A 144,179-nucleotide genomic window follows, 5' to 3' on the forward strand; every position below is an offset into this window, starting at 1 on the left:
ACCAACTGAGACCATGGGCTACAATAAAAAATGTGATGCATCAGGTCCTGATCATTTCCACAGGGCCGGTGTAACCCCAGTTCGTTACGTTGTGTAAGGTCAACACCTTTCCAAGGCTGTTGGGACCAGCGAGGCTCTCCCTGTCCCCACGCTGCAGTCAGGATTTCAGGTTTTCACTTTAATATAAAATAAAAAAATAGAGCTGGTTGGTGATGGCAGAGTAAGGCACAACGTTTTGGGGTTTAAATGCCATTTTAATGTGCTGCTGTGTATGAAAGGGTGATTTATTTAACAGCTTCTTCCTTGGTGAGTATCTGTACTGTCTGTAGAAAAGGGAAATAGTTGTGGTGCTAGACAGGAGTTGTTCTGTGCCAAGATCACGGCACTCATTTGCAACCTGTCATTCATGAGAGTCAGCTTTGCCCCATATCAATTGATGTTTTTTCTCATTCAGAAGTCAGTCGGTCAATGGAAGTGGAACCAAAAAGGTTAGTTCTCTCAAGACACCAAGATCATGTGGGTTTGTCTTAATTTTAACACAGAGCTCCTCTCTGGAGTCTGCATTCTCATACCAAGTTTTCCTGGTATGAGAAACTGCTTAGCATAGAAGGCAAGAGAGGCTGTAACAGTGTAGTGAGAAATTAAGATCATCGACACATCCTTTTTATTAATCCTCTTCCTAAAGCACAGCGTCCCTGCTTTTCTTGGAAAAAGTCACCACTCACCCACCCCTCCACTGCTTTTTTGTTAGAGGAAGTGAAAGAAAACTGCCTGAACGTCGCTGTGGAAAGGTATGAACTTTTATTTAGTCTAATTTACTTCACATTCACAACTCAGCATCAGGATTTTATAATCTCCTGGCACTGCTACTTTAATCAGAATCATTATCAGGCACAAAGGTTTTAGTTTCAATTGAAATAGTGAACTCTAAACCATCACAGGAACATCATTAGAAACCTACTGCCTAGAGCAATTTGAGGTACAGATTTCCCTCTCCTATGTTAGAGGCAAATTGAAGATTTCTTCTTTGCTTAGATATATGTTAGAAATTTTTTGGTTTTAATGTCTTTCTGTCTGAAAGTAAGCCAAACCTTTGCCCTGCTTGCTACATTTTCATTACAAATGCAAGGCAGTTAATATCAAAGTGGTATTGCAGGCAGGTGCACATCACACACAGTGCAGGCCTGGTTGTACGTAGACACACACGCTTCTCAACACATCTCTGGAATGCAGGGAATTTGCCTGGCGCATGGCGGTAACGGTGAAGGAAGCGGTACCGCCACGAGCGCCAAGTCTGCTCACGCTCTGCCTCGCAGTCGGTAACGACACTGGAGGAACGCTCCCACCGACTCCCCGCGTGGGTTACAGTGTAGTACAAAAGTCATGATACAACAGCCAGTAACAGCCAAAATAGTGCACGTTTTCTGGAGACAGACAAAAAAAAGACAAGCTGCTTGGTAGTTTTTCTACTCTTGCAAGACCAAAGTGGCATTAACAGCATCTCGTTTTAAATGGGGAACAGGAAGTAAAGTTTGGAAATGTGTACATATATACACTCACACATATACACACAGGTATGTCAGCATTCTGTACACAGGAGTTCAAATATGAGTACTCACACCCCAAAAACAAGATGTTGACAGAGCAGTCCCTACTCACTACTGATAAGGCAACTGTGCAGAGTAGAGAAATACTTCCAAATTCACACGTAGCACCGGTCTTTCAAAAGTAATGGAAACCCAGGGCCACCAGAGAGGCGCAGGCACACACAGCCACGCAGGAGCCACGCAGGACGCAAGGCTATGTGAATGTGAGGAAGCAGAACCTGCTCTGCCTTTTGGGAAGGGTGCTCATCACCACCTCAAGCCTCTGCTTCCCTCGCTCCCCTTTTAGAACTGGGTAACATCTCTTTCAAACTCTGGCAAACAGATGGTTAGACAGGTTTTGTTTATTATAAAGGCATATTATTTGTAACCCCCTCCCGTGCTATATATATAAAATACAAAGACTGTCTGCAGCATCTGTATACATCTTAGAACTGAAATGTAGAAATGTCTGAAATCTCCTTATAAAAGACAATTCCGTTTAAATACAGTACCCATTTCCCCCCACAAAGGGTACTAGCCTAAGCATTAATTTATTTTTTTATTCCACCAGCTGCCTGCGTGGAGTGATTTATTTACATATTTTTGGTACCTTTAAACAAAAAAAGTTAATTTTAAGGAATTAAAAAGAAAAAAAGACAGGAGAGTTTTAACTGTAATTTAAAAAAAAAAAAAAAGAATTGGTACCAAAAGACACTAAGCACACAGGTTGAGGTCTTTATGTCAAGTATCAGGCCAAGGAAAGCTGTATCTCAAAGCAAACCAATACAAATGTGAATAATGAACGAGTCAGTGACTGCTCCAGCAAGCTTGTCAATAAACACAACTGGTTTGTGGACCATTTAACATGCTCAGACCGTCTTGCAGCATCATTAGGCAACTGAGGTGAATACACGTTTTTTTTCCTCACAAACAGTTGGCTGGAACCAATCGGACACCCTGTCCTGGCACGTGTGTGTGTGTGTGTGTGTCTGTACGCACACACACCTGCGCACACACACACAGACACACCTTCTTTGCATAAAAGTGGGCTGCCGGGGTTGGGTTAGTTCAGGAAGGAAGCCTGCCCCCCTCACATTAGCTCACCCTCACAACAGAACTGCCCGCTTACCCCACCGAGCTGAACACGGTGCCCTGTTGCCCGTTAGGTAATTTTTAGCCTGGGAAGAACAGGGGTGGCCTTTCCTCGCACAAAGTCTGCAACCTGTAAGGCCGTTCAGCTGCACGTGCCCTAAAACAAACACCTGAGCCATCAGGATCCAAGCAGGCTGCGTAATGCTGAACGCCTGAGGTGCTCAGCCGTGAAGCTGAGGCTCTCGTGAGCCCCACTTACACACAAGTTTAACTCAAAGAGGAAAGTCCTGCTGCCTCTCGAGCTGGGCGCCTCTTACTTCCAGCAGTGGAGAGGAGGTGGCAGGGGATGGAACAGAACTTACCGTAAGACGCTGGGGGGTCAGCTGCATTGGAGTAACCATGCTACTGGTTCCTCCCAATTAAAGGCACTTCTAAAGCTACTACAGTAATTCATCTACAGTAAATGTTTAAGGTTAACAGTGCATTGTTCTGCAGTTGATTCCTATAGTCTGAAGTCAGGCTTATGACAAAAAGCACAACTCTGTTAGTGAACACCTTTGGAGGAGAGAAAGCAAAGGGATCTGCCCACACCACCACCCCCACACACGCTGCGCTAACACATAGATAGGGTGATCAAGTCACAGAACATCTGGATGGATGGATGCATGGAAGTACTCTTCCTGAGGAGGCAATCTGATCAAATAGTTTCTTCCCAGATTTCAGCTGTCAGTCTGTGTCCACTGCACCCAAGTACTGGGATTTCCAAGCTTTCTGGACACTTCAGTTGCTATCTGGGCAAAAAGCTGTATCAAGCGGAACCCTCGTTAATGGCCACACAAAGCCTTTCAATTAGCTAATGAAATGCTCCATCACTTATACTGAGCCAAACCACAAAAACACAGGAGGAATTAGGGGCCAGAAGCCCTAGCAGATGAGAACTACTGAAGACAAAATTGTGCGATTTGAAGCATGACTCGCTTTGCTTTAAGGATTTGTGCAAAACTTATGTAATGTTTCTATGTAAAAACTACTACAGCTCTCAATCCTGCACGTAGCAGTGTTAGCTGATAGGCTGCATTCTCCCCAGACCTCTACATCATCACTCTATCTTAGTCTTCATTTGCAAGGGTCTCAGTGGACAGCCAGATTTTGGCACCACTTAAAAATTTGCTTAAAGGTGTTCCCAGAATGCTCCGTCTGCAGAGGTTCCCCACAGGAGAAAACGGGAAGGAGGAGGAGAGGAAGTCTGGGGCTGCAGAGGTGTCATTCACACTGTTTGCTCTGAAGTACATCCTGCTTTGATCCAGTTCTGAGCCGCTGCCTTGCAAAGATGAGTTGCTGTTGTACTGCCGAAGGTTCCGGTTCAACATGTCTACTTCATCTGCCAGCAAGGAAACTCTGTGGAAGGCGGTGATGAAGCCGCCGTGATTGATCTGGGCCTCGGGAACCCAGCGGAAGTAGCACAGTTTCCAGAGTTTTATTTGTGTTCCAGAGATACGGGGTAAAATTACACCGTGCAAATCAAGAGGCTTTGCAAACCAGTCTCTGAAGTACTGTTCCATACTGTTGCTCTGACTCTCTGTTTGCTGCAAGAGGTCTGGTTTCAGTTTCAGTATCAGAGAGTTTCTTCTTGGAAGGAACTCTTGCTCGCTGATGATTCCATTTTTTAATGCTGGGGGGGCCCCTCGCAACGTGGAGCTGTAGTTTTTCTGCAGAAAATAAATACTGGTAATTTTCCAGGTTTATGCTGATTTTACTAGCAGATTTCCCCAAGCTGCTATGATATGCCATCCAGAGCAACCACGTGGCCTTTAAACAGTTCTGAGCTCATGAATCACTAATTCAGGGCTCACAGGGCAAACAGGGTGGCCTCCTAAGGCCTTTAAAAAGAAATCTTCCAGACTTTCAACAACAATGAATGACTGAATCAACCTGTATTCACTGAAAAACTGACAAGCCTGGAGGAAAACAGTGCCATGGCATTACTTCTCCATAGGTGAGCTCAGCCATATCAGAAAATCTCCTGGAACACAAGGCTCAACAATCTATGTCCTTCCTTTAGGCTAGGAAGCTAAGAGGACCGACACTGCTGCTGCTGAGCACAGGGTGGGAGCCACAACAGACCTGCACGTGTTAAAGCACCGAACAGCCCCTGACAGACAGAGACAGACACACTGTGGTTACCTTTGCGCGTTTGAAGGTTTTCACCGCTCCGTTCTGTACACACGGCGCACTCTTCCCAATATACAAAGGGTTGTGAAAGAGCAGGCGATCCCTGCTGGAAAACTGAAGAGACCAGTCCCAAACACAAGGAAATCTCAGGCCTTTCTCATCACCCAGCTGAATATTTTTGCTTATGGCAAACTCCTGCAAGAAGTTAACATTCAGAAAATAAACATCCTCACACACATCTCAGTGATAAACCAGGGCAGAGCGCAGCAGGGACACGATCTAGAGGTGGCTGCAGGTCAAGCAGGGGAGCAGCAAACTGGTCGGGAGAAAAGCGCTGTGTCCCAGGTCCTACTGGTGCAGCGCAGAGGCGGGACGAACGCTCACATAGCAAAAATGACTCTGCAGTGCTGCTGAACTGTTTGATCACTCTTAACTCCCCGAAACTGACCTCTTCTGAGAGCACACTAAGAGTCCCTCAATGCTCTACTTCTTTGTAAGGTAGCTACCTACAACTGTAAAGGGAAAATACTTGATAAAAGTTTTACTTCTATCTGCCATCAAACGTTTTCTATACACAGTTCCCATAAATTTGGCTTTGAAAACCAGAGCTGCTTAGTTTTCTAAATACCTTCACTGCACATTGCTGTTTGAACTTCATGCAGTCTTTTCTGTCTTTTCCAACTACGTTAACACTTACTGCAGGAGATTTCAAAGTTTATGCCTAAAGTGTGAAATTTTATTTATTGCCTGTCATCCTACTTTATCAGTTCCAGATAAAAGTCTGTTTCCTAGAGGAATACAAACACTAATATTGTACAGGAACACAGCTCTTCTAGAAAAAATAAAGACATTTAAGAGACTGTCTTCTTGACTGGTTAGCTACTGTCTATGCAAAGATCATCTGAAGAGACTTTCTGTGCATCTGGGGAGCTGCGTATTTTGTGCTGAACAAAGTGTGACATTTCCAGAAACACAAAGAAGTGGAGATGGTGTTATGCCCAGAAAGGCAGGAGGAGGTCTCATGGGAAAGGAGGTGCAGCTCTCCATACTCACAGTGCTTTCCTTCACTCGCTGATGAGGACAATTGAAAAGGAAAGTGCCAAACAAGGAGATACGTGCGCTGTCGTACAGTATGGTCAGGTACATTTCAGAAAACTCAAAGGCAGCTGGGTATTGCTCTAGCAGCTGCCACACACAGTCAAGAAACATCAGGAACACAGGAGACTGGGGAAAGAAACAGACAATTACTAGATTTAACATGAGCTTTTCCGGAGTTGTACTGGTTTCTCTGCAGTTAGTGCTCCATCTGGGTGTTCAGCTATACCTCTGGTGCATTCCTCAAGAGGACAGACTAGTTTGACTCTTACATTTTTTCATGATTTTATGCAACTGCAACACCCTGTATTCCTGTTTAGCCACTTTCACAAGCAACGATGTCAGCTGACTTTCTTAGTGGTACCTTTCTGCAGCTTTCCCTTCTTCATAAGAAGCCCGTCAGTTCTTTCCTGGGTTCTCTTCGTACCTGCAGAAATGCTTTCTGCTGTCTTGTGATTTCCAAATCAGGGCTTCTATGAGCTTTCCTTACTACCTGGCCTTACTTTCACCACATTTGTCTTTCCTTCTCGTTTGAAATGACTGAAGAGCTTACGATTCACCAGTTCACATCTCTCCACTCTTTCTAGCTCTTTCCACGGTGGCTCATGAACAGCAAAAGTATAAACTGTCATTTCAATACAGCTTTAGAAGTATTTTCCTCCTCCCAGTTTCACTTGTCTGTATATCCTTTCTTAGGGCCAAAACACCTGCTTTCTCATTACTCCCCAGGTACGTCAGCCTCCTTATCCCTTCACGCATTTTACCTGCTTAGTCCTCAGTGTCCTGCATTTCTCTCTTGGCCCTGCTCTGGGGGATACAAGCTATTTCTCTTGGACATTGTCCCTGAAAAAGGCTGCTAACAGTGGGCCCTCTGGTTTCCCCCCTGCAATTACAAGTGTCTCCCTTGCAGTGAGGAGGCCAAGTAAGATTAGCTGGAAATGCTGTCAATCGAGCCCTGTGCTGCCCTCTGTTACGTCTGGCAGCCGACTACCCGTTCATAAAGCTTCAGTGCTTCTCTATCAGCTCAGCACTTGGAAAAGTACTGCATGCTGGTATGGCTTTGCATTCAAAAAACCAGTGATGGAAACAGATACCTTTGGTAAAACCAGCAACCCCCTTCCCAAGCCACCCCTCACTCCTTTTATTTCAGTTTACAATGTTGTCTGTGCTAGCATTACTGCCACTGGGACCTTCTCCTGCGCAACGCTGAGGCACATCACAACCCAGCAACATCCCACGGCACCCATAGTTTCAGTCCCTTTACAGAGGATAATCCTGGACAGAGACTCATGTTTCCTGACATCAGTTTCATGGGACTTTCAGATTTCTGTGTGAAGGAACATTCAGGCTGATGGTAACCAGATACGTGATCATATACAGCTGCAATTTGGTTTTACCTCTTTGTCAGATCTCTTCAAGTGGTTACACCTATCTAAAAACTGGTATCCTGCCATGACCCACTCCTTCTGTATTAAGCTTTGAAATCCAACAATTGTTCGGAAATAGGGATCCAGCATGACTTGAATGAGAGAAGCAGCAAGACAGCTCAGGTCTCGTCCCTCTTCCTCTGCAAATAACATACAGAACGTATGAAATATATAAGGCATGTATGCACACACACAGAATTAGATTTCAAAGAGAAAATATTAGCAACTAGGCCTAGTGGTTTGCTTTGAATTTCTCTTAAGACACACTTTTGGCAGCTGTAATTGTTTTCAGAGTTTCAAAAACCTAGAAGAAAAAACCCACTTTTTTTTCTACCACTATAGAAGTTCCTGCAGTATCCAGCATTCGCCAAGAACGAAACACCCACCCAAACACCTGGTGTTCAAACCAAGACGGGCAGGGGAGGAGGGAGTTCACATCGCGGGATATTTCAACATATTTTCCACTGTGCAGCAGCTTTTGGGGAGAGTGGGACATACCAGCTGAGCTGATCTGGTAAAAATTACAGGAATTACAAAATTTCCAATCTCAAGATCAGCAAGTTTTTCATGTCTCTTTTTTCTTTCTGAAATACCTGTCTGACAGCAGCCACTGTCTGTGAAACACTTCTGTACACAGAACCTCTGAATAAAACTGATACTGCTTACACAAGCATTAGTCCAGCTAACACAGTGGAAAAAGTCAGCCTACAGTTTTGATTCTCTCATATCATTATCAGTATAAACCCCCCAAAGACTCAACATGAAGTCAAGCTATGCTCTGTACTAAGCTTCAGATGTGTCAGAAAATTCCTTTTTCATTCCTGAAATGCTTAGAAGGGATGGGGTTTATGCATAGAGATGGCAGTTGATTTTTATCTGAAGAATCTACATTATCACACCAATGCCAAGAATTACAGCATGCTATACGGTTGCATTACCTTGCAGCACTACAGAAACATGTTTACACTCCATCATATATACAAGCTCAGCAGAATGCTTAAGAAAGGATCTAGACAGGAAAAGAAAGTGACACAACAGTTAAAATAACAAGTTCACACTCCAGAAGAAAAAAAAATATAAATATTTGGGATATCTCTGTTTACCTACTCCTACATAAAAATAGATCCCTTCAACTGGTACCCTGCTTAGTCCCACATCTCATTAACCATCATTCCATTCACGGTACGAACCTGATATACTCTAACCAGTGAGTACTCTCCAGTGCTGACAGCCACTTCTCTTCAGTTTCTTCAAAAGGCTCTGCAACAAGGAAAGTAGTTACACTGCAGCCCAACTTCAACCAGCCAGATCTATTACAACTCCTTCTGTTTCAAGACAATAGTCCCCATGAAAGGACAGTCCAGCGTACCATTAACACAAAGGTGTTTGAGTTTGTTATGTGCGGCCTGGATTTCCTGGATGTTGGGGAGACACTTGTCCAGGTCAGATTTGTAGACATCACTTCTCAGGGGATGGCTTCGAGTTATTGCATTACAAATCCTAAGTCAGGAAAGGAATCGGACGTTTGATTATTGGAGAGGAAAGAGTATTTTTCAAGAAACATGCCACAGTCTTTCACTGCACACAAACAGAAAAACCCACATCACACACACCCCTTATTAAAAAAAAGTTTATATTTTAGATTCAGGAGAAATACTGCTCCTACCACAAAACTGTTGACATAAATATTTTTGGTATCCGCTGGTTGCAAAACAAATAAATGGAAATTCTGGATCATTAAAACAGCACATTTGGGAAATCAAAAGCTCGGGTTGACTTAAAGAGTTCTATTCAATTTTTATTTTTCCACAATTTTTACTAAGACTTATCTATGCTACATAAACAGAACAGAATAGATAAAGTTTATAAAGCCAGGAAATCTGACAGGGTTTCAAAAAACCCTCAGAGCTCCAGCCGAACACACACAATGTACAGGTTTGTGCTACTATAAAAAGTCGCCCTACAAATTAAACCAACAAACAAAAGATACCAAGCTAGTGAACTACTTATGCAAGGCTCTAAACAGCTTCATCTTTCATCAGGGACAGTGAAAGACAAATATTCCACAGAAACACCGTGTGTGTTGTGGCACTAAATCTACAGAACAGCATTTTCCAATGCCACAAGCTCAGTAAGCAGGCAAAAATATCTGCGCCAACACAATCTGTGTCACAGTAACATCCACAGAAAAGACTAAGTGGGATCCTTCTGTTAGTAAATTCTGTCACCTGAACAACTAGATGCCTCAAAAATAACCACTAACATTTGAAAACTTATACAGCATTTAAAACTGACGTGGACCTCAAAGAGCAACAGTTCCAGAACTAGATTCTGAGAAGAGTTCCTCAAAAGCTATTGCACTGTAACACTGTGAAGCGAGCATCCTCTCAATCACCAGTTGCTGGTGTGTGTTACACTTTGTCACCACCTGTATTATCCTATACATCTGATTAAAGAATAACATAACGAATCATTTACCTTTGATCAATTCTTCTTTGTTGCAACACATCTTTAATGTTGGCCATTCTCACCAAGGCACTCCCGTTGGGGTGGTTCCAGGACCATAACTAACAGGAGAGAAAACACAAAAGGAAGAACAAGATAATGCATGTTAGTGTTATTCCACAGAATTTTTCTTCTTAATCCTGCACACAAAGGGCTGTTAATTAGCATACATACCTGTAAGATTAATACTCTACAATGAACAAGAACAGTAACGGAATAAAGACGACACTTACTGGCATGCGTCTCCCGATGAAAGAGTAGGAGTACAGCTTAAGGTCTTGATCTGCTAAGGAAGATGGAACCACAAAATATTCTGGAAGGCTTGGGGAAAAAATGTGATACAAAAGGTTACATTCCTTATGTATTTTACCAGCTTTTCCCTTGCTGCAATGCTGTCCTACCAACTCTGTTACACTGTACCTCAGCAGCCCCCGACACGGCAGTGCCAAGTGGCCTGTCCGCCTGCGCGGCCTTACAGCGCAGCGGTACAGCGCGGCTGTGCTGACAGAGTTGTGCAGGGTGCAGAGGGCAGTGCAGAAACCACAACAGATGCCAAAACACAACATTTTCTTTCATGGCAACGCTTGCAGGACCTTTCAACTAAGGGCCTCTCCAGAGAGTGGCACATTTAAGAGGTGAAGAGCACAGTTTGGTTGGATGGAGGCTTTGGAGAAGAGACAGGAAAAGACAGTTTAATTGCCTTGTTTTCTTCTAGTTGGATTGTAAGACAAACTTACCAAGTAGATATCATATAACCTTCATTGACTGAACAAACTCTCCATTCTGATGCACCTGTCCTTTTGATTTCTCTATCCCAGTCAGAGTAAGTTTCAAACAGAGGTGTCTGCTGGCCTCCGGCACTGCTGATGCTGCCACCACCACCTCCTGGGTCTATTCCATTCACCTTCTTTGCTAGGAAAAGAAAATTCATCAATGCACATTTTTTTTAAAAAAAGGAATAAAAATCAAACTCTTCACCTTACTAATTACAGGAATGAGCCACTAGCATCAGGACAAATGTTTCCCATTTTTGTATGACAACAGATCAGTGATTTAATGACAGCCTGGTGCGACACGAAGGAGTAAATGGGTTTTGTTCCTGCAATTTCAACATAGAAGCTACACCAGACTGGTATGTTGTGGGCTTCACAGAAAGCAAGACATAATAACACTCAGGAACAAGTACCATCTTCAGTCATGGGGTTTCTCTCTTCAGCAAGCCACAGTTAGTGACATTTTAAAACATGAACCCATTAGAGGCTACCCTTTAATTACCTTACGACAAAAGCAAAATAACAGTTGCATTACTTCAACCGCTTTAACTGACTCCTCTATTAACAGCAAATAAAATAAATGGAGGGACAAGTTAAAACAGCTATATATCCTTTTACATATATATGTATCTATCTATATATCTCCACATAAAAAGATGGCCTACCATTCTGTGGTTAGGGACCAAGATTCTATGGTCTGTTACTAACACAGAAGGCTCTCCTTCAATATTCATCCTTTAGGTGCCAAGGAGGCAGTCAGCTTGTCTAGAGAGACTACATTTTGTTTCTTGGTACTTGGAAGTACATGTTTAGATGAAAGTAAAATAAATGGAGACTGAAAAACCCTAGTACCTCCCCAGCAAAGCTCCCAGCTTTAGCAAGCAGCTGTGCAGGTGAAGTGCCTGCCCAGTCCAAGCAGAGCACAGCATTATGTCTGTACTCCCGTCTCAATGGTTGTGTCATTCTTACATTCTGCATCGTAACTACCTTCCTGCACTAGTGCTCAGACTACTTACACTTTTCAGAAGAGAACTGGACTAAAGTCAGAATGAAGTAGCTGTTCAAATATAGTATACAGAGACATATGATAATGTCTCAAACCATTATAATGTTACTGTTCAGTGGCAGGATATGTAACTGTCAAATATGGCCGGGGAGAACGATGTGTACAGACACCAGAGCAACGCAAGCTCTTTCTGTTGCTCAAGAAACACAAAGACAATATTTTAACTTTCACTTTACTGGGACTAGCAGGGATAGAGAGTCATAAAACACTGTGCTGGAACTGCAAGAGCAAAGCTAGAGATCTATGCTACAAACACCAGGGTTCACAACAACAACAAAACCCCAAACCCAACTCAGAAGTATTTCAAACTCTTCTCCAGCAAGTGCAGCACAACAGAACAACTCTCATCTGCCATTCTGTTCTGCTGCTCCAGAGGAACAACGATTTTTACCCACCTTATGTAATTCTTCCACTAGGTATTTTAGGACAGACTCAAGTCAACTTTGTGACAGACTAACAATTTGTTCACACTCCCCTTTAAAATCTACCATTGTTTTACCTGCGAATAGGCTTCCTCCCTAGTACTTCACAATGCTAAAGTACACGGACGCTAATAACACCCAAGCTTTATCAGGTAAGAACTGTGTGTAATTACACGTGCAAGATAACACATCGCACACTTGTGCACGCACAGGGCAGGCACCTGCATGAAAAACTTGCATTTTTGTGACAATTTGAAGGCCTGATCTCATAATTCCACAACATTCAACTTTTCTAACAGGCAGATCAGTGGTTTCTAGGGCCAGTTGCTGAGGACCACAGAACTGCATCAGTGGCACTGTCTGTGGGTACTTGGAGGCTTGTTACACTAGAACTGATAGTTTTCGACTGTGTATTGGCTGGGGAACACTAAACAGTGACCACACAGCATTACACTAGAAATCAAGTCCCAAAGGCATCTTTTTCAGGCTTACCTAACTGACAAGGTTCAGTTGGAGATTGGCCTTGAGCAGAGAGGGTGTGCTCCAACTCAGCAGGGGTGGTGGAGGTTTTGAGTGGTAAGAACTGCCTAGTAAGCCTCTAGGAAAGGTATGGAGTCCCAAGTTGCACAAATCCTCCTGCAATACCACCAGAAGAGAAACTTATTCCCAAAAGAAGGGCAGGTGAATAAGCCTGCCTGATGGGAGATTAGCTAGGTACCTAGAGTACCAATATAGACATACAATAGGAGGATCGAAGTGTGAATTGAGAAATAGGAGTATTCATGCTGAAGTGCTGACACAGGCAGTTTTCTTTTGTTTCAGACAGGAAAGACATTTCTTTTAATATTGGTAGTTAATGTCTAGCACAATGAATGACTTATTCCCCAAAGTAAGAGGGTGGGTGCAGGACAAGTCAATTTTGTTACCCCTGGAGAAAGCCTCAAATGCTTTTTGCCACTGCTTCTAGACAGATGTCTTACTAAAATTACACATCATGAAATGGGGGGGTGTGGGGTGTGTGTGGACATCAAAATACTTTAATACTTACCTGGATTATGATAGGTTTCCCCAACATACTCAAATGCAAAGAGAAGCTGAAGATCCGTTGGCTGAGAATAATGAGCTATTGCAAGGCACACCTAGGAAAAAAATGTTTATTGCTGTTGTTTATAGACATTAAAATTATTGCAGTGACATATGCAGAGCAGAAGTTAAGATCAGTTATTTTATTTGAGAAGAGCGAGTTACGTAGTTAAACATATTCTATTTGCTGAGAGACAATGACTATAAGCACAGAGGGTTGTGAACTCACCTACACCAAGAGTATTAACTGATGAGGGTTTTTGCAAGAAAGGTCAGACTGCAAGAGGCACCCCTAAACATGATTCTCTGTCTCGACAGCCAACCAAGACCTTGGAGCTACTGTGCAGTGCCTGCCCACCCATGTGCAGTCGTAAGGAGCAGCACAGAGAAAGCAGAGAGCACCACACACAGGCAGTGAGCACACTGCAGCCAAATCTCATGTGTAACTGGTCTTTTGATTTCTTTTCCTTTTTAATTGAGTACTTATCAATGTAGCATAAGAATGGCCATACTGAGTCAGCTCAAAAGGTCCAACCTAGCACTCTGCTTCTGACAGTAGCCAGCATTTGATGCTTAGAGAAGAGGGTAAAAAAGCCAGGGAAGGTATATAACAAATCATTACCAGGTTATTTTTGGACAGCTCGCAATTCAGGCACTTCCTGAACCAAAATCTGGTACCAGTATTCAACAGCATCTGACAGATACTTCTACAAAATTGTCAGCGGGTCATGATGTTTTTGAAGTGTGAAGCTTAACAAAAGCCCTATTGGTTTTTCCCTGAAGTATCATATTTGACCAGAAGTTTGTCTGTAATTACATTTTTATTATCTTTTCCACTAATTCTTTCCCTAGAGGCACCAGGCTTACCCAAAATTCAACCTTCAAATATTTCTGCTCTTGGAAGGGACAACTCTTTGGTGATCTCTAGGACCTATGTCAATCCTGCATCTCATGAAGTTGCATTCTAGAATTATAAAGGGCACTGATGAATATAAATAAAAAGCAAATTGTTTGGCAATACAGAACAGCTTTTTCCCTGGAGTCACTTGGAAATAAGCAGTTCACCGTGTGAGATGTTTTATTGGTGTTAGTCACTTGCAGTTTGTTTGTCAGCTGAATGGCAGGCCAAAGATCTTCAATCAACCTCCAATTTCAAGAAAAAAAATGAGTTTTAGGGTAGGTTGTCATGCCAAGTGTGGGGGATCTATAGTTACTTAAGGTAATCACTGTCTTCCAAGTCCCCAGGTGATCTTCAGAACTGAAAGATCAGCCAAACTTTCTGAGGGTAGCAAGATGTCAGCTGCATTAAATTTTGTCCAAGCCCTTACAGGTCCTGTCCCAGACAACTGGATTTCATTCACTGAAGAAACCAGCCCGCAACTTCTAGATGCCTGCAGGTTTACAGTAAGTTCCAACACCGTCTCTGACAGTCTGATGCATTCGCTAGGTTTAACCAGGCCAAGTCACAGGCCCCGCCCTGGGAAAGCAAATTCAGCAGAGGCATCCTCAGAACAGCAGAGATTAACTTGGGGCAAAAGGAAGAGTCTTGCCTAAGTCTTCCTCTTCTTTATAAGAGCCTCAGGACCAGCATCACACAGGCAACTGGTTTGTTACCCATAGAATTGTTCATTTTGGTAGACCCCAAAGATTATTACAATTAAAAGTGTAGCAGGCAGTTTAAGGAGTACATACTAGACTTCAAATATAGTCAGGCTTTGCTAGCCTTTGCCTCTTAAATGTGGATATTCACTAAGACATACAAAAGATTTGACACCCCCCCCCCCCCAAAAAAAAACTACTGGAATCAAATCCAGGAAGAAAAAACCCTTCAGGTAGAGATTGGCACTGTTATTCTCCAAATTTCAGGACTTGGAGCCTAGCTTTGCCTTCTGCCCTCAGTATGTGCTTCTCCATTTTACTAAGTATCTCTAAAGAAAACATGTAATGAAAAGGAAGGAAGGTTATTTTTATGAAGGAATGCTACTACTGGCAGCATTGTGCCACTGAATGAAGACTAAGCTCCACATGGAGAAAGGTATTGTATTTTCACTAGCTTTTATGCAACATATATATGGCCATATTTGTATTTGCTTTGGCTCATGATAGGAACATTCCTCACTATTTATAACACCAGTAAGGAGTGCAGGCTACCGTGAGCTGAAAGTGTTTTTTCACAAACACTCCCCAACAAAAAAAAAAGCCTATTGAGCCTTAGAAGAACAGTTGCTTTAATGTTTCTCTCCACACTTTCAGTTCTACAATGAAACTGCACAAGAGAATTCCAGAGGCAGGGCAGAAGCCTCAAAAACCAAGGCAGTAGGAGTGTCACTGGGAAGTAAACCTCTTCAAATGACCATTTAAAAGCTCATTTCCAAGATTCAGTAACACTCTTTAAAACTCTCATAAAGTAACAGGAAGGGAGATTAATGCACATTGTGCATTAAATCTTGTGATTTCAGTGTGCAAATCAAAGCTGAAGGAGCCAGCTATTTCATAGTACTTGGCCTCCTCTAACAGATGATTTTGCCTGTTGTTCACAATGAAACAAAATGGGAATCTGTGCACATTCACATTTTGACTTCCATTTTTCCCATGGAATTTTTCACTACAGAAAGTGATATTACAGAGCTGCTCTTCATCTTCTTTTATAAGAATGAGAGACAAAAGCATTTTACTTATGCTGATCTACTCTCAGGGCTTGAGGATGAACTGCAAGGCATTAAAAAATTCCATTGTACTGCCAAATAATACAACAGAAATACAGTAAAGCCTGTTTTTAAAAGCAGCAGCTGAAATCTCTGTCATTTACTTGCCACATCTGAGGAAAAAAAGAATGTGTTAAGAGGGGTATATCGGGGCAGGGGAAAGGCAGTAAGTGTTCACATTTGATTCACAAAAAAAATGAGACACCAGCTGTGCTTTTGATCTGAGCAGCTGAAAAATGCTGCCAGGTGTTCCACTGTATAGACGTTGCTCTCAATAGGAGGTATTGCATGGTGTAACAGTCCACCTGTGGATTACAATACAGGTTCAAGACCTCTATTTCTGTTTGGTTTTGGTTTTTTTTAAAAAGAAATCAATATATTTATCCTGCCACAGTCTTAATTTTTACCTCTTAGACAAAATCCACTCATATATACACCAAGAAACTACTGAAGGCACACTCATTTTCAGTTATTCCTCACTAAATCCATATAGTAGTTTTATTGTCTGAAGTTTCAAAAGGCAAGCACATTCCACAGATCTCAGCAGATTATCGCCATAAGTAGAAAGCTCTTAAATTGGAAGACAAACATGTTTTACAGGAAATGTTCTCATATCAAACTCAAAAATGTTTGGTATTCTTGCCAATTTACAATTGTGTAAAACTGAAGATACTTGGGCTCAGTCAAGTAACAAGAGAATAGACTACTTGTTGAAAAGTTCGTCTATTAAAAACAGTAACCACAATGGCTGTAGTTATTTCATAGCACAAAGGCCATGTCCCTCTATCAATGTACTCTGTTCAACCTCTGAGAAAAATAAGCCATACTTTCAGGGCAAGTCCTCCTCTTCAACAGGAATTTTACCAAGAACAAGAACTTCAAGTTATTGCTAATGCTCTTGGAAAAGACAGCCCTGCATTTCACCTTCTTCCCTAAGCCATGCAACCTGTCTTATGAACTCCCTGGAAGGATGCTCTTTTCCCTTGCTACTTCCATTGCTGTTCTGTATAGACACATCCATCACAAAGCCACACAACCAGGACCAGATGAGTCCCATGGACAGAAGCTGTTAATCTCCCTAAGCAAGAAGCCTTCTTGGGAAATAAGCTTTCAGGTAACCAGACCTTCAGCCCTAAGCTGTGACTTGTCTGATTGAGAACTCTTTGTCCTTCTAGAAGAACTGAATACAGGTTTACCTGATACTTAATTCAGTTTGACTACAAGTCATCTAGAGGAGATGGAACAGCATCAGGATTTCAGCAGCTGAAGTAACTTTTTACGTGTCAGCATCCATGTTGGTACAGGAGTGTTTGAATTCGAAACACAGGCTTCCTGTGCCTTAAGAGAAATATTAAAATACATTGCTTTTTAAAATAACTTTACAGAAGCTTACTGCTGAAAAACACATTCTTCACCTTCTCCAATCCCACTCCAAGGACCATAAAGGTAGTATCTTCTCATGGATCCCCAGTGTCTGGGGATTTTGTGATCTGTATCAGAACAAGGTAATACAGCAGCTTGGGGAGCGGGGTGAAATACATCAGAAGGGGCAGGATCATTTGTCCAAACCTCTCAGCTTTATATTATTCTCCATCACAATTAGGAAAAAAATTGTTCCACTCCATCCCAAGCATTATGACATTTATGACCTGTGAGAAGGCTAGTTTTGATTGCACAGGAAACGAGACCTGAGATAAATAATTTCCCTTCCAATCAGGCATGTGTTTGTGAAATTGCTCTCACAGACTTTTTAAAAAAAGCTTCCAGAAGGAAAAGAACTGAGGGAGTTCCAGATGAGAAAGGGACAGAGAAAACTGAGATATATTAGGAAACAGGAGATTACAGGGTGTGTGCCATTCTGGGGAACTGCCAAGATTCATACGCATGGTGAGGCAACATGCTACCCATCATCTAGCAGTCATAAGATCTAAAGCCTCACCTTCTCATACACTTTTATTTCTTAGTTTAATGTCAAGTATTTAGTAGCCAGAAGTCAGCAGGAGTGTTCAGTTTGATTGCTGTGATTTTTGGAACAACATTCCTTTTCATTTAAGAAATGTGAAATGCTTCTTCTATTCACACTGCCTAACTCAAGACTTCCCCAAGTTGCCTACCCTTGCTTCCCCATCCTCCGCTTCCTCCCACACCCATCTGGCTTTCCTTCCTCTGGAGACTATATAGCTTTATTTTAGAGACTAAACAGAATTGAACTGCTAAATAGTGACAAGTGTGAGTTTCCATTCTCTCTTGTTCCTTGACTCTTGTCTCAAACATCCATTAATAATAATGAGGAAGAAAATATTTACTTGAGTGATTAATATTCAGAGAGTAGTTTATTAGCATGTATTGGCTACAAGTAATGCTGAAGGATTTTTCTATTAGAACTGATTGTTTAGCTTGTTATTAATAATAAACTAATTAAACTCAAAATTCAATGTGTTCTTCCAATTTGTTTCTGCTTAAAAGTAGAGAGAAACACCATCAAAATTTCTACCAATATTGCCCACGCATCATGTCTACATGTAATCAAGTCAGACTGTCCACATCTGAAACCTGACTGCTTTCAAACTTGGACCCTTTTCACAGAAAAGACACTCTCTCAGTCTCTTTTCACAGAGGAGACTGAGGATACCCTCTGTTCTAGGATGGCAGCTTCACAGAAAGGGTTTTTACCCTGTTCAGCAAATACAGACACTGCCTTAGGAAGAGAGGAGATTCACTCTGCAAACACCACTTTATGTAACTGCATGCTGGTGACTATTTCCATTACATTCAAGGAACTAGGCATGAAACTAATTACTCAACTATATCAAGTTAGTATCTGTTCTCCTTGTAACTACTCCGTATGCTTCATTTTAAAATAGTGATTATCACGTGCATTGTTGTTCTTTCTTGCTCTAAGCAGAGTGTTTGCTAGCATTTCCCAACAAGTCCCACCCCTGGAAGCATGTATTTTAGTAGGTAGGTATTTCCTTTTTACATAACAGTGCTTTATTTATAAGATGATACTCCTCTAGGATGACTGTCAGTTAGAAATCTCCCTGCTCTGATTTGCACACCTCACTGGATTTAGGTTAAGTTTGCTACAGGAACCTATGTGTTTTATAAAGCTCTAACATTCATGTCCATTCCTTTATGGAACAGAGATTTTAATGCTAACTGTAACATCACCTTCCCTTCTGTGAAAAAACCTTATTTGAAAAAACTTCAGTCATAAATACTTCAGATGTGATTTTAATCATAACCTTCACAATTCACTGATTTCAACAGATTTTCTGCTTTCTGCGGTTTCTCATCACTAAGCACCCTCAAAAACCTTCAAAACACACATCAAGCACAATTCCTCCAGGGTTTTGTTTGGGTTTTGTCTGTTTGGTGTGTTTTGGTTTGGTTTTTACACTCAGGAAGTCTTCCTATCTAGCTCCAAAGTAGCTTTGTGAGGAAAAAATGTAACTCAGAGATGACTGGAGATTGGGCCCCCAGGTCAAAAGCAAAGGGGAGAAGCTGGAGAGAGTTCAGTGGTGGGCTTCCAAGATGACTGTGGTCCTGAAGAAGCTGGGCTCATTTAGGTGTGCAATAACGAGACTGTAGGAAGGTAGTTACAGATTCAATCTTGCCAGATGACATAAAGGCAGCAACCTTGGGACATTCAAGCTAGATCAGGAAAAACAAGCAGCACTGGCACAGGTTACCCATTGAGGGAAAGGCCCTCCATCCTTGGTGGTTTTGAAGATACAATTGGACAAATCACAGCTAAACTCATCTAATCCTGGCATCTCTGAAAAGAAAGGTGACCTAGGTGATCTCCACAGGCCCCTCCCATCCAGCACCTCCAACTCCATGGTCAGTTCTCTGCAACATTCTCTCATCAGAAGACAAGGGTAGCACACTTGGCCAAAGAGCAGAGCAGGAATTCCCTCTCATCACAATCCAGTTAGACTGTAAGTCTTGGTCCTCTCCACACACACAATTATTTCTATGCAGACAGACACCAATCTTCTCATGCACAAATAGCCTGACACAAATATATGTATCAAAGAGATCCTTCAGAACTCTAAGGAGGCCTGACCACCTTCCTTTGTTTTCAAATATCAGCACCACTTTACTCCTAATATGTTACTCTTTGAAAGGCAGGAACAGAAACCAGACAGAATCTTTCAAGTGCATGGTGCTAGCATGCCACTCAAATGCCAGAAAGGACAAAAAAAACCCCTCTCCATTCAATATGCTGTGTTAAGACCATTCTAGTTGCATTCGCCAGCATCCCAAAATAATTTAGGCAAAATCCTGACAGAAGAAACCTGACTTAAGGATCTCGTGGCTTTAGACATTTACATTTTAATGCTAACAGGACAATGCTATTATGGAAACATTAGATTAGGTTAACAGAACTCTTTCTCCCTCCAGGGAAAGTATGCTTCTGTCATACACCCACTCCAAGTTTCAGTAGCCTACCTGATGCATCAAAACTGCAATAGAAGCCACACCACTGCTATTACCCTTTGTGCAAGTTTTCTTCCACCCTTCTAGTGAGCACATACTGGTATTTGAAAGTGACACCTGTAACACATTTGGTCACCACCAACACTATCTTCCTACCTACACAGACTCACATCCTGCTGGATCTAGATTAGAACTAGCTGTTCTTCCTACCAAAAGAAATCATGTTAGATCATGAAATTATAAATGTATAAAGCAAGGACCTCCATAACAAGGTTTCACTTTTTGCTCTTTCGTAACTACATGAAGCACAAAAAGTGTTAATGAGATGCTGAGTTTATGCTCTCTCCCTCCCTCCCTTGGCCTAATCACTGTTCTTAGCCATGACAGCCAATTAGAAACAGTTGCTATAACGACATTGCAGTAGACAGGCTGCTCCAGAGACTTCAGAGAAGCTGCAAAAGGGGAATTGACTGCTGAAAGCTTGCCAAACATGAAAGGTTACAAAGAGCAAAGGCAGCAGGCAGGGAGGAACCTAGAAGAGTAGCAAGGAAGGAACAGTCTGCTTCATTGCTGCGCTTCTGCCCATGGATCTCTGAGACAGTAAAAGGTAAGAAGTGATAAACCAGTTCATCAGTTACTCTGCTGAGAGCTGCAAACAGAATTCTGTCTGGGCAGATGGCTCTTAGGATTCACAGGGTTAAGCTCAAACTTTATCCTACTGAGAAGAAGAATTAAGCTCTGTGAGCAAACTGGGTCATTCCTTATGAAACGATTGCTGTGCTGCGCCTGGCCATAAAGTAGTGCCATGAAAGTCAGAGGAGCTGTAACTTAAATACCCTATGGCACTGATCCAGAAGAAGGAAGCTGGGGAGTTAATGTCAGGTAGGCTGTTACAGCAGAATCTCACCTGGACTGCACCAGGTTAATGAAATAACATTGTATATTTTCCTTGAGTGTTACTTATGTAAGTGTTAAAGCTGGTACGCATGAAGTTTCTAGGAATGCACAGACAGATGTAAGTCCTCTTGTCAAGAGGTATGCAAGTCTTCCCTAACAAGAGAGAGCACATATTTCACATAGATTAGACAAACTGGTCATTCCAAGATCTTGCTAGAGAACTTGCTATGTGAAGCAAATAAGTGTATATGTCGATGGTAAACTTTACATAGGGGTAAACTAAGCTTCGGACTTTCAGAAAGTGTAACTGCGTCAAACATTTTCCATAAGAATGTGAACATCTGTTGTACAGCTGCAATGCAGAATCACAACTCCAGTCTTCAAAAAGATTTAATAAACTAGTCATTTTTAGAAGTACAACAGGTATAACAAGAAATAAAGGTTTATTTTATGTAATGTGTTAATACATCACATTACAGTTGTTCCTAATAAACTTGACTCTAAATTTGAGGTATTGTCCTGTAATAAAATGTGATTAGTTTGCAATTCTTCCTCCCCCTCCTGCTCCCCCTCTCTATCAAAATATAAACCAAAATGCTCTTACAGAGCAGCTGTTGCTACATGTGATGAGTACAAGGCAGGATTTCATGAGAAGGTCAGTACCTTTTTTGCGCCTTCGGGACCCGCCTCATCGAAACGGAACCTGACAATCCGGAAGTCTTTGCAATAAATTATTAGTTCAGTTGGATTAAATTTGAGTTTTTGGTTGGGACCAAGGACCTTCTGCTTCCTCTTGGTGTCATTCACTGTCAAGTAAAACAGATTTATTGCACTGTAAGTACACAACACAAGACTGGCTCAGACAGACACAGTAATGCAGCAGTTTTTCATTTAACATCATATTTCAACTGGGAAAAAGAGGGCAGGTAGCTGTTGGGCGATTAAGTGACATAGCTTCCTGGTTGCAGGTATTTGTCTAGGGGAAGCTTAACTACTTCCAGGGAGCTCAAGTGTTTTAGGACACTTTCAGCTATTGACCTTCAGTGTAACAACGACTGAGCAACTTTTTCTGCAGCCCAAGTGGAAATGTCCCCTTAACTCCTTTTACTAAAGTTTCTGCTTCACTAAGTTTCAGGTGAGCTTGCATAACACAAGAACAAAGAAGAATCTCCTCAAGTGTGTGGCAGGAAATACTGCCCTCTCCTTCTGAAGACCTTCAAACCTCAATGGAAAAGCTAAACAGAAAGGGTTCCTAGAGATCCAAAGAAACTGACAGTTTGGGGAAACATGCACACAAGAGTCATCCAGAATCTGTCAGCATGCAAGTTTAAAAAAAAAAAAAAGCACTACCTGTAGTCCTCTCCCGTTTAGGAATATTTCATGGGAGAGAATATGCAATCAATAGAATAACTACTTGAAAACGGCTGGGTTCCACTCCCCCATTTAGCAGAATCCCAGACACAGATACAGACTGGGAGAAGAGCTTATTGAGAGTAGCCCTGCTGAGAAGGACTTGGGGATTGTGGTGGACGAGAAGCTTGACATGAGCCAGCAGTGGCTCTTGCAGCTCGTAGGGCCAATGGTATCCTGGGCTCCATCAGGAGAGGAGTGGCCAGCAGGGACAGGGAGGGGATTGTCCCTCTCTACTCTGCCCTCGTGAGGCCCCATCTGAGTACTGTGTCCAGATCTGGGGCCCCCAATACAAGAAGGATGTGGAACTGTTGGAGAGGGTTCAGAGGAGCCACAAGGATGATTAGAGGGCTGGAGCACCTGCCCTACAAAGAGAGGCTGAGGGAACTGGGCTTGTTCAGCCTGGAGAAGAGAAGGCTGCGGGGGGACCTCATTGCAGCCTTCCAGCCCCTGAAGGGAGCTTATAGGCAGGAGGGGATTCGACTTTTTAAAAGAGCAGATAATGGCAGGACAAGGGGGATGGACTAAAGCTAAAGGAGGGAAGGGTTAGATTAGATATTAGGGGGAAGTTTTTTACAGAGAGAGTGGTGAGGGGCTGGAAGGGGCTGCCCAGAGAAGTAGTGGATGCCCCATCCCTGGGGGTGTTCAAGGCCAGGTTGGATGGGGCCCTGGGCAGCCTTGTGTAGCTCCAGGCCTGGAGGTTGGTGTCCCTGCCTGTGGCAGGGGGGTTGGAGCTCTATGATCCTTGGGGTCCCTCCCAACCCAGACCATTCTACAATTCTATGAATTTATTACAGGACTGTTTGTAGAAGCTGTTAAATAGGATAACTGCAACACCACATTTACAAACATCTCTCCACACAAAACTGTCATTTAAAGATTTGCAATAGTGCTACTCTTTTGTCACCTCTGGTTTTGAAAAGAGGAAACAAATGTGGGCCAGCACATGACCATGTAACAGGTCAACAGCACCTCTTCATAAAAAAGAAGAAAAAAAAAGTGTTGCTTCATGATGTTCTTCCTCAGATATACATTCATCTTTTCACAGTGACTACAACCAGCTTCCAGAATGGAAATGGATTACTGGGTAACTTTGGGCACTGAGAACTTATAAGTAATGACAAAATTACCAGCAGTCAGAACACCAAGTACTTAACAGCCCATGCTTTAATCAAAATTTGAAAAACTATGTTATATGAAAGAAACTCTTCAACTGCAAGATGAAAAACATTCTTAAACAGGTTAACCTATTCATCAAATCAAAACCTGGTTCTTCAAAGTAAGTGTTTTATAATTTATTTCTTCAGATTACAATGTCCATTGTCTCTTTCAGACTTTTGAGGTCCATTAGGTCCATACTTGCTAAGTATGACAAGGTTCACTTACACATTTTACACAATCGAGCATATTCAAACACGAGAGACTCAGATGATTGAATAGAAAAAAAATACTAACAAAACTTTCTACTTCTGTAACAGGTGTTTGCAAAACTGTTGATTAACTGTACTTTAATTCATAGCCAACAGAAAGAGCCAACTAAGTCTCCTAAACAGCAAATCAAGTTTTATTCAGCTTTTAAGTCTTTTATCCTAATTTAAAGCAAACCAAATGCTGCAAATCAAGGAAGGTTAATGACTTAAACCTTAGGCATTAATAATTCTGCACAACCTAGCAAGCAGTTAGCAGTTTTGAACTGAATTTAAAGTATGTACTTCACTATTTTGACGTACCTGTAACAATCTGCTCAATGCATGTCAACGGGACATCATGTTCACCAAGAAGGAGGTTTTTATAATGGAATTTCTGAAACACATGAACTCATCACCATTAATTACAGTTCTGCACTTTGCAACTAGATATGCAGCACAACTTTGAAGAAATTATGATAATAATCAGGCATGCCTGGACTTTTCAGGCATGTACCACCCTTGCCTATTCACAGGCAATTAGTGGAAACAGCTCTCCCGTGCTAGCTAGTGAATGCACACCAAACAGTACAGAAATCCCAGTGCAGTATGCAAAATAACCCCACCACCTGCACTGAATATGATAGCCTCAAAAATCGCTACCAGAAAATCAATACAACCTTAAGTATAAAACATATGATTATATAAAAAAATCTCTATTACTGTGATCAAATGAATAATATTAATTCACCTTTCAGAAACAAGTTTTAACAACTACTCCATGCCAAAAATTAATTTTTTGAAGTAGCTTTGGTCAAACTTACTAACAAGCATCTCTCTCCTTTCAGAGCTTTACACACAACTAGTTAGCAGAGTGTTTCTTTTAAAAGCCCAAAATGAAAGTGGAAACTCTACTGAAAATAACATACAGCTCATAACTTGGATTTCCAAACAGCACTGTGCAGTTCAAAAACCAATTGAGGCTTTGAATGTCACATGTTCTACTTTGACAAAGGCTTGGTTTCTTTCTCTCCTTTTCTTGCTGCTTCATCTACAATGAAAACTCATTTCACGGTTACTTTGTCCTCCCTCAGTAATGCCAATAAAACTTGGCTACATTAAAGGCTTTGCTGATCTGATGCTTGTCTAGTCAAAGGAACATTTGCAATTATCTTCATGGAGGAACATGTTTTTATGTAATTCCTGCTTTCTCTTTTGTAAAAGCCCTTCCCAGTGAAGCCTCTAAAAACAGAAGTAAATAGAGCTGGCTGTACTTCCACACCAAACTTGCTCTGTTCTGACATTCCCAGTAAGTGAACGGACTAGCAGCACATTCAGAACAGGCCAGTGGAACCTTGTCATTTAGCTTGCTCTGCTTTAAAAGACCCCATATTTATATCAGATATAGGACAAATTCACTGTGTTTTAGTGACAACCATTCTACCTATCACATTTGCTGTCATGATGTAGAGATATGAGTAACTACAAACCTGCAGCGGCATGGGGTCATCCGTAATAAACGAAATCTTGAAGTTAGTGCAAACCAATTTGCCCCACAGGTCATACTGACTTGTATCTGTTGCAATGCATTTTCTTACAAAATTGACTTCATTTACCACAATTTCACCTAGAACAGAAAAAGGGGAGGGGAAATAGAAGCCTATGGAAATCTTGTAAGTGCAACAGTTTTAAGTCTGCAGTACCAAAACCCCTCTAACTCTTCTCACCTGTTTCAAGCGATACAGCTCTTTTGGGTAAACCTGCAACTTAACTAACACCACTCCAAGGAAAAAAAATGATTCCAAAATAGACAGTATTCTGCAGTAGTTAAAAGAAAAACAAAACAACGCTCATAACAACCTCAAAACACCAAACACCAGCAGCACCCCCTACACACACACTTTACTTATACCCAGAGATTAAAAACTGTAATTCTTCCCTGTTAAAAATTCATTGGTTTGGACAACACTGTCCTTTAAAAACTAGCATACACTCATGTTCTTCTGCTGGTATTTATTTTAAAAACTGAAGTTACCTGGCTATTAAGTACTTCAGAGAGTTTTATGAACTTCATCAATGCAGAATAATCAGTCCACATATAGTTTTGTACTTATGAACAGACTTTCAGGTGATTTCATAAAAGAAAAAACAGAACACAAACCTTTAAACACTCCTCACCCATTTCAAAGTTTCTACTGAGGCCATCTAAAGGAGGAAACCAACCATTTCCTTTCGTAAAACAGAAGATCCAAATGAAGAAAAAAAATGAAATATTGAAGATAATTCATCTGGGATACGGTATGAATTTAAAAAGCATACAGGCAAATAAGACTGAGGACCACTTAAAGTAAGAAAAACTGAACTGCTACACACAACATAACTTTTTAGTTCCACAACAGAGGCTTCTGAAAGCTAAACAGTAACATTGTTCTTGCTTCAGGAAATGAATGTGGTCATTTATTTTTACTCCTGTACAGGGCTTCCACTTTTGCCATCAGATCAACCACGTCCTTCTGCTGCTGCTGTCTACGCTAAATAGTGAGGGAGTGGAAGTGTGTACAAAGCAAGTATAACTTTATACTATCCATAGGTTTTTGTTTGAAGGTAATTAAGGAGTAAAGACTTTCTCATAATAGGTTAGCCCTATGTAGTCCCAGTTGCCCAAAATGCCATCTCAGAGTGTCCTCTGCTTTGCAAGAAACCAGTCAGTTCTCTGGGTGACTATAATGGCAGCAATCAGTTATTTATACACCAAACGAGTACGGATACAGCTTTGAATAAGCATCCAATTTATCTCCTGATGTAGAGCAAGTTACTTTCCTCAGGTAACTACCACTGCACTTAGGTAACCATACATTCAAAGAACTGCCTTTAGCATCCATAACACTTGAGTGGAAACATATTTTTGCTAGTCTTAAAAGCCAGTCTCTGCATACGCTCCTCATCCTGAACTATTCAACTAAGATGCCCTGCTAGCTCTCTTGCCCCTAATGTGATAAGGCATCAGCCTAGAAGTCACTAAGAGCAGCAGCAAGCAGAGTCTCTGCTTTTAGCTTGGTTAAATAGCTACAAAAGTTTCTTGGACTAATTCTGTTGCCTTGATCTGTCAGAATTATTTTGAGTATTCTGGGGCCATTTGAAGATGTAAGGGGACAAGTTTCATTGACCTGTGGTTCTCATATATGTGCACAATCTATGCCAGAAGTGGCAAGAGTTGTGAAAATACTCTCTAGACAAATGTGCCAGCACTTCAAAATCTTTCCTCAAACAGTAAATGGTGGTTAAATAAGCTTTTGATTTTAAAAAAAATCTGATTCTGGTATCTTCAGTGAAAATAGTTACAGTTCAGCCAAGTCCACAGCAACTGAAAACAATTTCATCTAACAGGGTAGAATGACAAGCCCACAAGCCCAGCTTCTGTTAAACACTAATGGAAGTGCTTCAATACTTTTAGCAGAGTCTGGGCCTAAAGCTTCTTAATGCCTATCATATTTTCTAATAAGCTGTTTCCTTAAATAACTGCAAAAGCCCAAACTACATATTAAAGCAATTCTTTCTTACAGGTGTTGTTAATCTTCATCTATTCGATCTCAAGTTCTCAGTCACATTCTGCCTGTGAAGCTGTTCCTCTCCACAGTCATTCTACAGCTGAACAGCTTTATTCTTCCCTCTCTCGGTGCCTCCAGCGTAGCACCATATTTCTAACATAAAGGTACGGACAGCCAAATACACGACAAAATGAAGCGCAGCTTCCACAGGGTTTGGGGTTTGTTTTGGCATGTAACATTCTCTTACCTGTTATCGTGTCTAATATTTTTTGTATCACACAAAAGATACTCTTGCTAAAAGCTCAAATTACTGTTACCAAACTATTTCAGTACTTCATGTCTTTGATGCTACAAAACAGTGAAGATATCCATGCATGCAAATTTCTTCAATCTGAATCTACTACCATTTAAAACATGCCTGCTACATCGCTCTCTTCAAGCCAGTACTTTTTACTCCCTTCTTCCACTCCTAACTGTGTGGCAAAACTGCACCATGTTAATACTCATCCATTTTTTTTTTAGCGCAACACCATTTATTTTCATTTCATCCAACACAAATTCTGGCTATTTTGGTCTAACTCCTCCTTTTCATTCAAGTTTACAGCCCTAACCCAGAACTGTCATTTACAACAAAGCATGAGAAAGTTGGGATTGTTTGGGGGTTTTTTTAATGCAGGTTTGGAATTTTATATTGATGTAGCTTTTATCCCTCATTTGGACATCTATAATGAACGCTATAAAAAGGTGAAAAACTTCCAAACTTAACTCAAACTGCAGAAAGTAGATAAACAAGGAAGAACTACATGTTGGCCTTGCACAATGAAGCCTTCTTGCGTTTGTAGTTGAGTAGGTGATTTTTCTATGCAAGTGTCAACAACAGAGCTATTCAGAGATATTACACTGCAGATTTTTACAATGTAGCTGCTGCTTTTTTCCAGTAAACAGTCACAAGCTGTTCCAGACACGGAACAGCAGTCAACACGTCCATGTGACTCCAACAGTCAAAGAATGATCTCAGGAGAGGAGAGCAGTTTCTTTCAATTCTGACAGGAAACCAGAAGCAAAATTACAGGTTGCCACCCATATATATAAAGCCTAGTACTGTTCAATACAAATATTTCTACATCAAATACGCACATCACAAAAATAACACCAGAGACTGAAGGACCTATCTAGCTGTCCACTTAACACGCAGCCCTGAGAAACTATTGAACTCCAGGAAATCCTGCTAAAACTCACAAAAAATACAGGCCACTTAACTGCTTCATGTTTGGGATGTGAAGAGAATTCACAGTGTGTATATCCAATCCACCATAATACGTGACCCACCACAGCCCAGATCAAATTCAGAAAGCAGAGCAGAGGATGTGGAGACAGCAGAGGCGTGACTGAGACTGCTGAACTGGGGAAGCAGCAGCAGCAGCCGGCGGCAGGCAGCAGGTACCACAGCTGCTGTGAAACCACTGGACTCTCTCTCCAGCCCGCAGTCATACTAAGTGGCACTGGTCTAGGCTTCAGGGCAATTTATTTCTGTGGTTTCAAAATGCAATCCCTAGCCACTAACATCCTAAAAATAAAGGATGTTCTGCCCTATTTGACCTGCTACTGAACAGTATTTTTGTCAGGTTTTGGTGCCATGCCTCACAGGATCAAGCTTAATTTCTTTGTTCATCGTAGCAAGTTACAAATTCCTACCTTAACATCAGAAATTCTGGATCTAATAACCTGCATACGTGCAGATCACACAAAAGATCTAAGCAAGTTTCTTAGCTTTTTTGTGTATTTAGCGTCAGCTTTACCACTAATTTTTAATCAATAATAGGGCAATCAGACAATAAGTACAAGTGACAGATCTGAAACACTAAGCAAAAGCTGCTAGAATTAGCACTGCACTAGGACTTGCAATTGGATGAATTATTCAGTAATTTCTCTAGGGACAATCTGGATTCTTTACAGCGGTAGGAGATGCATAAATAATCATCTTTCACCTATATAGCCAGCTCTCATGCTTGCTATTTTAGGATTCTGTATTAGCTTAGCTTAAACTTAAACATGCCAACAAAGAGAGACCTCAAGTCATTTCCAGGTTTTCAGTCGCTCACTGAAGCGGTTGCCAAGCCCTTCCATCCAAAAGAATTTCTAGCAGAGTTTTGCTGCCTAAGAATATAGAAAGAATACAGCAGAACTGCTTACCTTAAACCCCTAGTTTTCAAGGACAAACATTGATCAAAAAGCACCTAGAACCACAACCTTACTAATGTATGAGGTGAAGCAGACAGAAGGAGCAGCATTCAACAAATCTGACTGAACACAAAACGACTTCAGAATGAAATAAAGTAACTGAGACACAACTATACATTATTGTGTATATACATACACACACAGCGCACACACAGACATGCATGTATACAAATGCTAAAATGCTAACACGCGGTATTTCTAGCACACTTAGAACCTGATACTTACTAGAAGCAATGAATGGCTGACATCAGACTCCATAAATGAGGAATGCAACTCCTACCGGCTCAAGAGGCTTGCAGGTACCCTACACACTGCTGGGAAACCTTTCCAATGCTGTACTAGAAGCACAGATTTATTAGTATAAACTGTCTTTAATGTGTTCTGAAGTTCTAAACGAAATCTAAATGAGTTTAGTGTACTTTCAAGTTCTAGTAGACATAAGGACAATAAGGATCAAGTACTTCATGCTGTCATATAATTCCTACTAAATTCATTAGAACCTAGCACCTGACTACACTTAGGAATCTGTTTCTCATTTACAATGCTGGTAACGATTACACCCAATTAAGACAACAGAAAAACTGTTTGTGTGAAAGAGTCGAAAGTTCACAGCAGAAGAACTGAAGTTAATGCAAGTAGTCATTTACACAATTAAAAAATGCCGAGTAATGAGTTGCATTTAGAAAGATCTACACTTAAAACTGCTCCAAAATGACTGGCAAATAATTTGGCCAATTTCTGAGAAAGAATATTCAATAAAAACATCACTAGTAACTGAAATCTAGAACATCCTCACTGCTTGAGCTGCCTTTTCTTCATGGTTCTCTTGTGGAGAGAATACCAAAACTGTATTGGTTTATTAGTATGCTCTGAGCATTTAGACGTAAATGTCTCTAATCCGCTTGTAAATGAATCTTCTGTTTAGTGTGCTCAGCCATTTCCAAACTTAGGAAAAAAGTATTTGTAAACACATGAAATAATTGCGTTTAATCTCTTTTCTGATTTTTGGGGCTCTTATAATGTATTTGAAGTATGTGCAGACAAAAAGCTGTGTAAATATCACCCAATTTTTTTTTCTCATCCCAACTGGTTTCCAATAATTTCACAGTTACTTTAAAAACTAGACATTTTCTGTGCATCTGCAGAAGTAAAAAAGTAAAAGCAAACTAAAAATGTTGCTCAAAAATTACAGCACAAAACTGTGACTATCAAGGAATCAAATCCAATTTGGATATATTCTATTTGCATTCATTTTTAAGGGGAGTTCTATATTCAACATTCATCCCCACCTCAAGCTAGTGATGCTGGCACTGTAATTTGTGAAAGACTGCTGGTCACAACAGAGAATTGATTCAGTTGAAAATAATTCTGAGCATGTATTTTTCTCTCCCTTTTTTGTCAGTCCTGATTTTATGAGAATTAACTCTCGGATCTAGCTTGTTCTTTGGTCACACACAAAAGCATCAGCACCAAGTAGCTAGTAGGAACACACACCCGTGATGAGTAAAACAGGTTAATGAACAGTTTGTCTTGGCATCAGTATGTATTTTTAGGCCACATTAAAATAACCCTATCACCAAATGCCCCCCTCAATAGTTTTAGCACCAATTTGGCCAGAGTTCTGTAATGTGAACAACTGACAGATCACTTAGAAGGGAGAGTGTTTTTTTTCGCATAGATTTAGTCTGGCTACATAAAAGCCCAACTTTGCCTAAACAATATAATCAGTAAGCATTTGAGAGGATTGTGGTTTTCAGCCTGTTATTTTATAACTATGCCACCAATACAAGTTACAGATGCTGTTCTGATCTTGTAATATACCACTGTGTCTACCTTAAATTACTCAGGTTTGTCTTAATAAATAAATCAACATAGAAACACGTGTTCCTTAGAAATTAGTTTGCTGAAGACTTACTTCATTAGAAGTAAAAATAATTGCAGAAGACAAAACCCCCAAGTAGTTTGGTTAGCTGGCAATTCAGAATCTACACTAACATTTTATCTCCTTTTCTGGACTTTAATGACTTGTGGCAATATGCACCTGTGGCACAGAGGGCAGAAAGCAATCACTTCGGAACTGCTATGTTGAATGCACATGCAGAAACATTAAATCTTTATTTAAAAATCATCTTCATCCTTCTACATTTAAAGAACAATTTCTACCTGCTGCAAACAGGCAAGTATTTTTATAGATATTTACAACAACTTAAAATATATTTCCAGTCAGAAACTAAGAAATACCTTCTAAGTACTCATATTCATAACTAAGAAGGTAGAACAAACTGAATCCATCAAGCAAAACCCACTTCTAAGACTGTTTCTGGAATTTAAAAGTCTACACAAAGACTGCCTTGGTAGTACTTACATAATCCCAATCTGTAAAAAAAGCAAAACCAAAACAACCAGTTAACTCAACCCAAAGCATGCCTGAAAAAATTACAAGTCAAAAAACCAAAAAAGCTATAACAGAAAAGAGTATTTACTGTATATTTACTGTAATGCTTCATTTATTCTAAATATAAGTAAAACACATGGTTCATTTTTATACTTCTTGAAGTATGAAAAATTAGTTTGCAGAAAGCTGCTGTTTCAGATTTCAAATCTAGAATTTTAAACTCTTATAATTTATTTAAATAAAACTTTTCAGTCGTCTTGCTATAGACCAAAAAAACCCCAAAACAAAACAACCCAAACCAAACAACAAACCCACAACTTCAGAAGAGCTTCAGGGGATTGTATTACTTCCCAAACTGCCACTGATTTTCTAATCTGTCCACACTGAAATCCTAAATGCCAAGCAATTGTTTGACACAGATTCCTCAAAAGGAATTGAAATTACAAAGCTATTTCATTTAGTTGATAATATTACATCCTAACATCTGAATTTCAAATAAGAAACCTTGTGCAGGCAAATGTCATCTTAATCAGCTGCAGAGTGACTGAGAGAGGCTTGGCACTCTCATTTCCACCTTCCACAGCTAGCAGTGAAAATGAGAATCAGTGCACTTGCAAATGAGAATCAGTGACTGCTCTGGAAACAGTTGGAAACTGTCTTCGATATGGGTTCTGGTCAGTTCTCTTCACCATTGATAGGCTATAGCTACTAACCATCAACAGATGAATATCCTTCACAGATCAAGCAATACCTACTTGAACATGAACACTCATTCCAGAAACATACACAGAAAAAAAGGCACTGACAGCAACAGCTTTATTCACACCAAGCAATTACACCACCTCAGTTTCCCTTTTTAGCTGCTGAACCAAAATGATTCCTGGTGCACAAGAAAGGCAGACCTGACAAATCTCTGGGGTTACACATTAATGTCACTAATTTTGGCATCACGCTCTCATGCTGCAACCCCATGACCTCTGTTCTCCAGCCCTGGGAAACCAGAAGCCAAATGCAAGCGCCAGTCACAAGAAGTGGGAGTTCAAAGCAGCAGGAGTGAACATACCTGGGGTACTAATGCACGAGGGTGCCTCACCAAAAAAGCGTGCTTTCCTTCTCCTATCACAAGATGTGTTGCAGCTGCTCTGGAACACATGACTTAATGTACTAAGGATTTGCAGAAAACAAGAAAAAAATACAGGGAAGGGAGCTGGGAGTTAACTTGCAAGAGAATCGGACACTTCTTAAAGCTTAAAAGTTTCCATGATTCAGCCTTAAAGACCTTCCTATGTTAAACTTCTCCAGTCAGTTGCCTATCCAAGGGCACATATATACGAAAAAGTAAACCAAAACAAAAAAAGCAGTTGGTAAAGCAAATTAGATCAACATTATTAGATATAAGATTAATATATCCAATAAAGAAAAAAAAAAAGTCTTGAACAGAGTATGTAATTCCACTTCAATAAGAATGCAACACAACTAGAATCTGTTCAGAGGTAGTAAGACATGACTAACGGTGTGGGAAGCCTTCTTAAGACCAACTGAGACAACAAGGGAACTAGAGGGAAGCAAAACAGCAAACACATGACACAAGTCTGAAAATCACAGATCACATGGAATGGGGGATCCACTTGGATCTCCCTGCTATGACACTATAAGAGGAAAGTCCCCATGCCACGCATTGAAGGAAGCAGAGAGGGCAGAGCAAGCAGCTGGGAGTGCTGTTTGTTCTGATTTTCCTCCTACGTTTCTAGTGGCAGCCACCAGCAGAAGAGGTGACATCTGACCCAGTCCACCATACTTGTGACCTGTTTATAAACCCACCATGGGTATGACCGCACACCAATGATGGCACTAAAGCTGACATGAGGTATAGTGCAGACACGAGACAGCACCGGCATTCCTTTCATTTTTCTTAACAAGAGTGAGTCAGAGATGACATAGTATCACTTCAGTTTACTTCCACAGCTCCATGTATAAACTTCTAAACCAGACCCAACTAAGCCATTTCTAGCTGTTTCCTAAGAACTCACAGGTATCAACAACTAAACAGGCTCTACAGGTTGAAAGTTAATTCCAGTGTCAATTCCAATTTTTTTTTTTTTTAAATGAAAGCATCTTTTTGTAACCTGTTCCATATTATTTCTATGTTTGGAACTCCCTCTCCTAACCTCCATGGCACAGAAGTTAGACAGTAATGGTATTTAGCTACTTTGGAATTTCAAGTTTTAACAAGCTACTCCCTCAATTAAGAATCAAAAGCTCAGTACAACTATCGGCAGTTTTCAAACATTACTAAAGCCAGTAACTCCTTGTGCTGATATAATTTAATTCCAAAAATAACTTAAAAACTCTGCCAATTAAATAAGCATAATCAACATTCAGCCGATCAGGTTTACGTGTGTTCCTGAGAGCAAAAGCAGCTTTTAAGGATAGCATATTAGGAATATCATACTCAAACTGTACTTGCAAGGGAGTACAACCCAGCCCTCATATAATTAAATGAGTTGGAATTTGGCCAGAAGTTGGGTTCTGACAAATCCAAAAGTCAGCCTATCCAACAGTACAACGTGTACTTGTTTATATACTTTGCTGCTGCACCATTTGATGACAGAAACCAGAGAATGTGTTGAGGCCGGTGCTTAACTTTAAACAGGAAGAGTTTCATTTAAGTAATTTAAAACACAGCACTTGTAAACTCCCTCCCACCCTCACATAGCCAGATGCTGACAAAAATGAAAAGATTTTGTCAGAGCTACTCTGGCTGTACAGAGCAGAGAATTTAGTTATAAAATAATTCAAAATAACACTTTAGAATGATATGGAGGTGGAAACTTCAATTCTGTGGTGACTCATACTCTTGCAGTTGGTTTCTATAAAACTTGGGACAGTTTACTACAAATGTCCCAGAAGCCATCAAATGCTGATTTCAAAGATAATACAGACAAGGGAAATGATGCAAACACAGGATAAATACAAGCCAGTTGAGAAAAACAAACCCAGTCAGCACCATTTCCAGTGCACACTGGAGTTTCACAAATAACAAATGAACCACACTGCAAAAAGTTACTGCACATTAGCTGTTTTCTGTAAGTGCTCATGCCCATGTGCCACAGCAAAGGCAAGATGTGCTGCAGTTTGAGAAAGTCGATCTGGGACTGCCCTGCATTTTCTGTGGAACGCCTCAGAGAAGAACATGCAGTCACTTCCTCGTGAGTCAAAGACCTTGGATGAGTATCAACTGCAACACAACTAGTATGATGCCAAGTGGCAAGAAGAAGTTTTGCAAGCATAAAAAAATAACTGTATTTCAAATGCTGAGCAATCTTAGCTATGTATTTTAAGGTATTTATGCCTCAAGCAAAATCTGTACCATTGTTTCACTAAGCATAATCAGTTGTTGTTTACTCTTTCAGTTCAGCCTCTCCTGCAGTAATTCAGCCTCTGAAGGTACCTCACTGAACTGTATCGTGTATGAATTAGTACTTCACTAATTAACAACAGTCCCATATGAAGCACTGACAGATTTTTTTAAAAGAGTAACTTGTTTATTCTACTGGTCACTTCTAAAGTTAATGTTTTCAGCAGCTTATGAAGACACAATAGCGATGGCTCCCTACGTGTGTGTGTGTGTAAACTTGTATTTCTTAACATATACAGTGGATTCTAAGAAAAAGGGCACTATGTAACTGTTAGACCATTAGACGTGGCAAGCCAAATGTGTTACTGTGATGTACAGTTTGCAATGAAAGTAACCCTGAAAACAGTAGATTGCTCCTTTGGTACCTGAAAGGTATCAAAGCATCAATTAACAGATTATTTCTTATCTAAAATATGGAAGTCATGAATACCCTGTATTCTTATAAACAGGTATTATAAAAACATTGCTTTTCTCATCTACACAGTAAAAAGGTAAATCTGCATAGGTCTGAAGACATGCAAATTCGAAAATTACACAGTAGCTGCATATTCAGTAAGATGGCATTATAATTTTTCCAACACAGACAACAATGAAACCTACTGAAAATTCTATTAATATTCTCCTTTGAAGACTACAACACATGTTGTAGTAGTTGGTTCTACACACAGGCAAAGATCTGACTATCTCCCCCCCAAAAAATTTAGTAGTCATCTTCTAAAAAGGTGTCATAAACAATACAAAACCTACACTGGTTTCATTTCAAACACTTGCAGTAAAAACATAACACTCTTCCACACACACTAAAGCATTACACAGGCAAAAGTGCCTAAGTATTTATTTATAATTAGATTTTTGCACTTAGAAGTTATATGCCCTTAAGAAACATGCTAAAATTGAATTTACCAAAATCAATAATCACAGGAAAATAGGGAAAACTGTTTACATTTGACAAATTCCATTGTAAGAAGCAAAAAGCAGAGATATATCCTTATTGAGGCCTCTGTCAAATTAGTGATTCATGCCTACCTGGCAAAAGTACCGGTTCCAGTTTTTTAATCCTTGGTTCTGACATTATATGGTCATCAGCCTGAAGGAAGAAAACACAAACAAAACACCAACCTTTACTACAGTCAGCCACAAGTGTAGTGTATTTGGATAAGGGGGAAAATTCTTCTTTTAACTTAAAAAACTAGGATCCAATCTTAGCAACAGCTTCCTGTAAAAATGTAACACTTCTGTGTACATTTAGTTTTGTACCAGAAGAATAAATATATTGAAAGCGCTAATATTTAACTAGTGGTGTAACCTCAGCTATAACAAGTCACACGATGAACAAAACCCAGTTTGGTTTGACATGCTATAAAGGCTCAAGTCCCACAACAAGCTTTGTGCAGATACAGATGCTCAAGTTTGCCCAAAACTCTGTACCAACATTTAATGTGCATGACTTTCCAACACAGGCAAAAATTTTCCAAAAAGCCAAGGCCTACCTAGAGCACGTGCCACCTTGCATTTGAATTCCAAACCTTAAACATCTTTCTACAAAAAGACTGGAACCTTCAGAGAAATAACTTTAATGGCTGTGGCTCCTGCCAGATAGTGCATCAACATTTCACTTTCACTGAGAAATTGTGAAAAGGAACAAAAGAGTCACCATGTCAGACGTGTTGCTAAAAGAGGCCCTGCCTTGACAGAATGTGTTTTCTATTTATTTAAGACAAGCGCACACCCAGACCGCACAAACCCCCACTAGTTCTACTAGCTACATTTGATATTGTGTGCTCTCCACATACTTGATTTTCTTGTATATGGCGTCAGCCGAGCGTACGGGGACCCAGCGGCCACGGCAGTGTTTTAACCGTTCGCGCTGCAGACCAGCACCAGCTGTTTTCTTCTCAGAAAGCGTCCCAGTCTCACCCAGCACAAAGAGCACCGCAAGCCCCCAACACCTGAAGCGTTACTCGTCACTTTACAAAATAACCTCACAGTGGCCGGCTCTAATCAACCCAAGGCTTTATTCTGATGCAAGTTCTGCTCCTCGACCAAAGTCCGGGCTTGTCACCAGCACAGACTCACTTTATGGCCGTGTGCGGCTTCAAAGAGCCGGAGGCCAACAGGCTGTACTTCACACCGCCTGCACGGCTTTTGTTTCCCCGTGCCACGGAGGATTTCTAGAGGCTCTTCGAAGCTCCTCCAGAGACACGCAGGTGCTGGCTTACCAACCCGCAAGGCCGGCGGCTTCGAGGCGAGCGGGGAAGAAGCCCCGGGCACCCCGCGGGCCCCGCTCCGGGCCGGCCCAGCCGCCGCCGCGCCGGCGGAGCAGCGTGAGCGGCGGCACCTCGGCGGGGCCCGGGCAGGGAGAGCCGAGCAGGTCGCTAATGGAAGTAAAAGGCTGTTACCTGAGGCAGCGGCAGAAGGTAGGACTTGAAGGTGGGCTTGGGCTGCTTGAGAGAAAACATTGTCGCTGCCGGCGGGGGCCCCGGCGGGCAGGGAGGGAGCAGCGGGCCGGGCCCAGGAGGCCCCGTCCCGCGGGGGCAGGGTGTCGACGCCCGCCGGCTCAGGCCCGGCACCCCGCAGCCGCTCGGGGCTGCGCGCTACCCAGTCACACGGCGGCGGCCCCGGCGGGCGGAGGCGGCCCCAGCGCACCCTCCTTCCCCAAGGGAGGAGTCAGCCGCCTGGGCAGGCCCGACCTGGGGCTGCCGCAACCCCTCATGGAGCCCCCCCTCGCCGGCTCCCTCCGCCTCCCTGCGAGGGCGGATGCCTGCCGGCCCAGCGGCTCTCTATCGCCGGCGGCGGGCAGGCAGCGGCCCCGGCGAGCAGAGGGCTGAGGCGGGTTCTGCCGGGGCGGCCATCTTGGGGGGCGGGGGGGGGAGGGGGGAAGGCGGGAGGAGCGGCCTGTGTACGGCGGCGCGGAGGGCCCAAGCGGCTGCGGTCCAGCGGGTACCAGCAGCCCGCACCGACAATGAGCAATTAACGTTTTCTCTGCTCTTCGGGGACACTTCCCGTCACGGCAGCTGCAGCCAGCGCCGCTATTTCTGGCCAGGCTGACAGCGGGTTTAGCTTCAGAGTCTTGGCGATTCGCTGGGACCCCGGGTCACCCCCCGTCCCCTGCGCGGGGCGGAGCCGCCGGGGGCAGGCCGGGGCCCTGCGGGTGCGCGCTGTGGCTCAGGGGCGAGGTGGGCTCTGCCGAGCCCTGGGAGAAGAGCGATCGCCGCTGCAGGGCCCGGCGGGGCAGGGGTGTGACATGAGGGCGGCAGCAGAGGATTGCCGCGGTTGGGCTTCCAAGCTGCTTGGAGACTCGAAACCTTCACACGGGGCCTGCAAAGCCAGGCTTTTACCGCGACCCAGTAGCAAAAATCCAGCTCCAGCACGATCAACTATTGCTACCGCGTCCTCCTTAGCGTCACCTTTTACCTACGGTGCCTCGCGTTACAGCCGCGGGACCTACAGGGTCTGTGGGTGAATCCGCCGGGCTGCTGCCACGGTCACCCTGGTGCTGTGACCGTGCAGGAGGTGGATGCAGATCCAATGTCCCCGTAATTCCCTTCTCTACAGCTTTCCAGGCACTCATGGATCACTTATCTCTAGAACATGAAACTTTGCCTGCCGCAGTTGCCAAAATCTAACTGCTATCTATCACTTCTCTTAAGTAGGGAACTGAGTGACTGCTTGCATGCCTTTACTGGCCCTTAAAGGTGTTCATGTGAGTGCTGACTGCAATGAACTTGGCCTTTGCAGTGCAGAAAGCTCCTACAAGAAGTAACAGTTCAGATGAAAATGTGGTTTAATCGAGAGGCTCAGAGTGAGACCATATGGGTCCATCAGCTCTGAGATGTAAGGAAGGGGGAAGCTTGGGCTCTCTGGCTGGAAGTCCAAGCACTGCACGTTTAAATTGCAGTGCTGTTGTGAAAAGCACCAAACATAACTGTCATCTCTTGGTAAATATTAGATTACAAGAGTTGTGAGGATTTTAGTTGGAACTGGTCACAAGTTGCCACTGGAAGATGCAGTGGGAGGCGGAAGCCAATTTGACAGAAGTGAGTATTTTGGAGGAGCAAGTTAATTGTCACAACTTGCACTGGGATACAAGCAGGCTGTGCAGACAGGCAGAACAGGACAGGCAAGTAGGGCAGGGCAGGCAGACAGGGCAGACAAGGCATGAGGGCAGGTAGAGCGGGTCAGAGTAGGACAGGCAGGATAAATAGGGAAATCCTCTGGATCCCCTGACTCCTTTTTGGCAATGCACTCAACTGCCTGCCCATCTCCAGCCTCCTTGACGTGCCTCGCTTGCTTTTTCCAATCAGTTCTGCTAAAACAGAGGTTTCTGGGAATGCTTTTGTTCTATGAGAACAGTCTTAGAAGAATGGTGGGAAGTTAGCTATACAACAAAGCCAATGGATCTGAAAAGACTGAAGATGTCTATTTTTATTCTCATTAATTTAAAAAATACTTCTTTTTTAATGCAGCGTACTTATTTTCCTTGTTTCAACATTAAGTTATTCAGTGGTATCTCCTGCATGCTAGACCAGCCAGGACCCCTACATCTGTCTATTGTCACAGCCCTCCCAGAACTAGCTTGGCTTGCTCTGCTGGTGGTATCATACCCTAGGATACTGCTGTGTGTGGCAGTGTCCTGAGGCCTTTTTACATAGGTGCAAATTGTTTGCAACAGTGAAGATAATTATCTGCTTAGCTAGGGCTGTGGTGCATAACCTGCTGGATTTCCTGCCTGTCAGAATAGGTACCTTCCTAAACTTTCTGGTCCAACCTCACAAGACAGCTCTGTGGTTGGTGGAATACTTTGGCTTGTGCAATGCCTGAGGGCTGAGGTTAAATCAGAACAGATTCTCATAATGGTCCCTTTTGATCTCTCTACAGATTAGAGAACTGCTTTCGTTAGACAGGTTCCAGAACCGGTTAGACCACCATCTGCCACTGCTGCTACCCACATTGCTGAACTTGCCTCAGTGTAGATGATCTCTTCCAGGCCTGTATTTCCATGGCAACTTACATGTTTTCATAGCTTTCTGAAGAGAAGCTCAATTATTGGTTTGAAATCCAAGACACAGACATTCGTGTTGTCTGACGCGACAGCTCAGCTACGTGCCCAGAGCGACAGCAAGTATGTGGCAAGTCCGCCAAGGCGGGGACTCGCTGATGAGAGCCTGTTCTGTTCTTCATTGAAAGCGGTATGGTTTATTACTTTACCTGTGCACTCAACAGTCTGCACACCCAGGTGGCCTCAGCCTGCACTCTAAAGTGTGTGACTTGAGCTGGGGATTTGTAAGGAAGTCAGAGCTATGATCTCTTTTACCCTCGTAGACGAAAAACATTATGCCTTACCGTTGAAAAAAAAGAATTCTCCTTCCTTGATGAAGACACAGCAGAAGAGTATTTTGAATGTGATTATTTACATAAACCAGCAACTTTCATAGATGTGGACAAAGATATAGAAATTATGCAAAAGCTTTAGTTTCATGAGGTATGTCAGGAAAAAAGCCTTCTCTCCTTTTCAGGGCACATCTGTGGAGTTAGTATCTTCAGTATGAAGATTTAACGATGTTGAACTTTGTCATGCTACATAAGGTACCTTCCTGTTAATCATTACATGGATATTACTTGCCTAGAGCTATTTGGAGCTGTTCATTGGGAAATGTTCTGCCTTGGCTTGGGCTGTTTTACACAGGTTCTGACAGTGACTATCAGGTTACCAGTGCTCCTAAACTAGAACCCAGTTTGTTTCCATAGCCATTTTTGAAGGCTGTTGGTCTGCTCAAACAGTAGCTTGCTGAGCACAGCAGTCCAATTAGTGCAAGAAAAGGGAAATGCTTGCATCTAAATTAGTGCAGGATGAAGCACTGTGGGTTCAGAATGATTTTAATGTTGTTGAGAAAAAAAGGAGCAGGCAGATGAAAGCATACAACTGTAGATACAGGCAGTTAAGTATTCTGGCTGAACAACTGCAAAGACCCATTTTAAGCCTATTATCAAGACATACCTTACATCCATTGGAAAGATAGAGGGCATCAGCCATAAAGCAGCCATACCAAATTGTGTTCCTGCAGAGAAGGCTGGAAGTTGAAAAAAGCAAAAGAAGATTGAGGTTTTCAGGAAACGTGTAGTTCTTGTCTCACTTCTCCCAAGGCTTGTGGTTTGAGAGCCTGCAATCCACACTACTGCTATGAAATGGTTTTTGCAACTCCACCCCCCTGGAGCCAAAATGGGCATTAAATGGCCCTATCAACCAGGTCCATCTTGTTTGCCTTTCTGCCTGATGCTGGATCCCAGCTGTCCCTTTCTTTGTTTAGCTGAGAGCGCCATTTTTCTAATGACTAGGAAACTCAGGTGTAATTGTAGGATTTGAAGGCCAGTAAAGAAAAACAGTAAGTTGTCAGTAAACAAAAATGTCCCTACGTAAGCAAAGAATAAGGAAAAAAATCCCAACATTATCAACATCCTACTGGTCCTAGTGAAAGACCTGGGATGCTGACAGCTGGCAATATGGCAGTATTCACTCACTTTCCTTTTGTAGCCACTGACCATTAGGCCCAGAGGATCACTGGGAGCATGAGCATAACATTAAAATAAAAAGAGGTAGTAGGAACTGTACATTTATCAGTTTTACCTTTTTTTTTTCCTGTGGTAATATAGTAGTATTCTTTTCTCTCCTCTCCTCTTGTCTCTCCTCTCTTGTAATTCAATCTAGGCTAATAATAATTCATATGTTAGACTGTTAGAATTTATTATGCTAACAATAAAATCCTGACTTTACATACAAGGTGTGCCTCCTTTTTTGCTCCAAACAAGCTTTTGAGCGTACTCCTAGTTCAACTAGAAGTGACAGGACAGTAGTGCAGAAGGGATATGCTGGCAGTAGCACTACTAGGTGGTACCCCAGCAATGTGCCCAAATGCTGCCATCACTCTGAAAACTCACCTCCTTCACAGCAAGTGCTCAGCAGGGAGCTGGCTTTGTGTCACTGGGTTAACATCCCAGAACACCTTTAACAGGGCACAATCCTGTCAATATTACAGATCCTGTTGACAACCTTGGCCATGCACCCTCCTCACGTTCCTATTTTTTGACAAGGCTTCTTGTACTCTTCTAATTTTGAGAAGGGCAGATCTGCATTTCGCTGAAGACAACAGTCAAACCCAGCAATTGGGAAAGCATCCAAAGCAGCTGTGTGGAGAAACCACAGTTGTAAGGTTTCAATGCCTACTTTAATTCATTAATAAATAACATGGAAAACTGACTTTCTTAGCTCTCAGGCATCAAGAGCCAGCATCTAAACTGAGAAGAGTGACTCTGCGATAGGAGGGGCTTGCACGAGGGAAGTCAAGCTCTGCCCAGGATGATGCAGTGTAAAAAGGGGCAATTGGTGTAATCAGCTGGGATAGTTAGGAACCCACCTCTGTGAATATTACAATCAATCACTGTGTTTAAAACATCTGCCTTGAAGGAGAAGGAAACATCTGCATTGCAAGATACCGTAAGGCAATCAAACTTACAACTACCTCAGCGTAACATCTGTGTAGGCAGAGCCTTAGGGTACGTACTCCTCAGGCTTGACCTGGTTCAGTGTAGGTCACTGTAATAAAAGTGGAATTCCCAGTGACCCTGCTCTGGAGTCACCACATACACAGCAGCAGGAGGGGTGCATCTTCCTGAAAAGCAGTATTAAACACGTCTCTTCAGAATGGCAAATCCTGGGCTTGTATCCTTTCAGCCAGTGTTCAAGAAAGCTTCTGGGCAGACATGCAGATGTGTTATCAGTGCTCTGTTCAGTGTGCTCCAGATTCTACTCCTGGTCTTCTGTGCACATACAGAGCCATGTTTAGATCTTACTGAATGGCCTATATCTCTTAACTCTTGCCAAAGTCAGTGTAGTTACTTCACATCTAATGGCAGAGAGGCTATCATTTCAGTTTACACTATGCAAAAGCACAGAATATACCCAAGCTTTATGAAGTCATCACTGTACAAAGACCTTTATGGAAAATTACTGGCAAATAGTAAAAAAGAAACTTAGAAAATATTCACCCCATGTACTGCTGCATGAGAAGAAACAAGTAGAGTGAAATGTTTTGGTATCATGACAGTGAGAAACTTGTTATACTGAATTCATTTCACATCTTTTTCATGTGTTTCTTTATAAATATTTTTACACAAAATAAATACAAAGGTAAAGCGTTGTTTGAAATCTATATGCTATCTGATAAACCTAAATGCTACAAAAAACCCACCAGCTGGTCAAACAGAGCATGATTTAACACACCTTTTATAAAGACAATGTAACAAGAGGTATGCAACACACTGAGTTTCCTTCCACAGTGCATACTGCTTGTTTAGCAAAGTGCTGAAAAGCTGCATCCCTTTGTGTTTGTTAATGACTCAGTTTCTGGTGAGTGTGCAGGCAAACAATAAAAAGGCATTGGCAAATTGGAGGCTATTTTAACCACACATACAAAATGGCTATGCAGTTGCACAGAACGGTAATACAGAAGTAAACATGGAAATGAAACAATTTCAAATGTCACTGTTCGTACAAAATGTCAAGTTCCCCAAAGAGAAATAGAAGCCCACGTGAAAAGCAGAACATCAACACCGTTCTGACAGCAGTGAAACCAGTAAACCTGCTAATAAGACCAAGCTAGCAAATGATGACTGAACCTTCAGAAGTATCCATGCAGTTCCCGTGATCATTCAGGACAGGAGCAGGACAGCAAGGTGTAACAATGGATGGATTATGAAAATATAATACAAACAATAAAAAGATGATGCCATCAACACCTTTGTTGTCTTCCATCAATCTCTGCATTTCAAAATGCTGTGAGCAGCATTATCAAGGGGGATACTGAGACCTACATACTGTGGAACTGGTGGGGGGAAAAAAAAGAAGTATGTCCTTTCAAAATAGTGTATGAGTAAGTCCTGACAGTTAAGGAGTTAAGCATAAACTTTCGACCAGTATTCTGTGAACAAGTAACAAGCCTTTAACTCATTTCCCTTCAATGGTATGGATGTCCTGCAAAGAGGTGCTGAGCATTTGGGAAAACAGAATTCCTAAAAGATAACAGGGAAGAATGAGGCAAATAACATTATAGTATTATGAAGAAAACTATCAAAACCTAGTACTTAGAATGCCACTGTTGAGACAAGTGTGCTGGAAAACCATAACTATAGACATGGATGTCCAGTCTTTGTCACTGAGTGATAGAAAGCACTTTTGCTGTAGAGACTTTGTTACCTTTAACATTTGTTTCTGAAATATACTCAAGAAAATATATGGAATTTCTATTCTTATCTGGAAAATTTATTTTCTGTTTAGACTGACTCCTAGAACCTGTTCCTCTTTCCTCATGTGTTGTCATAATGAAACTGCAAAACAAAAGATCGCCTCAAATAAAGACCGACTACATCTTGATCTCACCTGATCAGAATACCTTTCCTGTTTGTTTTCCCTTGCAGGCATTTAAAAAAAAGCCAGATTCTCACTCTACAAGGACTTCTACTGTAGTTCCCATTTATACCAAACACAAATGCAGATCTTGGATTCACATTATTAAAATCTCCATATACTTCATATACTTAAAAACATCCCTAAACGTTTTAAAACAATTGTAACTGGTTTTTAACAGTTTAAGGCTGTCAGCATACTTTGGGGTAGGGACAGATATGATTGTGAAAGGAGGATTATGTCACTTAAGTTCAAAGTCTAGTTAAGAATATGTCTACATACTGCTTTCCAGGTCTGGTTTCTCCAAACCCAACTGTATCTTACCACTCAGATCTATTCTAGTGGATGGAAACTGCTACCTTGTGCCTTTCTGAAAGAGAATATAAGAAGCATGCATGAAATCAGAAGTAAAAGAGCGGACTGCATAATTTTTCCTTGCCTCAAACAAATTTTGTTTCCATCTGGAAAACACAATGGCCACAAAGAAACCAGCTGCAAAAGTAAAGATAAAAACTAAAGCTGGTTAAAAAATTCTTCAGTTTAAGAAGTCTTCTGTTAAAAAATAAGAAAAAAAACATCTTCTAAATTGTTACCTGATAATGCTGTCCTCCTTTCAAGAGCTTTTATAAAGAGCTTGTCAGTAAATGAGCTTATGATGGAGGCTGAAATGGAACAAAAGAAAGATCTATACTGTTGGCATCTGTGGACTGTGCCTACTTTTTATCTGCCCCTGAGAAAACATCTCCCTTTCACCTGACCCAGCAAACATTTATTTAAGAACAGAACATATATTTATTAAGTTTAAAAATAAACAAATATATGCAAAATTCTTCTTTAAAAATTAATTTAAAAATCCATACTTGTTCAATTAGCCACAGTGCTTTCTTGACTGTCAATAAAACAGGGCCCATAAGCCACTTCAACATTCCGTTTCTGTGGATGCACTTTCTTGCCTAGCTTTCTGTTCTTCTGTTGCACTGCCAAATGCTACCACCAAGTTTGTCACACTGCTGGCATGCCCAGGTCTGTTTAATCTGTCTTTTACAGACTTGGCTTTCCGAGAATGGCTGTGCAAACTTTTTGACCGTACTGATGGGAACCCAGAAGTCCTTTCTGGCTTCACTGATAGCAAATTCTCTTTCTCAGCCTTGACAGTGACAGGCATAGAGGTGTAAGAGGCACTCATACCTGCTTCACCAACATCACTATCATCATCTGTGTCCACCTGTAACTGTTTCCGCTCTGCTTGCCTTTCTGCTTCAGAGGTAAAACCAGGATATTCTGGAGGACCTTCTTGAGAGAGTTGCTGTTCAACTTCATACTTCCATTCTGCAGCCCACTGCTCAATCGTGGAAGGGCACACCTGATCCATGATGGTGCTATACTCTGTGGTCCAGTTGTTAACGCCTCCAACCAGCTTCCCGCCCTGCGCAAATATAAAGCTCCTTGACTTCATCATAGTGGTCTGACAAGCACTGAATGTTTCAGGAGGAAAGTAGCGCATCGCTTTAGATTTGTCCAAGGGATAAGAGATGGTTGCTTCTAACTTGGTACGTTCTACTTTTAACTGAGTGTTCTGAAAATCTGATGTCGGTACAGACTGCCTGTTTGTAACTGCATCCATCTGGTTTATGCTTCGAGGAATCATTCCATCGCTCTTGAAAATCCCTTGCTTTTCATCACCAAAACCACCTGAACCAGAATGGGGTCTGGAAGCATTCTGTGCAATGTCTAATGTAGATTTACTGCCATCTCCTGCCGTGACTGCATTAGCACTGGAGGTGTACTGGAGGCTGGTGTGGTGTTCTGGAACCAGCATTCTTGGGTCTGCTCCATCTTCCTTGGAACCAACAGAATGGGCTTTTTTACGCAATCCCATGGCTGGTGACATAGGGGTGGTACTGTCATCATATGCTAACTCGTCACCACCGACGTGGTATCTGTACATGCTGTAGCCATCAGAGCTGTTAACGCTGCTTTGCCTTAGGAGATATGCAGCATCACACTCAGATGAAGCCCGTGAACGTGTATACGTCAGCTCAGATTTGTCAACACCTGCCAGCTTCTCAAGAGCATTCACCATCCGACCAGACAGTTCTTCCAATTGAGAGAGTCGAAGATCAACTGTTTGAAGAGAAGCTTTCATAAAGTGTTCTCTTTCATTTACTTCTTCTAGCCTCATAGACATGTTTTCAACTCTGTTGGGTATAAAAAAAGAAGGACAGAACAGAAGCTGTGGAATGGTTGGTGCAGTAACCCATTAGAGGCACCCAGCTACTCATTTGTTTTTAAGGCAGAATTTTGTGCTATGCATCATGCATCATTCTTTTTCCCTATGTGTAGCATCACAAAGATGTGTGTTTATCTATGCTTTCCATATACCATGTTAGAGGCCTATTTGAACTCTGCCCTTACTTAAATGCCAGGAGAATCCAAGAGCTGCAGTCCTTAAGGACAGCCCACTAATAACATTTCTGAGCATGCCACCCACTTCACATTCAGTTGTCCTCTTTCACTGTGAAGCATTAATTATATGAAAAATACTTTCTAATGACGTGGTCACAGGACTACTAAAAATAGCATCAAGACATGTTGTGCAACAGCTTTTGTACCTGTATGAAAAGGAACGTGTGCTGGTGGGTATGAGATTACTTTAGCTCTTGGAACACCTTTCCGTTATGTATCAGCTGAAGGAAGTAGAATTATTGTCTAGTTCAATTAAAATAATACTTCTTCCCATTTTTTTTTATTATTTGTATGATAGTGGAACTGATGGTACCAGAAGAACATATGTAAAAGTAATGCATTAGAATGTGAATTAGAGATTATGCACTCAAAAAAGCACAGTGGAAATCAAATTAACATTCTTTTGCTCTCACACACAAAAGATGAAGAAGCATCTGGAGCAAGAAGCCATGAGAAATAAGCAAATCTGCTGTGTGACCATAGACCATAGTGAATCAGTGAGGCTTACCAGCCCTGCTTTATTCTCTGCCACAATAGCTGCTATTTTGATAAATTGCCATGGATAAATAGGGAGATAGAAACTACGTGAACACATGTAGCAGATTTCTTTTACTCCTCTATTCTCAAACTTCACATACAATAGTGCAAGATGTTAAGGGCCTCCTTTCAAGAGAAAGATGTTTATCCATTAAAGAATTATATGACTCACAGAACTGCTTCATAGAAAGTATTAAAAAGAATACATATACACATGTATGTATACAGAGTAGTTCATCATCAAAATACCATGCGGAAGATTAAGGTGAAAGGGTGTTTAAACTGTGTATCGTTCTCATTACAGGGAGAATTGTTCATCATTTTAAGGAAGTGTCAGAGGACCCCATCCTTTGACTGACTTAGAACTAACAGAACAAAGCCTTTGGGAACAGTCCTGCCAAGTGACCTGGTAAAAAGTGCTGCTGCTGTTACCACTGTGTGCTTACACAGCAATACGCAAACACACACAGTCCTCAGAATAGCTTCATGATTTACATGTGAATAGAATATTCCCTGTCTGTTCAAAGCTTCCAAGAGAATCTGTGGCAGAGATTAAAATTCAGCACGTGAGTATGCTGGACCCTAGCATAAACCACAGGTCCAAGGGAATAATCCTCAGTGCTTTTGTCATTCAGCTACGAGGTGTTTCTCATGGTTGGATGAGCTACTGGAAGCTCAACAAGTAGTAATTTGCTCTAACGGATAAAAAGCCTGACTGTGATCTCCAGATGGGTGAGGGGGAAAATGTTCTCCACGAACAAAAATGCTCTTATACCAAAGCTACCCAAATCAGGAGCACTACGGCCATACCAGTAAGAACAGCAAAAAGCTTGCTCTGGTGAGAACTGCACCTGCACAGATCATTAGTCAGTACTGAGATCAGCTTCTGGATAGGTGGTGGGCTTCTTCAGGATCTGAATCTTTTGTTCTTTAACTCACCTTTGTTACATAATGAAAACAAAAGCAAATATTGTTCCAGGTGAGTGGTGTGGGTTTTTTCTTATAATAGATACCTTTCAGAGGTAACTCTGATGCGCTCATCATTGGATGACTGCTGCTCATCCTCTTTTTCCTGGAAGTATTCTTCTACGCACTGCTCTTCAAACTCATACAGTTTTTTTAGCTCTTCATCATTCAGAAACAACTCTGTGCAAAACAGAACAACAACATATGAGTTTCCTTTTTCTGAACTTCTGGTACTCAATTTAAATCCAATTTAGCAACATCTCCACTAAAGGAACAGATGACTTCATAAATAGGGAATAAGTGCTTAGCTAAAGACGGCCACATCCCTGAAGGCCATGGAATGCATAACTACCATCCACCAGGGGTGGTATTTTCCTCAGTGACCTCTGTACTGGAAAGACTGGATTTTACAGGATAAAGACCAAGGCAATCTCGGCCACTTTGACTGTTCTTCATTCAAATATTGTTCTTAAAAGCACACCAGTTACAGGCAACAGATAATCTAACATAACAGATTTGTTTCCCAGACACTCTTTGATTAAGAGCTTCAAAAATGCATAATGTAAGGAAAATCCAAGGGAAATACAAGCTCTCAGGAGTATTTAATCTTTGAATGTGTCTCTCTGTATTTGGAGGGAGTGTTACATTAACTTTTTCCCCCATTTTCCTTTATCTCAGAAGCATATTGTGCAGAAGTATGATTACTTACAGAACAGGTTTCCTGGGAAATGTAGAAATACAGGGATATCTGTAAGCATCTGATTATTGCAATGAGCTATATAATGAAAATTATAATGACAAAGTATGCCAGGAGAAGAATCCTAACAGTTTCCCTGTGAAATTACAGGTAAATCTCTAACAATGAAAAATTGAAGTGGTGATACTCTTACGACACAGACTGCTCACAGTCCCAGAGCTAACACTACACATCATACTTGAGACTGTGATCCATTCTTCTCAATTCCCTATGTGCCCTTTCCAATATAGGGAGTTCACTGGACCCTGGGAAAACAGTATTACGTAGATGCCATCTCACTGTTTTAAGAAAACATGTTAAGGAATGTCTTCACTAGTGGCACAGAATCGCATATTCTCAGGAGCCCACAGGGCTCTAGAGCTGTTAACTTGATTTTGTCCCATTCTGTCTTGAATAAACTTGACCATCACTGTAAACAAAGTAGTTCAGTACTGGAAAAAGCTGCTGTTTCTGCTAATATGATACAAAGAGCTCAATTTAGAGAAGGTTTCTGACATACTCAGTCCCCTGTCACGCTCATCCTGGTCTCCTTCACCCCTCTTGCAGCGACAGCAGATTCGTTTGATGATTATATAGATGTGGCTGAAGATAATCATTGGTGGTGGGAGGACAGGTCTGTCATGAAATGTCATGATCAATTGGTACCGCTGGAACTTCCAGACTTGGTTGGATATTGATTTTACCTCGAAGAAGGTATTGCTGAAAGGGAACATAAGTACAGTTTCCATTAGGCTCCTAAGTTTATTTGTCATTAAGCAAGTGTTCAAGGGCAGACTGAACAGGGCTTTGGGCAGCCGGGGCTAGTGGAGGGTGTCCCTACCCTGGGGTTTGATGTCCCTTCCAACCCAAACCATTCTATGCTAAGTACTCTGTGAGACAAGCTCAATAATATGAATCCACATGACTCACTTGGTTCAGCTCTTTGTTGATGCTGCTGACTTGACGCTTAACTTAAACTCATGATTTCACTACTCCTTTGAGGGTAGCAAAGCAAAAGGTGCTCTGCATCCCTTAGGCAGCACCCACAACAGTCCTTCTCTTACACTACTTGCTCCTGAAGTACTTTAGGTGTTAGTGAAAAGAAACTTGTGTAATTTATCAGTCTGATAACTGGTACTTTGGGGCTTGGTTGTAAAGTATTTCTTTTAACACATGCCAGTATTTGCTATGACACAAAGTATTAAATTCATGAAAAGTATTTTGAATACTAAACCCAGAAGCTCCACATAGTTTGCCTTTCATATGCTAATCAACTTGACCTACATAGAAGACTTCCAAGACTTCACAAAATATCCTAAATTCAAACTTTATTCAGTCAAACTTCTGCCTTGAAAACATTTCACATATTCTTGTGAAGGATTTTCTTCTTGAAAGCCATGGCCACTCCATGTCTGTACCAAATTAAGGTCTGTTATAAAGATATTTTATTTTCTAATTCAGTGGAAATGAAGGAGCGTAAGTAATAGTATTCAAAACAAAGATAACAGTCAAGGTTATGAAATACCAACTCAGAGAGCACAGACTTGATGTTCTTATATAAAGCCTTTCAAGCTATTGTAAGGTATACTTGGACAGTTCACTACACTTCTATGATGACCATGATATCAGCACTTCCTTTTTTATACTTTTTGCCCACTTTCTTCTAACTTTTTATGCTTTAGAATATCAACATTGACAAAACCTTTAAAAACACCTCTTTGAAAACAGAAAATTCTTCAGTGCACATATCCTGTGGTTTCTTTTGGTTAACTATACATGAGGTTATTTACCAGTGATAAACGACATTCTACCTTCATTCTGTGTCTCCTGCGTAGCAGGAATTCCCCAGCTAAACCTCACCCATGCATCCATGCTGGGATAGCAGGAGTTAACAGTATGACCTACTTCCCAAAATGCTGATTCCTTGGTCCTTCAGCCAATAATAGCTGCCATTGTAAGATCCTTCCCCTTCCCCCTAGAGATGTGACTGGCATTTCTGCGTTTTAAAATTCATGACCTTTTCAGTACATACATCAAATGAAAGACAGGCTTTGTGAGCATGCAGCTTTCTGGGCACACAATGAACTTTTGTGTTTGTGACACCAGTTATGCCAACAACCCCTCCAATTCTACGTGTTCATGGGATCAAAACCAGATCACCTGCTTTTCTCAGGCAGTGTGTTTGCAAGTCTTACTAGCAAGCAGATAGTTCAAGTCTTGTTTTTAATCCCCAGGTCACACCAGAAAATGCATGCAACCTTCAGTGCTGGTAGAAAGAACAAGCAGCAGAAATTTATTCAGTTGTACTCCAGAGAAGTCTAAATACAGATTTGTGGAATATCATTAAGCATGTGCATAGTGCACATTGCTTGGACTGGCCATGAATCTTGGCATCACATTGTCATTCTGTCTCTTGGTTCAATGCAATATAGGCTCCTGGGTTGCACAGGAACTCTGCAAGGCCCTAATTTCTTATTCCAAATGAAAAGCAGAAAGAAGCCAGATGATGTAGTGACAGAGGAAATGCCTCCTGCTTTTGACATTCAGATTTCCATACTGCAGTTCTATCACAGAATCAGTGTTTGCCAGTGGCTACCTGGGCTTCTGCCATGCATGCAGCAGGTTTCATGGATTCTGTTCTTTATCTTTCCAGAGCAATCTCTGCTCCCTACACTAAATGGTAACTGCATGTTGCCAAATTCTCTCATATGCATTACTCATTGCTGGTAAATTCACAGCAACCTCTCATTCATTCTTTCCCAGTGCATACACCATTCCAAATCATGTTCATACAGTGATGAAACTCTGAGCGTGAATGCAAACCCTGGCAAGATCAGCTCATGGGCTCTCACTGGAACTTTATCTCAGCATTAAGAAAATAAGGGTAGTGCATCATCATTTACGTACTTGAAGACAGCAATCAGCAGGTTTACCAACAGGATATTTGCTACCAAGAGGTAACAGGCCATAATAGCAGGAGTGAGCCAGGCCCCTGGTATACATGGAGGAAGGCGTTTGCCATCATCGTCGTAAAGATTGTCCCCACAAGGAGCTGCAAAAAAAACCCAAGAAAGCTATTTTTCACAAACAGCCCAATACCTAGAACCACTATTCATGTTTAGTTATTTATGATTTTATGCATAAAATTTGCCAAACTAAACAAATTTTGTCATTTATCTCCAGTAGCAGGTACGTGTAGTTTCTGTACGTGTAACTCTGCATACAGAAAGAGTTCCGTGTAACGGTGAACAGGGAGGCAGCTCCGAGTTTACTGTACGGTCTGGCACTCTTCACATTTGTATAGATTTTCTCATAGCAATGGTCTAGATCTTAATGTGCATACATACATCTTATTAGAGGAATTCTCCAGCTCAACTCGTGTGCATACCTTGCCAAAGACATGAAAGAATTTACTTAGTGGCCCCAGGTTGCTGAGCATAAATTAAACCTTTATTGGGGCCCTTACTAGTCCTGAGCATCTTCACCTGGGGTCTACATCTACAGCCCCTATGCATACCTGTCCCTGCCTGAGCTATGGCAGGTGGGCAGGTCTCCTGAATGGACCCTTCTTCCATTTCTGGCCCTGTCTCCTTTTGCCCCTGACTGGACTCCTCAGATGGCCCCCAGACTATTCTTTGTCCTGTCTGGGGCTGTTAATGGCACCAGCAGGTGGCCCCGCCACCACTTTTGGGCCGGTTTTTGTTTCCCTTATTTTTTCACAGTAATTAAAAATTTTAGATACAATTACAAACCAAAGAGAAAAAACACTCTATAAAATGAAAATGGTACAGCTACAAAACAGACTGGTGAGAATGAGACTAAAAGGATAATATGGATCAAACTGATAGAGGATTGTGTCAGGCAGTTATTTTAAGAATACCTACGTTGTCTTGGGGTATAAACTGTCTTGGACTTGGGTAGATGCAGCAAGTTTGCTCTGTCTTTAAATGCAATGCTAGCATATCTGATTTCAAATCAAGGATAACTTTTGGAACCATCAAGTTCCAAAAGGTAAGGTGTTTGTGAACTGCAAGTTCTTTAGCTGAATCTCAGTAAGTACTAAGTCTGACAATGAGCTCATTACAGATTTAGTTCATGTGAATAGACAAACCAGGGTTTCTTTAAACCATTTTGCAAAACCCCACAATGCTTCAACCTCACCTGGAAAATACTTCAAATTCTTTGAAAACAAACTCATCTTATTTACAGTGGATTGGAAGAGATATTTAGACTATGGTTAATAAAACATATTTTACTTGCTTCTCAGAAATCAGATCTACATTTTTTCTGTTTACCCTAAGAAAAGCGTAACTGGAAAGTCAAGCAAATCATATTATTCACATGGACCAATGGAGGTACTGCCAAAGAAACACAAATATTGTATGCAGGTAATCAAAGGAAATCAGTTATACCTTGACACTCATGCATCATAATATATAAAAAGGATTATTTTACTGTCAATGTACTAGAAACAAGTCATAGCACCCTCAAACTCAAAACTTCTCATCTGCAATTTGTATTAGAACATTTTTCCTCTGCTTCTTTTCAATGAAGCTATTACAGTAGAAAAACAGGATTCAGACCTGAAGAGTGGATGAGCCCTATAATTAAAATGTCAGCATTCAGTGAAGAAAAAGATTAATGAGCATTTTCAGCTAAAGGAGATAATCAGCTCTCCAGAGACTTACGATTGATTTCCATGGCATAGACTGAACAGCATTCCAAAGCAACGGAACATTAAAGGAGGCAGGGAGAGAAAGAAAAAAATAATAGAACAATATAGAAAAAAACCAACAAAAGGAGATGACTGAAAATACAGTTTTGCTGCCGAGGAACGATAAGCAACTCAAAATGTCAGAACAGTAGAGACATATGCTTAGAAACAATGTCTTTGTTAGAAATGCACTGCATTCGGCAATTCTGTTCCATGCTGCTTTCCCCAACTGTTACATATGGCAGTGAATTCATACTACTACTAATAAATCACAAAGTGCTTCTGGCAGATGATCATTTAAATACACACGCTATTTCAGGCAAGGAAACAAAACCTGTGGTCACCACAAACACAAAACAATTCAGAAGTGTCACACAGAATCATTCTTTCAGATATTAGGGAAACATTTCCTCTTTTCTTCCCCCCTCTTAAGAACCATCCTGGCTTTGAGTCTACCAGCTGTGTTTGCTGAATAGCTGTTTCCATTAATAGTCGCAGTACTGATGTTATTATAGCGTACAGCATTGTTACAGCCCATTTTGACTATCAGTATGGGTACTTGCTTGCCAGCTCCTAAATGGTGATTCTAGCAGAAATAACACCATTGAAAGAAACTCAGCCAGGCTTCTCTACTGTATAATGTTGTATAATGTAAACATGTTGCTGTTGAGTACTAGATGCTGCTAACTCCTTGTTCATGGACGTCTTCTAAATGAAAGTACCTAAGTTACATTAATGAGACAGACATTCATAAGGAAAATTATATCACCTTTGATATACAATCTTTTCAACAGTGTACACTGTTGAGAAACAGCCTAATGACATTTTATTCCTTTCTAAGCAATTAAAGTACACTTTAATGATGTCTGATAAAAATACCAAAGGTTTCTCATAATGATGGATCTTGATGGGTTTTGAACTTTATACCTTACAGTTTATTCAGCCTTCTGCTTTACTACTTGTCAATACATGCAGAGATTTGAAATAACACATATATAATGCTGAAATAGTTTGTATTATTTCAGATGAAGTGCAAGCCATGTGATACACACTAGGGGAGGCCAGCTGCATGTGTGACTGCAGAGATTTCAAATATTAACAGAAAACTAGCAGTAACATCGAAGTGTTAATCTCCTCTAAAATACTGACAGCCATTTTTTAAGCTCTGCATCTTTGGTGTAAGAAGGGCTATTTCCACACCCAAAGCTAATCAAGCAGAGATTTTCTTCTTTGTTCTTCCACAAGTGTAGAAAGAAGAACATGAGTAATTCAGGAAATGGAAACGTTTCTGGAAGGTAGGTAGATGTATCAAGGGGAATAAAAATATATTAGCTTATTGCCTGTGCTGTAAGGTAGAGGTGCAAAGTACTTGGTTTTTTCTTCTGCTGGAAGTCACTTAGGAAAACATCTATTAAAAAAACCCCCAAACTATTTCAGAATGATCTCTGTTGATCCCTGCAAGTAAACAAAATACTTGACACTGTTATATTCGTGGACAGGAGAGTATTCCAGAACGTATCGCGCTCAGTGCTAACTGAACCTGAATATAAGCTGAGACACAGGACATGCAGGTAGGGAACAGAAAACTTCAGTCTCTAGAGTCTGTCAAGAAAACAACTATACAGCCATAAAGACAAAATACTATTCCAAATTAAACACAGTCATTAATTTGGATGTGATCATCTGCCTCAGAAACAGGAAACAGACTCTTACTATGAATTCTACTCTTACGGTCTATCTGGTCTGCGAACACCTCTCCATAGATCATCCAGTAGGGCATATAGAAGATGTTGCGAGCTAGTCTCCAAGAAGGTTCCTCATCTGGGTGCAGGATAGCTTGGCGGGCTACTCCAAAACTCATCAGAACCACAAGCATGATGACCACAAAGTACAGCATGTCAATCATCTGCATGGAGAGACCATACATATACAGAGCCTCTTATTCACAGGTAGTACAGTAGCACCAACATGCCTGACACAGTGCTTTAAAGTAAACAACAAAAACACAGTAAAAAGCCATAAAAATGCAGTAAATAGTCATTGAAAGGAATGCTAGACTTAAAATGACTTAAAATGCTAAAATCTTTGCTGTCCCTATTCTCTTTTGTATCAAGTGCACCATGCTGTGTTTTTAGCACAGACCTCTTCTGCGGTTGCAAAGAGGTGACCTAATTATTGCTGTATCCTGGCCACAGCTGATGGTTTTGTGGATGATGCCTGTGTATTAGCAATCTGTTATTGCTATGGCTTTGGGAGGCTGAAGAGAGGAAAAATTAACATTTCCACAGGCTTGATCAAAAAAAAACCCCAAGCAACCAAAAACCAACAACCCAAAAAACAGATTCCCACTTGAATCAAGCAACTATTAGCAAGAGTATCACATCTCGTGTGTCTTGGAATTCACATGGTGACCTTTCCCCAGTCTTTATTCAGAGCCTTACTCGGGTGGAAAACCTCTTCTTAAAGTCAGAAATTAATTAAATTTCCCATGAAATTCTGAAATGTAATTTACAGCAGTAGAGGCACTAACCATCTTTCCAATCATCATGACGTAAGGTCCCAGGTATTTGTTCACACCAAAGATATCCAGTACTCTAATGTACCAGAAAATGATATCTACGCAGTAAATCACTCTTCCATAACCCATGTAAGGCTGGTTCTGTAGGCGAAGAATCGCTCCTATCATAAATACTGAAATGGCCACTAGGTCAGTAATATTCCAGTACTCCTGGAGCCAAACTTTCACTTTTTGGCTCAGCTTGCCAGGCTCTGACATCAGAATCTGAAATAAAAAATAAAAATTAAACCCACAAAAAATCATTAGGAAAAACTCCAAGTTAAGTTTCATAAGTAATGGTCGTGAAAAAGATCAACATTCAATATAGGTGGCTGAGACACCCTCCACCTCAAACAAAATTTGTCTTGAGCAGCACTATTTTTAGTTACTAGCAGGCCAAATTTCTTTCTCACAGAAACAGAATGGTTTCTGTTGGAAGGAATCTACAAGGATCATCTAGTCTAATCACCTTGGCATGAGCAGAGACATCGTTCCCTAGATCAGGTTCCTTGTCCTGGTTTCAGCAGGGGTAGAGTTAATTTTCTTCCTAGCGGCTGGTACAGCACTGTGTTTGGATTTAGGATGAGAGTAATGTGATAACCCACTGATGCTTTTAGTTGTTGCTAAGCAGTCAATGACTTTTCAGCTTCTAATACAGGCCTGCCAATGAGATGGTGGCAAGCACCCCTGAAGCTGGGAGGCGACACAGCCAGGAGAGCAGACCCCAGCTGGGGTCTCATGCTCAGTGCATAGCTCAGTGTATAGCTGGGATTTGGCTGGGAGGCAGCACGGCTCTAGGTGGTGAATAATTGTGCTGTTCATAATTTGGTTTGTAGATTGTTATGGTATCTTCCTTTCCTGTCCTATTAAACCATCTTTATCTCAACAGTAAGCTTTGCTGTCTTTGTTTACTTTTTATTCTTTCTCTTTTTCAATTCTCTCTCCCGTCCCACCAGGGGAGGCAAGGAGTGAGCAAATGTGTGGTTGCTGCTGGCCAGGTTAAACCGTGGCATTGCTCAAAGCCCTGCTGAACATGAACACTTCCAGGGATGGGGCATCCACAGCTTCTCTGGGCAACCTGTGCCAGGGCCTCACCACCCTCATCATAAAAAATTTCTTATGTCCAACTGAAAGCTACCTTTTTGAGTTTAAAAGAGCTGCCCTTTGCCTGTCACTGCAGGCCTTATAAGAAAGACAGAGACTAAGCCCCCCCTTACATACGTAAAGGTTGCAGTAAGGTCTCCCCAGAACCTTTATTAAGGCTTTATTAAGCCTTTTTTGTTGTAAGCTCTAATCCATGGGTATCCACGTTTATCTTCAAACATGCTTCCTATGAGCTGGGGGCATTGTGAATCAGAGAACGACAGGCTAAGCACAAACCATCCCGCAGCATGTCAGTACAGTACAAGTTTTTATGCTGTTTTCCTCCTAGGAAAGTAACGAGATCGGTCGGATGGTACTCCAGGCTTATTCCCCAAACACCTCTCTGCAGTTCTCAAGGACTGCAGTGGTAACACGACGACAGTGCCTACCCAGATTGCCTCCATGGGTTCTGTCCCTGCCCCTTCCTTGGGAACACGCCTAAGAGTATGACAGCATTCAGAAGAGGGGTGGCCAGCAAGGACAGGGAAGGGATTGTCCCTCTCTGCTTTGCCCTTGTGAGGCCCCAGCTGGAGTCCTGTGTCCAGAGCTGGGGCCCCAGGACAAGGAAGATGTGGGACTGGTGGAGAGAGGTCAGAGGAGCCATGGAGATGCTCAGAGGGCTGGAGCAGCTCCCCATGGAGAGGGAGCTGGGCTGGGTCAGCCTGGAGAAGAGAAGGCTGTGGGGGGACCTCATTGCAGCCTTCCAGCCCCTGAAGGGAGCAGAGGAACAGGAGGGGAATCAACTTTTTAAAAGGTTAAATAATGGCAGGACAAGGGGAATGGATTGAAGCTAGAGGAAGGAAGGTTTAGATTAGATATTAGGGGGAAGTTTTTTACAGAGAGAGTGGTGAGGGGCTGGAAGAGGCTGCCCGGAGAGGGGGTGGATGCCCCATCCCTGGGGGTGTTCAAGGCCAGGTTGGATGGGGCCCTGGGCAACCTTGTGTAGCTCCAGGCCTGGAGGTTGGTGTCCCTGCCTGTGACAGGGGGTTCGAGTTCTATGATCCTTGGGGTCCCTTCCAACCCAGACCAGTCTGGGATTCTATGGTTCAACTACTGACCTTGGCGGGTTCTGCCTGATGTTTTTGCCCAATAAGAGAAGTTTCAGTGTATGGCAATGGGTTATAAATGAAACTCTCTCCCAGTGACGGGTATATTGGGACTCTGTGGTTGTACAGATCTTCCACACCTTTATTACCTCTGAGAGTGAGCTCCATTAAGTATTATGAGATGTTGGTACAATCAGACTTTACCTCTCTTACTTTCTCTAAAGCCAGTGTCACAATGTAGGAGATGACAATCCATTCCTGGACTGATGGCCACCGTTCCATCCGCACCAAGATGATATAATTAAATAGCATCAAGTAACCAAGGTATGATATCTTTAAAAAAAAAAAAAAAAAAGAAGTCTTTAGATGATGGATCACTCCACAGCTTGGCAGTATTCAGTTACTTGATACAACTTACACACACACACACAAAAATAATAAATCAGTCTCCACTAATTTCTATTAGAAACTTCTGGACCCTTAGTGTAAGTCAACAGAGCTATCCCTCAGCTTTCTGTAAGTACTGGTGTACATGTCAAACCAGCAATGCTGGAGTCTGTGCCTCACAGCAGTCTGGTGACCAGCTAAGAAAAATAACTTTACATATCTTGGAAGTTCAGAGTAAAGAAACCAAAAGGGGTTCGATGGTTTTGCAGAGGAGGGGGAACAGGAGCTCTCTAAAGATTGTGATACTCAATGTGAAATGTTTTCCCACCCTCTCAAAACAGATCTGAAGCAGAATGGGAAGGCAGGACTGTGAGCAGCCCCTGCTTGGAGGGGTAGGAGAAACAGAACCACACAGGACAACATGGTTGAGACCATCTTGGCAGAACACACTGTTTATGTGAAGCCAGGGGCATACAGATCTCATGCATCAGTCCCTCCAACACCTCTTCCTATATGTGCTACTCGAACCTCTCTGCATGAACTGTAGGTTTGCAGGTATTTGGGGTAAGTAGCCCCTGGTCTCAGGAGCAAGTTTCTTGCTGAAGTCTATTTCAGTTAGAGCACAGAAGGCTGCATCACTGAGTCAGAAAAGAAACACCAAAGAGAAGGCAGCAAAATCCTCTTAGCTGAGGGGCCTGCACTATGCATGAAGCAAATGGTGACATTCATTTGACTGTGTATTAACACACAACACTGAGGAAATGTATGAAAGATTCAGGTGCTTAGGACCCTTTCTTCTCTGCAGGCAGTAGGCCTGCTGCAATGCCCTTCCTGCAACTGCCATGCATGGGAGCAGCGGCTGTGGGGCTCCAGGAGGTGAAGGAATAGGAGATGCTGTGCAACAGGCACCCAGACAGCTGAATTATCTCATTTGTTGAAATAAGCAAAACTACAATTCCAAAGAACTCTAAAACTGCTTTTTAGTGCCTGGGGCTTTTTTAATCTATTAAAATGTAATTTCATTACACTTTGAAACCATGCTGAAGACTTTTCTTTGAAATTAAATAGAAATTTTGCTTCATAAATTATTAATACAGGCAGCAGAAAGGGATTAGTGTAGCAAGCTTTGTGATTACAGTGTGCTAAAACTAAAAACCTACATAATATTACAACTTACAGGGTATTGGAAGTCCCAACTTTGAATAAAAAAGAAAGCAGTATCTTTTTATGAGCAGTAGCATGAATACTTTTTCTCTTTTATTAGAGTTTAGCTCTATATAATTCTTGATGCACTAGAGAGAATATCAGATGCTTGTCAAAAATAAATCTTCTACTTTAGATTGTGTTTATGTACCTAGTAAGTCTTAGCAGACTGGGATCTGTGCTTCCAACTAGGCTGCTGCCATCTGAGCCTAACTGTCAACAGAGCAAATGTCAAGCACTCACACTAACATTTCCTCTTGTGTCGTAAAGTATATTTCAAGGCAGAACAGGAGCCAAAGCCTTTAGAAAACAAGAGATTCCAGCCTAGTTTGGATTACTGATGGGATTGCAGAGCTTCCACTGAGTTTGGCATACTATTAGCCAGACAGGGTCTCCCGTCTGTAGGAGCTTACAGACTGACAGCACATGCTTCAGTTTTTCATTCTCTTTCTTTGTCTATGCATTTTTCTCTGAATAAAGGGAATGCTTTGCTCATCAGATGCCATTGAAGTCAGAGCTATTTAATTATTACTTGGTTATTATTTTTACATTGGAATCCTTTAAGTTTCAGAGGTGTGAGAAAAAAGATCACTATCAGTTTAATCACCATGACTTACTGTGTAGAACCAAAATTTGACAATAGGTGCATTATAGAATTCATAGATCTTTGTTCCAATTGGAAGGCTCTTTTGTTTCTTATTTCCATTCTCTTCATCTCCTTTGCGAGAGCCCGTATCCGCATTTGCATCCTGCAAGACCAAAGCTGTCAGTTTTCATCAATGCTCAATAGTAAGAATATTCCTCAACTACAGCCCCAGCCAACTGTTAAATGCACAATGCTTCCTCTGAGCAAGAGACTTCTTTTTAAAAATACAAATTCCATAAATCTGTGCAACTACAAAGATCAGTTACACACCCTAAGAATCCAGCCCATATACCCCCAGAACTCTTTGATGAGTTTTATCCCACAGAGGCAGTTCAGATTTTAACCTGACAGCCCTATAGCACAACTGGAGAAGTTACAAAGCTCATCAGTCCTGAGATGTTAGAACTTTATAAATATCTCCATTACTGACCACGTTTTCTTCCTCCTTTTCTCTGCCTTCTTCATTTTCTCTCGATGTCTGGTAAGAATAATCATCGTAACTCCGAAACTCTAGGAAAAGGATGGTGGGGGGAAAGAGAATCCCCATTATAACCTGTACAGGAAGAAAGCATTCAACTCAGATGGCAATATTTGTTTCTATCAGTAGGTCCCATAACAAGGCAAATCTCAAGAACAGTATTTTCTTTTATGTAGTATTCATGTTACTCTGCTATCTTCAGACCTACAAAAATTATCTAGTACTTATAAGGCATTGGCAGTAAGGTCTTGTATGGGAATGTGGCACCCTAGCAGGCTTCCCATCTCCACAAATACACTGCAATTAAGAAACTGTGCTCCAGAATTAGAGTGGTGGTTGAAAGAGAGCTTTGGGTTGGTTACTAGAGTTTATAGTAGGTCATCTACTATAATTATTTTAATTGTTGAAACACTTGTGAAAGGTAAAAGAAGGTAAAAAAAAGGACAGTTCTTTTACCATGAGATTGCTGAGATACAGAAACGTGAGTTGCCAGAGTACAGAAGAGGAGCAAAGAATTCAGGTAATGAAACTAGAACTTTAGCAGGTTGATTAATCCTTTGGACAAAAGAAAGGAAATCAATAAACAGATTTAGAAAACACCATGATGCATTCTGAAAGCCAGGATACTTGCCTGAAGATTTTCCATGGGAAAGTGGAAATAGGGAATGTCAGAGTTCAATGTGTCTGTTAGCAAGCTTGGGAGTATGCCCGAGAAGACAGGCACGGCACTTTGTCAGTAGTGGGGGATTTAAGGAAACAAGGTGAGACTGAAGGCGGCACCGTCTCAATGAGTCTCCATGTGGGTGACAGCAACTGATTAATATTAACAAATGAAGGGCCACATTTACATGGAAACACACAGAAGGAAACGCTGCTCTGGTCCCTTAACATTGGCTCACTCACGCTTCTCTTTTGTACCAGTCTACTCCCAATTACTGAGTTTGTTGTAACTCCAACAATTGGTAAATATAAAAACCAGTACAGAAGACCAGATCTTCAAATCACAGAAGAGGGAAATAAAAATCACACAATCAGTTGCACTCATTTCACTCTTTTCAGACACTTAAGTCTCAACTCTGTGTCTTCTGGTACAGCATTAAGCAACATAAGATGCTTCATTTCCTCTCTATTCCCATTGCATGGATCCCTAATGGAGATCTTTTTGCTAGAGGCTAAGGACATTTTAATCAAAGGTTTATGTTTTCAATGAACAGATCTCATCATCCATGGAAAGCCAGTTTCGCTCTCCGATTCCAACCATGCTAAATCTTTTATGAACTGTTATTTTCCTTTGCCATAAGGTAATGTTCCTTACATCCTGAATTTGGAAACAAAACCCCTTAAACTTTAAAACAGGTATGTTCTTGAAACATCTATGATTAGTAAGTCAATTAAAGGAAACACGTATGAAGTAGCACTCCATGCAAGGGATATCTTTGAAACACCCGCGGGTCAGAGCTACCTTAAGGCCCGGGTTTTTCCGCATGCGTAGTCGCCCCATCCACATATCTGTTAAGAGCATCTGGCTGCATGTGTGAGCAATGAAGTCCCTGTGTTTAGCAGCCACAGCCAATTTCAGGCAGGTAGAATTACTCCAGTTTTTCAGTTCATAGGTCAGTAGTTTCATGGCAATCTGCTCATCATGCTTATAGGACTGATCCAAGAGTTCGACAGCCAGCTGGCCAAAATCTCTGGAAAATGCAAGACAAGTCCAGTGAAGTTTGATTTAGAAATGAGCATCTTCTTGCACGTGGTGTTTCAATTTCTCTGACAGGGGCCATGTTTTTACACACACGTGTATGATGACAAGAACCACTGAGTCTCAAGCTTAATTTGGGACAGTCAGCACAAGTTCCAAAGAATTTTTAGTGATGAGAGAGAACAGGTTAGACTGAAAACATCTTAAGGCCAGTTCAGATATATCATCAGATATCCCTTAATTTATTTAAATCCTGAAAATCACTTGGTGAAACAGAACAAGCTAGTTTTACACAGAGAAGCTGAAGGAACAATCTATTAGAAAAAAACACAAGTTGTCTTCTTGTTAGAATCACAGAATCACAAGGTTGGAAGAGACCTTTGAAGATCATCGAGTCCAACCATTCCCATCCTATGCTAAACCATATACCTAAGTACCTCATCTACCCTTTTTTTGAACACATCCAGGGACGGTGACTCAACCCCCTCCCTGGGCAGCCTGTTCCAGGCCCTGACAACTCTTTCAGTAAAACGTTTTTTTCTAATATCCAATCTAACCCTGCCCTGGCCCAGCTTCATGCCATTGCCCCTTGTTCTGTCTTCTGTCCCCTGGCTGAAGAGACCATCGCCCACCTCTCTACAACCTCCCTTCAGGTAGTTGTAGGTGGTGATAAGGTCTCCCCTCAGCCTCCTTTTCTCCAGGCTGAACACCCCCAGCTCCCTCAGCCGCTCTTCGTATGATTTGCCCTCCAGCCCCTTCCCCAGCCTGGTTGCCATTCTCAGCACTTGCTCAAGGACCAAAATGTCCTTCTTAAGGTGGGGAGCCCAGAACTGAAACATTGCCTTCAGATTCTGACACCACATTTTAGCTTGTTTGCTGTTGAGAGATCTGCTCCAAATTGCCTTCTATGAACTTACATTCCAGAAATCAATTGCATTTTAATAAAAGTAAAACTTCTCAACAGATCTGACAGCCTCCTGTATTGAGCAGACAAAGTCTGCTCTGCGTCTACTAACTTTGAGTTGTTGTCCAGATCCTGAGAGATGTCATCCACCAGCTCACTCTCAGAAGACTCATGGGCCATAGACTTGTACAGTTTACAGGCCACAAGTGCCTTGGCCATGGTTTCTTCCCCTCGCTGCCAAAGGAAGAGTGCCATTTTCTGCCGTTTCATCAGCACAGCCCATACCATCAGTTCATGAAAGGGATACTGAAAGCGGCTGACTTCTGGGTCATCCACATCAATATCAATCTCTTCCTCCTTTTTCTTTTTCTTCTTCTTCCCTTTAGTGGGAGGCTCATCATCCTGGGAAGAAGAACAAACGTTCCCATTGATTTTTAAGGGGTTTCTTGACACTGGCACCCTGCACAGACAAGTACCGAGCAGACACATCAGCAGTTACAGAAGGAATCCGGCTTTGCTGTTCACTACAATGAGTGCCAACGGCGACACAACGGGAGGGAACACGTGGCAGCACATGCACTGGGGAGTGCACACAGCTTAGGATTTTATTCAGAGAACCCTTTCTTGCATATTTAACTACATGTCACCCATCCTGGATAAGTACAGTAGAACCCTGTTGTACTGAGAGCATCGCTTTACACTGCACTGTAACTTGATCTCTACCGCATGTGTAATTGCACAAGCTGAATAATTAATATTTAATGACTTCCTCTGCAGCACCAATGGAACTTTAACAAACCTGAATTCACTATGAATATGTTCCACTGTCGTTTCCGATTGGATATGTCTGCATCTATTCCTGAAGAACAGTGCTGCATATCTTTACAGGTCTCAAAGCAGTTTTCAGACTGACATGCAGGTGGAGAGAGTGGTAACATGCAAATGGAAAAGACAGGCAGATAGCATCCTTGGGAACAGCAAGATACTGAAGGGAGTCTTCACCTTTGAATAAGCAATCTCCTCTTATGTATGCAGTGCAAACGGAAGGTATAAGTATCCCATTTCTTAAAGGGATAGGAAGGATAGGCCATTACTACAGGAACCGACACGGAAGTTAACTGAAGGGAAGTACTGACAATGAAGCACGATCCTGAGGGGAGAAAAGCCATGATTGGGAAAATTAGGGTTTAAATAATGCAGAACATTGCATACATAGGTGTTGACAGAGCTCATCATTTGCAGACCCTGATTCCAATCTCAGACGTGGGTCGTATAAAAGCAATTACCATGCTACAACATCAGCTCCTGCTCACACAAGCTCAGGATAACACACTATCTCTTGACAAAATAGGAACTTCAATCCAAATTCACAGTTCAGCCTCACAGCCCACTTTTCCAAAGATGACTGTGCAGCTTAACAATTAAGTATGCATTTCTATTCCAGCAGTTTTAAGAACCGCAAGTGGTAACCTCTGTCCCTTAGGGACAATGCAGGGGTCGTGAACTGCACACACAGTGTTAGGCATCCCAACTTCAGACATAAAATCTCACATGGAAGATCAAAAATTCAGTTTTCCCCCATAAAAAAAAAAAAAACAAATCAAAACCAAACCCTGGGTAAGACAGACACAGTCCAAACTTTCTTTTTTTTTTTTTAATAACTGCTAACACTGGAAAAGAAAAAAAACCCCAAAAACAAACACTTGGGAGTTACATCAATTTGCTGACCACTTCAGCAAATGAAATGTTAATTTTTCTTTCCACCTCCTCTTTCTCTTGGAAGAAGGAAGTGGGCTACACCCACTATCAAGCGGAGAGAGTACTTCAGTTTGTACCATGTAAAGCATTTCTTGTTTGTACCATGTAAAACATTTCTCACTAAAAGAACCAGGAAAATCAAAATGTGCTTTTGGAGAAGCACTAAGCAACCTACTTGTGATCAGTGCTGACTAAAAAGGGCTGCACCTCCAAGGGGCTGAGCTTTGGGCCACAGAAAACAGGAAGCTGATCAGAGATTAAAGATAACCTGGACTCTCTCTGTAGAGGAGCAAGCTGCTTATCTACTTGGGAAAATAGAGGTTTTTGTGCGGGGTTATAGATCACACCGAACGTAACAGAAGCAACATGTACATATACTGTGCTGGAATATTATCCCAGCATTACTAAGAACATACTTGTAGAGAAGCATACCTAGTGTCTGTACTTGCTTGGCCCACATTAATAATGTGGAGGACAGCATCTAACATGTCAGACTACCTTGCTTTTCCCCTCCAGTTAAATGTCTCTTCTGAGATAAAGCCTCCTTTGTGCACATTTTGTTACTCGAAGGCGATTTGACCGTAAGCAGCACTCTTGGATCACATTCTCCTTTCAGAGAATCACCGATATTTACATCTGGATGAATGATTAAATCTACAATATGTTCCAATATGAAATGTGTTATTACATAATAGTGCTGAAACTGCCTGTAGACTACTGAGCAAAGCTTTAAGCAGCTCTCAAGACCCTACCTATAAAAAAAGTCAGAAGTATTTCATAGGATGTTTATAAAATGGAAGATCCTGCCTAGCTGAAATTTACTTTAAATCACAGTAACTGGGATAAAGCTAAGAGCAAGAGCACAACTGTACCAAGAAATGGTCTGATAAAAACAGTATTTTACAATAAATCCAACTTACCTCCATCCCTAGTAGTTTAAGAGCTTTTGGCTGAGTATTAAAAATAGAAAGAAAATCAGTTAGATGGGAGGGAAAATTAAAAGACCAAACAACACTAAGGAAAAACACATTTTCATTTGCAAATGTACAACATTTCTTATTAAACTTAGTACTCTAAATAACTCTACCAATAATTGTACAATTAATTACTTTTCCTCTTAATTGTACTTGCAGGAAGACAATGGGCTAGAAAGTATTTTCCATCCGGCACGCAAGTGAAATGTTTTCATTCAGATAGAGGAGTTAAAGGAATAATTCAGTAATATATTGCTTTGCGAATCAAAATCACCTCAGTCACAAGAGCTCAAAAAATAGTGTTGAACACAGATACCCACAGGAAATAGTAAAAACAACATAAGTCATCTTCAAACTTCTCACAACTTCCCATTTAAAAAAGCCCTCTGTTCTACTGTGAATCTTTGTTTTACATCTGATGTGTAAGATTTATTTGTTTGCTCCATCTGCTGCTACTACAGTATTTAAGTACAATATTTTGGGTACAGACCACTGGGGCTTTGAGTGGCCTTCTGACCACTCGTGGGGCTAGTTTCCTGGTGTTTCCTACAGCTTTCTGTAATTAGGCTAGGAAACTTCACTTGACCTTCCAAGTTGAACCAAATAAATACACTAGCTAATGAAGAAAATTGTTCTATTTGCTTAGAACAGCCTTTTGAAGAAAGCAAAGACCACACCTGATATTCTCAGGATGAGTATGTATCTGTGAAATGCTTTTCTGAGGCTGCAGCAGCTTCCATAGGACAATTTATGCTTAGAGCAGTTCTTTACAGGAGTTACTGTAACAGGTTCATAGCTCTTCTACAGTATTCAGTACAAAGTCTCTACCTGAGGCAAGTTAAGGTTACTATTGGTTAGAATTACTTGATCAGTGGGCCTGACATCACCAATACAGTTTACAACTATAAGAGAGTTACAGTTTCAAGTAAGAATAAATAAATGTCAAACACCACAGTTAGAAATGCTTGAACTGTAAACTACTGGAACTACAATAGGAGGAAATTGACCTCCAGATCAATGCATTTACCACTCCCATCCTTCCATATATGTGCTACTGGTTCCTTATGTAACTTCCCTATCAGAGTTCCAACTCTTGTCTTGCAGCATTTCCTTAGAACCTGACGTGTGGTGTTCCCAAATGAACTGAGCGTTACTTATTTTTCACCATGACCACAACAGCCACACCCAGAATGAATTCTTACCCTTTTTGGTCCAAATAAATTGTTATAAAGAGTCCGAAAGCTTTTTCGAGTGTAGTTGCAGCGATAAGCTCCACCCATGAGGTATTCAAGGACAAGACCAATATCTATGAGGCTGATATGATAGTCTGGTGGAAGATTTCCCTACCAAAAAACCCCCAAAGAATAAAATAAGGACTTAGAAAAACAAAACAGAACATACATTAAATTACCTAGCTAGACACATCATGCTATCTTTAAACTGGCACACAGGTGTCATTTACAGCCACTGGTTGCAGTCTCTACATATCTGTAAGAAATTACTGATTCACACAAGGAAAAATTTTTTAGGTCAATTTTTTTTCCTTTTGACAGTATTTATAGTTGAGAAAAAAGCTGATTTACAGTATGCCAGCCTGCATACAGGCCTTGAGTTGTTTGCAAGGGTGATACTGATGAATTTAAATAAATTTGTACCGATTACAATTAATCCAGTATAAAAGCAAGACAATTTAATGGTGAATGTTAGGCATACTTTACACTTTTTGGAAACTCATATTTCATTATAGTATTATCTACAGAGTTAAGATTACAATGCACAACATGATTTACATTAACGTGCAGTCCAGAATCAAAGAAACAGCCAGACTATCATTTCTACTGCTAAACTTAAAAACTTGATTACAGTATTGACCCTGCTAGAACTATGAGATAAGAACTGTGCTTCAAGCTACATCCTATAGCAGTAACTGATGCTACAACACCACTGAGCAGTTACTACGATGACACAACTATATCTGAAGCAAACATATCACCTCCATGTTAACCCAACCGAATCCCCGAGACTGCCGCTGAATGAGTGACCCATGAAGATGTGATGGAAAGGAGGACAGACAGAAAGCAGAATAGCATTAGTAACACTCAGAGAGACAAATATGGAATGAAAAAACTGTTAGACTATGAAGCAAATCAATATGAATTATACATTAACCCAGTACTGCGTAATTCCCATATCTAAACCTCCCCAGAATAAATGGGAGTTTCCCTTGCAAAAAGGAACACAGGCTATTTCATGTAGCTGAATTTTACTGAATAAAAGCTTCAAAACTTCAAAGACAGCAAACTGAACAACAGATCTTACAATGACCCTATTCACGTATAATGAATAAAGTTACATGTCACAGAAACAAATGAGTAACAAATGTAGGACTTGAAGCACAGAGAATTAGAACCAATTATCTCCCATGCTAGAAAAGTAACTAAAAACCACACAAGACACAAACAAAAGGACAGAGATTTTAGTAGGGCTACCAGGCCTTTCCTTCCACTCCTCCTTTGTAATGGTGCACCGGAAACTTCTTGCAGAGAAGAAACACTATCAACCGAACCTTTACTATTTACACTACCAAGACCTTAACTTTTTTCTCCTCAATTTTTAAATTACTAGCAGTACTATACAGCCATACTGGATTTAAACTGCCATCACAAGTAGTAATTCAACTTTCTTTTTCATAACAGCTACCATTTAGTTTCAAACTCGTGCCTTCTCCCAGGCTACGTCTGCTTTTACTGTTCACACACGTGGTTAAGGTAATCATGCACATGTAAAGCTAAGCTTACCTTTTTCACATCTCTGACTAGCAAATGCAGTGTATTTGGTGGACCCAATCTCTGAAACAAAAATCATTCATGGTCTATTAGAGCTTCAGTGCTTCAGATTTTTTGCAAACATAAATGCAATTAATGATCTGGCACTGCAAGCAGAGCTTTAGGCAGCCGTGTGCCACCACGCTCTGCAGGGCTGAAAAGAAGGGACTGGGCTACAAGGACAAACACATTTCAGCCAAGAACTTAGTCATCCCCTTCGTACAATCCTTTGTGTGCTGGTTCAAGGCACAACAGCTTGTGGTATTGTCTAAACTGGTACTCACTGCAGGAGTACAGCATTATTTCATTAATACTGAAGTATACATACATGAAAAGTAATTGAGATTAGGGGTAAATAACCTTTACTGTCTGTAGGAAATTTTTACTGTCTACACGAGTTCTTTCAGTGTTCCAAATGTGCAGTTTAAATACATCACTATATTTAAATAACAAACTGCAATAGCTTCTGAGATCTGCTCTAGGCTTATTGATTAGGAATATGTAACCTAGGGAAGCAATAGGACACTATGTAGTAGCAATGGCTCTACACTTAGAGTTAGCAGTTAGCACTGTGCAACACCTGTGTATTGTCAGGGCTCAGCTTTTCAGAAGAACAAGCAGAAGCAAAAAAGATGCCCCTGTAAAATACAGTAGAAAAGATATCACAGGGCATTTTACTATTTCTGCTCACTCACGGTATTATAAAGTTCTTCCAGTCGAGGAATAGTGAGGAAATGCTGCATGTTCACTCCATTCTCAATCAGCAGTTTCACAAAGTCCACTCGATCCAGAACCAGTGCATCCAGCATAGCCTGCTCCAGGGAATTCACCTGCATTGCAGAATGGAGAATGCAAGACTACATGAGCAAAGATGAGCTGGCTGGCCAACCACCACAAACATTTTCACTAGTTAGGACATTCCCAAGTTCCCAAATATGTTGATTAATTTGTAAGTGAAAAGGAATTTAGAGAATGACATTTTACCAATCTGCAAGTCAATAGAGATGGTACAGTTTTCTGATGGGGTCTTTGGTGAGAGGACAGCAGTGAAAGAAACCTTCAGCAATACAACCACAGCTTTCAACCAATTTGCGTAGTACTTTTAACTAAGTCAGGTATGCCTCAACTTGACACACTAAGTGAAAAGAAGAGATTTACTTGCTCAACATGATACAAGTTAAAATCTATCAACTCACTGTACCCATTTAAGAGGTTAACATAATTTACACTGATAACTTGCATATGTATCATCCCCTCAAACTGCTGCTTCACAGAGAAGGCAATATATAATACTGAAAGACTCAAACCATTTAGGAATAATCACTTCATTTTCTTTCCCCAGCTCAGCCTTGCCTTTGGAAAATGCTGGTTAGGAAGCCTAATGGATCCTCTCTTAATATGGACTGTGGGGTTAGAACCCAGTACAAGTGGAGAAAATCCCTTGAGCAGCAATCTCCTTGAGAAATGACCCTTAATTCAGACAACAGAACTATCTAATCTACACAACTGGAAAGCAAGTCTTCAACACTTTAATATAAATACTTCCACCTCACCCAGTTCAGGAGTTCAAGCTTTCTTGGGTCTGTCTCTTCTTCTGGCTCTTCTTTTCCTTTTCCTCCCTTTTTCTTCCCTTTTCCTTTCCCTCTGGCTGCTTTAGCCTGAGCTGCTGGAGATTTCTTCTCCTTCTCAGGAGCTGTACCATCAGGAGCTGTAAGGCTTCCTAAAGGCTGGATTTAATAATGCATTAGAAGCACTAGTTTTATTTGAATACACTCCTATTGAACTTGCCCCCCAGTTATTGCCTCTCACATGCAGTCAACTAAAAATGATGTGTTTTTCTTAAGTGTGAGGACCTTTATGCACAGCCAGAGCTTTACACTTTTTGAAGCTGTTATGTCTAATGTAATCAGTAACACTGAAAGTCACAGTGAAGGTAGTGAAGAGGGCCTGTGGAGTTCGAAGGAGTGTGAAGGATTTCTCTCACAAAATAAAATCAGTGCAAGGACTGGCAAGAGACATGGCACTTCAGTTTCTTTGCTCTCAGTGAAAACAAAAGTTGTCAAAATAAATAGTGACAAGCAGGATAAGGAGCTGGACAGAAAAAGTGTTGCTTGATGTTAAACAGTATCCATACTGCGGAGGCAGAGAGAAAGGAGAGGAAAGAGACCTACTTTCATTTACCTTCTATAGACATCAGTTTTGTTTATACCTTCAGACACATTTGCTCATTGCAACACCCTTCCCCTTTCCAACTACCTACCCAACACTGGCAGACACATACAAATAACCTGACACTACTTGTCTTAACTTGCTCCAGCTAATGCTCTATGACCTCCATGAGCACGTAAACTGCATTGCAACATCCATGCTCTGCAGAGAGAGCTACAGAACCCAGCTTTAACAAGGTTTGTTTTCTGTGGTTTTCTTCACCTTAAAATCTCTTCTTTGACTGCCTACCTACCATGAATCCATTTGTGAGTGTGGACAGAACTGCTACTGCTCACTTGCAGCACTGAAAGCAACCTTTACAAATTTGAAGTGACAGTGAATTGCAATTGGCTGATAGTTCCCACAAACTGCTGCAGAGTGTGAGCATGAAACAGAGTGAAGCTGTAACTGACATCACTTGCTAGGTGGTACCTCTGAATCCAACCACAGTAACATGGAGATTGTAACATTCCATCCAAATGAATGTTTTATGGTAATACTACTTCATCACCTTTAAAATGTTTAAATGCTCTCTGGATGAGCCTTTTAATGAACTCCGGATACTGGAAACACCACGTTACTGTAAGTGAACATTGCCTATATGCAGCAACATTTGTTTAAATTCAATTATATGGGCTTCCCAATGAAATAATTCTCACCGTTATCTATAGCATGCACTGGAACAGCATTCCTCTGACACTTTATTGCATAGTTTCAGGAAAGACAACTAATTTTAAAAATATTAATTCTTGCCTCTTTTAGGCTGATCTCCTCACGACACTTTACAGCAGCTCAGCACCAGAAGGTTCACACAGTAAAGCAAAAAGCATCAATACAGTGAGAAACAAAAGCGGCTTAAATAGAGAATTTTAGTTATACTGGTGAAGAAAGGCAGTGCAGTGTTCCATCACTGACCTCGATGATACTTCGTTACTGCCAAGCAGTCAAGGACTTTTCAGTTTCTCATACAGGCCTGCCAACGAGAGGTTGGGGGGTGACAAAGAAGCTGGGAGGGGACAGAGCCAGGACAACTGACCCCAACAATGAATGGGATATTCCATACCAGGTGATGTCATGCTCTGTGTGTAACTGGGGGCTGGCTGGGAGGTGGTGCAGCCAGGAATTACCTGATCATTGGCTGCGGATAGTGAGAAATTGTGCTGTGCATCACTTGGTGTGTAGATTCTAGTCTAGCCTAATTCTCACAATCATAATCATCTTCCTTTTCTGTTCCTATTAAATTGTCTTTCTCTCAATCCACAAATTTTACCTTTTTGGTTTTGATTCTCTTCTTCCATCCCACTGGGCTGGAGGAGTGGGTCAACAGCTATATGGTTGTTTTAGCTGCCGGTTGGGTTTAGCCATGGCAGGACCTAAAGCTCTACCAAAGATGATCTTAGTACATGTGGCACAGCTCTGCCTTCCATAGGCCTGTTTTCTGGAATGATTTCTTCTGGTCATCAGGATTTTTCTCCATGAATCCAATTAAAGATTTCACAGCTGATAATGAAGCGAGCAACACCCTTCCTTCTGAGCAACTTCATGACTTTCCTTGCCACATGCTTTAAGAGGTAGCTGGGGCCCTGGCGCACTGCTAGCGCGTGGCAATGACACAGACAGAAGTCTAGGCAACGCTAGTGCATCGCACAAGCTCACCTGGGGTGACCACCGCTGCTATAGTCCAGATGTATGCAAGGCCACAGATTGTTTCCAGTAAATGCTTTGCTTTTTAAAATTTTTTTCTGCTTTCAAATCCCAAAAAGATTCGTAAATAAGGTTATTTTTCTGCTTGGCATAGAATTACTTTTCTTTCTTTCACGGAGTTTAAATTATAGCTAAATACTTGCAAAGAGCACTATAAAGAAATTTCAGAACAAATAGATTATTCTTAATGAAATATTGTACAATAGATTGGCATAAACCAGAATTCTATACCATTTCTCCTGCCAACAAAATAACCAAGGAAACTTTGTCTTACTGGCCAGTGGTGTCCAAAGACAAATATTTGGCTGCGCGCAATGTCTACACGATTCCAGGCCAAAGCCAAGCTGAGCTGGTCTGGAGCAGATGCATTGGTACCTAAAGAGAAACACCCAGATGTTTAGTAATTTCATACACGATGAAAGAAATTTAGACAACTGTCTGTAATTCACATCCCCAAGAACTAGAAAACAGCAAGCTAGACTTCATATCGTACAACCATCAGAATAATTCTACCACAAAGCAGTGGATTGATTCATCAAATCAATTTATAGCATCTTTCATTGAACGCCACAATCCTAATTTCAAAAGAATTAATGATTCTTTCTCTTTTTTCCTCAAAGCTTCCACACTGTCTTTATCTTCTGATGCTAAAGATAGACATTTAACTGTTCATTGTAGTTTTGTGTGGCTGGGTTCTGGTGGAGAAGGGGGGCTGCAGACGTGGCTTCTGCAAGAAGTGGTCAGAAGCTCTCTGCAGGCCCAACAGAGTAAACACCAGCAGACTCAAGGCCAGAGTCGTTGTTGACCAAGGCCAAGCCAATCCCTGATGGTCACAGTGCCTCTGGGAATAACACTTAAGAGGAAAAAATCCCACTAGCAGCCGCTCAATTGCCACCAGAGAAAGCTGTGAGAAGATGTAAGAAACTGTTCAGACACCAAGGTCAATGAGGAAGGAAGGGGTAGGGGGATGAGGTGCTCTAGGCTGGAGCAATTCCTTTCTATTTCTCTAGCTTTGGGGACTCCAGTGATCCCATACTGGGCCTGTTTCAACTACACACCTGCAGAGACAGACTCCAAATAATTACCAAACTGGCCTATATTCTGTCCTAAAGCTTAAAGAGCACAATGTGAGATCTGGAAAACTCCAGTCTTTTAACCTTCCCAGCTTTTTTCCTACCTTTATTAATATATGCTAGAATTGCAACAAAATGTGTTGAAATACCAGCAGATGCAGTCCCATCCCAGGAAAGCCACACAAAACTTTCAATCTTGATTTTATGCTACAAATTAATCTGAAACTTAAACTAAGCATGTTCAGGTTACTTGTTAGAATCCAAGTGAGTGAAGCACAGACTGTATAGTATTGTCTTCTTGGGATCAATTTGTGCATGCTTCCTAATTGCTTACAAAACCCACCTTTGAGGAGAGCAGTTAAGATAGACATCTCTATGTCCTGCTGCCCTTCAGATCCCATGCGGAACACAGTAATCTAAAGGAAGCATCAAACCAAACACACAACATTACAACATGAGAGGGACTAACACATGTAGACAGAAATCAGAGCAGAATGGGGAAGCTTTATTGTTTTCTAAGAGTTGAGATTTTTCAAAAAGTACATTTCCACTAAATTAAATTTGCACAAAAGCATTTAATTAAATCCTTTCAATTAAGCTACCCTAAAGTGCCCCCACATTGGTACACGTAACAAACGAAGTTGTTCTTCGCCAAACCTGTGCATTTTGAAAAGTGACAAAACTGCCATGCCAAACTGATTGGTTTATGAGAGGTTCTATTACTTTCCAATGGTAATGGAAATGCCAGCTTGGAAATGGAAATGCTGGTTACCACAGATAACTGTCTTTTTACTGATGTGAGACATAAGAAGGGTGGAAAAGTAGAACAGGACATCTCAGAGAACCAGAGTTCGTTCAGTGATACAATGAACTGGATTTCTGAAGGGGTTTTGTGCTCCTCTGTTCCTTGAATGGAACATCAGGGATAATTTTAATCTGGTAAAACCGATCTCCTCATTCCCAGTGTTTTACTGCTTAAGAGTAATGTAAAAATAATGCCTTCATTGGTACTTTGATCACTGGAAGCAGCTTGTGTAAAAAGAGGACTAGCACAAAGCTGGATCTATTGACCTGAGGAAGTGTCTTTGCATTAGGATTGGTACCACTGTACTGAGTTCCGCTCTGTATCCCATTAATCTAACTGGAGATCCTTTGTTCGCTACTAACATCATGTCAACATGAATCCACACAACAGAAAAGACAGAACCAGAAGCATGCCTGTGCATGGTACTGATAGCTCTACCAAAAAATGGTGGTATGGCACATGTTCTGTGATCTCCGTGTGTGAATTAGGTCAAATTTTAAACAGTGTGATTCAGGTCTTGCTTGCACAAATGCTGTTACTGAAGAATCAGTGCTACTTACACAGGTAACAGAGTGGCTGCTCCCCTTTTCACAACAATGCACCTGACCTGATGCTCAAACTAAATCACTGCACTGATTCTGAAGGAAATGTATCAGGATTTAGGTTTGGAAAACTAAACATTGCATTGTATTCAATTTCTCTCAAATCTGAGACTGGACATGCACACACTGGCAGCTACTATGTACAACATTGCCAGGGTTTTGTAACAAGCAAGTGCTCCAGAGAAAAGACTTTCCCCTATTTCCATCATACTTCTCAGGGTACCACAGCAGAATCTCTCATCAAGAACAAAAACAATTACTTCCAAAAATCAAAAGAACACTCGCCTACTGAAAACAGTAAGAACTGTAAGGAATGCTACATCCAGTTTATTACTGATTAAAAAGTCCCTCTTTTCTCAGCCTTTTTGAGGAAAGACTAATCTGTTATTCAAAGAGGTGTAACTTCCTTAGTGAAGACAGGAAGAAAATGAACTGTCCCAGCCGAAACGAGGACCCTTAGTGCTACAATTTAGGCATCCTGAAGAAGTCCCCTACAGTTCATGATTAAATTCAATGGTGGTTTGATTATCTGAATCCCTGCACAGTCTGAGGAGAAGGCTGTGGCAGTTCTCACTTGTTTCTAGCTGATAGAAATACGGAATTTTAGGATAAAAGAGAAAAATATCAGCCACACCATCCAGCTGCAATTAAAAAAATCCAGAAAAAATCCACCAGACTGTTTACCTGCTATTAAAAAAACAGCTTTGTATGAAAGAATGAAATGGAATGATACCAGGATTCAAGGGAGAGGTCATATTTACAAAGATTCACTAAAACAGTGAGTCAAAAGAAAACACACAAAGATTCTTTTTGCCTCCACAGGCACCGTGAACAGAGTTTCAAGGCACTGTTCACAGATAACAGATGTGAATGTTTTCTTTTCCTGAGCACGCTTTTCCTGCAGCTGGGAGATGGCAGACAGGCAAGAACCTGACCTGTGGTACAGTGCACAGAACAGGCCTGCAACAAGCCACGGTCAAGCAAGGCCGGGATCTTAACCTCTATCTTCTGCAGCTGATCCTGGGTTTAGTGCATTTATCTGTACCTCAGTCTGCCTTGGGGCAGCCTGTGAAAAAGGACCCCTACCAATTTACAAAAGAGAAAAATCCCAAATTAGTTTTAGAGGCTTTCTTGAAGACAGAAATCCTTTTCTTTGCCTATGCTTATAAATGGTGTAAATTTACGGAGATAAGGGGGCAGAAAATTCTAACCTTGGGAGAATGGCACTTGAAAGGAGTCAGCAAAGTGTGGTGAACTATTAAGACACTTACAAGTTCTTTTTTTTTCATGCACTCCATAAGAATGATGAACAGCTGATGGGCTTGATTCCTGTTGTAGTTAAAGGTTTTCTGAATGGTAACTAGAAGCTGGTCCCTAAGGGATTCACTTATTATCCTAAATGAAAAGTGAGACAGAGAAGAAGACGTTGCCAGAATTAAGATATATTCAGCAGCTCTGCTGTTTGAGAAACATTTTTTCATCCACCAGTGCACTGAGGTATTTTTTTGAAGCAATGAAAACAGGCAGTAATTTTGCATTCAGTACAGGTAAGGAGGTCTTAAAGAGTTAACAGTGATCGGGAAATCCACACCCAGTCTGGCTTTTACTCATCCCAGTACAACATTGATTAAAACACTTACAGACAACTTTAATTATCCTTTCACCCTGGAATATAATGCAGGTAGCTCTTACTCACACACACACTCTTTAGTTAAGAAGTTTAACTGTCAGGATTTCTGCAGCACACCTTAGAGGACTCCTGCCTTTCCCTCTAAATGTCTCAAGGCCTTTTGCACATAGCTAAAACCTCCAAACTTTTTCACACTACTTATACATCACCTTGGTTATCCTCTTAAACAGAGGATTTAAATTGCTAGTGTATCTGAAAATTCCTAATACCCTATTGAGAAAGAAACAAACGAAAAGATGATTAAAGAAATTAGATAGATAATATTCCAGAAAGGTCAGAAATGTTTCATCTCAAAGCAAGCAGAAAGAGAGCCCCTTAATCTTTGTTTTCTAGTAAAATAGGTATTTTCAGATGATGGCAGGCATTACCAGCAGGCCTTCAGAGCAGTGAGACAGCCCCATCTGCGAAGTGCAACAAAATTCAGAAAGTCCATTGTGAGAAAATGATTATTTTAGACAACAGGGCTGCCAAACAATTATCATTACAGACCTGCCTTACCAGTAGAACACAGTTATCTCATCATAACTACTGGAGAAGACATCTAGACACTGCATAGGATGCACTGGGTAAGTCATGCAGTGAGCAGATCTCAGACAGTCTGGTCATGATAAACTCTTTCTCTTATGAGCTGATAGGAAGGATGAGTGAGAAGAGGGGGTGGAGGGGAGGAAGACTGATCTCAGCTAAGGAGGCTTGGTCATCTGAACAGAAAGAAAGTTGCTGAATCATAAATACTGTTTATAGGATAAAATGTTATACATGTAAACATACTAAAACCATCCAACAATTCAGCAAATAGCATCTGCACTGCTTGACAATACTAGCTGTCCCCTTAATATTTAGTCCAAGCTAAGCTCCAAATTCAGTCAAGAAAACAAGCTAATTCTTCAGTGCAAGCCAATATACTAAGTATTTGCCTGAATCTGGCTACTGAAGACAAAATCCTAATATTAACAAATGCCAGTCAGAAAATGTATGCCACTTGACTGGGTGAAGCAGTATTTGAAATTAAAAATGCAATAGTCTGCTTCCACCTGGAGCATTTGTCAGGACAGATCTTTTACTCTGCAGAGCAGATGAGCTTTATGCTGCCTGTATAGGTTTTAAAGTTTTTAGTCTTTAAACTACCCAACTTTCTATCAACCAAAGGGACAGACAACCAACTATCAAAACAAAAGATTCCAGAAAACTTTGGATTTGGAGATTTTTAGATGCATTAGGCAATGGAGAGGAGGGCTGTGGAGCAGAATGCTCCAGACAACGTGCTCCATTTTGTTCACAGCATCAGGCAGCACTGCTCTAAAGAACCATCAGAGATACAAACAAGTAGCAAGAGAATGGAAGGAAGTCCAACTTTTTTCAACTGGTCTGGCACTCTTAGAGAATGCAGCTCATTCATACAACACAACAGAATCAGGCAGTACAAATTTTGCAAACACATACACTAATTGATTCTTGATTCTAACATGCCAAACTCAGCACCAACTACAGCTCAGCAAACTTAGACAGAGCTTGCTTGTATGACTGAGCTGTGCTGCACTGACAGCAAACTTACTTCAACAGATTATCAAATACATCCCAAGTGGCTACAACTTCACCTATTAATGCTAGGGCTAAGATCAAACAGACAAGAGTTGACTGGCAGCAGAGCACCTCTGTTAGTAGCATTTTGCCCATTTTTAGGAAGCTTTAATGAAAACAAGGCATATAGCCATAACTGTCCTCCCAAGCAAAACACAGCTTTGGCAAAGACCTCAAAATCTTACCCTCCTTCTTCTGAATACTTGTGTGCAAATGACAGAATATCTGATGCTCGTCCACTACCATCACAGATCACAACAGGGAGTGGGGGCTCTTCTCGTAGACACTCTAAGACAATGGAGATCACATTGGGACCCCCTTCCACAATCAGCCCAACTACAGGAACACCTTGTCCTAGCCCTGCAAAAAACAGAACAGAAACAAACAAAAAAAAAGAAATACCATTGAAACTTAGTTTAAGAGGTTGAGATATTATGAGTGGATGTGATTTCTGCGTTACAGCATCATTTCAAACCTGAGCAGTTAGGAAAAAAGATGACCACTTCATGGCCAAAGTAGAAGAACAGGATGTCTCTCTGCCCTTGCTTTTCCCTCAGCTCCGCACTGCTCATTTACGCACTCAGTGTTGGTCAACAGTTTGCAATCTCTTTTGACAGACACCACATACAGATGAAACAGCTAAGGTAATTCTCTTATTACTTCATTAGCTTCACTGTTACTTGGACAGCTCCCAGCCACTGTGCCTTTGATGCTTTAAACTCTTCATTGGTTACCTACAGGAAATCTTCAGTAAGGTGACATAGACCTATGCTTTCTCCTAAGAGAAAAAAATATGCAATTAGTGTCTTTATCATGAGGCTGAAATGGCTGGCCGAAGGAAGAGACGACAGCTGAGCATCCCTTTGCTGTCCCTGCCTCACTGTGATCTCCAGGCATAGGATGACAAAGGGAAGCCCACAGGTCACACGGTCTCAGTAGCCTTGGTCAAAAGATACTTGGGGAAATGAAGGAAACACATTACCTGAAGGCTGACTAATCCCACTATTAGCGGCCTTTGAATTCAGTTCTTACTCTGCAAAATGACCAGCGCTTTATAAAGATACACTTTTTTGTACAGCTGAGAAAATCATGTGAAAGAGATGGAATTTTCAACCTTTATTCCTCTCTGAAGAGCAGGAACACCATGCACAATAACAACAGAAGCTTCCTGACATGGGCCAGCCTTCATGTCCATGAAATCCTTAGAGACTCCTGCTGAGCTTTCCAGAGGAGATGCCTGTGCTTGAAGTGGTTAAACAGAAAAAAAAAAGTCCCTATATGCTATTACTAGGTAGGTGCACTGTAGCCCTTCACTGAACTCTTCATTCCCATGTGTATTCTCAACTCCTCCCTTCTGATGACAAAATCACCAAACTACTTAAATCAGAACCAATATTCCCAGCCCCAGCGGTTTAAAAGAAATAATACAGAACGTCTTGCCTCTGGGCCCTGACTTCTCATCTTCTAAGCCAGCGAGCTCCCTTTTACAATGTTACAACTCTGTCAGCACTTCTGCAGAAGACAAAGATGAAAAAAAGCATAGCTGAGGTTATCTATGTCTAATGTCTGTGGCCAACAGTGCGTGACACTGTCTCCACACTCAAAGGCAAGGGGCACCAGTTCGGTCAGTTCAGTTTCCTAAGCTTATTGTAGGCAAAAAGCAGTACTTAAAGACTTTATAGAACATTTAGGTTACCCTGTGGCTGACCTCCAACTGCACCTTTTGGCACTCTACATCATTCTTCTGCTCTACCCATTAAGAGCACTTAAGGACTATTAGAGACTCTTGTAGTTTGATGCAATTGTCATTCCCAATGTTTGTTTTTTCTTATTTATACAGTCCCACACAGGTTACAACGGCTTCTCTAAGAAGTCAGAAAGGCAACTGGTAGCACTCATGTCTATTCACCAGTAGCTCTTAATGGAGGTGTGCAGTCAAAGACTATTATCTTTTATTGGACCGTTTTTAACTAGGTAGTAGTTGTGGGTTGTTTCTTTGAAGTTGCTGGAAAACACCACCTACTGTTTTTTGTTACTGAATCTTTTTTAAAAATGTAAGTTTTTCTACAAAAAATATTAATGGAAAGTATTTTAAAAGGCTTCTTTTCCTAAAAAATTACAAAGAGAATTCTAGAAAATTCTTTTAGAGATGCAGTAACAACTGGCAGAAGTTTTAAAACCGTGCAAAACTCTAAACATGAAAACACTGATGTGAAGTTATCTTGATAATGGCTTCATTAAAAAATCAAAATCTCAGCTCTGGAAAGATCAAAGACTTTTGAGTATGGTATTTCAAATTTTAAAAATTCATATAAAAGCAAATAAAATGGTAGTATGAGTAGCTGGAATCAGAAACCAGTGAGCTGCACAGGAGCTTTTTGAACTGTACAAAACCATCCCATTCTTTGTATTTACCGACGTTTATGAATTCTAGCTAAAGTGCACAAGTTCTTTACATTTCCCTTTCCTTAAATTCTTAGTGCTTTGATGCTTCTCCTCACTACTACTCGCCAACTTTTCTTCCTCCCTTTACACAATCCTTGCTTTCCTGGGGTTTTTGTGCTGTTAGGTGTGGGCTCTTCCACCACTTATCAGTGTATGTTGTAGTTTAGTCACACAGTCTTGACCAAATTCCTCCTAGACAGAGCTGGAATAAGCATTTAATTTCAGTACCTTGAAGCATATCAAACCCTTCTTCCCTCCCTTCCTTTAAGATGTTGTATTTACAGTTTGCCCAGTACAGTTTGTACTTACGTGTGTTGATTTTCTGGAGGGAAATGTGTTTTTCCAGCTGACGCCGTAGCTTTACTTCAGCTCCGTATTTACCTAGCGTACCATTGTCTGCCAGAATGAAGTGGGTATGGGAACTGTTGAGCACAGAGAGCTTACTTAGAGGGTTTGACATTGTTTGGTAAACTCGTGTTACCTGTGTGTCAAAAGGATAGATGCACCTAGATTAGAGCTAAAAACTAACACTGAAAATCCCCCACACTGCCCAACAGAACCATATGTCTTAGGAGGAAACAAATCAACCAGACCTTTATCACCAGAAACAGAGCAGAATTCAAAACAGAGCTTGCTTTTATATTCAACACTTGAACCCTTCACAGCAGCATCTTCTTTGGAGAATGAGAGTCACATCTGTGCACCCTCCTGCATGTTCCCCTAAGCTCATTAACATACTCTCCTTAATCACACACTGTGTTACATAATCCTCTTATGGCATTAGAAAATCCATTCCCATTTGGCGTTCCTAGTAATTAATATACCAATGCAGAGTACCCATCTATGACAAATGCCGCTCTTGTACACATAAAGGCCCTTACATGATTACAGAAGTGTCAGGATGTCAGACTCAAGTTGGGACCCAAAACTCTGCCACCACAGAGAGGTATCTTACTGCTGAAAGCAACAGAAACCTCACTAGCTCTGTATTTACTTTGAGGTCACACATGACAATCTGACCTATTTAAACTGCAGCTTTTCTTGAAGAAATGGTTCCATTTCAGCTCTTAGGCATGCTTCAGAAACAGTGAAAATGTTAATAGTCCAAAAAGATGAACATGTTTTGTTACACAGCTGACATTGCTAACTACCCAGGAGTTTCCTTAGAGACTTACATCTTTTCCTATCAGATCTTCCTTGTTTTCTACAATGCCCCACGGTGCGATTCCTATGGCACAGATTCGCCCTCTGGATTTGGAAGAGTGATCTTTCAAGGCGTCTCCCACGTGACGAATGACACCTGTAGGTACAACTCTTGTCATTCATTCTTGGCACTTTTGAGACATTGCTAAACAACAGGATGTTCTTACGCCTCACAGAGCTGCCTGCTTTTCTGGATTGCCTGCACTACTGAACTGGAATCTCTACAGTAAAACAAGCAATGCAGACAAAAACATGGTTTCAGTTTGTAATAGTTAGGTGTAAATCCCACTGCTTTTTTGCATCCTTCTTCTGAATTCAATGAAGTCTTTGAAAGACTTACCAGTTACTCAACTTGTCACAGTAATCTGTACCACTGTCTGAAATAGTATTATTTATTGTAGAAAATGCCAAATACATGTAGAATGCCATCACTGAGGTCTGAGCACGCAAAAAATCCACAACCCTATAGCTATCTAAGAAATATTTTTTCACTCAAAAATTATTATGAATAGCAATCACCACCTCCCCTTAAAAACATTACCCCTTTGAGGTAAAACAAAGGTTCAAGGAATTAATTCTTATCCTACATGGTTTTCTGAGAACTAACTTGACACAAAGGTTGATTTCAGCTAAAGAGTGTTGGAGAAATATAATTAAAGTTTACATAGGTAAGACCAATCAGAATTGGTATTAACATAAATGAAGTTAATTAGAAACCAGCAAGTCTCAAAATGTACCGACATATAATGAATCATTAAAACAGCTATTTTCAACAGGTCTTCCAAATGCTGGACATGCACTTCTTTTGATGGAATGCAGGAACAGTGCCAAAAACCTGCTGGTGGAATTGCATGGAGTTGCTGTACAACAGAAGTTTTAGATAGGCTTAAAAAGAAAATACAGAAACATGAAACTATTTTTAAGTGGCCACAAGACTGGAGGAAAAGACAACCAGGAGACTGTAATATCTTCCAGTAAGACATTTACAACCTCCTTCAGATCTGAGTTTCAAGTTTGTTAATTTACAGTCATCCATTAAGAACAGATACTTTATATAATGGCAGGACAGGGCATGTGCATGTGTGGTGGTCAGTGGAGACAGTGACACAGGGACATGGCATTTAAGGTGGGTAGTCATTGATCACTAACTCAGAGAGATGACACAGTGTGGGGGTAACTCAGTCCTTGGCTGCAGGAGCAAGGAAGTGTCAGGTGGAGGCAGAAAGGATGTTTTACTCCAGGGATTAAAAGCTTCATCCAGCACTTTTAAAAATGGCACCATCCAAAAGTCAAGAAGGCTGTTAAAGAACTAGAGAGTTCAAAGCAGAGGTGTGATAATGACTGAAGGACTGGAAAACATGCTTAGTGTGAGAGTTTTATGGGACTCAGCCTGTGCAGTTTGCCAGAAGTGCTATGTATGAAAATCTGCTCAGGAAATACACATTTAGTAACAGAAACCAAGGATGATGAATTTTTTTCAGGGAAAACGCAGAGTAATGCAAACTGACGTTGACCAACGAAAATCTTATGATCTGGACTGGGTAAGAGATTAAAAAAAATTATTACAATGCTCCTTTTTTGGTCTAGTGGTTAATGACTCCCTCATGTAGATTTAAATCTCCTGCCTGTGGGAAAGATTAGTGAATGAACATCAATGAATTAAGTAAACTAAAAATGCTGGTAATTGCTTACCTGTACTAACACCTCCAGTGAAAATCCAAGCTCCTGTGGTCATGGCAGCCTTTATCAGACCTTTTCCAAACACTTGCTTTAATTTAGGTTGCATTTCAAAGTTCTGGAGGCCTCCATGGACAGAGATTAAGAGTTTGGGCAGTTCCAGTTGCCAGTCTTTAACCATGAGATGCAGCAGAGAATCTGGTTTAGTGTCATATGACACACGGATATACTGCAAAGAACAACATTTAATATTACTACTCCATCTGTTCTGTAAATTGTCTATTGACTGAGTAAAGAAAGTTTATGTTAAGCTTTCCATCTTGAAGGAAAGAGTTTTACAATTTTCAGGAACACATCATTAAATTCCTCTGCTGCTTATGATTAGAAAAAAAACAAGTTGAAACATTTCACTTTGCTACTGAGAACTTACCATTGACTTGATCAATTCTCAAAAGCTCCACTTTCCTCTCTTCACCTGTAAAACTGGCTGCGCTCAAGTGATCCTGAACTCTTACTACAAATCTGCATTGTTGGAAGCCACAGCCAGGTGTTTTGTATTGTTCCTAAAACCCCTGGTTTGACTGCCAAAGAGAAGCAATGACCTTCCTAAGAAATAGGAGGCTTATGCTACTTTTATCCCACTCACTGTTGATGTACATCTTTCTGCCTCTGAAGCAATGGTTTTTTCCCCAAGTACTACTCTACTACAGCAAGCTATAAAATAAACTTGTCTTCATTCCTGCTTTAAAAAGAATAAGCCAACACTAACAAAACCCATCAACCTCTCCCACATATTTTGGATAGATTTTTGCAATGTGGTTTTCTTGAGTGGCAGATTCAGCAGAAATAAGAAAGTAAACAGGCAAAGAAACAAATCTTGGTTTGGACTTGTTCAGGAGAGAGGCAAAGTAGAAAGATTCTTTTCAGAAGCTTGACTTGCTCTTAGTTCTCCTGCTAAGAAACCTCACCAGTCCATTTTCAGGCTCTGTCAGGCCTCCTTCTTTCAGAAAGGCAAGATTAATTTCTATTTTAATTAGACTTCAAACCTTAGGAAAAAAATGTATCTGCATCCATGCTGGGTTATTTGGCCCACAAATCTAATACAAACAGATGGAATCTGTGGCGTTAACACATGCAGCTGCCTCCTCTGCTGATATTTACTGACACTAACTTCAGTGAAACTATTTCACTGAGACATTATAAGGTGCTTCATAAGTAGGTACTGCTTCCATTTGCCTCTTCCCTTTCTCTTTTTGAGTGCCTAGTTCATACCATTGTGAGACAGCAAAGAGACCTCCTTTGATTTCAATGGATTATGCAGAGTGGACTGGAATCCTGACACAGAACTGTTAAGCTAACACACCAGTTGAATACCTTAGAGCAGCCTATGCTCCTTACCATGGCCTTATTTGAATGTCCCCCTCCCTGGAATTCAAGGTTTCCATAGGCATCAGTTGGGTATGTTTGGGTGTGCTTGCTGACAGACCATTTCTCTGGCTGAACTTCCACTTGCTTTGTTTCTTCTCCATTTTTATTTGCTGTTATACTTGGAGGAGGTGGAATATGTTGGTTAATAAGCTGGCCACAGCAGCACCTGTAAGTTAAAATTTTGAAGCAACCTTGATTACAGTATCTTCAATGTTGGATGGTGACAAATAAAAACCAAACAAATTAGAAATTGACTTTTAAACTGACCATTCCTTGCTCTATATGAATCACAGAAACACCTCTTCAAGGTCATATCTGTTATATTTGCATAACACACACCAGAATTACTAACCCACAGGTGTTTCTTAGCAAGCAAATTAAAAATTTCACTTCTCTTCTACACTGGAAAGCCTCTCCTGTTGCCCAGCCTTATCATCTCTGCATGACATGTCCCATGGCTCTGTACAGATTTGAGTGCAAGGATGTCTTGTGCTTTTGTTCCCCTATTATTTCCCTTTAAGGGCAGAGAGTAAAATGGGTCTCAGTTTCACACAGCTAAACCCAAACCAAATCAGTTTCTTCAGAATTAACCTTTCTGTTGGCCAAAAGAAAACATTCAAGAGTTACCTGCTACTGTCTTTGTTGTTAGCAATTACATAGATGCATTCTCTTTTTGAAAAGGTCTTCTCTATCCAAGCCTTCTGACCCTGAAAAGGAAGGCAAAAATAGGAAACCTATTGAAATATTTCTACATGACAGATACAGCAATATTGGCCTCCTATTTTCAGCTACTGCCCTAAAAACAGACACTCAATTTATTACATCCCTTTGGCATACCAGATACAACTATTCATCAAGCAAATGGGTGATGTGAATTTTCTTTAACTTGGATAAAATTCAAAACTCCAAAGCACATAAAACCTTTACAGGTAAAGACACTGGTCTTGAAGTTACAACACTGGTCTGATGGTCTAACAAAACCAAAGCTGCTTCTTCCTATTTTAGTAAACAGTAAGTGGACTCAAAGCAGTACAGAAACAATGCATAACTTGTGACATAAATAAACAATATTTACTTTAAATATTACTGTAGAATTCTTCTGTGTGTGTAGAAATTGCCCTGCAAAAAGTTTCCCTGTTTGATTAAGTCTTCTTAAAATAATTTTTCCCTGTTTTAAATCAAGTTCCAGTCATTCCTAAAGCATCTCACTCTTAACAAGATGCCTCTCAGGAGGAGGCATTCCTTCAACTGAAAGAACATCTGACAGAAGTACAAACTCCTCAGGCACAGTGTATCCGTGGAACAGGAAGAGGAACACAACCTTGAAGACAAAATGAATTGTTGTCCTACTACACTGTGTTTGCAAACCAGAAATTAGACCAAGCTCACAGCCATTTTAGAAACAATGTGTAGGCAAGCTAGGTTAGCAAGTCTGTTACAGAATTCCAGTTGAGTTTGGGAACACTGAAGGGAGGGAGCTCAGAAATAGCTGCAGACCAGTGTTTCCCATACTTCTTATTTGCAGACACCAGGCTTTCTCTGTCACTGTAAGCATCAACAAGGTGAAGTATCATCATGATTGCGATAAAACCCCCAACATTTAGTGATGAATTTTAAAAAGCTAACTCAAAGCCAGCCTTTCATATGAAATGAAAAATGTTTAAAGTTACTCATGATTCAGAGCCTATGATAACCTTCCCTTCCTGATGAAAGTTATCTGTCTGAGTATGAAAGAGAGAATTGCGTCTGTCTTAATTTTTCAAGTAGCAAGCAAACGTTGTCTGTTTTGCCTTAGTTTCTTCTGAAGAAACAAAATTACGTTCTTGGGGAGACATGAGGATTTCAGAGTGCCTGCAACAAAAAGCCCACCCCAGTCACCGTCCGTCTTTCCTACAGAAAGGACTAATAAGCCTTGCTGAATTCCTGATTTAAGATTAAGTCACCTGCACATTTCTGTCCGATGAATGCTGTGTCAGCCTGTCTGGTAAAAAGCTTCAAGACTGGACTAACTCCCTAAGTGCTGCACAGCCTACAGCATGATGAATAGAGGGTGTGGCAGTTCATCCTTCGTTCTTCTGCTAGCTGCCTGGCTTCTTTTCCTCTCTTATGTCTGAAGTAACAGGAAACTACTTCAAGTTCCCTCCTTGCAAGTAACTGCAAGTAAGTTGCAAACCCAAGCTTTTACTTAATGAAAAAGCCATCCATAATCCATCCACGAATATGAATGTCTGCCTCCTTGAGGGGCCTGTGAGCCAGAATGCCATGATGGCCAGTGGTCTGGGAGATCCTGCATTTCTGCTCTCCCCTCTAATATACTTAGGGGGTTACCAAGATTTATCAAACAGAACAGCACCACTTCTTAAAAGGAGTTGTTTAGGAGCTCATGGCACCACAGGGTGAGGAACAGTTCAGAACTCATTCAAAAACACATCATGTAGCTCTCAATGTTACTTGCTTCCTGAATGACATGGCAATTATTTAAGGCATTTAGTGTAAAGAGCTTGATTATGTAGCAAATTTGGAAGAGGGTATTAAGTTTAATATCTAAAGCCTCTGTGATTTGGTCAGTTTTCCTGTCTCAACTCCAAACATTACAAATGAACCTAAAAACCCTTTGTTCCCCAAACTATTTAAAATGCTCTATTTATATGCCGTGAGGGCTTTTAGCAATGATTATTAGAAATAGAGCTCAGAAAATGCTTTACTTTAAGTCTGGTTATTGAGGTGCAGGTATAGAAAAGCGAAGAGGAGACTCCAGATGGGGAGATCCACAGGGCTCTGTGCTATGTGGAGGTCGGTGGTTACATCAAACCGACGCTGTTTCCCTGTTCAGGGTCAGATTCTGCTCATTCACCGGTATTCAGGCTGGGCAAAACTCAGAGGCAACAAGAGTCTGTTTGAATGGAATTACACTGCTCCTAAAAATTAATCCAAAACCACACAGTGTCCAAGTCACTGCTGTCTTACAGCTTTGTTCAATGATACTTGTGCTTTTATACGCACCATGCTAGATAACGACCTTTCATGTTATAAAATGAGCTCACAGGAACCTGTTAGAGAGGCTATGTTATTTATCTACTTTTAAAATTACGTATTTTAATCCAAAATTAATGTAGGTTTTCTATTTTATCCATTTTAAACATATTCCCCTTTTTTCCCCAAAATAAAACTTCAGACTTCTGTGTGGTCTCTGGTAACTCCTTGACTGGATGACATAAATGTCCAAATCAATCCCACAGTGCAGGAAACACGCTTCAAAATATAAATAGTAACAAATGCTGCATATTTAACTGCTCTGTGGAATATACTGGAAAATGCAAGCTAGAAACAAAAAACAACATGGAGTTTTACACTGTGTCACTGAGTGCTGCTTCACCTTACTCCTCATGGTTTGCCACAGAACAGCTTCCTTTGCTGCTGTGTGTGCTTCACGTAAAACCAGGTGATCATCCATTAAATTAAGTCACAGACTTAATAACTGTGTATGAAAGGAAGCTTTTGCATCTTGGTATCTAAAATGAGCTCTACTATACAGCTGAGCTTTCAGCTGTGCAGTTGCTCTGATGACCCCTCTCACAGGAGATCCATCTACTACTAAATTGAAAAAAAAGCCAACTGACACCCACCTAAAAGACCTGTTAGAAATCAGTCACTGCAGGCACTACGGATGGACAACACATTATGCTCTACTGGCTTATTTTTCTGTGCTAATGAGAGCAAGGTAAAAGCAGTCATTACAGACTGGGGAAATAAAACCTCAGCACATTTGGTCAGCCTTTGAAGTTTCACTGCTTTTGTCTGTTTAATCTGCTTAACCAAAGCTTCGTTATAATCCAGTGCAAACACTTGAGCAGAAACATCCACTGCCAGAAAATGAGCACTTACCCCTCTTACTTGATACAGATTCTGCACTATTTAGCTATCTGGATTGAAAGTTATTTGGTTCCTTGAGGAAAAGTAGACATGCTGGCTCTTCTAAGTTTGGAGAAGAAAAAAATAAGGCACTTTTCAAAAGCCTTGGACTGGATGAATTGTTAAACAACTGTGACAGCTACAGTTTTCAGACCAACAGTCAGTGAAAGCATTAAGCTGGCTGACAAATTGCTATCAGCAAGATCATGGCACTAAAAACCACTGCATGTTTTTCATACACCTCTAAGAAACACCCCCCGCCACCCAAGATCCTAGCCCGCGGACAGCAGTAAAGTTCAAACCTACTTCTTATTAGAAATCCTCAATGTACCCATCAGAAGCTAATTTTTAATAAAATACATTTCAGATGTTCAGTGGCATATTTGTTCTTCTTTATGAAAACTAACAACAAGCCCCCAAAATTCTAACAAAACCAAATCAAACCACTGCTAATTCTTGGACTTCAGCCTAGAAATCAGTATGTTGCCAAGAAATAGTATTAACTAAGATTTGGTTTATATGATTCCACTTTATGGATTTGCTAGTTCTCTTTATATTAAAAATACAGTATCTTCCTGGAGAAGGTTCTTCTGCAGAAACAAATAGTATTCAGTTTTAGTGGTTTGTAAATCATCAGTCAAGAAAATCAAGAGACTAAACAAATATTTGCTTTTCTAATATAGCCATTAATAAACACAAGAACTAGTTCTACAAAGATCAGTTGTCCTTTGACTATCACAGATGAGCAACATTATTTGCTGAGTAACAGCTTGCAGACAACCAGTCCCTGAAGAACTCTTCTCTCACCACCACAGACAGACAATTCCAGTTTGCTGCTAAATTAACATTACATTTAATGTATTCCATTTCCTATAAAACCAGTCATTCCAAGAACAAGTACTGGCCCTGAATTCCAGGCTGTACCAGAACAAAGTCCACAGTTCTGTCTCACTGCAGCTTCATGCCAGAGCAGCAGGTGGGCTCTGGACAAATGCACCTCTGGTGGAAATCCAGGATGGGAATCAGCACAGGAAGGCAAAGCCATTGGAAGCTTCATGCTACAAACTCACACAGGCCATTGTGCCACCAGCAGCTATGAATTCCAGCTGTCACACACCTCTGCAGGATAGCAGCACTATGTAGTGTCTGCGAACGATCATAATAAAACTACCACCAAAGAAAGTGAGAGTATTTGGGGGTGAAAGGAAGTAGGGATGAGTCACAGAGTCACTGGAGTACACCCTAAGCCCAAACTCAACCAGACCTGAAGTCAGTGTAGTAAGCCTCCTCTACTGCCGTGATTCACAAAGAGAGATGCTCCATGCAACATGAGCATGCATGTTTGCAAGAGGGCTTTGCATGCTTGACTTGGGCACAAGATGGGGTGGGGCTTTAGCCTAACTTTGCAACTAGGACAGCTCTGTGGCACCTGCAGCCCTACTAAAGAGCACGTGCTCCCCAGCTGCTGCACCCCAGAGAGGCCTTGCCTGTACCAGGCGCAGCTGGACAGCAGACAGCAGTGCCGCAGTCAGCAATGTCTGGTGCACGGAGCCACGTACAGGGATCAGAGGCAGCAGACCGCAGAGCGGACACACAGATGCAGCGGCGGAGTCGGCAGGGGACAAATGAACGATGTCATGCATGATACAGGGCTTCACAAAGCTGTTCATGCTAAAGCAAGCACAGAATAATATCAAAGTGGAGCTGGCTGGGCAGCAAAACTCATGTTTGTAGAAAAACACAAATTACTTTCACCAGCATTTTGCCAAGATGTGGGCCAGTTATTGTGATTTATAGAAAAAATTGTCTGTAACCACATTCACACCATCCTACCAACACGTCTGGGTAATCCTCCTTTAGCTGGCAGTACGCTGTGAAAGGTGCTGTCACCAGGGAAGTCAAATCTCAAGTGTATTACCCAATTATTGAATTAGAAAGCTCTGTAGAATTAAACTGCGGTATCTACGTTGGATTTGAACAGAGATGCTTGTATTCACACAATAGTGACAGAAATAATCTGAAGGTGGAATGCAATATTCATACTGCCAGCACATGCATGGTGTGTACATAAGTCCATTCACCATGCAGCCACAGACTTCCATAAATGCCAGGCAGGTAATTACCTTCAGCTGATGCTACTGGAGAGAAAAGACACCAGAACTCTGCCCAGCAAACATTTGGGAGAAAAAAAGAAAAAAGTCTGTCAGTAGGTTTCCTCTTATACAGAAATTTAAAACTATTTTATGCTGCCTTTAAATGCAACATTCCAATCACACTATCCATCATTACCCTTCATTGATGGAGAAGGATCCAAGTACCCAACTAACGACTCCTTCAGGTGATGGATTCTACCTTGAGTGACTGTCCTCCCAATAACACTGTTCTTGCTTGGAAAAAAATACTCCAAATTATGCAATGAATGTTAGTAGCCAATTGTGCAGGCACTCCTGCCAACGGTGTGGAAACCGGACAGTGTCTGAGGCATGGCTGCACAGCAGAGTGCCGTAACGAGCTTTCATGCCTTCATTATGCTTTGTGCTCCCAGCCTGCTGGTGAGGCATGCAGCAAACATCCGCTGAAACAAGGGGAGTCATTTTCTCTCCACATTCATTAACTTATGGAAACAGTCTACAAAAGGAAGTAACAAGCTCTTGTTTAGAGTTTTGCACAATTCTGCTGTATCTCTTAGAGACAGCCTTGTGGGAAGAGCTGTGTGAGGGGTGTGAAAAACAGCTATAACTTGAATACAACAGACCTGATTTGCCTTGACGTGGTTATACCCAGCTCCAGCACAGATCCATGGAGGCACACCAGAGAAGTGTGTTGAATGAGCTCAGACATCCTACCTAGAGGCAGGCACAGCTGCTCAGGCACAGCGCATCCTTAGTGTAACTGTACAGCTAAAGCAACTAGAATAAAGCATCTCAACAACCATCTAGAGCATACCACAGGACAGCCTGGCTGTCAGCCTGAAAATTGACTGACAGTTCTTGCCTGCAGAGAACACACCTTGTGTAGTTTTGCAATGGAGAAGTATTTTGTTTGTGTGAGATGCAGAAAAAAAACTCACTGACCAGATTACACACAACACATACCAGATTTTAAAGTGGCAAAAGCGATTCCCCCAACAGCTCAACCCCATCCCCTACCATACCAACTTCCAGGGAAGAAATTTCCTAAAAAAATTTAACAATAATAGATACATCTCCATTTGTTACCTATTCAATTTCTGTTATTGACTTGCCAATCCTCTTCTTGCCTTTAGCCCTTCTGTTCTAGATGCTAGGCAGATAAGGAACACAAATATCTAACTGTAGTTAGCTGCCTGAGAGCCTTCAGCCTGCAGACACTCCATATAGCCAGTTTTATTCCAAGATCGTAACAAGTGCCACACAAACTGGGATGCTGTGGTGGGAAGCACTGAACAACATTACCTATGGAGAGCAGAGTCAACCCTGCCTAAAAGCAGCCATTCTCAAGAGGCCCAAGATAGCAGGATAGTGGATGATCAGGGAGAGACTGCAAGCAGTCTCTAACATGATGCTCGCCAAAGTAGCCTAGTTATTACTACTTTCTTCTGTAATTTGTTAATAATTCTTATTTGAACATATGAGATGACCCTGGTATCTAGCTCTGACATGGCTCAAGCATTATTTTTGTATTGCCACAATTATCTGCACTAACATAAGGACTCTCTTCTAGATACAGTTTTAAAGGAAGTCAGAACACTTCCAGATTATATGCACTTAAGATACTCCTCTTAAAATATTCTTAAGAATGAGCCTTCAAGGCAGTTTGTTCTGACCCGCAACAAAAAGGGTGTCATGGCAAGCCCTCATGTGATAACACCCTCAACAGCAGATTTTCCTTTGTGAAATTTATACTACATAGCAAGGTACTTCTCTCATTATAAAACTAAACCTATGAATAGTTCTAACTATCCATGTGCTTAATCCTTCACATAAGCACTTCTCTAATGTAAGAGGTTGGAAGTTCCAAGTTCTGAGATAACATCTATCAGTTATCTAAGATAACTTCTGAGAAACCACTTACACATAATGATTTGTCATATCTATGTGTACCTTGAGACCTTATAATAATTTGCTTTAAGAAATAGAGCAAACCATGAATAAAACCCATTTCAGTTTGTTCTAGATGTACAGTTATAATTACTGCTACTTGAAATTCAGAGTGCATTGAACAGGTAGGCTTGGAGAACTTATTATATTAACACTTTTTTAAATGTGGTGAAAGCAAGCCAATATTTAAGGCATACTGCTAGGCATATTATTAAAAGACACTTTAGAATTACTAAAAAATATAATTTATGTAATCACAATAGAATATCTGCCTAACTCAGAAGTCTCTTAAATCTGGAGAGGCTTAACAAACGTACATTTTGAGGAAAGGAAACATAAATATTTACTTCTCTCTCCTGCTTTCTGTGAATACCCCCTCTTTTTGCATATATATATGTAATATACTAGTTAGCCAATCTGTGCCTTAAGAATTAAGATTCATTTGTTAATGTTTAATTAACATTAGGTTTGTAGTACATACGGTTTTCTCGAAAGCAAGATTCTCCAGGTAGAATTCTGTGAAATAATGTGAGCTGTTGAAAATTGTCAGCTTGCTGTGGCTAATTTAACACTCAGTAAAGCAGTTTTTTCCAGGCATTAGCGAATAGGCAAAGCTTTAGCAGAATATGCCACAATCGGCTGCATTTTATACCCTGATGCTTTCTGCCATTTTAAAAAAGAATAATAACTTCCAGTTAATTTAACTCTTGGGCTGGGTTTGCACAAAATTATTCCCTATAACCTTTTAGAAATCACTATGAAAGCGTTGGAATTCAGGTATTAAGTTTCTTGGAGATGCTAAATATGTATTTTTAAAATATTGTATTATATATACACTTCAGGTTTGCCAACATCCATTGGGAACTTTCTAAAAACTTCAATACTTCAGGACTGAAATAATTACAAAGTACAAGGGCAACGGGACATTTTAAACAAGTTCATAGATAAAACCAGGTCCTTATGCTGTAAGTGAAACATTAATAGGCACAACAGAACCAGGTACTCTCTCCGGTGATGTTCCTGGACTTTGGTGGCTTTTTTCCCCCACAGTGTACAACACATTGTTCTTCTCTAAAGAGAGCAGAGACACCTATGTTCAACACAGCACAGGAAATACTCTGCCTTTACTCATGCACAGCATCACTTTACAGTTGCCAAGTATTATGTATAACTCATTAACATCTGTGGCTTTAAACTGTTAGTGGCAGTCTACCACTGGAATTACAGTGACAGCAGGCAAGACTTACCATAAAGGTTTCAGTTTATTAGATTTAATCCATTATCAAAAATAGGTAAGGAAAGTTTTAAGGTGTAAAATAGGGGAGTTAAAGGAAACTCGAGGCCAGAAGCTGTGTTCCTGGCTGTCTTTGGCTTGATAGGGGAGTACGAGGACATGCCCCATTGGAGTTACTCTTCCTCTGAGATGTCCCTCCTCAAGACTCCAACTGCACTGCAGCAGAAGGGGCAGGAATGGCAGAAATGCAGACAGGAGCATCATTTTTCACTGTTGTGAAACTATAGCTGGTAACAAGGGCCAAAACTGAGCTTCCTTGGTTGCTCAATATGGGATAGTATGTAGGCTGGGTCTTGGTGAGGGACTTCTCAGAGCCCAGCATGTTTTACGGCAGAAATGCATTACTTCAAATGACAACAGCAGCACTGTTAATCGGAACGTGATGGGGCTGCTGATGCTTGATGTCTTTCATTGAGAAACCCATTTTACTGGCAGCCCTCACTGGGGTAAAGAAAAGCACCATAAATTATGTCCTCTCCTGTTCTAAGACTTCTGTAACACCTGACCGACCATCAGACCTTGATAAACTCAATTGGAAACAAACACATAGAGAAAGGCTTGCTTGCCAGAAGGGTTACTGCCAAAAGTGAACTCCAGACACTGGCTCGTTTTGAAAACTGAGAACAACCCCAGAGCAAAATCCCAACCTACAAAGCAGAAAAACCCATCAGAACTCCATCCCCCTTTTGCTGCACAGATAGCTCAAAAATAGCATTCAAAACACTGAAACAGGCAAGATGTGTTTCACCTGATCTCTTTCCCAGCACTTCTATGATCTCACTGCAATCACAAGCAATTTTCTAATTCTCAAATGCTGAGACACACCTTTTTTGGACTTGAAATCTCATTTTTTTCATCTTGCAATTAGTGCTGCAGGTTTTGCATCGTCCATAGTAAATGAGAAAGCTGGAAAGTAACCTCATCAGAATACCATCACTTCAGCCCACTTCTGTCTCCGATCAATCACAGGTCACTATATGGCTCTTCAGCACAAACCTCAATTACACATTGATGCTACAACAAAAGGTAGCAAAGCAGACAACTATCAGGATTGAAACAAAGTCATTTAAAATCATGTCCTACCTGCTTGTCACTGGAACTTTTTCAGAGTTTGAAAAGATGATTTACATCTAGAATAAATAAATAAATTGCCTTTCACTCTGAGCTTCTGTCCCATCTTTCTGTTTATTGTTCAGACTTCTCATTCATCTTACAGTTAGGACTTCCAGTCTCTGTGAAGTTCATGAGAATTCCCAAGGAGATGGGTTTCCACCACTTTAAGAAGAGAATCTCATATGATAAGCATGTGAGCAGCTTCTTTGTTCAAACCAATCTCATGACTCTCTTTGAAGGTAATCCTTTAGAAGTCTCATGACCCATCTCCCTGCCCAGAGGGTATTTTCATCTCATGGTGGAACAAGGCACAACAAATCTACTTTGATAGTGCCCAAATCTCCAATTTGTTAAACCTCCTTTCCCCTCTTCAAACAGTGGATGCACTTGCTGTAAAAATGCCGGCACTGCAGAAAGACTAAAGCAGGAGATGAAACTTTTAATTTGAAGTACCCCCTCCCTTCTGCTAAAATATCAACCTTATTTGCATAATTGAGACAATTGGACATAATAGTCCTTTCAGGGGTCCTCATTAGATGTACAGCTCTACATTCTTTTAAAAGAAGAAAAAAGGAGGTCATACAGCATTAATTATATCTAATCCTTTTTAGAACAACTTGAAGTTGGGCAAAATGCTGTACTAAACCAGCTGAAGTCATAAATAAGCCATTCATTTTGTAACTTTACATACCACATGCATTTTCATTCCCTATTGCTTTTGTCAATGTAATTATTTTGCTGTGAAGGGTTTCTTTTACATCTTCTCATACTTTAAAACTACTAAAAGCAAAGGACACAGTGTGTGGCAGGTAGCTCTTTTTTTTCTGCTCTACCTTTCAAATATCTACCTGGTCTTTCTGTGCCAGGTGCCAACATAATGCAATAAATAAAGATGCTATCTAGAATCACAATTAAAGATCCTACAGTCTGGAGCAGAAGGCAGTCTCCCTGTTTCTGCTGCACTGCACTGTGCAGACAAATAGTGTACTAGATCTTGTTTCACTATTCCTGTATCCAATCTCCCATGTACTGAACACATACCCATTGGTGACTGGCAAAGAAATATTTCAGACAATTTCAACTTCTGTCCTGCCCAAAAGGCCAAAGCACGCAGCTGGAAACAGCTTTGCTTCACAACCAGACCCTGCTCTTTCTAATAAGACAAAGCTCCCGCTGCCTTCACAAGAAGCAGCAATGGGATATGGAAGAATCAGACATGCCTCTGGAAAACTACAGTGCCAAACAAATTTTGGACTTGACTTCTGTTTGAGGAAATGACAATTTTTGAAGAAAGCAGGACTCTAGGAAGTGCATGAAGTCAAAGAAAATAAGCAACCAAGTCCATTGTGGAAACACAGTGCTTTGTTAATAATGGAAATCGAGAGCGTTCCTTCCTTTAGGGATTTTTTTTACTTGAAGTCTTCATCCAAGGTTCACTAAATTTAATGAGACTTTCTATGACTGTACTGAACAGATACTTAAACAGGGTACATCACAGGTGTATTCCACAGTTGCAGATATGTCTTTTTCTGTGCTTTCAAAACCACAATACTAGTTCTGACCTCTGAAATCACATCAAGCTTAAGCTCCAGACGTTGCAGAAACTGTTATCCTGTCCAAGCAGAGGAATCATCTCAAAGCCACTATCTACCTTTCTTGAAAGCCCAGCACAGGAATGAAGGGCAGACAATAAGTCAACAGATGTTTCATTGTCCAGTGAAAACCAGATTTCAGACACTGCAGCCTTTATGAATGCCTCTTCTATCTGGTACGTGGTGTACTCTGTGAGCTAGAAAAAACTGACACATTGGACAAACTGCAAGAAATATTACGAAAGATATATAAGCCACAAAATCTATTGAAAAAAATAAAAGTGATTTGGGCGCTTAACTCCCTTCTGCAAATGGAACTCAGACATGGAGCATGCTGTGTTGCTTTGGAGAGGTCCTTTGTAGCAATGAAGTTAAAAAGCAATGAATTGTTTTTTGGTCATGTGTGAGTTCTCCTTGGCCAGCCGTTATGCAAGGGTTGTACCTACAGCACCCGCATTTGGAAGGCAGGACACATTTTAAGAATCAATATTGGAAACATCACGCCTGTGCATTTTGTTCTTCCATTTGTTAGCTCAAACTGCAATGACAGGATTGTACACCTGGGAAAGTACAGTATTTTTGGAAATCAAAGGCAAGTTTTGCTGACTCTTAACAGAAATTTTTCTGCAACACCGTAACTGCTCTGGCACCTCAGTTTAAGTAATGAGACAGATGAAAGATAATCAAACCACCTGCATCTATGCCAAAGGAAAAAATGTAGCTGTTGAGAAGTGTTCAGTTTAAGGTGACTGAGATCAAACTCACCCTCTACAAGCAATAAGAACATTTTCCTCACTTGCTATTGCAAATAAAGAACAAGTTTAAAATTTTGAAGAACAAAAATTTCAAAATGGGTTTTTTAAGCACAGCCAAAGCTTGTCAGGATGCCTAAATTCTAATGAGAATGGTCTGAATAGTAGTGTAGATATCACAAGATATCATTCTATATATATATCAAAATATAATGGCAATATATGATAATTACATAATAAAAGAAGAATTAGCTAGCATGTTCTAGGGATGAGGTGGGGCAGGAAACAGTCATGTAAAAGCAAAAGGATTTATCCACACTGTGTGTAAAATCAACCTTAAACAAGCTGGCTAAAAACCTAATCAATGTGCACTTCTGTTGTCAAGGGCAAATAGCCTATTGTCTGCTCTGCTTATTGTCCAAAATGCCTGCGACAAAATTCTGCATGGTAAGAGGAAGATGTTTCATTCCAAATATACAATTCTGTCAAGTTCAGCCAAAGTGCTCATTCAGAGTTCAAAGGAATAACACACCAATGGAAAAAAACTACATTCTCAGAGAAAATGCCACTGCACAAAAGAGAGTTTTCATGGATGCCTGCACTCAGACTATGGGAAAGCTCACAGCACTTGGAGTTTGTTTTGTGACATGGCTTGATACAAATGCACTGTGAAGGAAAGGGATAAAGATATGCATCTCTCCTGCCCTCACTGTGACTGTCTCAGGAAAAAAAAAGCCCTCGGTTGCTGATGGCACTCAGTACCCCAATGCTTGCAGGGAGCAAGAAGGAATGAAGAACTGATTAATCTGGTTTTACTGATTTAAACAATATCCTCACGCAGGATATAGAGGCATGAATCCATGCCAAGAAAAGCTGTAGTTACATTCTTCACTGTCACCACATGCCCTTATTACTCCCACCACCAAAATGTAATATGCTTACTTCTCTGATGGCAAACAACTTCTCTATCTTCAAAATGTAACAAGTTGTTACGGTTTTATTACAGCTTCTGCAAATCTAATACCTGGGTAATCAGCTTTATCTGTGTATGAATAATTGAAAACTCAGTAAACATAACCAGTCTTCCCAGAGGTGAGCTCCTCGAGCACACCTGACACCTCACTTGCTGAAAGCAGCTAACAGCATTTTCTCAACGAAAATATAAACCACATTACACTGTTCTGGGATCTGATGCCTTTGCTGGTCTCTCCCAAACGTGTCTGTATCAATGACACCAATACCAAGACAGACAACACATAATTTCTCTTCAGATACTGACTGGTAAAAGAAAATTAATTCACCTAGTATGAAGGAAATATTTTTTCCCCTCGTTTTATTCTACTGCACTGTTTATGCAACACTCTAAGATCTCACATACCCTATCAGAAGAGAGTGGTGTGTTCACATATCAAAAGCAAAATTTATGGATAGCAAACATGGGAGCTGAACTCTGAAATGCCAAAATGCAGTGTTAAAAGATGCAATGGTTTACATTTTTTTCTACAAAACTATATATAAAATTATACACGAGTAACTAGGATTTCACAGAACGCAACACTATTGAACTACTAAAACTTGTGATGAGCCTTGATACAAATATCACAGATAGATGTATCTGAACACAGGTGACAGCAATCTGTCTGAGGTAAAACAAACCAGCCGAAACTCAATCAGAAATGCCAGAGATGAAAGGCTGGGCTGGTCACGACAAGTTATTTCACATGAAAATGGAATGGGGTTATTTACTTATAACCATCTCAATAATGCTAATACTGTTTTCTAGCAGGAAAATTCACCATGATTCACTGCAACGCTTTCAATCTACCACAAAGCACTCATGCAGGAGTAGCACATATGAAAACATAAACCATATCCCCAAGTTACAGGTCTCTTCATTACTCAAAAATTTAATTGTTTTTAAAAGCAAACGTCCCAACAGATTCTGGTACAACACAAAGCCCCTGATGCCATTAGCAAATCTGCAACAAAATGGACTACCTGAAAAACTCAAAGAAAAAACATTGTAAGAGGAGAAAGTACGTTAGTGTCTGGGGCTGTGACCACTGTGCAAGACTAAGTGGGTGAACAAGATTCAAAGTGCCTCTGGCTCTGGTTATTCTCCTCTTTCCCTGGAGGCTGCGATTCGCATGTGGTCCAGAGATATACTACCTGAGCACAAATGAAAGGCTTAGATGAAATTACGTGCTAAACTCCAAGAAAACACTCAAGTCAGTGACCAAACACCCAAGGCAGAACAACATTCTCACCAAAAGCCACCACAATTTTTGCTCAGGAGTAACACTGGAGTCTTTTCCTCTTCTGAGCCCAAGGTCTCACTGCAACACGAGGATGCTGAGGTGGCGGCTCTGGCACAAAGAAGGCAGGGCTGTCACCTACCTTAGTGCATTGTGGACCAAAACAAAGGACTGCAGCCTCTAAAGCTCAGATTAATCCTGAGTTCATAGAAGTCAAAAAGCAACCCCAAAGAAGAAATAGTTTGATAATAAAATGTTCATAAATCCTCCTAACACCCGTGAAGGATTATCCAGACATTCTGGATGTCGAACAGCTAATACAAACAACTCAAAAGCCTTCAAGTATAATCAATTAACAGTATAATAGTATAACCCATGAACAGAAGTGGTGAAAAATGGTTTAGTTCCAAATCTGATTCCTATAAAGCAAGCTATGTTTACTGAAATGTAATAATCCCTGTACAAAATGAGCTTGGATGTGCGAGGGAATTACTTGCTTCATTTGAAGTATTACCCCCCAAAAATTCATTACGACCTTAAGTGCGATTTGATGAACCCACACAGTGCAGCAGCACTGAGAAGTCTGTACCCCTGCACCTCTCCCTCATGTAAATTCCTGATCTGCATTCCACTGAAAACACCGAGTTCCTGTACAAAAATACATGGTTTCTCATGCAGAGAATGAGTGTTTGTAAGAGGACAGAATCATTAAATACATTTGATGGTTTCTTTCAACTTTGGTATGGTATCACTGCAATTATTCTCCGAGTGGCATATATGTATAACTAAGTGAAATAACTGCCTGCCTTACTGCCCAGTGTCATCTCTGAACTCACACGCAGCATTCCTCTAGAGTTTTGCCAAGCGGTTAGAATTTGAGAGAGCATTTTGAAAGGAAAATAGAGAAAAATCAATGCAGCTTTTTTTAATCTGGAGCTAACACAAGAAAGACGGTTCCATTCTGGGATAAGTGTGATGGAAATCAGTTATTTTTGGCAACATTTCACCCACTGATAAGTGTTTCTGTAATACAGTCAAGTACCCTAAGTGCTACTCCTCCCTCACAGAAATGCTTTTAGACTTCAGGTAGTAACAGTGGCAATTGCGTCTGTTTCACAGTTCTCATTCCCCTCCTTTCTTTGTGTCTGAAGGGGCTTTGTATAGAAGTAACAGCAACGAAGTGTGTGTTCTGCTTAAGCACAAATGACATCAAAGAGGAGCTTTAACAAAGAAGAAGAAAATGGTGATCACTCAGGGCAGCAACATACCAGTGCCACCCATGCCACCCCCTCCACGGCGGGCTGAGGCCTTCAAGGCCTTGAATACCTCTACCACCTGGACTGCTCAGGTACAGGTATTAACACAAATGCATCTGGATTCTGTAACTGCTTACATGCATGCTTAATTTTACAGCCAGGAACACCTCCCACCCCCAGTTTCCATGAAACTATGCCATACAGAGCTGCTCAAAGTAGATGGGACAAATCAGGAGCTTAAAACTAAGGCTGTGTCTAAGTACACACAGGATCAAGAGTTTTAAAGTGGCACAAAACAGCATTGTCTATAATAAAGAGAATACTCTGTGCTAGCAGTGATCATGCACAAACATGGACTATCCCATTTAGCCTTACACAGTAAACAGCTGCTCATGGAATTTTGTGAAGGCAGTATTGCTGCTAGACCACAGAGCTGGTCAGTGTTTTCAGAAACTGTGGAACATTCAACTAGAAATCTACCTCATAAACACAGGTCTTGCTGATCAAAACATGGCTTAAGATAAATCAAAACCACAGTAAGTTGCTGCAACAGTATGAGGCACTGCAGCTTTCAGCTTTGTCAAGCGCATTATGTTCCCTCCAGTAATTAAGACAGAAATACCAGCAAGCAGCAAATACTCATTAGAGACTATGAAGTTAATAATTCCTCTAAGAATTACCCAGGAACGGGAGCAGGGAGGAAAGAATCTGCAAATCTTACTTAGTTTCAGTACTCTTCAGCTGCACAACCACTTCTAAAAGAATTCAGGAATTTTCTCCCTGGTGTATTTAGTTTTAAATATTTTATTCAAATACTTCTGCTGCTAACAAGTGTGGTTGTGACTGAACAAATACAAGTGTTGCTGATAAATATTCACTTTCATTCTATGCCATGAGACAAGTGCATAACTCGCCCTTCAAACCTGCGTTTCCAACCTTCCCAGACAAGCTTTTACATAAAGAAACCTGGGGTTACAATACTATTATTTCACCTTGAAAATCCACAGTTTGCAAGTGTGAAGAAGAATACAGATGATCTTCTCTGTAAGTGCCCTTTGATAGAGGAAAGCACGTCTTTCAAATGTGGCAGTCCCAACTGCGGTACCCTAATTAACTCGGTGATTCTGTGCACCATGAATAGGTGCCCAAGCACAGAGTAACAACCTAAGCTTCACCTTTACTGCCACCCTAAGTGCTTATTAATATGCTGAGCCTAAGTTTTACTACCAGTCTGCCACAGAGCTGCGCAGGAGAAACATGCAGCCCCATGCACCATCCCAAAGGTTGCTGGAGGGGAACTCTAGCTGGCAGACAGAGCAGCAGCATAACATTACAGAACCTATTAATAGATTTATCTGCTACACAGGCACAGTACAACAGTCATTTTCTTGACAGCTGGAACTAGAAGAACAACTAAGAGAGATACAGCAACTGACCTGCTCTCCAGCAAAGGAATAGATCTACCTTGTAAAGCATCTTTCTAATGCCAGAGATGTTTCCACCCTCCCAGGTCCATTTCATTACAAATATAGTAATTTTCAGTGGCTGCTGCTTACCAGGCATGTCAGGAACCTGCATGGTGTCTTTAAAAAGGAAATAGAACAGAATATTTTAGCCTTCAGAAATGATGCTTGCTGTGATAAAGGACTCCTCTAATGAGAGAAAAATTGCCAAGGATTGGCAGAATGAGAAGGGCTACATTTGTTTTCTCACAAGGAAAGACCCCAGCTGCTCAGTAAGATGTCCAGCTTTGCTAAAAGCCTGCAGTACCTGTGTGTTTGTTTTGTGATGAGCAAGAGCAAATGGCAAGAGGAAAAAGGAAGCTGATCAAGTTGTATTCTCTGTTTATGGCTTCTCAGTACCTCTTTATTCCCTCTTGTTGCATAGGAATTTCTGCAGAACCATGACTCTCCTAAGTTTCTCACCTCTCCGACTATAGGTCCTCAGCCCAGCTCCAGTTTAAGTCTCCTTTTGACAAAACATTGAAAGGCAACTCTGAGTACAGCAAGTACTTACTTTTTTATATCCTGCATTAAAAACTCTTATTGTCATTATTTAAATAGCATGGATACCAGTAAAAGCAAGTTAGTATTTCCCCCATGAAGCTCAAACTCTGTGCTGTATAATTGAGTTGATAAGCATGCCTTTAAAAAACCAGAATATTTGGTCAAACTACAGGGTGTTTATTTGGTTTCTGAGTTTGTTTTAGTCAAATTGGAACGTTTTAAAGAGGAGACTTATCCAGTCACTCAGGGAGTTCTTCAGGTAATATATGCACGTTGCACAAAAATACTCAGAGAGCCCCCAGTTAAAAGGTATTTCTCTTATTTCCCTAGAAAACACACTGAATTGCTCAGGGTACTAATATAGCTCTAGTTTTGTAATGTCATTTACTAACTTAAATTTATATTGAAAAATCTATGGTTGCAATAAATCCAAATATTCTCAATGGAATATTAATTAGTTCAGATGCTCCTCTAAAAAGGAAAAAAGCAGCAAGTTAAAAGAACAGATTTTTCTGTTCATTCTTAGTCATTGGTACTGATGTACTCATCACAAGATTGTTTCTCTGACTACACTAGCATGTGAGGGAAGTTCATTACACATTGAGCACAGATTTAGACTAAAGCAACGTTTGAAAATTTGAAAGAAATTTAAAAGTATTAAACAGAATTTCCAATGAAACTCTGTAAGAGGCATTATCTGGGAAGAATTGACCCAATCCCTGTGCCTGTTCACATGCTAACTCTCACAAATACCTGAAGAGATTATAAGGGATGCAAATTGCCTACAAAAGGTCTGGTACCCTCCTGCATCTAATGTAAGGATGTGAACACTGAAGATGTGGAAGCACAAAATACACTCACAACCATGGATCTGAGGTTCCAATCACTGCTCTTGAGACTGGGAGCTTGTCAGTTTGTTTGTAAGCACAAAGCAGAACTATCAACCTCCTATCTGTGCACCATATTATATACACCTCTTAAAAATCACTGAGAAATCCTCCGGTAATCTAGCTGTAGTAGTCAGATCTATGCTGTTTTCATGTGGTAGACTGGAATCTGGGGCATGATCTCCTTTCCAACAGCTGTTCTTTAATGATCCTGCTGGAATGCAGAGTGTGTATCAACCTTCTTAGCCTGCCTTTTAAGAGCAAATGTTTCTCATATTTCATCAAAGTTACACCACAACAAGTTACACTTACAAAACTGCAGTGCACTGATTAATCAAGTTACTTGGAGCATGTTTCTTTCAAAACTATATTCTTTAGCTGGAGCTCATTTAAAAAAACCCTCTTAGATGGCTTTCCTGCTTGCTTTCCCTTTCATTTGGGAGCCTGTGTGTGTACTCTCCTTAGCCCTTGTACATACTGGTTTTCATTAACGTAGTTAAATTTATTCTCATGGCATTTGTTGGTTTAGTGAAAGTTTCTGGCATTCCTATTCACTATTTTCTCCCCCCTTTTCTGAGGCAAGATAAAAAAGGGGGGGAGGGAGGGAAGAGAGAGGAAAAAAAATCTAGTATTGATTTAAACTTTCTGCTAACTGATCCTATTTAAGCTGTTCCTTTTACTGAGACTCAAGAAGAAGTTTTGCACACTGATTTCTTGCTATAGTGATGCAGGCAGGTAGGCTTGAACAAAAGCTCTCAGCTTACATATGTAAAAACCAAGAAGATTTCAAAATGTATACATCCAACTGCATTTATCTCAGTATCCTCTGAAGTGCTTGCCACTGTTTCTCTAGCTTGTCTGGTATTAAGACTATGGTCTGTAAAATACAGGCTAGACTATTGTCTTGAATCCTCTTCTACACCCAAACTATTACAGCTTAAAAAAAAAAAGGGACCTGGAACAATACATTCTTCCTTTTCTTCTTCTTCTTGAGTGGGCTCCTGAACCAGGAGAGTACCAGACCCTTGTGGAGGGGCATCCAGCTATACTGAGGAGTTTATGAAAGGTCTGTATAAATGAAGTCACAGAAGTACTGTCAAGTCTTAGTGCACTTCGTAAAACCATCATCAGCAACTCAGTAGTTAGGTTGTATAACAGTGATTAACTAACACATACTCTTCCCTCATCATGTCTTATCTGCTCTGCAGAGAGTAGCTTGCCTATTGCTTTAATTCGTAAAGTTACATTCAGTGCACAGATTCATTCAGGTTCTTCCTTGGGTTGTGTATATCTCTCTATTGCAAGTTTTACTTCGTTCCCACTTCTGGTAAAAGCTTCAATATGAATTACACAGGTATACTTAAGTTATGCCAAAGAGAAAAAAATGCCTTTTCAGGGAGCAGTAGAAAGCACTGGTGTACTTGTTGCATTGGCTTTGCAGGCTGGAGGTTCCCATGAAAGATAAGGTAGGATGATCTGCAGCTTGTAGTTGCCAAGCTCAAGCTAAAATGGACGTTCTCAGGACATGTTCTAAGCACTGATCAAGTCTGCTGAACGTGCAGTTCCATGAAACTCCCATTACTTCACACTGGCATAAAGCAGTAGTGTGAGATTGTACTTCTTTCCCCCAGCAGTCATTGAAGAAGGATACCGGGGAAAGAAAACAACATTCTAAACCAAGTGTTGTATGGCAAACAGGTATGTGGGATTTAAAATACTGCCAGCAACCTCCATTTCCTCATAATGCTGTTTCAGGCCTATCAGTGAACAACCCTGTGCACAACACCACCAGCCTGGTCTTTTCCCTGTCAAAACAATGAAACATCCCGGACTCGCTTTTTTAAAAAAAAAATAAATCAAACCAAAAGCAATATACTTGATTTACAGTCCCAGGCTGCAGGGTAAATGAGTCACTCAGAAAAGAAAGGACTATGATCAGTGCTTTCAAGCACTGAAACACAAGACCAAAGAAACCAAAAGCAGAATGCAAAGTTACAAGGAGTTGATGAAAGTGCATTGTAATTCACTGTGCTCGGCTGCACAGCTAAATTACAGGGACCAGAAACACCTCCCTCGCTTTTCCAACACTGAAAGGTGGGATTTGCAGCATTTCTCTTAGCCTTCTCTTGTGAATAGCTTTAAATGTCTAAGCTGTTATGTGCTTCTCCAACAAAAAGCTGTTCTGTATCAAAACCAGTATTAGTGCAAAAATCTCACTTGAGAACTCTCTGGAAGTCAATGCATATTCTTCTCATTGCAAATGAATCCAAACAGAAGCCAAGATTCAAAAGCATTGTACTGAAGGTTTCATGGACCATACACACCTACACAGAGAACCAGACTTAGATTTCCTTGTAATATACTTACTAGATATTTTAGCAGTTACTAGCTTTTATCATCTTCCATTTCCCCTTCCAGAAACAACAGAACATACACTTGCAAGATCTGCTCACAATTGCAAAGTGACAGAAAGACAGCTTTGTTAGTCAGAAGTCTCATGAGTTCTGCATGTCAAGAACCCACTATCCTCTACCATCTTCATGCAAACATCAGCGGCATTTTAGACTGGTAACCTAAAAACCTTCCCTTGCTACTGGGCTAGACTGCTTAAGAATTATTTTTTACTCATAGAACTGAACTGAAATAAGCACTTTTCTTTAAATTTCATTTTTGGTAGAGTCATTCAAGCAATGCCTGTTTGCTCAGTCAAAGTTTGCTACTGAACAAGAAAAAAATCCCTGGAATAGGGGGAGAAAAAGAGTCCGGAATTATTTAGAGAGGACATGAAAAACAGGGGGGGGGGGGGGGAAGTGCCAAAATCACTTGGCATGAGAAATATACCAGCTGTACTTCGCTAATCCATGGCTGATCCTTGGAAAGAATCACAAATCCACTCAACCAGCAGGCTGAGTGCCTTTTTATTGGCAGGAATTGAGAACAAAATGGAAGGCAAATACATACTCATAATACTGGCTATTAAAATGTTGCTTGGGACTGATAAACTATGTATGAAGGACACTGCTTGATTAAGCCACAGATAATGAACATGTGAAAATAGAGTAACTAAATGCAGGAGTTTTCTGGAAAATCATTCCATTATTATGGCCTCACTGCTGCAGACACATATATACCCACCAAACTGGCCCCAAGTCCTGCACTTTGGAACTGCTTCAATGAGCGCCACAAGCCGAACATGTCACTAACATGCCCAGAGGTAATTCCTTCTGTTCACGGCTGAGGCACACTGCCGGAACAAGCACGTTAACGATCTGCACAGTCCATGCCTGCTCTGCCTGTACTTACTGAACGCTAAAGGATTCACCAGTACCCGTTTCGGCAGATGTGACAGTTCTTTGTTGAAGGGAAAGGACAAAGCCAACCTTACACCAGTATTTACTGCCAGCAGGAGCTGTCAAATGCATACAGTTTCATCTCCACTACAACTTCTGCACATCTTTCAGTCTGAACCATATTGTATTCTGCAGCTTCATACACTTAGTGCAGCTTTTGCACCAGCTCAGTACAAATAACCAAACAGCAATCTTGAGCTGGTTCAGATTTATATTCAATAATATTATAGGCACTACCTTTGCCTTTGATTGATATGCAAGCATTTCTCAGCACTGGGGGAATGGGAGGGGAAGGCTGGAGAGGGGGAACGGGAGGGGAAGGCTGGAGAGGGGGAACATGGGGAACGAAGAAAGAAAAGGTAATAGAACTTTCTCTTTCAAGGTTTCTGTCCACAGCCATAATAAAATAGCTCCATGGCGACTGCTTAATTAAAAATTAATCGCTGTGGTATTTTAAAGATGCTCCTTATTCAATAATTAACATATGAAATCAAGTTGAACTGAAGTCTTATGATACGGTATTTTCAGGAAAACATGCATGACCTTAATTGTATTACTAAGGGGAGGGAGGATTTTATTGTATTTGGAGAAAGAACTCTACCATATCTGTCTTGTGCAAAATTCAGTCATTGTTTTGGCTTGCTACTAGGGAAAGTAAGTTCTAGTCTAAGACTCCATACTTGAGGTCCTTTCTATGTAGCACAGCTCTATCTAGTGGTTGATTAATCCAAATACATCTGTTTAACAAAGACTGCACCATGAATTTGATGAAGGCCAGGAAGGTCTCCGGAAGGAGTTGCTTACTTACTCTGATCTACTATCATCCACTTTGCCTAAGTCTGAAAATACTCCAGGAAACATTGCACTCCTAGCTAACACTCCTAGCTAAATCCTATCTTTATGTACATTGATGACTGTGATTCCATGGAGAATTCTCCTTGTAATGTACACTTTTCCCAGTACAATTTGCAGGAACAAAACAGGAGCTCCAACTGTTATCCAGGCACAGTGCCTAAACACTGGCCTGACAGACGAAGCCCCATGCTCCCTTTCTTAACCGTATACCCATGCTTCTCCCCCTCAATTGGGATAGCGCTGAGGGCTAGGAGCATCAAGCTCTGGCTTGTTCATTTTGCAAGCTGGAAGATGTGCATGCGATGGCTGCAGCATGCTCTGGTGCGGTCTGTCCTGCGTGACGGAGTAAAGGATTTCATCACTGCATTCCGCTGGCAAATACAAAAGCTCCACAAGAACATGCCTACAGGTTTCCCAAGCTCATCGGGCCATTTATCCAACAGAGGCTTAAGGAAATAATGGGCATTCAGCTAGCAGTTACTTGATTAATACGCTAATGATAATTTTGGTTAATAACTGTATGAATAACTATAATTTAATTGAAACTATAACAACCCTGCTACATGTCCCAGTGTAGCAAAATGAAAATAGCAATGTAAAAGCACTGCAGTTGGTGAAAAAATGTCAGGACTGCCACATATAGCCAATGCCAAAATGTAACATATAATTTTAAACTACTTAAGATTAAGCCCACAAAATAGTTCTACAAAATCAGCTTTCAATGTTGTGTAACTTTTTCTTCTCGAAGGCCTGGAAATCACGTCTCCTTCAGAATGACCAGCACACATGAACTGAGGGCCTGTCAACCAACTCTGCTGGAACTGGGATTAGGCAAATTCTGATCACTGAGACCTTCAGCTGTGAACAGTCTCTCTCATTCAAGCTGCATCTGTTTCTCTACATGTTGTTCCAGAAAGTACCTTGGACACAGCTGCATTATTTTGTGCACAGTAAATAAATACATTTATACCTCCCCCCTGCTCCCTTCTCAGCAGACTTCACTCTAGTCATGATTTCACTCCCTCCTTCCCCCCGATCGCAGCTCAGGGGGCCAGGGACTGGGAGACGGGGTCAGTCCCTTGCAAGTTGGTTTCCTTCTCAGCCAGGGGTGGGTGAAGACAGAAAGCTGACAGTTTGGGATTCTCTAGGATGAAAGACACTGCTAAATAGCCTGGTTTATTAGTGTTTGGTGAAGGCATGCTATGGTGTCAGTGCGCCAACACTCAAGAGCTAGGCACTCTGGAAAACATACTGACTTTTCACCTCAAGCCCTCTGTTCAAAACTAGGCCTGACAAATACAAAACCTCCGTGTCTGATGCACTTTGGGGAATGAGAAGAGTAAGGATTTTGTTAGGATGACTCAACAAAATTGTGAAATTAAAACCAAATCCTAAACCAGGTACAAAATTCAACAACAAAATCAAAACATTCTCAACTTGGGATACTAAGCATCCAGTTAAAGAAATGTTACCCAAACATAAAAGACTGTTTTCCAAAACCAGCGAGCTCAAACTTGCATCCATTCTTTCACACAATGGGCAGCTAAGCTGTAGTGCTCCTTGGTGAAGGATGCTGTTGAGACTAAAAGGCACCAATGTCATTTCACATAAAATCCCTCCAGTATGACCTCTGGTTCAGACAATCCCTACCCGAGATATCACTGGACAGGAGTCAGCTCTGAGGTAAAATAACTACATCCTTTTCTCGTTCCTCCTACAGCACTGCTTAGGCTTTCCTGTTTGCTACAGCACTAGGCAACATGTGATTTCTGATCTGACCCAGCATTGCTGCTCTTACATTCTCATATCTTACCTCTGAATTTAGTAGGATATTAAATGGAAAAAGCTTGTCAGCTCACAAGCAGGTAGCTTGATTTCCCATTGTCAGTTTAAAAAAGCAAATTTATTTTCATAACTGAAAAATAATTGGGGGAATCAAACTTGAACAAAACCTAGGTAAAATATTAAGTGATTAGGATGTAATTTCAAAACCGCACACACTGGGCTATGCGCACTGATCCAGCTAATCACATGCTGATTAAATCTTTTTAAAAGCTTTGGAATTTACTCTTTGCTCTTCAGTTCCAAACTGTTAAAGATTTTGCTTTTGTAGAAATATTACATTAAAAATACTACCAACAATATAGAATTGGACAAAAATATTTACTACTTGAATTGAACATCAAGACAAAAACCTAATTAATTCCTCTTCACCTGTCAATCTCTGTAAAACACATCAGTAAATAAACCAATACAGAAGTTAATTTGCTGCTGAAATATATTAGGAACAGCCTAAACAGCAGAATAGAAACAAGGAAAGATGAACCCCACATCAACTTTTCTCTCCCCTTTTGTGTGGGGAAAAAAAAAAATCTATAGTATACAACTTGTGAAAGAAAAAATGGGAAGGACAGAAATACAAGTTAACTAGGAACTCTGGAAACAAAAAAAGGAAAGTCATTTAAATGCCTATTCTGTTAAAAAAATTATAAATGGTACATTTAGCAGAGCTTAGTAACCACTGCTTGCTTGGTAGAGGCTTAAGCCATTCAGCTATTAATCACATGAAAGCAGATATTAAGGAATATTAATCCATACCAGCTGTTACATCTTTTACTGTGCTATTATTAGAGATTAATCTTTAGAAAACAAGGCTGCCTTTTCATGTCATTTCCAAGAGGACATCATACATGCTGATGCTTTCACAACACATCTTCGTGAAGGAGTTGAAGCAGGAGACAATGACTACACAGTAAAATTACATTCAACTTCATCCTTCAAACCTAAGGCACTTCTGTTAGAAGAGATACTGGCACTGCAATCAGTTGATTAGTTAATTTTTATTGCAAGTGTAAAAAATTGCTTTTATGGCTTGCTGTTTACATCAGAGACAGGATATTCCCTTAGTGATACTGAACATTCTCTTATAGACAGCTCAAGGCCATGTCATTTCCTACCTTCAGGATCAGGGAATGAATTCAGCTAAAAACAACTAATATGATTTAGCTGATGGAGCCTTAATAAGGAATATTTAGGATTGTAACAAAATTTTAACAACATAGAATCAATACTGTGAGTGTAGTATTTTAAAATGCAGTATAAAAACCCTGTCAGGAAAGCCAGGCTTTTAGAGGAGCAATTGCTTTTAGTGTTGGATACACTTCATAGACGACTGCATCTGCGGACTCTAGAGAAACTCCTATCAGATCACATGCCGGCAGAATGCTATTAAAATCAAAAAAAAAAGTATCACACTGTTCCAAAAAAGAAAAATTACTGGCATTATCCATTAAAGATTATGAGATTACCATTAAAAATAAGCTTCTAATCAGTTTCTTGAGTTTTGGCTGAGACTGTACCAGCTGCACTCGGGAAAGCAGTTGTCATAGTTACAGAAAATTTACATTTTCTCTACCTGCAGACTCCTTGTTTTGTCAAATGCAAGACTCTTCTCTAATGATGTTGCAATTATTCCTCAGGGTATCTTTGGTTTTCACTCGTTGGGACTTTAGATCGATCTTACAGGTAACGTGTATCAGCCATAGAGCACAGCCTAAACAGCGAGGAAGCGGCTCTTCCCTCCAGGGCTGTAATGACTCACTGCCCTCTCACTCTTCCTTGCAATTGTATCTCTTCAGCAGTGACTGACATTTCACTCTCCTCAAGTCTGTGGAAGCCCTTGAGTAGCTCCCTTTTTTCAGTCTGCCCACGTTCTGTCTGGGCAACCTGATCTCCTTCAGCCGGCCAGCGGCCCTCTCCACAGCACTGCTTGAACCCACCTGAGTCTTCGACAATCTGGCAAGTACAGCTGCCCAGTAGCATGAGAGTGCAGAAATGCTTCCTATTACCCCTACGATTAGAAGCTCCAAACCTGCATTGAGGCACCAGTTTTAGCTACACAAAACCCTTCTCTCCTCCCAGCTCTAGAAATAGGTTACTAAGATGCTACATTTCAGAGTAGCACCTCTTTTATACAAATTTTCTGTGCTGTTCAAATTTTAACAGAGATAAATGTGTTAGATAAAGGACATAAACATGTACATGATTGTTATGCACCGGGCCAAGCCTACTACGACACCTGCAGCTCCTAAAACATGTACTTATCCTGCTGGACAGTCTGGACTTGCTGTAAAAGGTGGGGTTGATGCAGTATTTGCCCAGACATACAGATGTTCTATGAAATATATGCATGTTCCTTTTAAGTAAAGGCTATCATCAGCTTTGAAAAAACTGCCAAAGATTCAGGCTCAAGCAAACTAAGAATGCCAAAAAGCTTCTACAAAGCTCATGATGTTCTGACTGCTGAAGCCACCAGGACATAACAGAAGCCAGGCAGTGTTTTGGTTAGAGGTACACCAGGCTTTAACAGTTACACAAATGCAAGAAGTTTGGTCTTGATCCCACACTAACACCCTACCTTGAACAGTACGCTTCCATGGCTTTGTGGTAATCTTTCCTTCATGCTACAGATCAGATGTTAATTGCTGTATGCACACACCATCTGCTCCTGTTGGATGTCTGCAACGTACTGACTCGCTGCGATGGGCCCTCGCACAATGCTGCGTGCCCAGCTATGCAGGGTGACTCGTACCTCTAGAATACTCAGCTCCCTGTCAACGATTCCTGAGAGAAGGAGATTCCCAAAAGCTGTATCTTACAATGTCTCCCTTGAGAAGAAACTTACAGCACATCAAGAAAAACGTCACGGACACGCCAAGGAGAATCATTCAGGTCTGCATCTCCAACAGGACAAATCCTCTACTGTGCTTGGCTTCCTTCTTTGGGTGGTTTGCCACAGCAAAACAAAAGCTTCATAATTCATTTGGCCAATTGTGCCTCCTGCTTAGGGGGTTAAAGGATTTATTTCCAATTCCTATTCGTATCAGCTTGTACTAACAGACACTGTTGCAGACTGCTTTCACAATGCTCTTATCCAGTTTGTCCAAGGACATTAAGATACCAAGCCGACACTAAACTGATTCAGTGTTGACTGAGCAAGGCAGTTCAGTAAAAGCCAGTAGAATCCTCTTTGCAAAACAGCACACACGAGTAAAAAAAGATTTGTCAAAATCGGACAAATTTGTATGCTCAACTGTAACGTTTTTCAGCACCTTTTAAGAACACAGCTTCAGCACCAATTCAGCTGTGACAGTCACAGGTTATTTTAATCTGACATTCCCTTCCTTCATTCAAGAGAAAAGCATAGGCTGTTCTGCTATCTCCAAGCTTGGGAGTCTGTACCAGAGATGACGCACTGCAGTTTTTGTTTCTTTGAAGAGGGGAAACTGCTAGCCCCTTGGCCTATTCTCCAGACACATCTGACTATTTTTTTTTAGAGCCATGAAAGCCTGCCTGTGATGGCAGCTCAATTATTGCCAAAATATTAGGGGCATTAAGGAAGATACAGAGCGTATTATACTTAAGTATTCTCATTTCCATCCCTCAACTGACTCCCCAAACTGGAAGAAATCACAGCAGTGTTATCTCTTGAGACACTGAGACAACAGCCGAAATATTTGCATGAAGAGAGTTTATTAAATCACAGCAGAAGCTTGGGAAAATATATATTCAAAACTCTCAAGAGGAAGGTGTGTGAAAATTATTTCACTCTGCCAAGAGATCTGTTCAATCTCTAATCATAACTGCAATATTAACCAGTTGCAGATAACTGTTCTAGGTAAAACTACGAGCTCATCTTTTATAAACCATCAAAAGGTATGGTAATTTGAAGGAAGTCTGCCCAGAGCAGCTGTGGCTGTCGTCCCCCACCCCGCCCCACGACAGTTCTTGCCAGATGGGGCTTTGGGAACAAGGAGCATCCGTTTTAAAATTAACAACTGCAACTAACTTCAAGGGCTTTTATACTCATTTTCAAGCTTCACTAAGAAATGGTGAAACAGCTCAAAACAGTGGCATAAGGGGGAAACAAAATGATTTTTCTGTCTAAGAGACAAGTTCTCTCTGATCTAAGAGAATGTGTTCATTCGTTGCCCTCTTTTCTCTGGTTTGTCTAGTCTTTTACAAAACACAGGACAAGGTGGTTAGTCTTGGCTTTAGTCCAAAGGTCTAGTAATCTTTTCACTTTAGTAATCTATAAAAGTTTTGAAAATGACTCACTAGGTGATACTGCACTAGCTTAAAATGATCCATTATACTTTCTATAGTAATACTCTTGGGTTTTCTAATGTATATAGATTGAATATCTTTAATTTTTTGAAGATTCTAAAAAAAATAATTTTTAGCCATTACTGTTATTTCTTTGATATCATTTGATAGCCAGGAAGACGACAGTGATGTGAGCAATAAAGCAATGAAAAGTATATTAGTATCTCTATAAAAGCTTAAATCTGAGCACCTGGAAGGCTTGTACTGAGTATATCCTTATACAAGTAATAGCAGAGAATTTACAAGCATGGAAGAATTACCAGCAAACAGAAGATGTAGAGAAAAGCTGTTTCAGTAAAATGGTTTTCTCTTCAGAGGAACAGGAAATGAGTCATGGTAGACGCATCTTAAAGACATTTCGATCAAGGCAGTGGAGATGGTAAGCAGAGATATGAAGACGTTCTTTAGGACTACAAAATAATTCCCACTAGTGGGAATGAGACCGGTGACGTACACCCAGACAAGCTGCTTGCTTCCTTTTTCAACAAACTGAGATGTTTACAAGAAACAAACCCAAAACACAAATGTAAGCATGCACACACACAAACACTGTGGGTTTCACATTCCATTTACAGCATTCTCTGCTGAGGTAGAGAGTAAGAGTGGGTAGCAACAGGTTCAAGTAACTGTCATTTTCCTCTAGAGCGCTGCTGTCAAAATCAGGGGAATCCATCAGAAAGCTACACAGGATAGAGAGCTGAGCAGAGGGACACGGCCATTTTAGTTACTCTTGCTATTTCAGCACTACTGCAGTAAAAATTGAGAGTCAAAATAATGACTCATAATAAATCTCTATGCTTAGCTACATCGCACGGCTTTAACCACTTCCTGCCTAGGTTTTCCAGATGAATCCCAAGCACTTTAGAAAATACACACATTCAAGAGTAGTTTCAATCCCTGTTTTCAACTGTATCAACACACATTCAAGAGTAGTTTCAATCCCTGTTTTCAACTGTATCAACAGAAGAAGTTTACACTCAATACAAAATATTCTCAAACACACCACCACCCAGATTTTCCACCTTGAGATGTCCTGACTCCCAGCAATGATCAGTTCCGCTTGCCTGTATGCTGTGCTATTAACTTCAAAGAGCCAAATAACATAATTTCACATCCGAAGGAGCACTCCAAGCCTATCACATAAGCCCAGGAATCTATTTTGAATCGACTCTAGAAATCCTTCTCATGAAAGCTAAGTTTTCGTTTCCAAAACGGACGTGAAAGCAAAACCATACTTGCAGAATTAGGAAGACTAACCCCGGACAGCCATGAGGGAACTTACAGCTTTTAAAACACTTTTTTTTAATAATCAGAAGTTGAACCCTGTCAACAAAAACAAAACCTATACTGTGTTCCTTCTATGTTCATTGGACTACTCTTGCCTATGAGATTAGTACAACAAGATCAAGTAATTTTTATCTGGGTATTTTACTCTGACTTTGCTCCACGGGGAAGTAAAATTCTGTATGCTCTGCAGTATGGAGATGGGCTTCAGGGCATTTAAACAAAAGCAAGCTGATGGCACCTGGGGCACTATGCCTGCATTCTGGATTTGTCACATTTAAATGACCTTAGACAATAAACCAACATTTTTAAGGGAAAATTCTCTTTCATTTCCTTTATAATTTTTTGTCTGTCTTATTCAACAACTAAAGTTAATACTGCCAGCATATGAAAGTATTGCTGATCTTTGAAAAGTCATCTGGTTGACAAAGCAAGCCAGATACATGTGTTCATGAAACAGAAGCATCCTGATGGACAGCTTGGTTTTTCACACCATTTGTACACAGCCACACAGTACCCAAGGAACAGCTGTGCAAATAAGGGGACAAGCTACACAGCAACACTGCTGCTAAGTCTTAGCTGACATTTCACTACCCCATTTTGCTTTGTATCTATCAGAGGAGAAAAAAAATTGAACCCACTGCAAACACTTTAGAGTCTTTTGCTTTTCTCTGAAGTGTTTAGACTTGGCCCTGGTGACAAGGACACTACAGCTGAAGGTTTGGTTTGTTTTCCATTTAGGAATCAATGTCTGCAATAGGGTCTCTAATGTGGGCATTACACACAACTTGACAATCTCTTTAGCAGAGAAAATTGTCGGGGTCCCGAGTTAGTTCAAAGAAAACATTGTTCTAAACGACTTTGCCCCTAGATAGTGCCTGCAATTCAGACACATTGTGATGGCCCATGACCTTCAAACTCTGCTGAGTAAGTCCCCAAAACCTTGACATATTGTTTCCTGCAGGTGACCATGACCAGTATTTCACATGATACAGAACAATCTTTTTAAAGAAAACATTTTACTGCATACTTAGTGGCCTGTATGTCAATGCTTAGCTTCCTCCAAGATGCTATCTGACATTTTTCTCTCAGTTACATTCCTTCAGTCTTCCTCTTACCTCTTTAATTAGAATCTAATATTGTCACAATCAGCAGAAATTAGACATGAAGGTACGAGGCTTAGGAAGACAAGACAAAAACTATTTCTCATTATTTGAATGGAGTCAGTTCAAAAAAGGTCAGCTAAGCTGGAATCTAAGTAATCCTGAGTTGAAGTTAGTCTGTATTTATTCCAAATCAATCCATGGACAAAAGATGTATTTAAATTCCCTTAACAGCTGAAAACCCAATTAAGAAAGAAATTCTTAATCTTGATCTACATGCAAGTTCACGCAAACAACAGAGCAAACTTCTATGTTATGCAACAATTATCTCGCGTCTTCTTCATTCCTATACTGCACAACACATGATCTCACCACAAACTGTATTTCTCGTAGTATCTGTCTGCCATAGATGGTCAGTGAATCACATCAAAATCTGTTAAAAATCCAATCAGCCTTCTCAATGATTGCGTCTAAATTTGGCATGAACACTAAGTAGCAAGTCCTGAAAATATGACTTTGACTCTGATAGAAATGACGACAGGCTAGCCCTGTTCAGTGATATTAAACCCAAAGATCCTTTAGACTCTGCTTGTGAAAGAACTCCCATAACAGGAGTAAGATTCATAGCCAGAACCAGTGCAATGAGTATGACTGATAGCTCTGTCACCTCAACGAGGAAAAGAGCATTGCTGTTCTTTATAATGGTACCAGCTATTGAGAAACAGGGGGGGGGGGGACACGAGGGGCCAACATGCAAACAGCGTCTCCAGCTGTTTCTTTCTGTTTATACCATTTGGGTAATTGCAGACTTACCTTTTGTGATCCAGATGCAGAGCCCTTAAATGAAGTGCGTTTGAAAGAGCCACTCATTCTCCGTAAGGAACCTGTGAGCTTTCCTCCTCTTCCTTTCTTAATTCCCTGGCCCTTACCCTCCATATGGGACCTCGTACCCCAGCAGCAAAGAAAACTCTGATTTTAGTGGTGCAGTCTGCACATTTTTTTCCTGAAGTCAACAATCATTAGGTTACAGCTTAAATAAACAAATGCATAAAATAAATCCAAAGCCAAATAGTGAGACTCCTGTTCAGATATGCACCCTGTCACAAGGGCTACCAGACAGCTAGACAAGTACAAAAACTAGGCAAAACACTGATGCAAACTGCTGTCTCCCTCCCTCTTCTCTACTGACTCTATAATCAGGCTTAATGCACACAGCTTCTGCAAGCTATGGTTTTTAATGGACAGAGATTTAATAAATGGTGATTGAAGGTAAATCTACTTTAGAAGCAGCAGCCCAAAAGGTTTTATTAGTGCAAAGTACAGGGGCAGTCAGATGGAAATTATTTTGGTATCAGTAGAAAGGCACATGGAAAGAGCAGATGGTTCTCTGCAGACCATGGGTTAGAGGCCTGGTAGAATTCTAAAGGATAACTGCTGATGGTGAGTGTGCCTATAGCAGGTCTTGGGATAGCAGGGTTCTAAAAGCCAACCCGTAAGATCGCAAGTTAGATTGTAATGGATTAGGGAATAAAAGTTGTGGCAAATAAGATGTGGTGTTTATTATTTTAATGAATTCTTATTAACATCTCAACTTCAACTCTTTTGTACCATTCTGCCTAAATACGATCCATGGCTCAACCTATCTCAGTGTATTTGCTTTAAATGTGAATAGTTTGGTTAAAGATAGCTGTAGTTGCTTCAGCCCATACAAAGTCTGAAATGGACTAAATTGCTCTTAGTGTTTGTCATCACAGATTTTCTAAGACATCATGTCAGAGATGTCTGATGTCAGTTTTAAAAAACCCAAAACTGATAGTCCACCACATATGGTGAAATGACAGCAGTAGTGTGTAATCTGATGAACTCTATTGAAATGGACAGACTGGGGTAAGATAGAGTTACACCTGTATAAAGACTTAAATGTAGAAGGCATGTAGAGTTAGGCCTTCCTTTACTTTTCATTTACTATGAGTATTAAACTACATGTTAATTTCTTTTACAGGAATTTTGGATTATGAAACAAAAGTGAAAGCACTTTATCCTGAGGATTTTTTTTCTGTCTAAAAAAATATTTTCTGTTAAAAAACAAAGTATGTTGGTGTCCTTTGACATTTCTGATACAATACAAACAATTTAAACAGTCACTTGTTTAACTAAAACACCTCTACATTCCATTAAAAGTATTGATTAATTAGGCTAGGGACATGAGTTGGAAAGCAACTCATACAATTCTGCAGCAGTAGATTCTCTTTTGAAAGAACAACATGAATGAAAACTGGAAGTAAAAACGCTACCGGAGTGTTACGCACTTCAAACTATGAATTTGGAAGTGTTCAACATCTGAAGAACTACTTGCTGCTTTCTCAGTGGTCTAGTGACAGAACTGCACTTGCCTTTTCTCAGCTCCTCACACTGACTGTTTTCCAGCCTTCTCACCCTGCCACATCTACACATTCAGCTGCACTGGTGGTCATGAATTGTGCAGGTCACAGCAGTAGCACATCACTTTTATGCTGTGAACAGAAAGCTATGACACAACTGCTAGGTCTCATTATTAGCCAAAACAAACACGTGTTCCACTACAACACCACAGTCCATTACAAAGTATAATGCTTTCAGAAAAAAACCACCACTTTCTTCCATTAAGATTTTGATCACTTTCAAGAGCCAAAGAACTAAGTTTTACACGTTTCCTCCTCCTTCCTCATTGGTGCTACAGGTTCTTTCAAATCCCTAACACTTCAAAACAGAGGGAGGGCGAGCAGGAAAATCCAATGACAATAAATAGAGCATTTATGAAAGCAATGCAGAACAGGCAGTGATAAAGCTCCAGAGTGGCGTAAAATAACTTGGTACCAAACCAGAGAGAAAGATATTGAGGTCCAGAAGATTACACAGACACAGGGTTATCAACAATTACACAAACATTGAGTAACTGGTTTTATCACAAGCTCTACTGCAACTAACTAGTGCCATTCAGCCTCCAAATCACTTTTTTTTTTAAACAAACAAAAATTACCTTTGGACACTTGATGACATTACGATGCAGATTAAAGAGCTGGTTTTCACATTACATATATTCAGGGCTATCATTTTTGGCCTTACTATTAACATGCATGAGGCCTAAACGTCGGGTAAGTTTATGGAATTATGAGGAGGAACAGAATCAAATCACCCAATAAAAAATTCCAAAGCTCTATGTCCCTAAAGACAAGGGAGGAAAATACAGAAGTTTTACATATTCAAGGTCTCTATACACTCTTAATGAAATCATGATGGTTTTCCTTGCCAGTACAATAATTTTCCAGGCAAAGTGCATTTCTTCTTTGGAAAACCAACTTCATAATTTTGCAATACAGAGCTTGACATCATTCTTAGGTCTGAATAGCTGCAACTCAAATATTGAAGACCACTTGAAAAATTTTACACTATTTTTACTTCCTGAGCACAATGAAAGTGGTAGTGAGAGCATAATGTCTTCAATTCCCTTTGGCACTTTACACTTCAGTTATACAGTGCGGTACACTGTTGTTTTATCTCAGTTATAGATCTTAGCTGTTATCACTTCAACAGCTCTTGATTTTTTACCTTCTATTCCTGAAATGAAGCGCAGACAAAATATTGATCAGTGCTGGTCACTTACCATGAGACTGAGCACACTGTAGCTTGCTGGAGGCTGCTGTTTGCTCGGCAGAGAAAGTTGACCTCTTTTTCTGTAAACTACATATCCTCAAAGCAATGATGTAGCAACCTAAGCAAAAGCACATCTGGGTTAGAAATCTAACAGTTTACACAACAAAACTCAAACATAATATAATTGGCAGATGACATCTACAGAAAAGAAGTTCCATGTGGTCAATTCCACACCTGAACTCAAAGGAAGACTGTAGGCCACTTTTACTTTGTGTTTATTCATTCCAAGATTCTTGGTTATTTAGCAATTGTCTGTGCCCTCTTCTTTTGCAAGAAAAAAGCAGGTTTGAAGTGACATTAAACAGACCACAAGGCATGCAGACAGAAGAGAAAAAGATAGAACCTCTGCTTATGCCAGTGGGCCTGTAAATTAGCGTCTGTGTTACCACCTTCACATATTAGAAATAGTCTGTACTGACCATACAAACAATAAAATGCATGCCAGCAATTTTATTTCAATAGCATTCTTCAGCACACCTTTTTTCCAGTGCAATAATGTTGTCTCAAGAGGAAGCTTGTTCAATTCAGAACTTTTCTGTATCTGTGAGCAACTGAAATGCCAAAAGAAAAAAATATTTCTTTCTTAGCTAATAAAAGAGGACTTGAAAGAGTTGTGAAGAATTAAATCATAAGCAAAATGAGTAATTTAAATACAAGAAAGCATTGAAGTCTTGAACCTTCACCATTAGATACTGCCCCACAAAACTCCACTGATCAGAGGAGGCTGTAACTCTGGAACAGATTAGCTCACATCTGCTTCCCACCGCAAGACATCATCTACAGCAAATAATAAATGCCCATTCCCTGCTTGGATAAACAAGGAAGGTCTGAGCAGTAGGTGTGCTGGAACTGTGCTTGTATACTGAATACTAAATAACAAAACCTGTCTTCCTACTGTGCTCCATCATTTCCGAGATAGAGGAAGCAACTGCTTCTTCTTGGGAGACAACTGAATTGCTCTCAGTTGTAAAAGGGGGAGGACAGACTTCCATTAGATGCTTTGTACATGTATTGGTTCTCTTACTCATAGCACTGAGTTCTATTGTGAAATCCCAAATACACAGTTACTAGATGCCACATCCATTTGGTAACCTCCATCATTTGGCAACTTGGTTCTCACTCACAAGTAATACTTCTTGCAGTATCACCAGCTCCATCTGGTGAATATTCTGAAGAACATATTTTCTTGAAGGGAAAGAACAGGATTTTCTAACAGCTTTGTCTGCCCTTTCTTTAAAACTATAAGCATTAAAATGTCTAGCATTTATACATTATAGAGCATGTTGGAAAGACCAAATAGGCTGAAACTTCCCTCTTTATTTGCAATTCGTTGTCCAGGAGAGGCTTCTTACATCTGTTTGTAAGAAAAGGAACTGGCCAGTGATCTTCACTAACATCTAACATACTAGTCATGGTGACTCCGATTGTGACAACTGCTTTCCAAATTAGAAAAATAAATAACGTCTACAAATACATTTGGACCAGTTAGGAATAATGGCAACTGCAACCTAAAAACTAAGAAACGCATACATGCCTTTGGATGCAAGAGCAAGACAAGTTAGCCACAAGATTACAGTAAACATAAGCTATAGAGTACGTGTGGAAGATACTGGGAATTGGAGAGCCTCCTCCTGGCCCTGATTTTCCATGGGGCTCACACACAAGTCTGAGCAACCTGTTCTAGTGAAGAGTGCCCTGCCCATGGCAGGGGGCTAGAACTAGATGATCTTTAATGTCCCTTCCAACCCAAGCCAGTCTATAGTTGTGTAAAGTAATCCCATGATTTTAATACCCTCATTTCTCTATCTGAATAAAAAAAGCAATCATCTAAACCAGTGTGAGGACTTTTAATTGATATTTGTAAAAGTAATTCCAACATTCTGAACTGCATTGACAAACCCACAGTTCATCACTATAAAGAGTTCACAAATCTTGCAAGATGTCGAAGTATTTTGCCAACATTAAGAAAAGTTACCAAAAGGGAAAACAAACTTCAGCTGAATCTCATTTAAAAGGGTTGACTATACAAATCAAATCTCATTTCAGAGTTCACACACTACCAGAAGGAAAACAAAGGAGAAATACAAATTTAATAACAGTGATCCCCCTTCTCTGCATTGTAACTTCAGCACTTAAGAGTCTATTTCAGTTACACTTACCTGTCACGGATGATGCAGTCAGGAAACAGCTCTGTAATCACACATCATCTCCTAGCCCGTCTTGTCTGTCAGTGCCTAGATCCTCTGGTGCATTGCCGGTCCCCACGTATTGTCATTGCTTAACTCACTGACACACCCAGGGACTCTCAGCATTTTGCTGGATGTTTCCTGATTCTAGCATTTTACCTTCTGTTGACAGGTATTTGTTAAGAAAAGAAATGAATGAAGTAGTGAACACTAGTAAAGTTGAAGGAGATTTTAAGCCACCAATTAGGAAAAAATTAATTGCTCTCATCTGCCTACCAGTCACTACATAAAAATGCAACTGCTCTTTTTGCTGACTATCTAGGTAGACAAATAGGGCAACACCTGCAACTCTTAATTGATTTCCCATGGATTAAAACCAGGAGTTACTGTTGTGCCTGTGCTAGAGAAAGCAAGCCCCATGCACTCCTACTCACAGACTGTGAAGGAGCACCTCATCCCTTTTAACTGGTGATTATCAGATGTTACGAGTTAATCATTAGAAACAAAAATCTTCTGGGCTGCTACAGATCACTGCTCTACCAGCAACATCTAGAGCTAACAGTCAGCAGCTGGCCATGCCCTCCTGCAGTGAGAGGCAAACCAAAGTCAGCTATGACAGACTCATTACCCAGGTCTCTGCCCAGAAGAAATGCATATAGAGAATTCCCACCTTCACTAGCTCCTTCAGTTACAGGTTCTCCATTTCAGCTAGAAACATTTCTCAGTAATGTAATCCATCTGACCAATTCATGTCACACCCATCTCCCTCGATCTAAGAGATGATGGTGGATTTCCTTTAAACTTCCTAAACGTAAACAAGTGACACTGATGAGGATATACATAACCGGGTGAAGACTTCTCTTTTTTCTTCTTTGAGTCAATTTGTACTATTTGTAGTTGGAATCACACAAGTTAGCTATCTCTCCTGACTATAAAGCCTCAGAGACACCAATAAAGACAAAAACTGCTCCAAAACACACGTGCTAGAACCAAATGAGCAAAGCAAGGCAATTTAAAACTACAGTCCCACCTGACCTTGCAGTAATAGGATCACATCAAGATTAGTCTATGTCATAGATTAACCCCACTGAAGTAAACTAATCTTTCTGCACTCATCTAAGACTGTATGTTGACTCCCTAAGCTGGGTAAAAGTCAGCAGTGTAAAATGTGTATCTGGTGGAACATACCATCTAGACTGCAGCTGAATGAACGCTTAGCACTTACTGCTGCACCACTGACCTTAAGGTGACTTCAGAAAGTAACATCTCTTTCAACAGGTTTTTAAAAGTACACTGTGACTGATGGGAAAAAAAAAATAATAAAGTGTCAGCAGAGCACTGTTTTACTAACAGGCTTTTACAGACTCCACTGCAGTCAACTTTCTGCTGAGCAAAGCAACACAGACAGCTTCCAGCAGAGAGAAATTCTGCACAGCAGCACAAAGATGCCTTGCAGGCAGCAGAACAGCCTTCTTGTGGCTGTCAGAGAAATACTCGGCTCAGACTGCAAGGCACAGGAAGCCCTCTGCTGTGGCAGCTCTGAGAAGTAACAGCATAACCACTCTGCTTCACTGTCCCTGAATACAGCGGCTGGTCATTCTGCTTCACTATAGATGTACCAGCCCACTCTGTTCCTGCCATCAGCCCCTTGCACAGCCAGCACCAGAACACCACACTGCAAAACCATATTTGCTCCCTGCCAGCAACTATCAAATTAATACCTGCAGATCAGTAAGAGTAACAGCATTTGTCTATCTGCACCTGGAGAATACAGGGACATCTGGAGGCATTTTCTTCTTCACAGGAAGTTCCTTTCTAGTGCACAGATCGCATTTCTTCCCTAGAAAAGGTATTCACCCATCTGCACATCCTTAGATGCTGTCTCTTCTGCCATCTTAGTCCAGGCTGCTCACAATCCTTTTGTACATCTTCCTTCCTTCACCTCTATTAACTAAAGTATATTTCAGGGTCTCTATTTCAAATTTTCATCAAAATATCAATATCTGACTGAAAATAGGGGAACTTGGGGAATTAACAGAAATAAAACATGTTTTGGCAGTGTCTCCTCCCAGGCCTTTAGTTTTCTACTCATGGAAACAACCACAGCCCAATGTCTCCAAAGAACACGTCTAACAGTTATACCTGTGAAAACATAACCACCAAGATACTGAGATGACATCGAAGATGCTCCCCTCGTGAGGCCCCATCTGGAGTCCTGTGTCCAGATCTGGGGCCCTCAATACAAGAAGGATGTGGAACTGTTGGAGAGGGTTCAGAGGAGCCACAAGGATGATTAGAGGGCTGGAGCACCTGCCCTACAAAGAGAGGCTGAGGGAACTGGGCTTGTTCAGCCTGGAGAAGAGAAGGCTGTGGGGGGACCTCATTGCAGCCTTCCAGTGCCTGAAGGGAGCTTATAGGCAGGAGGGGATTCGACTTTTTAAAAGAGCAGATAATGGCAGGACAAGGGGGATGGACTAAAGCTAAAGGAGGGAAGGTTTAGATTAGATATTAGGGGGAAGTTCTTTACAGAAAGAGTGGTGAGGGGCTGGAACAGGCTGCCCAGAGAGGTGGTGGTTCCCCGTCCCTGGAGGTGTTCAAGGCCAGGTTGGATGGGGCCCTGGGCAGCCTTGTGTAGCTCCAGGCCTGGAGGTTGGTGTCCCTGCCTGTGGCAGGGGGTTGGAGCTCTATGATCCTTGGGGTCCCTTCCAACCCAGACCATTCTAAGTGGAACCAAAAGCACACTGTGCAAACCTCTGTATAGTCACCACTGCAAAACAGCAGGCTCCTTGCCCGGGAGAGTAACTGCCTGTTCTTTGTGTCACCATCATTCTACTGCTGTCTAACTTACCCAGCTGGTCTACTTTAACACTTTTTTAAAGAGCTTCTGGGACAAGAGAGATAGAATTGTAAAACTTAAATAAACATGCCCACTTTTGTTTGCAAACATACATACACAAATAACCAGTCAATCAATTCCTCCTTATTAGTCTACTCAGAGCAGCTTTTCCCCACACGTCCTCAAGCAATTTCATCTTCACATGCTACAGCACAACAAAAGTGCAATGAAATTAACAATTTAATTAAATCAAGAAATACTTTGATAGTGTCTTGAGAGAAAATTTTTAAGTAATGAAGTCCAAGAATAACCTGATAGACAATGAAGAAAACTTCTTGACTACCAGAAGAAATGTTAATTAACCAAGAAGTCCTGTGTTTAGTGCTGTGCAAAAAAGTTGTTGCTTTTCAAAAAAAAATTCCCTTAAGAATTACTGCAGCTTTCTGGGCCCAATTCTACATACCTTACAGGTGTTGAATTCTCCACATAGAATTTACCATCGTTCAGAAACAAAAGCAGTGCATATTTTAGGACTTAGGGGAGAGTTAAGCATCGATTGGCTTTATGCCAGCCCTCAGCAGTAGGCTAAATTCCACCTTTAATGAGGACGATATGAACCAGGATTTCCTGGGATCTGCAGGATCCTGTTAAATTAGAAAACTGCTGTTATATTGTTTCACTGCAGCCAAGCAATTCTTAGCATGCACGCATTTTAATCATAATTTTGATATTTTACTTAATAGGGAATAAGCAGATACGAAAGGAATCATCCAGAAGGACAAAACAATGCACATGATTGTATACTTTTGATATCCATCCATTTAGCTCTCTGCGTGTGTAGGCATTAACCACATCTTTGTTCTATGTTTGTACAGTATCTAGCTCAACAGGATCCATGCCTTAATTTTCTAGGGCCATACCAAAAACAATTAAATCAGTACCATAATGTGCTTAAGGTTTTTGTTTTTAATCAAAACCATTTGTAGAGCAAGTGTCCATTATCTTCTCACTCCCACAAAATTCTGCTAAAATACTAGCATTAAAAGGAAAGTAGTATTTTTGCATCCACTAACAGGATTATTATTCCCTAATAACATTCAGGAAACTGAACACCCAAAGCCTTTTTTATCAGGACAGATCTCATTGTAACTGCAAATGAAAACAAAACCCTGAACTGAACAAGGAGGAAAGATGGCAACTTGAACCGTTAGCATTTTAAGATGAGAACTTGGCCTCAGCTTGACAGAAGAGGGTTTAAATTAGTTGTGATGGAAGTCTGACAACAGGCTTGAAATAGGAACAAGACTGAAAGAAACCATTTGTAACTTTGAATACATACATCTATATGCAATTACTCCTGATGACTATATCCCTGACTGACTCCATTTGCAGATACTTATCCTGATGATGTGTGACTCCTGCTTCCTTAGCTTAATCCACATTTTATTCCAGATGTCCTTTCAAGATAGATTCTTGGAAGAACTATGTTTGCCTACAACCTACTTTGGCACCTTCAATTTCCAAACTGGGCAGTCTGAGGAAAGGGTGAAAGTATGTGTTGATATCATTGATACTGGTAATATCTGCAGAAAACTATATTAAGCAAGATTTGTGCAGCAAAATTAACAAGCAGTTTCAAGTAGAAAGGCACTCTAAAGAATTTCCCACTGACGCCCATGCAACTGGTAACTAGGGCTGCAAAGCAAGTGTCTGAGCTGTGCATTTAGACTTGTGACACATGTGGTTACATAAATACTCAGCAGAAGAGTCAGTCCTCACAAACTAAAACAGATGTAACCCTGACAGAGGTTTTATTGCTGCTGTCAAACTCTCTTTGGTTTGGCTGGTAAACAGGGAGTTGCTACATCCATATTCACTAGTGTTTCCTGGCTGCTATGCACTGCTACAGTCCTGCATACCACCCCAAGCTCTAGTCTTAGTAACAATGAGGTGCAGTTTCTCATCTGAGCCACTCAAGGCCTGGCTGGTGACTAAGCCCCCTGCCAAGCTCCATTTCAGCAGCCACATCAACAGTACAGGCACAAGGAAAGCTACAGTATTGATCTAATTTGATTACCTGTTATGGGTTCATGTCAAAACAGGTGTGACCATACTAAGTTCGACTGTACTTGGAAAAGTGAGATGAACTGCAAATGTTCAGAAATCTAACCCTTTGCTTCAGGCCAAGGAGGACTGAAGAGTTAATCATGACAGTGCCACAAAAATAACATCAATTAGATAAGATTTGTTAATTTCAAATCTTTGCCTTGCATCTTGTTCACAGCACCAGCCATTTTTTCATTAATTTTCTACTTCTTTTACTGTTTTATGTATCAGCAATGTTTTCTTCTACAAACAAAGAGCACTAAAGAAACCAATACATTGATGAAGCATTTAACAAGTACATATCAAAAGATACACGTCTCTACTTTGCCCTCATTTTGAGATGGCTAAAGATGGACTTTCATTATTAATTTTGAAGATACAAAAAAAGAATTCCTTTCTTCTTTTAAGTACAGTAAATATAGAGAATGTCTTTGCTTAGATAATATATTCCAGTTATATTAAATGTTATTGTAGTAAAAGAATAGCTCAAATATAAACCGCTTAGGATTAATTTCAGTTCAAGCATCAGAAGACATACCAGAAGAGGTAACTATTCTTGAAAAAACCCCAGGCAGTTCTCATCCCACTGAAAAACCTTTGACCCAAGCACATGGCCAAACAACAGTAGAAAAGACCACCACACTTCTGTTGCACCCAACAGAATCCTCCTCATTTACCTTACAGATCTCCTTAAAATAGAAAATGAGAAACACCTACCTTGTCAGACTTGAAGAAAGCATCATATCCTTAGGATGTTAGTTAGCTCCAGTAAGTTAACATTTAGTTTAAAATGGAAGTATTCCCCATAGTCCTTCACATGCAGCGGTTCTCTCAGCTCTCCTAGAGGATGTGCAAACGTCTACTCGGGAAATTAGAAAAGCCTAATTCCTAATTCTCTCCACTAAGCCTGCTTGCTGCTATGGACTACTACAAGCTTTATTCCTATTACAGACTTACTGGTTGCCCAAGGTGACAGTGCTGTGTCACAGGTAGTTGTGAAAGTAATGTAAAGTGTTTCTAGAGATTTAGCTTTGAATAAAAAGATCAAATTATGAAGCCTGTAGCCTTTTAAACCTAAAAATACCAAGCAGGTAGTTATGGTTTGTGGTTTTTTTCCAATATTAGCTGATAAGCAGTAAAATCATAAACCCTTTCCATTCATTAGCCAATCTGTCACTCGAAGAATCAATGACAGCAGATTGGAGGAGGCAGATACTACTCCCCATATGGCAGCAATTATAAGAAGAGGAGAAGGTCAAGCCATGTCAGAAAAAGGAGTGTTTGTGCTCATTTTTCAATTTTGGGTGGAGGCCAATAATCTTTTCTAATCCCATAATTTAGAACCAGGCTGATTACCAAACAATAGAACAAATCCTAGGAGGAGCTAGCACCTGTAACTGCCATCCATAGCAGGAACTAGAACAATGATACCGACTGGAGACGTGGCGTTTGATGTTCCTTGCTACTCTGAAAAGAAACACATACCTAGCAACCTAGCTGTAACCATAATGGAACTCTTGAAACAGCTGCATACGTCATTATTGCAGGACAGAATACCAGATAAGAAGCTGCCTTGCAAGCAAACCATTTGTTTTGCTTTTCTGAGAGAAAGAAAAAAGAAAAAACCCAAAACATTAAGGTGACGGGCAGATCAGTTTCACAGATGTGACAAGTCTATCAGGCATTAGTTCTTGTCTGAAATGCAGAGAACAGCATGCTTCCTATAACTGAAATTACCCTGCAGTCTGATACTTTTGAAAAAATGCTTTAATTTACCTAACGGGGAAACCATTTAAAATTAATCTACTTTCTAACTATCAGCCTCGAACGAACTACCTTCAGGGTCTCACTGTCTGCACAGCAGCACGTGCCTAAGCAAAAGACAGCATTACAGAGTTTTGTATACTGCTCTAAACATAATGGGTTCCAGTTGTTCTGTGTGTTCTAAAGCAACCGGAACAGTCATAATCGATGCAGCCACAAACAAACCTTTAATTATACGTTACATTTTATGTGTTCTGGAGACAGATATTCCCATCCGGGTTCTCAGTCTCAGACGCACACTGAGTCCTCCTGGTTTAGGCACTTTACAGCTTTCTGGTGCGTCCAGCCAAGCTTCCCTACATCACTGACATCATCAGGGTCCAGCAGATGGAGCCAGCAAGCCACCTGTCTGGCTTGGATATAAGGAAAGATCAACAGGCTATTAGCAGTACTAGCTGAAAAGAATTTACGATTTGCTCTTTGGAAGCAATTACGGACACTTTCTGCTCTGCTCTCCCACTTTAAATCGCTGATCTCGTATCAGTACTTTATTTATCCCTTCTTGCTTGGAAGCATGGAAAATCAAAGCAGACATGGGGAATGCAAGGTGGCCCTATATGTAAGTTATTCTTTCTTTTAATACTCACACTCAGAGTTTACCAGGGATATGAATTCCTTACTTAAGCTATTACCAGTCCCAGATATTACTAAAATGCAAAAAGCATGAATCTATTTTCATCTAAAAAGAAGGTGAAGCGACACGTTTCATTTAGGATCTGTCAGCAACTTGAAGAAGAACTAGGTCAGAACACATCTTGCTGGCACCCCAGAACAAGATTCAAGAAGGACATGAAGATAATAGAGGAGCGAGAAAGAGGAGTAAGAAATAGAATTTGCAGGGGATCCTCTCTTTCTAATGCAGAAAGAGACAAATCTTCCAACATGGAGGAGGAAGTAAATGTTCTCCCAAAGTTCTTGCTCCTTGGCAGCGTGCTTAGCTGCAGTATAATTTTCTTAGGACGCTGCCTAATGGTGCAGTATCTCCCAGTGCAATGGTAACATCCGATCTCTTCTTCCACAGAGCTTTTAAAGGTCACAAACTGGAAAAGACTCCCACTGGAACACTGGCTCACTAAAGTGAGTCTCTGAAAATGGCAGCTACCAGCATTCAAAAATATTACTCCCTCTACCTAAAGCTGAGACTGTGCAATGGGGGCAATTAGATAACATGATCCAAACAGATGTAGTTCCATCCCCCTGTGCAGAAGTGACTATAGCCCTGCTCTTCATACCGTTTAATCTTACTCTCCTCTTTGATCTATTGGGCCATACACCTAGACAGCAACTGCTGAAATGCAACTATACCAACGAACAGGTCCAGAGCAAGAATATGTGACCAACAGACCACATGTTACTTGCCTCAGGAACTCTAATGGCTACATGCAGATACAGGCAGATTCTGATTCATAAGTTTATTTTTCACAGAAGTGGACAGTGGAAGAGACTCACTGATATTTTTTCCTTTCAAATTATTTTTCAGGTAATTTAACATTTTTATAATTTTACTTTTCATACAATCCATTTTCTTTTCAGCTGGTGAAGAACATGCTGCACTAACTGAAATGAGAATAATGTCATTCTGATCAGTTGAGACAGCTTGTGAATACTTACCTATTTGAACTCTATGCTGTTAGGCAGTCAGCAATGTAAAAGTCAGTCATGTAGCAAAATCTAGACAATAATAAGTGAAGAAAACAGGGAAATAGTATTAAAACCAAGCCACTGTTACAACAAAACTACATTTTAACAGGACCAAAACAAGAATTCTGGCTAAAGAACCACTGCCCTCTAAAAGGGGCTCAGACAAAGGAAACTGCTGAAGCAAGAATACTATTATCAGTATCTTGTTAGAAAATTAGACTTAAAACTGGTAATAAGAGATTCTTAAAACTGTTAGCATTTTTATCTTAACTTCTAGAAAATACATAAGGAGATTTATAGCTACCATGAAAGGCAAGTGACTCCCTGCTACTGTAAGCAATATCAAACCCAGACATTAAATAATGCTGAACCACAACTAACCTAAGTCAAGATTTTGGCTGGGCTCAGCTTTTAATTAGCTCCATTTAAAAAAAAAAAAAAAAAAAAAAAAAAAAGAATAGAAAAAAAGAGAGATAAGAATGATCATTTTTGGTTTTGCTTAGTGTTTGCAGATTCACAGATTAAGATGCTGACCAGACACTGTTGAGGATGCTGGACAAAACAATAAAGAAGTTAAGATCCCCATGCCCTCAAGTAATTCCTGTCAATTCCCAATAAAGCATTCAGAATGCTCCAGTTTCCACCCTGGCCCATCAATCTGCACCCCAAGCATTCTCCCTCCTTACCAGAAGGGAAGCAGGTGCTTCACTGCATCTGGACACAGACTGAGAAGGAATCAGGTGATTCCTAAGCCAAAAACACCTCTGTGAGCAAACCTTACTGGCACAACCACGTGATTTTTTTCTTGAAACCCAGATCTCCCTTTTAGGCAGCTAGTCCACATACCAGTTCTACTACTCAGTGCTTTTGTTCTTAAGCTCACAGAGGGGAGAAGAATTTTTAAGTCACTGTCTTCCTCATTTTCAGGGGCAGTTTGGCTTCTATCTGCTGTAAACTGACCCTTCTGCACAGGTTCTTGGTGTTCCAAGCAGAAGGCGATCAAAGCACACAGTGTTCCTAACACCTCCGCTGTGCCCCATGTTGCAGCACAGTCTGGCAGACACACTGGCACAGAACCATTACCTTGTCTGAAAAGGTCCAAGGAACAACCACACAAAGGAAAACACTTTCTTTCTGTAAAGAGTCTTCCTAAGAGGCAGCTTCCACTTACCTGTGCTTTTATGCTGCCATCACAGAGGGACCATGTTTGAAAGGCAAGCTGATCTCACAGGCATTTTCAACTAAGTGACATCTTTTCTGGAAAAGCAGTGGGGTAAGGATTCTGAGATGTTTGGAAGGGTTTTGGGGGGCTTGGGCAATGACTTAGGCGTTTTTCATTAGCTCTTAGAGTCATTTCATAACACTGAATTTGAGTAGTGCCAAGTGTGGCCTCTACTGCAGGGAGGCAGCTAGGCCATCTGAAGTGGCAGACACAAGAAACAGGGACACAGTCAACACTCTGTTTGCTCCTTTTCCTCCCCAGAAGTTCTCTCCCATCACCCGTGTGGCACTGTTGCAGGGCAGCTTTCCCTCCCATCCTGAGCACAGTTCAGTGATACAGGCAAATCATATATGGGATGTATGAGGCAAAGTTAGTCCTCATTCCCTCTAGTAGACAGCTCACGACATAGCTCAATAGTAGTAGTATAGATCAGTGGAAAAAGTAACTGCTTCCTACACATTAACTAGCTTTCAAATCTCTGCAGTACATCTATTTTGACATCTCCAGAGGTCTTAATCTAAGTTAGGAGGGAAGATTCTCACCCATACTTTAGCACATTTACCCATGGAAAAGAGACTTGAGAAGCAAGTCAGGTAGAGCACAGCGCGCTGGCAGCTCCTGAGTATCCCGCTGACAGTTCAGGTGTAAGAAGGTCTGCCAGGGGAAGGACTTAAAAGGCACAATGTTGCTGACCTATGTCAGATATGAGATACTGTCTACATACTGTAAATATTCCCAGCTGCTGAAGCTGTCTAGAATCATAGAAGTGGAAAAGTAATTTATCTTCCCCCTAGCTAGGCTGAAGGTCTTGTGCTCTGCCTCTCACAGCTATGTCACAGTCTGGGCCAAAACTAACATTCTACAAAACCCATGACTACCAATTAAAAAAAAAAACCTGATTCTTAGAAACAAAGAGGACAATGTACAGAAGGAAGGGAAATACAAGCTGACACATTTCAGTGCTAAACAGAAGCTGTAGCAATAAAAAGTATAACTACAACTATTACCGGAATTACTAAAATTAGAACAAGACGGAAAAAAAAGTGTCCTCATTTGAAGTGGTTAGTCTCATTGTTTTATGTTTTCAGCTACACAACTAGCTAATTGATGATTTGAGCCATCATCTGTTGCTTAAATTGGATATTATAAATGCTGGCAGGCCCACTTACACAGAGGGAACAGACTTCTGTACCTTTCTGTATACAGCTGGTAATCCAGAAATGAACAGGTAACTATCTGTGTGTCAAGTCTGGTTCTCCTGATCTCACACTGATGTCAGCTCCAAAACCAGCATTTCCTTCATTCAAATTCCTTCAACACTGGCCTACTTTCCTTATGCTTATTCAGAACTAAAAACCAGAAACACTTTACAGTAGGTGCCGTACAGATCAACATCTTTGTTCCTACTGTGATAGGAGGGGTTTTGTACTTTCCCTGTCAAGAGGTTTATGTGAGTCATTGCCTCTCCCCTTTCCTCCCTTTATAATGGCCTTGTACTATACCAACTTGCACAGGTGTGATGGAACCATGGGTGTAGTAAAAAGAATCAAATGGTTTTGGTTAGAAGGCACCCCAAAGTCCATCTAGTTCCAGCTCCCTGCCTTGGGCAGCGACACTATTCACTAGCCCAGGTTGCCCAAAGCCCCATCCAACCCGCCCTTGAACCCTGCCTGGGAGGGGGCAGCCACAGCTTCTCTGGGCAGCCTGTGCCAGGGCCTCATCACCCTCACAGGGAAGAATCTCCCAATATCTAATTTAATCTATCCTTGTGCAGTTTAAAGCCATTACCTTTTGTCTTATCACTGGACGAAACTTGTAGAAACACAAAGAGTCCCTGAAGAGATACCAATGCAGCTGGTGACGTTTCTAATTTTTATTCAGAATTACAATACGTAAGAAGCTGTGTTGCTAACAACAGTAAGAAGGAAAATAGGTAATACTAGCAAATATTAGAGAATCCAAATTAGGAACTAAACAAAAGTACAGCTCTCTAATCTCTTCTGAGTGCTGGCAATCCAACAGTTATTTGATAACCATGGCAGAATAAATAATAAGACAAAATTGCTTTTTAAAATTAATCTCTTGGGATGGGGAAGCAGGAAGGGAATGTAAGTTGTCTTTGTGGAATGCTGTCAGATGAGAATTAAAATTCCAGTCTTTACTGAGGCCTCTGCTGGAATGTGCAAAACACTGGGTACATTTCTCCAGTGCACATACACACTTTGTGTTTCATTTTTCCATGGCATGCTGCATAAAGGCTTGCAGCTGCATTCGTACTTTATTTCTCAGTAATCTTGTTACATTAACAGTGACACTCAAAGCTCCTCAGCCTTGCTGCCCTGGCTGAAATAGAAGAGGAATGAGATACATCAGAGCGTCTGTGCTAAGACCTAGGAGGAAACTGCTGTATGGGATTATCCTAAGGGTTAGCGTGCTGCTTCCACAAAAAGCCTCTCAAACATGTTACCAAAGATGGTTTAGCAAATCTTCAGTGGTCAGCAGTGGCATGCTGCGAGGCCCCACAGAGCTCTAACTGCACCTTCAAATGGTTAGAATTTGGCTTATGCTCTAAAATGCCACTGTTAAAATCCATAATCTATTGCACTGTTGATTTCTCTTGTTACCCAAAGCACTTACCTTTCACAGACAACAGAATGTGCTTTCCAGGGACAGAAGAGGAGGAAGAGAGGAAAGATGCAATTTTTCTTCCTATGGTAGTTATCCAGAAAATGCAGTCCGAACACCACAGGCGAGGGCGGCCAGCCTGTACAGGGAACAAACACATCCCATCACAATAGGTCTGCTCCAAGTTTGTAAAAGAATGATACAAATGTTTTTCCTCATACCAAGTAAACAAACGACACAGGACACTCACCGTGGGCAACTATTCAATAAATCACAAAATAACATTGTGAAATAATAAAGTCAGATGCCAATTGCTGACTTTTTACAGTCTATTCCCACTAAAGTCAAAGGCAAACTGCCATGACGAGTATAAATGGAAACTTGGATCTGGATTTGTGCAAGTATTTTTTCAACAGGTGCCTTATAATGCAAACAATACTTCAAAAAGAGTCATGGTGTACCTTAATCCCATTTGCTCTGCTGAAGATGAGTGAGATTTGCAACTCTGAAAATCCCACTAAATATCTGAATTTCTAGGAGGGTAAGTAGCTTTGAAGAAGTGTATTAATGGATGAAGTTCACCCTGTGTTGGGGCCAGAAGAAGATATTACCAACTCTACTGGGAGTTAAGGTATACTGAGGCCTCATGATGCAGTGAGCAGGGAATCTCAACCAGATCACACCCTTCAAGGCTGCACATGCCATGTTATAAATTAGCCTTCAAACTCAGATGCTAGTATCTAACTCCCATGTGTGAGAAGAATATAATAGATCACGGCACAGAATCAGGCTGTATGTAACAAACAGCAACTCTCCACAGACTGCGTCAAAAATCATGTCCCTGGAAGCCCCACAGTGCTAAAGTAGATTCCCCTTGTATGGGAACTTTTCAGAGACTACAAGTACAGTCCAGTTAGCAAGGGCTGGTGACACAGACTCCTGCCTGTGTGCCTTATCACTAACTGGAATGACTCGTCAGTCACTAACTTCACATTCTGTTGGACTCAGTGAGGGCAATTAAACCAACAGTTGAGTTTAAATTTTAACTTGTAGATAAAAAATGTTGCTTTTCTAAGAGTAGTTCAAGTACACTTCAAATTCCACAAGAAAATCTCAATTTTCCATGGCAGAAGAGCTTCCTAGTTCTTGCAGCAGTGTGCTCCAGATGAGTGCCACCTAACACCTAAAATACTCAAGGCATTCCATGAGCGCACACACACTAAGGAAGTAAGTTTTCTCAAGATTTGTATCTTATGGCCTCGCTGCTGTACAATAATACATGAGCTCACAACTAGTCTCCCTCTCAATTACTTTGTTTCTTCCACCCTATTAGTCTATTTAGCCTAGTTTCAGACACTGCTTTGCTGTTATAGCTATCCAAAATTAGCCAGGGGAATCCACAGTAGGCAGACAAACAGTAAGGTAGCATTAGTTCTCCCTGATGTAGAAATCTAGGCTAAAAATAATCAATCCTCCACATGGCTACTGTTAAACTGCTGCACTGTTGTGAAAGATCAGGGAGAGAAAATTCTTAAAATTCTGAGCACGTCTGCTCTTACTCTCTGAATACAGAGATCAGAGTAAGCTCTTTTCTGCAGGCCAAACTCCAGTCAGCCTAGGAAAACACAGAATTCCCCAGATCTAACACTGCCTAGTGCCAACAGAACGCTGCCTGAGTCACTTCCAGAGGACAGTCCCCAAAAGCCTACATTCCCAAACACCAACAGGCCTACCCATTCATTTGGAAAATTAACATTTAACAGTTCTGACCTCAGTTACTGGGGCAGACTGTGTTTCCTCAACACACATGGAGAAAGGCAACTTGCTTCACTGGAAGAAGTGTGATGAGCCTTTTGCCTTCACAAAATTCACCCATGTTCCATTTGGCTTTGCTTCCATACAGACCTTAAAAAAAAAAAAAAAAAAGAAAGAGTCAGCTGTGCAAGACATGCCCACTTACAAAGCTAGTGCTGCCCCCACAGTATTTTAGACCTGGGTAAAATCATTTTACTACTTCATCATAATTTCCTTGCTGAAAGAGGCAACAGTACATACCATCATTTCCTCCTTTCAAAGATTGTTTTCTGCAAATTTTGAACATGCAAGTGGCCAGAGTGAAACTAAAATTTATTACATCTTCAAAAGCAAAATACCTGAACATATTTGACTTGTGATTTGAAATGTACATGGGAAGGTATTTTCGCATCCCATGTATTCACTTTTCATGATTTGTTTTTCTTAAGGATCTCCACAAAACTGCTTACATTTTTCTTGAACACACCTAATATTTAAAAAGTCATTTTTTTAATAACTTCACAGGAACCTTAAACTATTGAAGCCCACACTTAGAAAATCCTCTTTGGCACAGCTTCCAAGCTTGATTCTTCACTTTCCCATCACATGACTGACTACTTGTTCATTACCCCCTGAAAATAGAAGCCTTTTCAGTTACTTTAGATCAGATCCTTGCAACAATCTAAGGACTCAGTTAAAAAAACCCAGAATTCTTCTCATTTTCAGTAGCAGAAATTAAGAAATAGTTATGGATTACAATCTGACCTAAATTAGGAACAGAAATTTTGCCAAACACAAGAAGGAGCTTTACCTACACTCACTGCTGTACTTCTTATCATTCTGTCTTACAGCTGCATTGCTCGATACACTGATGAATACCAGGCACATCTGGGTTTTGTTTGTTTTTTTAAAAACAAACATAATCGATAACTTCACACATCCTATTGTTCTCCAATATTTAAATAAATGCAGCATCCACTTCATTTAATTAGAGCAGCACAGAGAACACACTCAAATGAAACAGCGCTCTTCTAGTCACGGTAAGATTATACAGGTGCAAAATTGTCCAAATCTAATTACTGTCTCAGATATAATAACAGCAAAACCACCCCACTATATAAAGCCATCTTTCCAAACTTATAAAACTAGCCTTAAAAAAAACCAAACACCTAAAAAAATTCTTTATCATCTCTCTGTCTATGCTGTTAAACTGTATCACTTCCTTCTGCAGTACTACACCTTTGAAAAGGAGCCCAAGACAGATCTTTAGCTATCTCTGGAGTGCAACTAAAAATGAAAGGACACATGATGCATTTTACCATCAGCTGTGAAATTTGGACCTTTTATTGCTTTCTCCCAACTACAATCTTCTCTTTACATTGTTTTTTGATTAGATATTTTCAGCCGTGACTGAAGAGCTTCTGCAGTCCCTAAAGCTTCTTGATTGTAAACCTCAAAGGCAACACATAATGAAGAGTAATTATTTACAGTGATACATGCCCTTAAAAGTTTGATCAACACAAATGAACTTATGTGTGTAGTGTGATGAAATTCAGTGGGATGTCTTAATTCAGTAAGGACAACTGTGACAGAAACATTTGAGCAATGATGTCTTTACATTGTCTGCTACATGAGGTGTGGAGCTTAGATAAGCAACAAATACAAAGTTAGTCCAAGAAGAAAAAATGAGAGTGCAAACTTCTGAAAGTGAGTCCTCAAAGTACCAAAACATCGCAGTCCTCTGAAGAACTACAATTTGGTTTGCTGTGCTTCCTCTGTTAGTTCACTGAGGACTTCTATTCAGTGTTTGGACTTGATAGCAGGCTGACATCAAGTCTGTACCTGAGTGATGATACAAACAGAGCTGCCGACACTAACAGGCTGGTCTCCACGGGAGGCTTTGACACTGTAAAGAGTGACCAGTTAAAGTCTAACAAAGGCCAAGCTTCATACCTATCAGCCAAAATGTTCTGACTGGGCTAAAGGTATTACACGTTTCCCTTACAGTGTGGCACCAACAGACAGCTAGGATAAGCCCCAAAGAATATGCTGCAAATAGTAAGCAAAAGCCAAAGGCAAACAGAAGATCTGTCATCTTCAGTCGCCTCCAACAGTATGGTTTTTACGGAGGCTGAATAAAAGATACTCTTACACTGCTGAAACCAAAGGCAGAATATGAGTATACAAAGAACTGAAGCCCAGCAGTTCCATCAGGCCTGCAGACCGACCATTCTAGACTAAAATTTCCCATACTTCAAAACAAACTTCAGCAGATAAATCCCCTCTGGCAACATCCTGAGGTGACCAGTCTCAGTACAGTGACTGATACTGCATAACAAAACAAAGGTCTGTGGATATATAGCCCTCAATCCATTTGGCCCAGCTGTGTGCAGTTTCACAACTATTCAAAGAAAAGATGTCTCCAGAACACGTATACACAAATAAGGCTACCCATAAATAACTTTCATTTGTTCATTTAAAAACGTATGGGGAACTCAACCCTCTCACCATTTTCAAACCATGTTGATCTTTTTCTCTAGCCTCAGAACTCTACAAGTATTTTTTGTGTGTACGGTTCTACAGATCTGTATTTATCAGAATAAATCCTGCCATGAGATACCATTTGTCTATGATTATTTAACATGTTGTGACAGAAGCCCATGTTGTAATGCAGTGGGAATTTACAAGTAGACACTTTTGAAGAATAACATGGTGCCACAGTCTCAAGAGGTTCATGAAGTATTTGTAGAGCAAATCACCCCTCCAAAGAGCAAAGGGCAAAAGCATTACTAATGCACACTGGAGACTCCTGCCCTAATGCTGTGGTTTAAAGTGCTGAGGGCGTTCCTGCACTTAAGAGATTACTTTTGCTCTCTTCACCCCAGACACCCCCAAGGTAAACTCTCCCTGCCACTGGCTGATTTGTTAAAGGAGCTGGTAGCAAAGGGTATGGGGATGAACACACCATCTGTCCTGAAAAGCAAGCAAATCCACTAATACTCAAGAAAGATAAAAAAATTCGTGTCTCAAAGACACTCCCAACTCACTCAAAACTCGGTCACTCACGTTTGTTTGCTGTAGCACAGTTTTGCTGGCAGAGGTATTGAAACGACTGGCTTTACATTCGATGTACGTCACACTCAGGCAGTTACTGATCAGACATCACTAGTGCCAAAAGCAGCTGGGTGGCACAGTGCATGCCATTGTGCTCCATGGTAAAGGAGGGAAGCTGTCCTACAAAGTGGAAATAACCTGCTGTTTTTCAGATGAGGACTGCAGGAGAGATGCAAAACTGAAAGCATCAGATATGGACACCCACTCTTGACAGAGATGAGGCATTGCTTACTAGATTCATCCTTTGTTAAAAAAGACTGACAATACATAAATACATTGAGGGAGGGCAAATCAGTATCACACTTCAATGGGCTTGGACTGAAAAAAGAATGTCCTTTCTTTGGTGACTAACATGCACATTTCTCACTGTATTAAAATAAAAAACATATAGACATTCAAGTCCCAAGATGCAGGCTAATTGCTTAAGGAGTATTTGTGATATGTAGTAACATACTACAGTAGTTCTGAAAGACACTGAGGAATAGGAGATACACATTCCCCTCCTCTTCAATGTCTTTTTCTGGCTACATTCACACAGGCTACTGTAGCAGATGGCTCTAATCCAGCATGGCAATTCCTACTTCTCATGCAGCACAGCCTCTTTTCCCTTTTGATTACAGGGAAAATACAATTACATTACACTGTTACACAGCCATTACAGTGAGACAAAGGCTCTTTACTGCTTTTACAAAGTACAGCTTGTGTGTAGTAAATGACACTCCTCTCTGGAAGGAGAAGTGTTCCATTCCTTTCTCCTCAGGTCAGAGCGTGGGTGGACTGCTGAGGGAACACGCGTCCGCGTTCTTCTTGCATGTTTCCCATTTACCCAAATGAAGGGAAAACCCTTGCATTTGCCGTTAGAGCAGGTGGAGATTTCAGAGCCTGTCCCTAAACCCGGGGGAGGAGAAACACAGGCTGTCCGGTGAGGAAGGAGGGGCCATTTCTTGCTCCCCGTTTGGGGTGACGGCTCACCCCCACGGGCACCACACGCACGGCGTGCAGGCGGTCGAGGCTCACACGCAGGCATGACCCCAGGCTGTCGCCCGACACACTGACCCTTCCCTCTTCCCCTGCTCGGAGTTTTTAGCCGAGAGAGACTGTGGGGAGGCGGCCACAGTCACGCGTGTCTCCACGCCCCGGCTGCCCGGCTGACGGCGGGCGCGGCGATTGCAGGCGGGGCCGGCAGAGGGGGGCGGCCGCTGCGACAAGCGCCCATCGCGTGTCAGGGGGCGCCCCGCCTCCGGGCCGCTAATAATAGCGCCGTGGCGAACGCGGCAGGGCACCCGAGGACAGCAGCGGCGCCCGCTTAAACGGGCAACGGCGCCTTCGCCGCGCCGGCTTCTTCCTCGCCACTGGCCCCCCGCCTACCAGATCCCGCCGGCCGCAGCCCTCTCCGCCGCCCGAACCCGGCTCGAGCTTCACCCGAGACGCACACCGACTGCGCGCCCTTATCGCTGCGGCGGTGGGTCCCACCGCGCTCTCCTCCGGCCGGGCTGCCTCGCCGCCGCCAGCACCGACTTTTCCGGAGCCTCGCCGGCTGTGCTGCCGGCTGGCGTTCCCTCCCCGCAGCCGGGGCTGTCTCTGCCGGGCTCCCGCGCTGCCCTTCGTTTGGGCCCTCATGTTTTATTTGCTTTAACATTAAATATATTCCAGGCAATCTGTTGCGATTCAGCATAGTAAACGTGGGTATACTGTAAGCACCTGTATTTCACATACCCTCTCATTTCAGCGAGAAATGTAAAAAACCCCTTGTGTCTGAGGACCAAGAAGCAAACGTTTCTGTGGTTCGATCTTTTCTACACCAGTACTTCTGCAAACACTTGCCCATTAGGCCTGGCTGACAGTATACCACTTGCGGGGACGTACATACATCAGCAGTGGAAATTTCCACTTGACTGCATGTTGATTTTGTCGGGGGAAGGTGGCTGAAGAGGAGAGTTTGTGCCTCTCTCATATGATCCTCACTGTAACTTCGAAGGTTGGGATAACCCAAAGGCCTTCAAAGTCTCAAGTAACTACTCAAGCATCTAGGTTCTTCTAAATCCAGTATCTTCTGTATGCAAAGCATAGGCATTAGGGTAAAAGCTTATCTGGCATAAGGGCTTCAGTCTTACCAGACACCACCTGCGCAACTGCAAGGCTCCAGCACACCTTTCATGTACATCTTCAAATCCGCACTTCAGCAGCCATTTCACCAGAGAGTCCCTAAGAGGAGGAAAGTGAAAAGGACTAGTTACACATAGCTACACAGCTAGCTTACCAGGAACCTACCTCAACTGCTCATTTCCACCTCTCCCTCACTCCAAACAAACCATAAAAGCTTGGCATGCTACATTCAATCTTTAGGGCTAAAGCAGAAATTACTGGCTTTGCCCTCAGCCTAACTGAATTAATTCAGCCTTGAACTTTGTTAGATAACTAGATTTATAATGTAGCCAGCACCACATTTTTTCCCCCTTTAAGTCATCAGTGGCCTAGACACACCACTTTGACATGAGTTGCTCACTACTATACTACCCTTCTTCCTACTTATTCTAGCCCAACCATGTGTAGAATCCAAAAATGAGAACAGAATGAACTCCATGTGCCTGGTAGCTGCAAACCTCACTCTGGATTATCAATAGGTTTTGAAGAAA

At 41.0% G+C, this 144,179-nt stretch overlaps 2 protein-coding genes across 2 annotated transcripts; both read right to left on the bottom strand.

Moving 5' to 3' along the window:
* Nucleotides 1–3,310: 3,310 nt before the first annotated feature.
* MTMR10 (myotubularin related protein 10) lies at nt 3,311–38,209 on the bottom strand. The gene is made up of 16 exons (XM_084268362.1): nt 38,084–38,209; nt 36,711–36,771; nt 25,573–25,709; nt 24,407–24,479; nt 21,930–22,072; nt 13,187–13,277; nt 10,615–10,789; nt 10,111–10,198; nt 9,851–9,939; nt 8,742–8,872; nt 8,563–8,632; nt 8,311–8,381; nt 7,343–7,512; nt 5,904–6,074; nt 4,863–5,045; nt 3,311–4,387 (listed from the first exon to the last, which is right to left on the bottom strand). The coding sequence occupies exons 1-16, from the start codon at nt 38,141–38,143 to the stop codon at nt 3,788–3,790; spliced, it is 2,313 nt and encodes a 770-aa protein (XP_084124488.1). The 5' UTR covers nt 38,144–38,209; the 3' UTR covers nt 3,311–3,787.
* Nucleotides 38,210–45,873: 7,664 nt separating this feature from the next.
* Nucleotides 45,874–88,176, bottom strand: TRPM1 (transient receptor potential cation channel subfamily M member 1; the record flags this gene model as incomplete). Its single annotated transcript, XM_084268271.1, has 27 exons — nt 45,874–47,342; nt 49,161–49,293; nt 50,370–50,569; nt 52,757–52,901; nt 54,538–54,558; nt 56,277–56,469; nt 57,094–57,345; nt 59,514–59,642; nt 61,517–61,648; nt 61,976–62,098; nt 63,486–63,714; nt 64,739–65,028; nt 67,305–67,334; nt 68,561–68,701; nt 70,157–70,207; nt 70,879–71,013; nt 71,737–71,910; nt 74,370–74,470; nt 75,512–75,584; nt 77,847–77,970; nt 80,032–80,206; nt 82,601–82,772; nt 83,467–83,591; nt 85,187–85,400; nt 86,570–86,765; nt 87,227–87,306; nt 88,039–88,176. The coding sequence occupies 27 exons, from the start codon at nt 88,174–88,176 to the stop codon at nt 46,064–46,066; spliced, it is 5,055 nt and encodes a 1,684-aa protein (XP_084124397.1). The 3' UTR covers nt 45,874–46,063.
* Between the last annotated feature and the right edge of the window lie 56,003 nt (nt 88,177–144,179).

This window comes from Gallinula chloropus (assembly GCF_964237585.1).
Source record: "Gallinula chloropus genome assembly, chromosome: 9".
Lineage (NCBI taxonomy): Eukaryota > Metazoa > Chordata > Aves > Gruiformes > Rallidae > Gallinula > Gallinula chloropus.

What these genes read in the sequence shown, in the direction of transcription:
- MTMR10 (XM_084268362.1), bottom strand. Translation starts at nt 38,143, where the DNA reads ATGTTTTCTCTCAAGCAGCCCAAGCCCACCTTCAAGTCCTACCTTCTG. An exon ending in ATGACCCCATGCCGCTGCAG is followed by an intron (nt 24,480 to 25,572) that starts GTTTGTAGTTAC and finishes CATGTGTTTCAG; the next exon opens with AAATTCCATTATAAAAACCT. An exon ending in AAACCTTCAAACGCGCAAAG is followed by an intron (nt 4,388 to 4,862) that starts GTAACCACAGTG and finishes TATTTTCTGCAG; the next exon opens with AAAAACTACAGCTCCACGTT.